Raw genomic sequence first — 127,205 nt, 5'->3', positions numbered from 1 at the left:
GAGAACAAATGAGCCGTGCCATGTCCCAAACTAAAAGGTTGGAGAAATGAAAAGATGTAGCAGACATACGACAACAGGCTGAAGGAGCGTTTGCAAAAGCTTCTCCTTATGATAGCATACCACTGTGGGGGTGCACAGGGGAGTGTGTACGCACCAATGTTTCCAATCGGAAAATCTGCAAGATGGGCTGCGTTATATATTTTATGAGTCTTGGGGTTTCTTTTTATACCATACCATTCTGAGACACGCAAATACCTGATATACATACAGCTGGTTAAGACACACACATGCACACTCAGTGGCTTCTAAATGTAAAAAGCTTGCTTTAAAAGAAGCGGATGGCCCTCCTCAGCAGGACTGACTCATCCAATAATGCACAGAGAGCTCACGCAAGTCTTTTGACACGCTATTTAATGCAAAATCATTCAGATTTAAACACTTCTTTGTCTTATGTAGACTTTCAATGTGCAATTATTTAACATTTAATGAATCTCTTGATTAAGCCATCAGTCGCTTCATTTATAACTTAGAAAATGCTGGGAAAATGTAAGGAGATCTTTCCCCAAAAATCAGGAAACAGTATAGTATATAAAATGTTTCCTCAAATAAAAATATTTCAAATGATTGTTTCTTTTTTTCCTCAAAGACCAGAGCTAATGACACTTCTATCTACTGACTGCAAAAATATGTTTACATCCTAAAAGTGAACGTACATTGAACCTATATTTCTTTTTAAATGGCAAAAATCCCAGAAATTTGCATTATTCAGTGTCGCCTTTGGGTCTTGACTGTTCAAATGCACACACACGTACACAAACAAACAAAAATACACAAAAATGCCTCTAGTACTTGTCATAACAGACCATCCCTGATGGAGTGATGTCTCATTAATGGAGGGCTTGCAGCAACAGCATGGCGTTACCTCTCCCACTTTTACAGCACCATGGTGACAGTTCTGATTTGATCAACAAGCCCAGTGGATGTGGAGCATCCCAGTGAGTCTCCGTAAGGTCTGGCTCTGTTTAACTCTGTAGCGAGGGCAACTTTATGTTGATGTAGCCGGAGAAATGTGTTCAAGCAATTAATTATTTGCCATTCTTCTGTATTCTCAGTGAAATGATAACATTAGAAACAACATTAAAGTTTAGATTCCCACAAAAGTTATGATTTGATTTCATGAGTGCTGAACCGATACAATATAATGTCGTTTTGAACCTTTAGTTGTTTTTTTCCACTATAAAGATCCATTTCATTGTTATTCAGTTGGTTTATTACAGATGTTCCAATTAAAGCATGTGCAGCATGATCTAGGCTCCACCTCTGTATTTACCCTGTTTTTAACCTGCTGATGCCCTAGGTTGGAGAGGAAATGTCTGGGTAGATGTAGTACGAGCACAGTTTTAAAAAAAATTGAACTATGTTTTAAAAAAGCTGAATAATGTTTATGAATGAACAGTTATCAGTAGTTATAAAAATGCAATGCTGTGACCGTTTATCATTTACTCCTGGAGAGCAAGCAGTGGCAAAACAAGTTGTTGGAAAGTATGTTTGGAAATATAAGACATCATTTGAAATATTCCTGCCGCAGCAGTCACGGGATTTACTTTAAATTGATTGTTCCTCTCTCACCAACATTTTCCTTCCGATAACATGACTCAGTTCATCAGTGTGGAAAAACATATTGCCCTCAAAAGCACAATGTGTCTGCACAAAGCTAACATAAAACAAAAACAATGTTAATTACACAGCGGGAGAAAGTAAGAGATTGGTTTTTGCATTATGCTTGCAACCAATAAGCAGAGTTCAACGGAATGAAACTTGAGTCTGTTTCTGCATAACTGCAGTCGAAAAACCCCTTCGCTTATGGTTGAATACTGAATCTAAGCTGCTTTCCACTGTTTAGTTCCATCTTTACAAGAGCACTTGTAGCATTTAATGTCTATTTTACTCATGTCAGAATAGCAATAACAGTTGTTGGAACAGAAAGGCGTCTTTTTTTCCTCATGAAATCTTACTTTGTGTTTCTCTATTAATGGATGAATGATTTAAAGTTCTAAATTAAGCAAATAGAGGAGGGGAACGCACACGTTATTCTCATACTAATTAGTTTCATGCCATTGCACAATCATGTAATTATCATTGTGATGATTACTAATTAGGTAAAAAGAGATACTCAATTGTTAGTTGTTGTTTGTTATCTGTTGCGCTGAGGGAAGAGATGGGGGGGGAAATACTTGGACTCTGATGTTTGTTTCCTCCTTTTGTGGAGCTTGTTGTCTGCACTGATGTGCAATTAGCTGACCCATTAAAGTGCCACAGTATTCACAATTACGCATCTGTAATTGATGTTTGTCTTCGGTTCCTCCCGACCAGCCCTTGTCGGAACATCATGCTCATTATGTTCACCATGAGGATTTTCATGCTGGGGGTTTGATCCAGAGTTTTCTGAGACAGGCATACTGTGATGGAGAGAGCTGAGATGGGAGAAAGGGAGACAGAGGAGGTGCCAGTGGGGACCAAAAGTGGAAGAAGAGGAGAGCTTGTGTGATTGACAGTTGTCTGGCCCGGTGCCTGCTGAGGTTGTTCCCCCCGCCGACTGCCATTATCAGCAGAAGGACTTCCCCATCGCCTTGGCAAAGACTGTGTCACCCCTCTCCCCTGGAGGATGCTATCCCATTTGGGAGGAGATGAATAGGGTTCCCCTCACCCCGTATGAGGCCTATGTGGACAGAATCTTTACAGAGGGAGCGCAGTGGAGTAAACAGACTTTATATCTACACCAGCATCTCCAACATCTTCACATTTAAAAAACAAAAAACAAAAACCTGGGTCTCTAGAAACGTAAGATTTAAAGTGATCCATCTGAGGCTCTTTTGTGTGATGTTGTCTGTTTTATAACCTTCTCTCATGGAAATTCAGATTTCTTCTCTGTATTTGTTTTTATGATACAGTTCCTCATCATGTGAACCCACAACAATGTTATAGCTCATAAACAGGAAATACCCTCATCACACTGTGGGTTTAAAGATTTTGACATGTCAATATCAATCAAGGATGGTGTGGGTGTGCAACGCCGTGCAGTCTCAGAACTGCTCTATATTCATTTGTGTACCGAGTTATGAATCACTGAGGTATGAATTTAACATCATTTTAAAAATGCAGAGCATTAGTCATTCACTTATGGTAATTAAAAAGTATCTGAGTGATTTTGACATGTAACTGATGGAACAGCTTGTCGTGACATTTGTCCCCACTTTAGCATTTGAAGCTGCGTGTCTGAGAGTATTTGAGGTGCGCAGTTAATTTCTAAAGGAATGCAGACAGCTCACAGACAACACAGAGACAGCTGCACTGTTGGCTGATTGGCATGTTCAATGTACTGTGTGTAATACAAGTAAATCCTTCACTTAGGCAGGTGTGTGTGTCGTCGAGAGAAAGAGAAAACACCGGGAGATGCTGAAAGAAAGAGAGCGTGTGCAGGTGTCATAGACAGGTTTATTAGATTTTGTTCTTTTGACAACATCCCTGCAGCTGTGGGCGTGGAGAGCCTCTTGACTTGCTCTTAAATTTACATGTGTTGTTCTCTCTGACTCTCAGCTCGGCCTTGAACAGGCCACCAGAAGAGAAAAATCGGAGGCGGGCCACATGAAATTACAGACGCCTATAGCTTGGAGTAAATGTGAGAAAGACGTCACATAAATGATTTCCCCCCAGTAAAGAGCCATCTGGGTAAATGGTTGTGCTTTTATCAGCAGCATTGTACCCTAATGCAGTTAGTGAGTGTGATAAATACACAGAGCAGTTTCCCCGGTGAGAAGCTACAGGCATCTATTGTATACCTTCTGTACACCAGAACACCTGAACCCACTTCGCCGACACTGTCATCCCAGCTGTCAGCAGAGCTTTCAGCCCAACGCATGCCTGGATCAAGCAGATAGTCTTCGTCCTTCACCATCAGACACACACACGCGCGCACACACACACACACACACACACACACACCACTTCCTCACTCAATTTAACCCCGGTGTGTTGTGTGTGATGGGGCCCATGGTTTGACTCTTTGCGGGTGTTAATGGCCAATGGAGCAGATATCGTAATGAGTGATCAATCTAGTTGCTTGCCGTCACAGCAACACATTAGCCATTCATACAAATTCAGTCCACTCGCCCAAGCAGAAGATCTGGATGCATATTTAATGTTTATCTTTCACAGATCTCGTTTATACAGACCTGTTCCTGAAGCAAAGTCTTAGATTAGGTGGCAAAGTCCATGTGAAGCCGGATCCTGCATGGCAGAATCAAATGAAATCTGTTCTCAAGGAAGTGACGTCCTTCTTGTTAATGAGGGAACTGAAAGCCTCTTTGAATAATGACAGAATTATTCTGAGTTGTTCAAGTATTTCAAAATTAACACGCACACAGAAAAAACATGCAAGCTAATGAGACCACCCAAAATATGTGGTGTGATTAAGAAAAGAGTTGATGCATATTATGTCAGGAGAGAAAATGCAGCAACCTTGGGAGATCCAGAGAGAGAGAGAGAGAGAGAGAGAGAGAGAGAGAGAGAGTTGCTGAGAGTGTCTGCTTTTAAGTACCTCAATCATGCACCTGTCACTCTGCTTCTTCACGTAGGCATCAGTGTTTACCAAAATGAGGACTGACAGAAGACATCAGTGCTGGTTTGTGTGCAAACAGCTTATGTGGACAGCCTCAAGGAGCCAACCTTATCTTCCATACTAATGCCGTTTTTCCAAGTTCAAGTGAGAACCAATCCAATATGCTATTCAAAACAGATGAACCTGGACAAAAATATTTTTTTTTTTTCTTAGGTGATTGCTGACACATTGTGCTCGAGGGACAAAAATCCAGTCTAATAGAGCCTCAACCAGATCTTAGTTGCAGGCTAATTGTTAGAATTATTTCAGGCCAGTGAAAAACAGTACAGAACGCATTAAGTATGTCAGCAAGTTAAAATAACTCTGAATGCATTTGCAATGAAACCCTCATTTCTAAAAGCTCAACAATTGCAGCATCATGCATCCCAAGTCACCCGAATGAAGTCTGAAAGCAGGTTTCAGGCAAGGCTGGTTCCAATTCAACTGTGATAAATGGGCAGATAAGACAATCAGTGCACACTGTGACATAGTGCACTGTTAGCTGTCAGGCTAGCACACTGTTGGGGACTTCAGACTTCAGGTGCACCCATGATCCCGCTGCCAGGAAGGGAGGAAAATACTCAAGGAGGCGTCTTGTAGCCCGTGTGTATAAATACTCAAACTAAGTGTATAAAAGGTGACTTTAAGTCAGGGCTCAATTTCTTCCTCTGACTTACTGTCAGCCGTGTGCATGCTGGTGAGGCCTGCAAACGCACGGACAGTGACCTTTTTGGAGAATTAAAACCTGAGTGTGTTAAGGATTTGAATCAACTGATGCAGGAAATCACAAGCCAAGAGGGGAAAAGGAGATGAGATCTTGTAACTGTGTGACTTGGTGAGTTGGCCAAATATCTAAATACCATTTTCCAGTAACTAATGAATGTAAACAGCATGCTCGGCTGACTGAGGCGTGCGGGGCTCTGTTTGAGGAGTTTCTGTTGCTTTGTGTACATGTGTGTAAATGTGTACATGTGTGGATGATTCAGAGTCTCCAAAAGGCGTCAGGTCACAGCAGGGGGAGCGCCCACAATGCACTTCTCTCATCTCCAGGATGCAGTAATGAGCCTTATTGTGTGTTGCTCACTTATACAAATCGAGAGGTTGCTTTGGCTTCCCCGTCTTGCTCATTTTCTGTATCGGGGCAAGTGCTGCTCTGCATGAAAAGCTCGCCGCAGCCCCAAACCGAAATATTTGGCCACATATAGTCTAATGTAATGGACGGGACCAAAGCATTTGAGTGATTTTATACTGAGGTTATGAAGATTACCACTGACAATACAAGATTTTTTTTTTTTTTTTAATAAATGACTACAATATATTAGGTTTTTAGAGCATTAAATGTGCCTATTTTAGGCCTGTAGTAACTTCTAGAACATTTTATGCAGAATTAAAAAAAAAAAAAAAAATACATGGAGGAGTTGAAGGCAGACGATCATCTTTCAGCAGAAGTCATTATTTTCTACTGTGAATGAGGGCTTCGGAGTTTTTTTGTGTGGAGTTGTGATAGCTGGAGCACAGAGAGGCCGAGGAGGAAGAAGAGACGTGGACATGACAATACTGCCACCTCGAGGCGCGAGGAGAAACGGCTGCTTCGACCTCCTCCGTCAGTCACCGTCCAGGGCTGAACACACCAACAGCTTCCATTTCACAGCGGTGATGCTGATTTCTCCATCACAGCAATACGAGTGTGTATGTGTGCGCATGCGTTCGTGCGTGCACGCGCACTGTGTGAACCAGCATGTGCTGCATGTCTGCTGCGGTTAAACCAAAAGCAAAGAAAAGGCAGTCCTGGTGACATTGTGGTTACATCAGGTGTGTGATCCACTTAATCTCGTCGCCACTGAATCCCATCTGTCCGGCAGAAGTAGCCCAGCACATATTAACCTTCTCAAAGAGTCAGAAATACAGGATGTGGCTATAAAGAAGAGAGAGAGAGGCCTCACCTGTGATCCAGAAATGCCCCGTTCAGGTGGGACCGGTTTTGACCTGTTGCCACAGGGACCCTAATGTAAGAGGTGAGGGGGGAGTGGCCATCTGGTGTGTGTTTGTCAGTATGTTTATGTACTTTTGTTTTACGTGCCAAGATATATTAGGAGGCTAATTCCCTGCTGTCACCATGAATTACATGAAAACATTATTTTAAAATGATTATGTTGTTGTCAAATCACATTCATCATGTAAAGTATATCACTTCAGAAACATTTAACATTACATACGAACACTTGTGAGGGAAAATAAAAGCTATAAAGTGAATGATATATTCGCAATTTCACATTAAAAGAAACTGAAAATCATTAAAGATCCTTCATTATCTATATTGGATTAAACCCCACTTGATCCTTTATTACATCACACAGTATTATTTCTTGAATATAAGATAATATGCAGATTTAGCTTAGTTAGTAAGGTTAGCCCCCCCAAAAGCAAATCATTGATTTTTTTTCCTCCAATTAAATATACAGTTTCAGTATTGGAACTGAGCCACTATATCACAATAAAAGATTTAAAAAAAAGAAAGAAAAACCCTGAAATCATCCGACAATGACAATGATGTGATCTTTCATTTTTTACAATCAAAGGTCAGTGGTATGTACGATTGTAACAATAACAGTCAAAACAAAATCACACACACTAATCGCAACAATAACATGTACTGACTGCGACAGGCAATGACCTTTGGTATTTTTTTTTTACAAAAAGAGCTGGTTGTCTGACGAAGCACTCTCATGCATGTTAACATATGCACATGCACACACAAACATATACACTTACCTCTGGAGAGTATTTGAAAAATCTAATTGGGATCTAAATTGGTTGGAGGCCTGGGGGCCTTGTTTGGCTGTGTGGCTTGTTGGTCTCTTGTTTCTTCCTCTCTAAGGTCATTTAGAATGTGCTTGTTTAGGGATGAGTGATTAGTGGAGATGTCCAGGGGCTTCCGACTCATCTGAAGCTTCCTGGAAAGGAAGCGCAGACCTGCTGCAGCGGCGTGGTTGAAGCGCAGAGGCTCCGGGGCTTCAGCATCCAATATTGTGCTAAAGTTGTGGATCGTTGTGACGGAGGCCGTTGTGTTTTGTGTGAAATTACATGCTATGTCCAGGTTTGGGGAATTTCTCAAGTGGAGGTATTCCAGCTGTGTGATGTTTTCTGACCCAGACCCTTTAATCTGAGGAGACAACATGTTACCACGTTTAAATGACAGCGGTGAACACGCGTATTTATGCGCGCGCACAGACAAGCATTCAATGTAACAAAGTCCTCTGTTGAACCTGACATCCAATTTAACAAACACCAGTTTAAAGTCCTGTTGACAAGAAGCAGGAAGCGAGAAGGGAAAGAGGATATGACATGAGGAGAAATCGGCTCCTTCTGTTCCTTGTCACTCCAGATTATTGAAGACTTACCCAACATGCACCTGGGGGAATCAGTGTCTGTCCACCCGAGTCTCTCCGTCTCATGTTGCTTTCAAAACACACACACACGCACACACATTCGCTCTCTTTTCTCCCTCCTTCCTTTCTTCCTGAGCAAATGTGTGCCTACTGTACTCTCTCATTTGCATTAGTTTTCATTTGTCTCCCTTTTTTTTTTTCATTTTTTATTTTTAACCGGTTGTTACTCAAAGTGCTTGGACTCATATGGGTCCAGTGTGGATGTGCATGTATGTCAGCCTGTATATGTTTATATATATATGAACATGTGTGAGCAGATGTTTGCTCCAGGCAGTCTCGCATGTCCGTCCCTGGTAGCTCAATAGAAATGTGGGACAAACTTGAAATCACAAAAGAACTTTGCATTAAGATGTATTCGGCGTACACACGGTGTAACGAATAGGCCTGCCGTCACTTCATCTCCTTCAAATCATGCTGTCCACATTTTTTGGGGCCGACTGTTCATTACCTGACAATTTATTATAATTTGCATTATTTCTTCGTGTTCAAGGAGGAGGAAAAATACATCTGTTAATAGCGCAAATCCCTTGACAATGTCCCTGCAGAATAGACTTCTGCTTTCCATCTGATATTAATAGGTCTTAGAAACACAGCTATAGTTATTACAGTTATTTATACATTTTACATCACAAAGCCAGCATACCCCAGTGAGCACCAAATATATTTTGTCAAACTCTTTAATGGTAATTTAATGAACCGTGACCTTTAGATGACAATTAATGCCAGATGTATTTCCACAATGTTCATTTATTACCGGCTAATTTTACCTCGCCTGCATTTTCTCCTGTGCAGATATTCATGCAAGTCTTGTTTAAATGAGCTCTTCATCATTAGTTAGCCTCACCAGGACAATGACTACCCTGTCCACTTCCCGGGATCATGTTTAAAGATGATTAATGAATATGTTTGTATAAAACAGCGGCTGATGTATTAGCTGCCCTTTCATCATGGCTGATTTTGATAAGGATGGTAGACTTGAACAGGTGTATTCATTACTGCCATACAAACCGCTTAAAGCAGAACTTTGAGTGTGTGTCAGAGCCCTATAAACCTTACTAAAGGTCACCCTGTTGGTTGTTTTATTGATCCAGAATTAATCAGACTCATGAAGTGCTTCTATTTCATAAGCCTTATCATAAGTCTGGAAGTTTTTTTTTTTTTTGTCAGATCAAGAGAGACAGCCATCACAAGATCTCAGAAATATCTCGTTTCCTCTTATTCCTGCTTCTCCCCCAGCCCTTCTCACTATGTTTCCAGTCTATCATACATCCCCCCCTTACTGGGATCAGTGGGGCCATCACGCGCGCACCTTTGATGTCTCCCAGAGTTAAGCTGGTTTTGAAGTCAGATTAGTGAATTGTAAACACCCTTTTAGACCTTCAGACTCTCTCGGCAGAACGAGGGATGGAGCAAGAGAGAGAGGGAGAGAAAGAGAAAGAGTTGTGGGATTAACCCATACACCGCGGCTCAAAGGTTAGCCGATCTAAAACCACGCTCCACATTGGCATGTGCAAAAAAACATAAATCGAGGCGCTCAACTCATTCATCGTCTGCTCTTCCCTGATGTCTCGCGCAGTTTTCCGTTTTGGGGGATGCTGCAAAGGCTGGATTGAAGCAGACAGTAGAGATGTGTGGGAGCAAGAGTGCCCTCTCCACTCACACGTATATGCACACACTTGGACTTGCATGCACACATGTGTACACACGTGTACGGAGAGAGGGCAGTGTTTTTCAGACGAGAAGCCCGTCTGTCTCTTTCACATTCCATTAGTTCCTGGAGCTACATCAGAGGGCAGAGAGAGCGCACAGACATTCCTGCAAGACGCAGATGTCAGGATCAAAAGTCAGACTGACTCCTGTACGCAGCAGGGGAGAAAGACAGAGAGGAAGAAAAGTGAGGGAGAGAGAGAGAGAGAGAGAGAGAGAGAGAGAGAGAGAGAGAGAGAGAGAGAGAGCAAAGGAGGAGAAAGAATTTATGCTGTGTATGGCGAGAAAGTGGAAGCAGCTTCTTCTGGAGTATCTTGTGAATTAAAACCCAGAGAGCATTATTCACTCGTTTGACAAAATTCTCCAGCGTTCTGCAGAGGCCTCATCTGCCACTGTATGTTTGAATCTACACCTGTAAAGCTGTATGTATTTACTGCTCTCAGGGCTATTGTTGCTATTGTTACTTACTGCTCTCTCGCTGCCAGGCTGATGGGAAACCATGCACCATGCTGCCTACATCTTGTGCCTTGTTTCAGTTATTAAAAGGCACGGGACCAGATGGTGTGTGTGTGTGTGTGTGTGTGTGTCTCCAGGTCTACACTTGGCTCCAGGCTCTTCCAGAACTGGCACAAACCCAACTGGGTCATCCATGCAAAGACTCTCTCTCTCTCTCTCTCTCTCTCTCTCTCTCTCTCTCTCTCTCTCTCTCTCTCTCTCTCTCTCTCCCTCTCTCTCTCTCAACAAGAGCGCATCTGTGTAGGCCTTTACATGGGGAATGTGTGTGCAGGCGTGTGCGTGCACGCATGTGTGTGTGTGTGTGTGTGTGTGTGTGTGTGTGTGTGTGTTTGTGTGTGCGTGTGTGTGTAAAGATACTGTACATGTTATGGAAAGGACGGGGATGCTGGGCAAAGTACGTCTGCTAATCAGCAAAACATAAATTCTCTTCTGCATATGTCCATCTGTCCTCATGGGTCTTTCTTTCTGTCGCTCTCTTCCCTCTGTTTATTTTTCCATCTCATTTGTTTTTTCTAATCTTCTCTTTTCTCTCATCTCCGGCCAGCAGAGCAGCCAGGTGAACATTCAGTGAAGTGATGAAGGGATTGTTTTTTGTTTTTTTTAATCCTTCCAATTTTCACAATTCAACTACAGGAAGAGGGAAAGACAGCAAAACACAACAACAAAAAGACAGAGAGGGACTGGAAAAGGAGTAGGAGGTCAAAATGGAGTCAAGGTGGGGAACAGTGAGATGCAGACATATGTGCGGGGACACTGAAGTAAATGGGAGAGGATGTGAGGATAAACACTTTCAGCATCGCTGAGAAAAAGATAGGAAGACAGAAGGAGTTAAGAAGAGCCATGGGCCTAGTGGAGCTGTCAGGACGGGAGAAGAGCTGTGAGACTACGGACTGTCAGGAAACATTGTGTCCTCCCAAGAACAACCAGAAGTTGTCTCAACTCACACCGCGGTGGTCATTTTACTGATAGACCTTAAAGTGGACATGCAAACCCACCCATTTACCTCACTGTTACATTAAGGAGATTAAAAGTGAGAAGTCAGAGCTACGTTTTCAGCTTGAAGCTTTGCTGCTTGGTGGGTGTCTTGTTATTATACTACATGCATTTTAGTAATGACATGAAAATTGAAACGTGACCTCTAAAACAACGACATGTTTCAGTGAAGAAGCCTGCCCTGTCTGTCATGTTTTCTCTCATATTTTTCAAAAACTAAAACACAAAACGATTTTGCTTTTTAAATGCAGAAAAACATTCATTCTGTGTATGAGAGATCGCCACTCCTTCTGCCCTCCCACCTGTCTTTTCTTTTTTTAATCTAATTTCTCTTTACCACCTGCCTCTCAGCCCTCAGAGACAAAGTGCACTGATTAGAATAGCTGTGGAGTACAACGGAGGGCCTGACGGATCAATACAGAGTCACTGTTCAATCCAGAGCAATTACAGACACCAGCTAATGAGACGAAAAGTACACACAGACAGCAGGAACAGAGAAACTAGTTAAAGCTGTGTTTGCTATTTTTTTGCGGTGATGTTTTCTGGATTTGTCTCTTCAGAACCACAAATGTTCAGAGTTCTAGTTTTTCCAGATCACTACAGCGTCAGGCCTTTTGTATTTACTGTAACAGGACCGTGACAATCTCCTTTTCCTTTCATCAGACTCCTTTCATACCAAGTGTCTGTCTTCCAACCAGCCCATTGTCTATCAGAGGGTTCTCTTTTTTTGGCTCCCTCTCTCTCTCTCTCACACATCGCTGTTTAATGATGGTAATTTTCCACCCAGGTCCGAGTGTGAGCTGATGTGGCGAGGCTCTTGGTTCCCCGCTGTTCCTGATGAGGCATGATGGGAAATTACCCAGAGCTCTCTGTTGTCAGATTGTAACTCACTGTTTGGTTGTAATAAGCAGGCAAGCCCCTGCATGTGTGTTCACACACACACGTACGCCGACACCTCTGATCGTGTGCATTAATTGCACTGTGTGAGATCGCCACAGTGACCACAGCTGTGTGGGCCACGCCTTGCTTTCCGGGTCACCTGGGTCATCGGCTCCTTCGTAACAGTTACAGTACCGTCGCTGTCGGAGACAACAGCCCGTAATGACAGTTCTCCTCGCTGCGATCGCTCTTCGGACGCCACTGAACCGCCATCCTCCATCCGTCCGTCCATCACTTCCGTTCTTTCATGTCTCTCTCTGTCCTGTCGTTCCTCCTCAACATTTCCAGGTCGTTGGCACTGTTGTGTGTGTGTGTGTGTGTGTGTGTGTGTGTGTGTGTGTGTGTGTGTGTGTGTGTGTGTGTGAGAGTGGCTGCCTGCGGTTTATTGACTGACGGGAGGGAGGTGCAGGGCTCACTGCGGCTCACTGGGGCACCACCGCTGGGTGAGTGGATGGTGGTGGTGGAGGGTGGAGGGAGGGGGGACTGCCCCTGTCACTGCGGTGTGTCACCTCTGCTGCAGCGCTGTCACCAACAAATGGAGCTTTAGTGGAACCCTATAAAGAGAGTCCTGCTGAGGCAGTGTTTGAATCAGCTTGCGACCGGTGGGGGACTGCAGGTTCTGTTTGATCAACATCAGCGGATGTTGGGAGGATGTCCACTGTCAGCTTAACTACAGATAACCGTCCACAGTCAACACAGAAAGAGGATAACTTGTGATATCTTAATTTGAAAATTATTTTTGGAATGACCCCTGCCATAACATTAAAAAAAACTGTCTTGTGATATATTTTATCTATATAAAACTCCATAAAAACTTGAAACTCTGATGAAGACATATTTTTTCATTATCTAGAATAAGTATTTTTGGATCTTGATGTCTCACTGTTGGATGCAAGATGTTTCCTCCTCCATGTTAAAGTGGATCTCTATATTTATCTACTAAAGCTTGATGGACTCAGATGCTGGATTGTAAAGTTGGCCTCCAAGCTGGTGTGCATTATGCTCTGTTCCCAATTATTGTTGGAAACAGAAAAGGCAGGGCCGCAGTGCTGTATAGTGGTACTCTCGCCTCGCACTGAGACAATGTCCAGCCTGAGTATGGGCTTGGGGCGTCACTGTGCGGAGTTCTTTTAATGTGTGTGTGTGTGTGTGGATTTTCTCCGGGTCCGTCAGGTTCCTTACATTAGGGACTGAAAATTGCTCATAATGTTAACATGAATATTATCTTGCTGTATTTTCAATAGGATGGACTGGCAACCTGTCCAGGGTGTGTCCTGTCGTTATTCAGCTGGGACTGACGAAATATAACGCAATGCTGCAAAACTAAAGTGAGACGCGGATGGATGTTAGAACAAAGAAGTCAAACCAGCCAACAAACTGAAAAACCTTCTTTGAGTATAAATATAATTTTCTAAAGATATTTTATTGTATTGATTTTTAACAGCCCTAAGACAAAAAAAGTTTTGGGTGGAGAAAGTGAATTAATTTTCGATAAGACAGCACTGAAGTGAAGATGAACGCAGCCGATTCTTAGACTGTTTTGCTGTTCATAAGTAGATTTCCTTGGGGTTTCATCACTATTGATTAAATGAATTCACAATTTATCCATCTGTAAACGCCTTGTCTATGACAATTAATAATGACAATTTCTATTACATTAAGTGGTTTAATAAAGCTGAATTTTGGTTTAGATAAGCCAGCTTCAAGGATACAGGTAGCACTTAGAACAAAAACAGATACATTTAAAAATATAATTTATTAAGGCTCTAAAAGTAAATAATTGAAAAACTGTAAGATGTCATTTACAGTCAGTTACAACTAGTCTGATAGTACGGTATGTATCTGCAGCTGAACGTAGTGTCGAACATTAATGAACTTCCAGTTGCAGTACAAAGGATTCTTCTCACAAAAAGGTTACTTCCTTAGGTTAGTTACTTTTAAATTAAATTTACCTGCATTGTCAATATTATGCATGTATGGAAGTAGTATGCATGCATGTTCTCTGCAGCAAGCAGTGAAGTACATTACAGGATTTGACTTGTTCTTGAGTTGTGTGAAAAATACTGGGTTGAATACTTATCAAAGTACAATTACTAATAAAAAAAAGTACTGCTGAAGTACAATTTGTTGTTTCCACTCTTCCTAAAAATGTTTTAAAAGAGCACTGATGGTGCTGGTATTATTGAAATGGTGATTTTCTTCATGATGATAGAATAGGTGAGTAAAGCAGAATAAGTATATATGTTAAACAGCTAAAACAATAGTGTGAAACATGTTCAACTGAAACATGATCCTTCAAGCATGCGTTTAAAATGAATTCAGATGAATGGAAAGCACATTAATCTCCATATCATTTCTATGGGTTTATGGGTGATTATATCATATTGGGGGCATAGTAATTACATTTGTCCCTGCAGCGTTCAGTGAAATGCCCTGCACCTCCCTGCATGGCCGTGGAGAGATCCTCCTTAAAGAAGCTCCGGCTAATGGACAACAGTCAGCACTGCTACAGTCACTGTGCCGCTGGCCGAATGTAGGCAAAATGGCAAGGCCAAACTAAACTGGTGTGACGGAAAACAGCCTCAGATAGGGCAAAATCACTCCAACACACGCACACACACACACACACACACACACACACACACACACACACACACACACACACACACACACACACACACACACACACACACACACACACCCAGGGGCCAGGAGCTGACAGTAAATAAAACCAGAGTCCCTCCTTAATTAGCTCTCTCCCTCAGGGTAAAAACATGGAGAAAGTGTGTCAGTCTCTCTCTGCGTTGGACACTAAGCTGCCACCCAGTCCCTCTGACCAGGGAAGATGCAATGGCACTGCACTCCACCAATCTGAGAGCAGATGTAAGTACATGGCTTTCATTCACTTGAGTATGAGGTAAGACTTTAAAGGCATTTGTTCTATCGTTATTTCAATGGGGTCTCCTCACTGGCACCCGACACAAAGACTCCTTATTAAACAGGCTCAGTCTGCACAACACAACACAATCTGATAGTTGGACGGTCACTCTAATTAAAAGCAAAACAAGAATGCTGAATTTAAATACAGGCCACGAACATGAGGAGATCTCTGAATTCACTGAGGTGAAAAGTTAGAGAGATGATTAAATTTAACAATTATAATGTATTTGCTTTTTTATATATAAATATATATCTCAGTAATATCCCTGTCTCAAATATTCATTATGATTTAAAAAAACAAATGATCTGAGCAGCTGGCCAGCAGAGAGTGACCCCCCCCCCCACCCAAAAAAAAAAAAAAAAATCCACATTTTAACTGAGGTTGAACCATGGAAATAATGACTTATATGTGTCTAATTTGTCTGCCTAACTGAAAACAGGCAAACATGTAAAGATGAAAAGAAGATGTATTTTTTTAATTATTTTTTTGAAAATATATAATTAGTGTCGACAGGGAAAGATATTGTCTTCAGTACAGCAGGCTGACTGAGGAGAAACTGTGAGAGTGGTGCACTACTGACCCCTGCTGGTCAAACGGAACCACCAAAACACAAGTGAACAATAAGATTTACAATTCCAAATTAAAGATACTGACTGAATTAAAAGCTTTCCTTATTTACAAAGCCTTTTCAACCTTTCATCAGGATTTTTATCATAGTTCATGAATTCAGCATTTCGTCTTGTTTGCTTCCGTTTGGAATGACAGATTATTGCCAGTTACAGAATTGGATATTGGTGCTATGCATTGTGTGCTATGTTCATTCTGTATCACCTCAGGGATCAGTAAAATTACGAAAATGCACATTAGTTCTTCTAAACACTTCCTGTAGGATATATTATGTTTGCTCATCTGCTCTGTTAGAGTATATTTTAAATCCAACTTTGAAATATGGAAAAAAAAAAAAACACTAAATCAACACTAAATCAACACTGTGCATATATATATATATATATATATATATATATATATATATATATATATATATATATATATATATATATATATATATATATATGTATATATATATATATATATATATATATATATATATATATATATATATATATATATATAAAACTAATGAAAGTGAGAGTTCAATTGAAAAAATGCATTTCTAATCTACACAGTCTCTCCTGAGTCTCCTAGACTCATAATAATGTTAAATCATTAAGAACATGGGGCTGCACGGTGGGGCAGTGGTTGGCGCTCTCACGGAGAGGAGGTCTGGGTTCAAATACTTGTGTGGTTCTCTCTGTGTGTGCCCGGGTTTCTTCCCAGGTACTCTGGTTTCCTCCCACAGTTCAGCAACATGCAGCTGAGGTGAAGTGGTGACCCTAAACTGCCCCTAAGTGTGATTGTGAATGTGTGTGTGTGTGTGTGTGTGTGTGTGTGTGTGTGTGTGTGTGTGTGTGTGTGTGTGTATCGACGCCTCTGTATAGTGCATCCCTGCAGAAGATTAAGCAGTGAAAGTGAATAGATGGATGAGAAAATGAAATCTAGCAAGAAAAAAAAAAAAATCTACATTCAGAGAATTTTTAAATGCAAAGCATTCAGATAATTTTAAAGCCGTTTTTTAGTTTGTTTATTTAAGTCTTTAAAAAAATGTGAAAGATATTTTTTGAACTACCCTAGTACTTCAGCTTATTGAAATCCAATTTATTTTACACCGGATAACATCCCTCCCCTCACCCAAGGGGGGCGAAACCCCCCTCAAAAAACATTGATCCAGTTTATCCAATTCAACAACAGCGTGGAACGTAGCTTGTTTTATGCAACGCCCACATTAAGCAGACCATAGATATTAAAGTACATTTTTTCGCTTTAAACCTTCTTAATAAATTTTGCCATTTATCTTAAAAACATGAGTATTATCAGTAATCTCAGGAGGGATGAAGAGTTGTATGACATGCAACAAAGGGCCCATTTAAAATACAAGGCTGAGATTGATGTGTTTTAACCACATAAAACCATTTCTATTCTATTGTTTGCGCTTTTGCGGACACACTCTCTAACAGCAAATGCATAGACTGAACAATCCCCCCCCTTGCCAACAGTTTTGTGTGTCACACCTGACTTGACTGCAGCAGGGATCTTTAAGAGCAGCGGATTTACACCTCAATGCCCACTCGATGTTACTAAGCCATGGGTCAGAGGGAGGCGGCGAGCGCTTGTGAGTAAGACCACTGGAGGAGAGCGGCTTCTGGGGGTTAAGTAAATTTTGCGGGGGAACAAAAAGCTCAATCAGACGGGATACAGATGGAACTTGTTATGACTCAAGTCACCACTCGGCCGGAGTAAAGAGGGGCTGAGGTGCTTCGGTACCTGCTTCACAAGTATGAGGCATAGGATGTGTGTGTATAAGTGTTTGAGTGTTTCTTCCTCACTGCCCACAAATGGCTGTGTTGTATTATTGTGAAGAAAAAGGCCAGCAACTGTATGAGATCCGACAAGCACAGGACTCACGTCATGAACAGCGCATGGCAGTGGCCCTGGAGCCATGGCTGGCTATGAGTGGACTATCAGTCTCCACTGTAAGGAAAGGCCCAATTAAGAACATTAATTATGCTTCCTTGGCTCTAACTCTATCACTCTCTTTTTTAGCCTGGAGAACATTGAAGTCAGAGGCTGTGGCTGCACGCTCCCTCTCATGCTATAATCCAATCTAGTTGAGGAAGTTTGTCATGTTTGGCAGAACTGGACTTTCCGGGATGAGCTGGGATATCCAGATGGACAGAGGAGCAGAGCGGAGCTCGTCCACAGGGTAAGGATGTGTAGTCACACAGAAAATGCAGTCTGATCTTTAAGACTAATTCAACAAGGTTCTCCTAATGCACTGTGAAAAACCTGTGAGGGAGGCAGATGCAACATGTTTCACATCAGCATGCCTCACAGCTCTTTGCTGACGCAGAAAATGCTAAACTGATACAAGCTTAACGTCAATTAGGCTTTCTAAATACAGTGAGAGCGGGCGCACTGCGAAACGTGTGGAGTATTTGTCGAAGTATACTAATGTTAATTATTAGGGAGTGAAATGAGTTTTCGCTCTTGAAGTCCCCCATCCTGCCTCAGACAAGCTGCCCAATGAAATCTAGACTTTTGAAATTGCAAGGCTTCTTTCTTCTGTAGGACTTAGTTCCCGAGACACTACATTAACTAATCAGCAACATAACCATGCTCTTTGTCGTAGGTCAGGCTGGGTTATTTTCCCTGCAGAAAACGGATTTCAGAGTACAGATTTTCAAGAAGAAAAATTCATTCATAGGGTTTGCATGTTATCGCTGAGCATACGTAAAGTTCTGATTGTACTGTGGCTTCATCTCAGTACAAGAAGATGCCACTGAGACCAACTGGGAACTCTAAATTGTCCCTAGGTGTGAATGTCACATTGTGTTTGCCTGAAGAAGAGCTGTGGGTTGATCCCGGCCTAGAAGGACTCCAGCACCTCTTAACGCTGAGTTGGATAAAGAGTTGTAGAGAGTGGCTGCATGTTTCAGGTAGTCCTGATATACGTGGAAAGCCTCAGTACTTTGCACTCCATTGTTTCTTCTTGTGATGGAGATTAAGGAAAAACCAGTGATAATTTTTGAACCACTCGGACTGCAAGTCTGAATCATCTTTCATTGATTCCACTGACACTGTATCAAATATAAGTTAACATTATAATAAAGAAATGAGGTTTACTGTTGCAACAACACATCATCAGTAAGGTGAAACTAATCTGTATCATGATGGTCTAAACCCAGCTCAAGTCCCCCATCAGTACTTGAATGATTCAACACTTGGTGAATTCTGCTTAACAACGATAGGAGGAGTTTATAGTAATCTAAGGTGGATCGAGTTTAAATTCTACATGTGGAATCAACAGACCGACAACACAGTTGTTCCACAATAGAAGCTTGTGCTTCATGCATAACTGAGCCTGAAGCTGAAAGTTAAAGCACCAGGCTACTATCACACAGTTATTGGCAAAACAATCAGTGGATTTCACAGTCACTGACAATACTTTGTTTATCACATTTTATCTATGTCAAAAAACTACTGTTAGCATTGCAATATCCATCCATCCATCCATCCATCCATCCATCCATCCATCCATCTTTTCTACTGCTTTATCCAACTTAGGGTGATGGAGGACTGGAGCTGATCCCAGCTGATGATGGGTGAAGGCAGAAAACATCCTGGACACGTCACCAGTTCTGCAGGCAATTTCAGAGCCACCGATTAATCTCAAATAATCTACATGTTATTTTTAACTGAAGGAAACCAGGTTATCCTGAGACAAACGTGAACCGTGAACCGCTACACCTTCTACTGTGTGGCTGTTTCACTGATCTCAACAGCAGCACTGAAGACTGCAAAAATAATGGAAAGGTCATGCAAAAGTTTTCAGGATATTTGTCTTGACCTTTTATCTCCATCCAAGAAATAACTTTCTGCACGTATGGCAGTTTCAAAAGTTTGTGCTTATATTTAGGGATGTGCGAGTACCGATACCAGGTATCGGTATCGGGCCGATCCTGGCCTTATTTCAAGGTATCGGGTACTCGTGAAGGCTACCGATGCCAGCCGCCGATACTCACGGCAAGAAAACCCCACGCGTAGTAAGCCCTCCTCACCAGCAGTTGGCGGTAGTGCAACCAGATGGGATGCAAGCTGCCGACAAACATGAAAGAGGAAGAAGCTCCTCTCTGGAGCGCTGACAGGCGCAGGGCTACACTGCAGCGGGCTGACTTCTCCATGAGTCTCATCCAGAGCAGAGACGACAGGATGAATCCAGAACGGCTGCTCGTCTCACCAAAACTCCGCCGGTGTGGAAATTCTTTTATATAAGTGAAAACGAGCCGAGCTTTGCAGAATGCTAACTCTGCAATGCTAAAATTGCTAAAGGAGGTGCGCGATGTTGTTCATTTACCACTAGTAATTTGTTTAAACACCTCAGGGCGAAGCTTGTGGACGAGAGTCTGACGCTGTTGTGCTGGAAAAAAGAAAACTCCGGCAGCAACTCGACGGCAAACTCTGCAGAAGACCGAGAAACTGAAGAGCAGAGATCCGAAAGCCGCACAAATAACACGAGCAACTCTTTAAACTCAGGGGTTTTTCTATCTTTTACTTTAGTTCATAAAAAAATCATTAAAATTAGTACATTTAAAAACCTTAGTTTATGTAAAGTGTAAAACTCAGAGAAATTGTTTTATCTTGCACTTAATTTCATTTAAATAAGTGCAAACTCAGAGTTGCTTGTTTTATTTTTCAGACTATTATTTTGGACTTAAACGTAGTGGCTGGGCTGCCTTTTTATTGGAAATAAAATTCATTTTCAAAAATAATCTCATTGCATTATTTTACATTTTATGTATATAAAGTATCGGTATGCAAGTATCGGTATCGGTGAGTACTGAAGATGAAGTACTCGTACTTGGTATCGGTCTGAAAAAAAGTGGTATCGCACATCCCTACTTATATTCGATATTCACTTCAAGTTAATATAATTCATCAGTGACTGTAAACATTTAGATAGCTTGCAAAAATGGGCAGTTTCTGTCAGTGGGCTGCATCTGTATCAGCATTTTTGTGTTTTGTAAGGTTCACTGTTTTCATAGAAACACGGAGGAAGGATGACACATTAGCCTTTCCTTCAGTATAATGATGGAATACACACTTACATTTCTCAGGCTTGTCCATCTCTTGATTACACACTCTGTAAAAGTCTTATGTCCCGGTGAAGTTTACTGTCCCAACTACACACCACCAAGTCCATCTCTGAAGTATTCCCTGATTACCAGACATTAGTTTTCATGGCCAAAAGAACATTTGCATGCTTATTGCTCCCACCGATTATCCTCACTATGTACGGTACATTAGGGAAGTGTACGATTGGCCAACCCCCTGCCTGCGCAATCAACGGAGAGCGTGAATGAATGATCAGCCATTAGCAGGTCGGGTGTGAACTGTGAAAATGGGCTCTCACACCAATGACTGCAGGAGGCCCTGATTTGCTTTAGCCTAGCCTAGCAACCTGCTAGCAGAGGGCCCCACACTTGTTACACTGCGCTAGCCTCCCAATGTAATGCAGTGGAATACAGACTAGTGTAGCGTGCTGAAGCCCAGTCTAGTGGAGTGCAGTGTGCAAGATCATAGTAAGACTCCTTGCTAGCATATGCTTGTGTTTAATGCAGCGACCTGCTTCTGCATGGTGAGTTTACTCATACCCTGCAGTGAAGGTAGTGTGTGTGTGTGTTTGTGTGTGTGTAATATCAGTAATCAGTGTACCTCACACAGGCAGAGTATAACTAGGCCTGGTGTGGTGAGAGTGGTGGAGAGCATCTCCCTTCAGCCCATGTTGACTGTTTCTGCCGGGTCTGTGTGTGTGTTTGTGTGTGTGTGTGTTTGTGGTCATGGATGCTTACATTGGAGGGTCACCCTTCAGATGCCACCAAGACAACCAGGGCCCTGAAGGTTCAGGTAAATAAGAGATTCTTCAGTGTGTGTGTGTGTGTGTGTGTGTGTGTGTGTGTGTGTGTGTGTGTGTTGCTTGTTTTTTACGATGTGCATTATTTTTCCCGATGGGTTTTGTTACTTTGTTCATATCTGTGTGTCTGTGTGTGTGTTTGTGTGTGTGTGTGTCACTGCATTAATGCATGTATGACCTTTGTTCTGCACACGTGAGGGAGAAGGAAGAATTAATTTCTCAGCGTTAGAGGGATGCCATAAGAAAGGGTGCAGCTTCGTCTCAGAGGATGTGTGTGTGTATGTGGGCACGTGCACGTGCACGGGTGTGTATGTGTGTGTGTGTGTGTGTGTGTGTGTGTGTGTCTGTGTGTGTGTGTGTGGATGGATGGAATGCTATTAGAGCTGTCAGCATGAAGGCAGCAGCCTGTCAAAGGTCAAAAGAGGATTTCAGATGGATGGAAATCATATGAAAAAGTATCGCGATGCAATCCTCAGCTGCAGTCTGTCAAAGAGAAGTGAAAACAACAAAAGGAAAGAACAAAAAGCTCAGTTAGTGCAGCACCATTGTTAGGGGGTTGTCTGTAACATAGGATTTACTTTTGCTTGACCTTTGCTTTCTTGGTGTTAAAACAACGTGTACAAAAGTTAGAAAAAAAGTTTCTCCCTGTGTTTTAAACTGAATTTATTTTGAGTTTTAATAACTCAGCTCACGGATGACTCCAACAAGCCAGAGTAAAAGATGGCACATTAGTCACAACAAAGAAATCTAGACGCCTGCGATCGTGTACAGTTTTCTCCTTTATCGGGGTTGACAGTGTTTAGGCGTGGGCATGAGACAGGCGAGAAAGCGTGATACAGAACCGTGTTCCATCCAGCCTCATGCCTATTTGGGTTTTCCACCTTCACACCCCCGTCTCATTTCACAGTGCGGGGTCCTGAACGCGTGACGCTCCATCGTAGTCCTTCGAATCACTGGACCAGAGTGGACCCGAGGCCGCCGACAGCTAACCAGCATTAGCTCGGCACGCTGACGCCTGCATGTGCATGGTTAATTCGGTTGTTATTGTCGCTTATGTGTGTCCCAGTGGAGCTGAGCGTGTTGGTTCGCAGGCCAGGTTTTAGTTCCACTCACTAGTCTAAATGCACACATGGAGGCAGTTGTGCGTCCCTCTGGGCAGCTCCCCCCTCTTCATGTGTGACGCCTCAAACTCTTTTCTGACACTGGCTACATCAGTTTGGTGGTTTTTTTAATAATTTTTTTGAAGTTATTATGGAGATTGAGAAGCCTTGGTTGGAAATTTTTTGAACATATTGGGGGTTTTTTTTCCACTTTTTGATGTATAGTAATTATTCAAATTGAGCAGTTTGAAATTGGTTATCGTTTTGGGGTTGTACACTTGGGTAGGAAGACATCCTGATGAAAGGTGAATGTACATAAAATCGTGCATGTCTAATGCTTCAGCCATTCTCTCTTTTTATGTGCTGCTGCTTCACTGATGGAGTCTCTGTTCCCTGCCACTGAGCAGCTCAACAATCATTCTTCCACTTTGTCATTTTCATATCACAGCACTTCATTGTCCTCTGTCCATCAGCAGAAACATTTGATTATTGCTCTAAATCGCTGGCGAATCACTAATTCCCACCCCGACCCCGACACCCCCGCTCAGCCCCAAATCCAGGCATATTTCTAAATAATTGCTTCTAAAGTTGTTCTTTCCATCAGCGTCTCACTTTCTGCATCTTGAAGTCTAAACAGGCTTATCGGTGGGATGTAGTCAGTGGCTGTGTGATCGGGATTCTACATAATGAGTAAGCTTAAACCAAATAATGGTTGAGCTTTACTATTAAACTCTCACATTTGGGATTTGTAGATTAGTGTCGCTTTTTGACCTTGTATCCTCGACCCGTTGATCTGGCATCATAGACGCCGCGGCCCTGATCTCCATGCAGCTCGGAGTCAAGATAATGAGCAAAAAGGATGGATGCAGCAAGAGGCTGTGAGAGACATAGACTGGATGCATGTGATGTTAAGTGTAAACTCTCCTAACTGGATTCACCTGATTTGTGCCAGTTTATGCCCCAGTGTGCTCAGCCACCTCAGACGTTCAGTGCTCAGGCTCATTATAAGGCCTAATTCAATTGACCTGGAGATGTAAACACATGCGTATGCAGATGTAAAAAGGCCAATTAAGAGTGCCGCCACGCTGAACTGCAGTGATATGTTTTAACATGAGGATAATCACCACCGAGCCTCTCCGGTGTTGGTGAGAAACCGAGAATGCGGTTATTGTCTGCACGGGAGAAATGAAGAGAGAGGAGGCGAGGGGGGTCAGCATAGGCCCAGCAAGTGTCCCATGCTTACTTGGGTGTAATGACCCATCAATGGTGACATCTTGTTTCATCAACTTCTGCTTCCCTTCACTTGTCTGTCTGGCCCGGTCTCTCCCTTTCTCCTGCCCTTCTCCCCTCCTGCCTTCTGAAATCCATCTCCCTCTCATGTTTTCCATTTCTGTCCTCCTGTAGCTGCCTGTCAGATGTAAATGATAAGCCTAAACCGTGCGCTCAGGGACATGCACTTTCAGAGCATATGCTTCTTCTTTTTTTTTTTTCACTGTCATGTGAGAGATGGCCTTAAACTTTAATATCAGGATCACAAAAACATGTTTTATAAAACTAAAAATCTTTTTTATTTCATTCAAATATATATATATATATATATATATATATATTTTTCATTGTAAGCTCAGAAAGAGCTAAATTTTCCCTCTGCCCGAAAAAGTCTTTATGGCATTTTGAGGGTCTTTATGCATTTTGAAGTTATCTGTGAAACCATATGGCAAATGTAGCTTGGCTGTATCACGACTTCAGCAGTCTTTAAGCACTTTGCACATGCACTATGCAAGGTGTGTACCTTCCTCTGGTAGAAATCTGAGGTTCTGTGTTTTGCTCAAGGACACTTGGGTAATCGAACCTTTCAAACGGAAGATGACCCACTGAGCCAAAGCGGCGCTTCACAAACTGAAATGACGTGTGTAACCTTGAAACTGTGACGGTAATTGGCAATTGCTGCTCTGATTGTTAGTCTGATATTTATGTAGCTTTGTGGGCTGATTTTGAGAATTGTGTGTCAAGGCAGAATTGTGTGCGTGTGTGTGTGTGTGTGTGTGTGTATTTGGAGCATCTTTTCAAAATCTTCGATTGACACAGAGAGAGTAAACAGGTGGAAGTAGTGTGAACCATAAAAGTATGTAGCAGCATGAACTGCATTGTATTGTCACTGTTGGAGAAGAGTCGCTGTGCGCGTGTGTGTGTGTGTGTGTGTGTGTGTGTGTCTGCGTGCGTGCGTGTGTGCCCGTGTGCGGCTCGTGCTAGCGGAGAAGCAGGGGGCCCAGCTGACGAGGCCTCTCACTGGGACTCTGGCAGGCCTCACTCGCCGCAGGCCGGGCTCTCAGCTCCACCTCTGACAGGCTTCATACTTATTGCTCAATGACATTCGATGTTTTCCTTCAGTTTGCTGTAAGATTGATTTCCCAGTTATGTTTGAAATATCTCCAGAGCCCTAGAGCAGGGTGACTGGCACAGTGGCACACAGAGAGGGGGAGAATCAGAGAGAGAGAGACAGAGAGGTGATGCAGCTGGGGAGGATAGGGGGAGATGGTGTTTTTGGGGGGAAAATAAAGGAAAAACAGTGAACATGAAAAAAAAATGTGAAGAAAGATTTCGCTGTTGTATTTATGGATGCAAAAATTACCTTTATGATTAACTCTTAATTTTGTTTTGATTCTTGAGTGCCACTTTTAATTCTGAAGTATTTTAAAAATATTTTTAAAAAGCTCATTAGATTTTTATGGATTCATGTAATTTCAGCAACTTTACCTGGAAACTGAAATTAATTTCTTGATTGTGTTCTCAGTATTTGCTGGCAGTTCTCTAAAAATAGAAAACATGTGAAACTGATACCTGATTGTTTGCAGTCCAGCATTGAAGAAAAAAAAATGGTGGAATTGGTGCTGAATCACGCAGAAATTAATCATGTTGTAAAATTATGGAATCTTGATTTGTTAGTCTGCCTTCAATATTACTTGCGGAAGTTTCCAAGAAATATGTCCTTTGGGAAAAAATGCATAATTTCAGCCACCATACCTGCATCTAAATCACACTTTCATCTGAACTCTGTCACATTATTATTGGCCTGTTGGCGTCGCCAAAGGTCACTTTATGTCCCGAAGTTTGGTGCAATGAAAGAGCTGCTATAAAAGTTTAGAGCCTACATTCTGGAGTGTAAGAAATGCAGAACTTAGGATCTGAAATTGATACCAGTTAAATCCCCAATTCCCAGTCTAAAACAGTGACAGTAATCTTGTTGCCTCCAGCTGTGCCAGTTTTATTACAGCTTTCAGGATCCTGAACAGTGAAAAGCCAGCTTGTCAGCCAACATGCGCAAAAGTTCAGGAGCCATGATTTATTTTCATACTATATTCATTCACGTTTGCTGTAGAGCCAGTATTGTGATTTCTGCCATGAACATAAACGTTGTACTCACTGAAACCATTGCTTTAGCTTTCTAGTCACAAATGGCAAGTCACTAAAGAGTGAGGGTTTATTTGTGCACAGAGCATGTATGTTTTTTTTAACTTTATCCAAAAACAGCTGTCACATTGGGTAATGTAAGATCAAAAACTTTACATTTTCAGAGTGGGAACCACCCAGTTTGGTCGTATTCACATGCATTTTTTCTAATTTGGAAGTGGGACTCTTTCCACCTTCCAGTTATTTAGAAAGTTATTCTCTTAAATGTTTTCATATTATGTTTGACAATACTATAGTTTCCCCAATATACTAGTCCTTTAATTGATACTTGAATGTGGCTTGATAGTTGAATGGTTTTAATTCAGCCTTTGCTTGCTTGTTATCTCTGTGTTGCCAGAAGTCGCAGATAGAGTTCAACACAGTGAACATGAAAGGACGTGTCTTCCTTTTGAGTTGTACAAAAAGAGACAGATTTGGAGGTTTTAAAAATGTGTCTTTGTGTGTGTGTGTGTGTGTGTGTGTTTGTAAGTACTTTACTTAAGTCCCAGTTTGTGAAGTTGATATGTGATCACACAGTGGCATTGTGGTTAGGGTTCTGGTATCTGGGTTGGGAGCATTTCTGTGCGGAGCTTCAGTGTTCTCCTTCTGACTTTTTCCAGGTTCTCCTGCAGGTTTGCTCTCTCCCTACCGTTCTCCTCTTGATTGGTGTTCTTGGCCTTTTCTTATAGTCACCTGAGACTGGGTGGATTCACTGCATTAACAGATACATTGTGTTAATATGTAACTTGTCACTTTTTAAAGATATTTTATGTCATGACAGTTTTCCTATGTTGTTTTGAAAAAACAGTTTTTAAAGTGTCACTAAAATGTGATTGTATCAAAACAGTAACAAATAAAATCTTTACATTCTGAAATTTAAAGGTGCATTAAGGAATTTTTTAACTTTAAAAATACTTATTTTCCACCATAAATATGTTACAAATATTCAGCGATGTGTACAATGTGCCCTGACATATTCATTGTAAGTACCACTAACAGCACTAAATTGTTTGGGGGAGAATTTGAGAGGATGTGACGTGATGTGCGCTCCGGCTGGCCTAATTTGCTAAGGTTTCGTTTTGTCCGCCATTACTCCGCCAGATGCTTAGCGAGCAACAACTGAGCAGTATTGAGGATGGATCTTCCAGAAAGTAAGAAAATACCGTCTTCTAGCACTGCCACAACTCCAGCACAGACCCCACCAGGCAAAAAAAACTTAAATTTTACTCGAGCGCTCCTGAAAGAGCGAGGAAGGAGATCCCCACTTCCGTGCACGTATGTGGATGCAAGCCACAGGCAGGTGCGTTTCACTAAGCTGCAGTTACACCCAAGGCCTGCAGGGGCCGTTGTTTCGCATAAAACGTGGAAACTCCTTAAAGGTGTAATACAGGATTTTCTCAAAAAGACGAAGCCAAACGTCTGTTACTCACTTTTTGAAAAACGCGCATGCGCCAGACCATCCGCAGTGCTCTCCTGCTTCTCCCAGGAAACGCCTATCAATGGCGGAAGCGTGCGAGCGCGACCCATCTTCTCCGGGCGTGCACGGCTCTGTTTACAGTTTCTGCGATCGGCCTCGCTCATAAAGCTTATTTTCCAAAACAGTTACAGTTTCATTATGTCAGACTCGCCATCGGTAAGTACTGGCTGAAACCGAAGCTCACCGGCTACATAAACACTCTGAATGCGCATGCGCAATACGTAGAATGTGCTTGGGAGGAAGCACACAACGGCTTGACGAAAGCAGATCGTCAGAATGGTTGACAAACAGACCCACCAGTTATTTTGATGATCCACCTGGAACTCAAAGCAAATAGAAAATCCTGTATTACACCTTTAATGCACCTTTAAGGAGAGTATTTCAACTAAATAAATGTTAAAACAAAATATTTTGCGACCTGTCCATTGTTCACAGTAATGCAAACTGAGTTTGGGATGAAATGTGAAACTCTTTCTTTCAAAGATATGAAGTAACAAACTCTGCAGAGTACCATGAACACAGCCAATTCCAACAGCCTAAAACTCTCCAAAATCTGACGTTTTTCTATATTTTTGATTAATTTCTTAACCACTTAGGGCTACTATGAATACATAAAGTTCCAAACAAATAGATCAAATGAATGCATGACCCAGAGTCCTGAGAGACCCTGTAGCGTGACTCCTGTCATGGCTTCAAGTTCGTCTCTTTCTCTCTGAGGTGTTTATCATGATTGGAGAGGCCCTCGTGATGGAATGTTCCCCTTTGTGAAATTGCATCCTCTGAACGTATTACACTATGTCACGTCTCATCACTGAGCATTTGATCACATTTACTGCTTTGTTTTCTCCTGAACAAGAGGAAGGGGGCGGGGGGCAGATCTACTGTTTTAAACTCTTTAATGCAATTTAACAATGCCACATATTCTTTTCACGTTTCATTGGGGTCCTTTACGTGTGAAATTGTGGAGGCTCGCCTAGCCTGAGCGACGCGGCGCAGCAGAGGCAGGGTCACGCCGAAGCGCCAGATGTGGGAGGGAGAGCGAAATTAATTGCTACACATTGTTCAGTGGGTGTGTGCGCACCTTCAGTGAATTAAGCGCTCTCAGGGTGTGACTGTTTGAATAACGGGAATTAGGTATGAGGCCTCTCACTCACAGCTGAAGCCAACTCCAGGCAATGCGTCCAATTAGCTTATCTGCCCCCAAATTCACATGCTTAACTTGTCGTTTGTTAGTGCGGAAAGAAGAAAAACAGTTCTGTGAACACTGCGTTGCGTCGTCGTTAATCTCCGGGTTGCAGTGCAGTTATCCTGCATGCTGCTCACCTCCCTGAACTTGTATTAACTCTGTTACTTTTGGAGACAGAGGACATTTACATTTAAGGTAGGCCTAATCTGAATGCTATAACAATCATTAGGTACCGGCCACTTTGTTCAGGTGACACATTGAGACAGGCACATTTAATAGTGTTGCCCTCAACGCAGTGCGTTGGGTTTAAAATGGCAAACCAATTAGACCGACTGTCAGTTTAGGCCCATTACTGGGAGATCCTAACGTCATCTGCCCGCACTTGTATTCCTATCAGATTAGACAATGGGGTTGAGAGCACAGATAATGCACATTAATGACAGTTGGATGGCCGACGTCAGGAGCATATGGTGCTCTCCTGTGGCCATTACACAGGTTCGCCCCATCCCGGATGACAAGACATTCAAATCACAGCATGGCTTCTAAAACATCTACATAATACAGCTTTTGAAAAATGCATTTCATTCCATTTAATTTAAATGTATCTGCATTGTAATGTCAGTGTATGATTTGCCTTAAGGCTGGAAATTGAAATGAAAACTACAATTGAAAAGTTAATTTTTTTTCCTAGAAGCAGTGAAAATATATCATTTAGGTTTAGTAAACTTGAATTGAGTTTTTGTTTTATACTTTATTATTTTTTATTATATATATATATATATATATATATATATATATATATATATATATATATATATATATATATATACATATATATATACATATATATATATATATTAGATTTTTTATTATTTATTAACTTTAAGTGATGAAGATCAAGAATGCAGCATTTCAGAACATTCAAATACTTTATAAATCCATAGGTTTTATAGAACTTTTTTAAAATATAATTTGATGAGGAGAGACATTGGATCTACAGGTATTTCACAAATGATGTTGGAGATGAAGCTTCTCAGGCAGGAGGAGAGGAAGACCGCAGGGAGACAGTTCATGGATGTGGTGAAGGAAGACGTGGGGATGGTTGGTGTAATGGTAAAGGTCAGGGGAAAGGTCAGATGGATGCAGATGAAAGACAAAAAAAAAAATATTAGCTTTCTGATGATATTCATCTTTTTATTTTTTTCAGATGCACCTATATAATCAGGTTTTTTTTCCCAGTTCCACTGTTACCATCGAAGCAGCTCACACTGACTGTAACCCAGTATCCACTATGTCTTGTATCAGAAGAAGTGCTGCAGTGGCATGCCCACCCTCACCCTGATGTTGACCTGGCACATCCTGCCATGGAGAGATTGTTGTACCCCTGCCCGGCCACACAGAGAGCACCTCTTCCCTCCACCTGCACCCCCTCCCGCCTGTCTATTTTCCCGGGCGTTGTGTGTGGGGGGGGTGGGTGGGAGGTGTGCGATTTGATGGAGAGGTGGTGGGTGAGAGAGGGACTGCGGAGGTAGCGGTGGTGGGGGGGCACTCTGCCTCCCCCTGGGGCTGCCTGCTAGAGCGAGGTGACCCAGCTTGTCGCTCGCTGACCTGTGAGAGGGACATTATGAAGTGTGAGTGGCTGTCACCCTAACAGCATGTGACAGCACGGCCCCCGGCACAGCTGTGCCAGCCTGCCCCAGCCAGAGACCCAAGGCCCGCAGAGAAAGGGGCGGGAGGGAGAGAGAGAGAGGCCGCTTCGGAGAAGGCATGGACCCGGGGTGGGGTGTTGAGCGAGTGTCTGCGGTGGAGCAGGAGGGGAAGAAGGAGGTGAGGGTATGGAAGTTCGTTTGCTCTTACCAGTGTAATGATTTGATTCCACTGATTCTTGTGCTTAAGGGGCAGCCCGGCCGCTCGGCAGCGTCAGAGCCAGCGCAGTGTGGCTCTGAGCTGAAGTGTATCAGGAGAAAGTGGCAGAAGAGGTGTAGGAGACCAGCTGTTAACCTTTGAGCAGTGTTGCATATATGTTCTCTATTTGGCATCTATATTTCATAACAAAAATTACTATTATTACATTTATTAGGTAGGGCACAAACCAGAAAATGTGACTTTGCTGAAGAACCTTTTTGCAGCCTATTGACTGTGGTTTTTAAAACCTTGAGAGGTTTTTGTTCTGTTTAGTCCTCTGCAAAGCTTTGAAAGATGTTCTCCTAAAGAGGTCAGAGACCTTTGGCATGTCTGTGCTGTTATTTGTCACCTTCTTAAGCTCATTAGTTTGTGAAGTGACGAAATGGACAAGGGGGCTGGTACCTAAACCCAGATAAGGATCATTAAGCTGCTCAGTGCCATTCTTCTGTTATCTTTAACTGCATGCTTTCCTGGCTATTTTATCTCTTCATCATCTATTTTATCACTTGATGATTCACCTTTGTCATAAAATCCCTGTGTAATGACTGAATGGGTTTAGCAGCAAGGAAATTACTCAAAAAAAAAAAAAAGAAAAAAAGTTGGAATTGCCTGCATGTAGATTCTGCCAAAGCAGTCATTTTAAAACGTTGCTGCAATTGTAAGAAGAATCAGTAGACAAATGCAAAAAGGAGCCGAGCAAAACAAAACAAGTCAGTTTAGTAACTAATGAATTCCTGCATAACTTGTGCAAAGGCTTCAACCGTGGTTCTGTACTTCCTGTATGTCCTCATCGATCGTTGCCTCCGTTGCGAGTCTCCGGCGCCACACTGGTGTCAGAAGTGGGATGGCTCCTGCCCGACTTCAGGTGGAAGAACACTCGAGGAGACTGCAGCTAGCTGTCGACATGGGCTTGGGCCGCCCCCTGGTAGCACTTCCAGGAGGAAAGGAGTCCGCCATCGTTGAGGTCGCTCCCGCTGGTGCCGACGGCTTCACCACACCGAGGGCCCGCCGCCATCTAGCGGCCTGGTGGATTCCCGCGGACGGCGAAATAGGCGTCGCTGCAGTCGGAGCCACCGACAAGAAATGCTACACTGCAGCTGTTGCACACCCTTGCAGACATATTCAAAATGTCCAGGCGTGCAGGGGGGTTTCGAAATGAGTTGTTTTAATCACATCTGTAACAGAATACAGAAACATCTGAGCATCGCCATGCTTACAACACACCAGCTTCCGCTACACTGAACAACGTGTGTTCTAGGGACCCCTGCTGGTGGCGCCGTAGCTGCCCCAAACAGTGCCTGCTCACTTACCTGCACAACCCGTTTCTTTGTGGTGCCACAAGGTGCATTAAAACCACAATTTTACAATTCACAACGAACCAAGTAAATATACAGAAACCGAAACAACAAAATATAAACAAAATATGGAGGTGTCAATCAAAATGGGGGGGGGGGGGGGGTGTCCACTGTTTCAAACAATCACTGTAGTGGCTCTCATACAGTAACCTCCAACCACCGGCGGTGCACAGTGGGATGTGGTGCGCCACCACCGAGAGAAGAGCATTTGGGTACGGTGGAGAGAGAGAGCTCGCCCCGTGCCTAGCTCAGGTGGAGCTAGCTGCAGAGAGGACCAGCTGGAGTAGGGGTGGGCGGCATAAACGGTATAAACCGTATGCAATATAAATTTGGCCCACGGTAGGGATTTTGGTCATACCGCCCAACCGCGATAGCACATTACGTCCTCTAGGTGGCAGTAGTGCTTTTTAGATGCCCGGTTCCCGAAGAAGACGTACACAACAACAGCGATGGCAGCAAGCGGTGAACAGACAGAGGAAGAGCTGCTGAAAAACATTGGTGCAACATCTATAACAGCGACCTGTAACTGGCGGCCCACCGGCTGAACAATGTCTGGCCCGCCAGATGATTTTGAGAACCTGAGGCAGCTGCTTCACGGAGGAAGTGACACCGTCCATTAACCTGTTAGCATCCAGCTCCTTCATTACCTGTGAAACACCTTGAAATCCTCTGCGTTAGTGAACAACCTGAGCCGTGCAGCTCCTGCTGCCTTCAGGGACACTTCGTAAAAGTAGTCTGCTGATAGACGCTACCGGTGCCTCAGTCAGACGCCAAATCAAGTTGCCGACCCCTGATCTATAATCTGGATATGGTTTGGATTCAAAGTAACTTGACTTCTGTTAGTTAATAGTTTAAAAACAACTTCCTGCTTCCATGCTTTCATCGTGTGCTATGGTAACCATTACAAGACTGTTATGCTGAAATTTATATATCAAATTATACCGTGATATATACCTTCTACCGTGTAAGTTTCAAATTATACCGTGACATAAATTTTAGGCCACATCAACATCAACGGCGAATAAGTCGCCCCAACAGACGGCGAAGGAGTCGCCACAGCAGACTCACGCCACCGGCATGAAGGAGGCCACGACGGCAGCTAACCTCCAGTTGCCGGCACCCAGGAGCGAGCCGCCGCCCGCCACTAACGAGCAAAAAGCGTCTGCTGAGCTGCCGAAGTACAGCGGAGGGAGAGGGTTCGCCCTGTGCCTGGCTCGAGTGGAGCTAGCGGTATGGCAGAGCGGCTTCAGCGTCGAGGAGGCCGCGCCTCGCCTTCGCCCTGGGAGGGAGAGCAGCCCGGGTGCCACTGGACGCAGCGGAGACCAACGCTGAGCGAGAGCAGAGCAGAGCTGACGAGGAGCAGACCAGGGGCAGCGTTCCGCCGTTTTGTGGGGTTTCGGGGACGTTAAACCCCTTAGGTGGGGGCTATGTAGCGGCCGTGGGGTTCTGCTGGGGGTCGCTGCCGCACGTGACTGTGCCCCGGGGAGCCGCAAGACATTATGGGTTGAACTGTTTGGGACTTTGGGATCATTTTGGGGGGTTTTATGTGTTCTTGGGGTTCCTTTTATTATTAGTTATGCTTTTTAGTCTTGTTCTGTGTGCTTTTGCCCCTTTATGTGTTATTTTATGTTTATTAAGTGTCGGACCGTGAGCCAGGGGGGTTGCTGGGCGACTGACCCAGCCTGCATGCCGGCATTGTTTTGTGTGTGTGACATGCTCCCAGAATGCTTTAGTTGTTATAACAATAAAAGCTTTGGTTGAGCAAAAGAGCAGCAGCCCTCATCGATCGTTGCCTCCATCGCGAGTTGCTGGCGCTGGTGCCACAGTATTATGTATTTGCAACACTAGGTTTTAGCCCCATGTTGTTGTTTTTTTTCACAATTATATCCAGAGTTTAGTTTAAGTTGTCATTTTTAAAGAGGTTTCTTTTTTATTATGTCAAAAGTTGAGTTCCTCTTCCATGGATAGTGGTTTCAGTGAGATGCAGTGAGATAACTTTTCATCTTTGGGATATTATTGTCATTTAGTTATGTTCTGGATCTCTAGTTGTTAGTTGCTAGATGTCAGTGGATGTGTGTCTCCAAGTCTCTATCCATAATCTTGCAGTGTTTCATCTTTCAACTCCTGCACTATTCTATCCGCTTTGTTACTTCTGCACTAAAAAGGCGCCAGTGATGAAATACTTGTGGACTTAAGGCAACTTGACAAAATTTACCTCAGTGCTGCCGCGATAGGCACTGTGGGTAACTGCCAAGGCAGCACGGGAGCGCGCAAAAAACACTTTTTTTTTTTTTTTAACTCACAAGACAACGCTGATAAAGTCCTTTTTTTTCTTCGTGGTGGCACTTTTTTGTGGGCTTTGAGTGAATGCAGGTCGCTTGATGGCTGCTGAAGAATCCATTTGTGCCCCAGCAGTGTTTGAGTCCGCGTCCACGGCGGCCATGTTCTTCTTGTTCATGAGCTGTCGGCAACGCGCATACAACGTCAATTTACGTCACATCCCTACGGTTGCGTGGGAAATTCGGATGCCGAACTGCAGCCAATTCTGTGGCACACAGCCTGTATAAGGCAACACACAGATACGCGGATTGGTTTATTAGGTTTTTAATGCTTCACGGCCCATTAGCATTGAATAAACTGGAAATGCATGTGTAGTTTTTCACAAATCTTGCCTTAAGTCCCTTTAACATCCACAAAGGTTTCTGTATCTCCCTGAATATTTGATGCATTTCTGCATGATGCTCATCCTTTATTATCATAATTTTTTTTAAATTAAATCTTTACAGACCTGTTTCGAAACTTGTGCTTTTCATTCTTTACCCCCCCCCCCCTCTCTCTCTCTCTCTCTCTCTCTCTCTCTCTCTCTCTCTCTCTCCCTCTCTCTGTCCCTCTGTCGCAGCTGACCTGCGTCCTCTCTCTGCAGGGCCTCTCCTGGTAGCGCCCAGCTGGCGCACGGTGCGTCGGCTGGGCAGAGGCAGGAGGCAGTGCCAGCTCTGCTGGTGCAGAAAGGGGCACACCAGGCAGCAGGCCCCGTGTCAGCAGCAGCAGCAGCCGCAGCAGCAGCAGCAGCATGCTATCCCCCCGGCTGCTGCGTCCACAACACACACACACACACGCGCACATATGCACACAGGCATTACCGAAACCCAAATGCATACACACCAGCATCAGTGGACCAAAGCCAAATAGGTTTGGTCCAACTGGGACCTAGTTAACAGGGACAAAGCATTTGTTTACACACTCGTGCAGACAAACACACATTACCATGTAGACGTGCTACATCTAAATAGACAGAAGCGCACATACTCCATGGTGCTTTTTGCTGTCTTCTGTAAGTGATTAGCTTGGCGATTGCGGATGCAGCTCGGGGCCGGTTACCCCCTGAAGGACTCTGAGCTGCATGGAGCATGTAATGGAACAAGTATTGAACGGCATGCGTGCTATTGGCTGGCGCTGGTCCTCAGGATCAACACTGGGAGCTCCTTGTAATTAAGAAGATGGAGACTGGGCCTCCTGCCTACGGTTACCCCTTCATGTCTCCAGCCCTGGGTATGTCTGTCCTCTCTGACAGCTGATTCAACTTGACCTTCTTCTAGCAGCAACTTTATTAACCCCAGTAAAACCCTGCTGCCCCGCGATCAGACCCGCGGTAATTAGGATCAGCAGGGACAGAAGGGAGCATGTCCCTCCTCCACTTGCATAATTTTCAAACTGGTGAACTCAGGTGGCTTGAATATAAATGTCAAGAAATGCGTGGTCCAGTGCAGCAAGATTGTGACATATACGTAATGTAGTTTCTCTGCCATCAGTAGCCCTGAGTTTTCCGCACTCCAACTTATGGGAGTTGTGTGTCACTGTGCAGGAGAAGAAACTTTCTGATTTGCATACTGTTTGATTATCAGAGCCTTGACTATTCAGCCAAACTTCCTTATTTGTGTTTGTGCCGCTGTATATGCAAGTGTGTGTGTGTGTGTGTGTGTATTTTGACCTCTTTCACACAGAGAGGCCCCCAATTGTGCTCCAGTCCCCAGCCGAGCTCAGTGAAGCAGCGCATATATGCTCACTGGCATTTCACACACCCAAACGCGTGCATGTAAACACACATGAATATCATTTATCCAGCTGGGGTCCCAATGCCACACACACACACACACACACACACATACACACACACTCATAAAGAGACATCAGCCCGGATATGGAAATAATAGTTGGGGTCTTATCCGCTAATGTACGCCCTTCCACAGCACCTCTGTGCACCAAAAAGCCCCTCAGCCACTTCTCCAATCTGATCAGTCCAACTCTGCTCGCTTCGCTCCGCAGGTCAGCCCACCCTGCGCCGTCCCCAGGATTCAAGGCACACTTCCGCCTTAAAAGTTGTACGCCGCTACCTTTTGATAATCAAGATAGAACCTAATTGAGCTCACCCATGCAGAAGATGCTCTCGCCTTTTTGCGTGCACACACTTTTTGTGGAAATGGGGGCCTATACTGTTTCAGCTCATCCAACTGTGAGATTCTCCTTTCCCCTTTTCCAGTCCTGCCATCATCTCACTAATGGTGTTTCTATTTCTTCTCCATAGGAGGTAAATGAAGCTTTTAAGCAGGGCGGAGGGAAGGGGGACCGCTGAAAAGATTAATTGACTTTCTGCAGAGCTTCACTTATCCTCCACGGGCACCTTTGACTCGTGAATGTATTTGTGTTTGGATTACATGATTATATCACCATTATTGCGGCAATTTGTGGCTTGTTCAAAACTGTGCCAGGAAGTATCAAACTGCGTCCGTCAGTCACAGTGACAGCCTGGTACCTTTTCTGTAATTACAGCAGCATCTTCTTAAATAGTTTGTGAACATACTTTAATAATTCCCTGAAACAAACTCAGTACTCTTCCACCTTTTAAACTTATATTTGAACGTGAACAAATATATGTCTGTTTCACATGATGTTATATTTATTTCCCCACATTTTTTTCTTTTTTCTTTTAATTATATAGATATGCTGCAAATTGTCCCTGCCTTAAATAAGAAATACACATGTTGCTGTTTGGTTTTTCTTCCCATAAAGTATGTAATTTAACTCTCCTTAAGTACAATTTGCACAATGCTACTTTTAAAATCATAAGCTGTTAAAGTATGTCCACAATTAAAAGCAACATTTACACTTTGTAAATTGTATCATCGCAAAAAATGTGTTTTTTAGTGAAAAACATCTGCTTCATGTCTGCATGTCTTTACAGAACAAATGTCTATTGTGTAATATTTATTTACTTCTGATATGAAAAGTATGCATTGTATTTTTGTCCGGATGACTTTGAAAAAAAGCCAGTTCTTGACAATGCAGTTAAATGAGATTATCACTCTCTATAATTATCACTATTTTAGCCACAGTTCCTTTATTTAGATTTGAGACAGTTCAAGCAGTAGAACATTAGTTTTAAAGCACTTTTTCCTTGTCTGATTTTATGACATCCCAAACAAACTGCACAGCATTTCAGAAACAATGTCTTTTACAGTGTTTTAAAGAGCGGCGTTTGTTTAAAACTGCATGACATAGTTATAGTTGTAGTTGTAGTTTTAGTTGTAGTTATTATTATAGTTATGGTTGTAATTGTAGTAACATGGAATAGACTGCAGCAGGTAACTCAGGCATCAGTTGGGGTGATCGAGTGGTCAGCTCTCAGTTAGAAGGCTGTAGACTCAATTCCCCATCTCCCCCCCTTCCACGCTGAAGTGTCCTTGAGCAGGACCTCTGAACTGCTCCCAGTAGATGGACTGAGTGCTTCGCAGGGCAGACGCCTCCACGGGAATGTGAATGTGTGTGTGTGTGTGCGTGTGAATGGGTGAATGTGATTAACAGTGCAAAGTGATTTGGGGACTGCTCAAGCAATGGAAAAGTATTATATAAGTAAATTCCATTCACTATTTACCAGAATACTGTTTCCAAATACAGTCTGAAAAGATGGATCATCTGTTCTGTGAGGATTTATGAGGAAGACTGAAATGTCCTGTACTGTTTTGAAACATCTGAACTCAGCTGATACACCTAAAAGCTGCATAGCACCGGTGTGTCTCTTTTGTAGTCTGTCATCTTCCTTTCACCTCCACTCCTCAGTCACACCCGGTGAAGATACTCAGACTACGTGTTGACAGTGGACTCATCAGCCGTGATGGATGCACAGAGGTGCTGATGGTGATCGTCAAACACACAAGTGCGGCTCGTACAGACAGAAGTTGGACTCTGTGTTTTCTGTTACGGTGCGAGAGAGGAGACAAATGTGTGAATGTACGGAGAGTTTGCTCCCCACCCCCTGTCTTCCGTATGCTATAAACTCCACCACCCACAGCTGCACACACTTCTCCTGTCACGGTGATAATCTCTTTGTCAGGAGCCGTCTGTTAGAGATTTGTCTGTCTGATTCGGTGAATGTCCGAGTGGCAGGTCGAGCTGTAGTGCCACAGGGTGTCCGTGTGTGTGTGCATGTGTGTGTGTGTGCGTGTGTGTGTGTGTGTGTGTGTGTGTGTGTGTGTGTGTGTGTGTGGTATCCAGTGCCATAGGTGGTGGGATCTCCATCCCTGTCAGAGTGTGTATGTCGTTTGTCTTGTGCATTATGACGGGAGCGAGGAGGAACACATATCATTACAGAACACAACAACACTTCAGTCAGTTAGTGTGTTCATACTGTGTTTATTCACGTCTTATTTTAGGATCAGCGCAGAATTACTGGAGATGATTCAGTGGTCAGGCATTATCTCTATTCAGCTAAAATGAAATGTTTTTTTTTTAATAATTTAATTTTCCAGCATTAGCATTAAATTAGACATATCCCTCCATTTGATTTCTGCACTTTTTTGTGTTGCTCCATCAGTAAATGTATTAGAAACATTTAATTTAACTTTAATCGTTATTCATCAAAGGAGATTCAGCATAGAAATGGACATTCTTGAGAACACAGACCTTTTGAGATGTCGTCAGTGAATTTTTAATATTTTATTGTTATTTGTTTCATATTCAAGATACTAATATTGTAATATAGTATTGTTATGCAAAATACTCAATGTTTCATTAAAAAAAAAAAAAGTTCTATGGTTGTAATATGATAATGAAAAGCCTGCCTTGATGTCATGACTTCAAATTGTGTGTAATGGTTAACACACACAGGTAATTCACTATCTTTAAAATGTCTTTCTGTAACCTTAAAACTCAGAGTCATATTTGGATTGAAAAGATGTAAGACATGTAGATAGATAAAGCCTGGACAGGACCTCTTCAGACTTCTGCTTCACACGTCTTGTAATAGAATGAACGCCGCTGTGTTTTTCCCTTTTGACGCCACATTTGATGATATACACTTCAAACAAGTTCTAAGTATATTCATTTTTAAACCTCTCTTCATTGCATACAGAGGTTGTTTTTTAGGTTTTTTTTGTGCGCAAGTGAGGCATATTGTAGGACACCTGCACTGTACCTGTATCAAATATAATTCAAAACAAAATGAAATGACACAACTTAATAGTTGTCAAAGACTTTCCATTTGATCCAAATATTTTTAAATGAGAAGGATAATAAGCAGGGTTTCAATGAAATAGTCTCGAATTATTCTACAAACTTGAGGTAGTATTCTCTTTTTTTTAATTCATACATTGATACATTCATACATATTATGGGTTTTAAAGCAGAACTCAAAAGTTGTGGATTTTTTTTTCACAGCTAAATAATCAAATCCTGTTTGAACATCAGAATGACATTTAGAACTCACCTAGAAACACTTCGATACTTGGGTATTTAAGGATGATCAGGTGCAAATTAGGCTTTCAAGTCATGATTTTATGAATTTATTTCAGTAAATAAAAAATGACAATAGACCAGTTTTACCCATTACAATCACTGTTTTTAAAAACATATAAATGCAATACCAACATCAACGCTCAATCATTTGCATTATGCACAGCTGAACTGGGAAAGTTCTCGGCTTCAGTAAATTTTTAAAGTTGTGCCTTCATGAAAGATAATCTAAATTCTGACAACGCTGTAATTGTTGGGTTGAGTTATTGTTTCTCTGAGCTCTTTTTCTTTAGTTTGCCTTTCATCTCTCCCCTCCCGACACCTTCTCCTTGCTCTATCTGTTGTTTGGTCTCCTCTTGTCACTCCACTGCAATCATCTTCACAGGGGGCCTTGTCATCTGTATCTACTCATATCCCACAATCCCTTTTGCTCTGAGCACTACTGCACTTAAATGTCAGGCCTGATGAGCCTGCCACACCCACCTGACACATCAGCTCAGCGCCTGCTAAAAGCTTTTATGGAGTCTGAGCCAGGTGGTTGATATAAATTAAGGAGTTTTTTTTTTTTTTGTCTCTTTCTGCTTCTTCTTCTTTTTTTTTTAAGATTACAGCTCCAAAAGGACAACTTTTGGGAAGAGAAAGAAAAGAGGGAGCGTGAGAGAATAGGTTGTGATGGGTTGCCATCTAGTGGCTCTGACGTGGAGCTACTGCAGAGGAGGACACACACACACACACACACACACACACACACACACACACACACACACACACACACACACACACACACACACGCACAGTCTTGTATTTCTATCCTTGTGGGGACCGTCCATTGACTCCCATTCATGTCTAGCCCCTAACCCTGACCCTTACCCTAACCCTAACCCACACCACAACAAAGCCTAACCCTAAAGAAATGTTTTTGCACTTTTACTTTTTTCAGTAACAACAACATGGTCAAGAAAACACTGTTTCTCCTACTTAGGACCGGAAAAAGGTCCCCACAAGGCACGTCGTTCCACGTTTTGCTATCCTTGTAGGGACATTTGGCCCCGACAAGGATAGAAATACAAGAACACACACACACACACACACACACACACACACACACACACACACACACACACACACACACACACACACACTTACTTCCTTTAAAAAGTCAAAGGTATGTCAGGGTGAAACCTTTTTCTGTATGGCAGATTGGTTGTATGTATACAAGGGAAAGAAGCTGCTGTCATTTTATGTTTTTAAGCTAAAAAAATACTTACATTTGGTCATTTTTAAAGACACATTTGAGTGTAGTTTTCAGCTTTCATACTTTCTTGTATTGTAAGAGGTTTGTGTTATTATATAGCTAGAAAATGTGTTTCAATCTGCAGGATGTATCATACAAAACAAAAAGGTTAAAGATCTGTTAAGTGTCGCCATTTTTACCTCCTATCTTTACTTCTATATTTTAAACTCTGCATTTTAAGGCCTTCAACTTTACATCTTCGGATAATTTCACTGCTCTTGTCTGGTTTGCTTTCTCAATACTGTCTTTAACCATTGGCAATAAAAAAGCAAGAATCTTCCTAAGCTAGTTAGACATCTTTAATGAGATTAGAGCTTGAAACGTCTGCTATATGTTTGTAGTGAGAACTGGATTCTAACATAAAAAGTAACATTTCCAAAGAGGCTGATTGTCATTCATAGATTTCAGTGTATTTTATGATACAATAGATGAATAAATCATTTAAACAAGACCTTGACCCACAGTTTCATAGCTGTGTCATGACATGATAAAGGGGGAAAAAAAACTATACACATCATCAGCACCGTTTTCAGTATCTTTATTTGTAAAACTTTGGCATTTTAGCCAATTATTTCAATGATTGGCCAGTTATCGACAGTATGTACACTCTGGGTAATGGATGCACAATACACAGTAATATGTGCAGTCTCAATATATTTGCTAACACAAAATATACAGTCTTCCTGATTGCTGAGCAATATATATATATATGTATATGTATATACACAATTTAATATATTTCTGTTGGTTTTTCAAAGCAGTATATACAGTCTAAATTAGTAAACAATATGTACAACTTTACCTCCAACTTGTGGTTGTACAACACAATATCTACAACCTTTTCTGCAAACATTGGTGCATTGGCCCTGTCTACACCTGGCAAACACCTGTACAGCGCGACACAGCACATGTGTATCAGCAAACATCTCATGTTCAGTTTTACTGTATCTCTGCTACGGTGCTCATTCCACAAACACACCATTTTGCTGTTTTTCTTCTGATCGTCAGATAGGTGTGTAAATTGTGAAGCTTCCAAATCTACATTCCTACCGTTAAACTGTACAACACCAAGTGCTCCTCACACCCTGTTCAGTCTTACCTCGTATTCAAGATTGCACGCCACGGCGGATACAATCAGGGCAGCAGCAAAAAGACAGTAGCTATACAGAAACTTCTGACACAGGTGGTTCTCAAAACATTTTGGCTTTCAGACACTATTGGCAAACAGAAGCCTACTGACAGCTACTCACAAGCCTGCACGGGACGATGAACTGCAATGCTGACTGGGAAATGCAACATATAGAGATTTGCTATGGTGTGTGTGAGACCTGTACGACGCTTATTGAGTCAAAACTTTCCAGCCAGTGACATTGAGAATTGACAAAATGCAAACTGGAAATCCCTTCACAGATCACTGTTCCTTCTGATCTGACATGTGCGACAGCAATACAATTCACAACAAACATTTTAAAGATTCAAAGGCTGCATTTATGGAAGACAACGATACATGTAACGTACGACAACTTATTAAGCATTATTTATGGACAATAAGACTCAGCGGCATTGTTAAGAAATAATTCCCTTTGGTTGAATATTTACATTTTTAACATGCATAACTGTAGAATTCATAAAATAGGAGGAAACACATGACAGTCTGAGTGGCGCTACCTCATTAAACTACTGTATACATTAAAGCCATGGCTGTGGCAAATGGTGCTAGTATTTGGCTGTCTTTGATTTTTTTTTTTTTTTTTTGGTAAATCTTTTTTACAAACGTACGGATTAAACATACAAATCTAGGTGAATTCATTTCGTGATGTGTGTTTGTGGCACAGAATACAGCTTCATTTTTGGTGTTCTGACCTTCATAGCTGTGTGTAAACAGCAGGAGGTATGACAGATATAAATCAAAGCGTGTGAATATTGCAGTGTTTTTCTACCTGTATGAATACAAAGCGGCAAATATGCATGTGTTGTCGCTCAAACTGAGCATGTAATCCCCACAGAAATAAAAATATCTATCAAGGCCTCTTAAAGTATGAATTGAACCCACTGGAGGGTTTATTTTTAAAGTGTAATACTTGATTTCGTCAATTTAGAGTCAAGTTAGTCGTAAAGGTGGACGTTTTAACTGGTATGTCTAATTTATTCTCAAATTAAATTTGAACTTTAACTGGAGTAAACTTGGGGCGATATTGATGCCGATCCAAATAACCTCTTCACGGTCAAGGATGCACGGCTTGTTTTGTGCTTTTCAGAGAAGCGGGAACCTCATCGCTAACAGTGTGGTGACTGAGACTACTCCTTTTCTTTAGCGTCTGAGGAAACCTCTGGACTCCCCTGTTTCTTCATCCCTCTCCGCTGAGCCAGGCTGGAGGACTGAACCGGCTCCAGGACTGGAGCAGGAGCACAGCGCCTCAGAGCAGAGTAAGTGGCGCACAGCGCCCCCTAGTGGAATAAAAGAGAATACATAAGCGTTCAGAGGGCCTGTAGGGCTGTCCTATTGCTAGTGGCACAGTGCCCTCTAACGGGATCTTCAAGTAGTACAATACATTATAGTCTATCACTTAAAATCTCTTTTTTTCGTTGAAAAAGATGCATCGTTTCAGGAACCGACATGAAAATACCAGGTTATACAAATACAGTAATTCTACATTTAAATTCCATACTTAACATTGTGACTTTAAATAAGCTAGCAGATCTCCATTACTCTAAATATCTGCTGAATACTGTAGGATATCAGGGACGTTGCAATATTAAGAAATGGATTTAATGCATACAATAAGATTAAATAATGTTAGCCCAGTATCTATCCTTCAGGCTTACTTAATTCAATAAACACCTATCAATGTGGAAGTACCAGTAAATATATGCATGGTGTTATAACATTTTTTTCAAACAATAGTCGTTGGTCATTGGAGTCGATTCATTTTATGTCAGTTTGTGTTCTAAAACTGTTTTAACTGTGATTAATGGAACAAAAGAGCAAGGGCGAATAAGTGACCTGAGAGAAATTATACAAACTATCTTCCGTTGGCTGTAAAACCAAATTCAATATGTCTGCCATCGGAAAACAATGCAAAGCAATTTTAAATCAAATGTATAGAAATGTAAACAATATTAATAGTTAAAGAAAAATGATCATATTGAAAAGTGGTCTGACCTTAACAGTGAGTGCATCCTGTCTGGTGAGACTTCTGTCAGAAAGCTGACCTCTGTCCACAATCCACTGGTGACGGAGAACCTGAAGAGCACCGCAAGGAACAGTTACACCTAAAATAGTGTTTCAACAATCAACTTAATACAAGTGTATGTCAATTTATTTCCTTCACACATTTTCTAAATTACTCACAGAGTAATGTACTTTTGAGACATCGTGCTAAATGAAGAATCCTAAAATAAAAAATACATAAAAAAACTTCAGAGTGAAGATATCAGTACCTGTGGGGCAGTCAGACGCTGGTGAGGGTCCACATGGAGCATCTTGATAACAAGGTCCTGTTAATCGTATGGAGACACACACAGGTGACATTAGCACCCTATCACACTCTTTTCGGGGTGCCAGCTACACAACCTGATGCACATCAGAAAACACATTGCTGTAACCTTAGCTGCCTCTGACACGAGGTCCCAGTTCCCTCCTGTGATGACGAATTTCCCGCTGCCAATCTGAGCCAGGATCTCCTCGGCGGTGTCCTGGGGACTGCTGGCGAACGGGCTGAAACTGACCACAGGAACAAACAATCGGATTAGATGCACTTTGTTGTCGGTCCCAGATTGTGACAGAAATCGTTTTTTGGAAGGCGCAATCAATAAAAACACTCTCAGTGGTGAAACCTGAAATAACAGACGCCTTTGAATATGTACTTATTCTGGATGGCATGAATGCCACATGGAGGGGATTTTCCCAGTTCAGGTGGGCTCAGGGCCGGTCAGTGTGGAGCCTGGGCTCTCTGTGTCTAACCCCGTTTCCCCCCCACTGTTTTAAAACTTGTTAGAGGTTCGCTGGTGACTCTAAATTGCCTGCAGGTGTGAATGTGAGTGTGTGTGACCGTTTGTCTGTGGCAGTGTTCTCTACATGGAAGAAGACTGTTGGTGATCTATTTGATGTACTGGCCAGGGGAAAGGGTTTGGCCAAAAACAACTCGTATCTGTAGATCAGATAAAAAGGGTTTGAGGTGGAGCAGTCATCTTGTTGTTCAGATTTATCATGTAGGAGAACTTTATGTTTTAGGATACCATATAGAAGATCTGGATTCTAATCTAATGTCAAAAAGTGCTTTAATTCAGCTTCATTCTCTTTATTACTAAATGCAACTTTTCTTGGAAGTACAATGATATTATTTTTAAAGTTTGAAACAGATGTTAAAACATAAAATGTTGTAGAAAAACCTTTTATTCACAGTTTGGAAGAATGAAAAAAAAGAAAACCAATGTTCAGCATCCACTGCCAAGTACATGAAAGGCAATTACCTATGAACTGCCACGAGAGAAGTACACTGCCTGCTAGTGTCTTTGGTTATTTCACCAGAGGGGTTTATTCAGACATCCACCCGGTGTTTAAAGACATCATTTTTACAGCAGCGGAGGGAGCGCTTTGCAGAAAGTGGCAACATTTAAACACCGGTTTGTCTGCGCTGCTTGTTTTAAGTGCTTTTAAACATTAAACTGACCCAGCGATCATGGTGTAGAGCAGGATCCCCAGGCTCCAGATGTCACAGGCTGCATCGTAGCCCTGCTTCCTCAGGACCTGCACACACACACACACACACACACACACACACACACACACAGAGTAAAAACACTCAGTTAAAAGTCTGTGACGGCTGTTTCATAATACGCGAAAGGCTCATTGTCGTGACTGTGGCGGCTGATCTACCTCAGGAGCCATGAATGTGGCCGTGTAGCAGGGAGTCATCAACAGGCCGTTTTCCGCCCTGAGCTGTTTGGCAAAACCAAAGTCACAAATCCTGATGCTCCCCGGGAGCCCGCCATCATCGGCGTAGCGGATGTTGCTTGGTTTCAGGTCTCGATGCACAACCTGAAGCAGAGGAAGAGGGGATAAACACACACAGACAGCAAACTGTGTGTTATTTCATCACTTCAGCTTTTTTCATGCATCTAAACATTATTTTGAAAGCATACACATAAAGTGAAATATTTCAGACTTTTAAAAAATAATTTAGCTACTAAATCATAAAGATCTTTATCTTAAGATATTTGAATATTTTTATGACTTCTGATTTTTTCCTTGATTCTTCCAAATCGAGGTTTGTGCAGGGAACTTTGCAGGTGAAGTTTCCTCCTTTCTGTCCGTCTTACCCCCTGTGAGTGTAAATACTCCACGGTTTTGGTGAGCGTGCAGATGATGTCTGATGCGTCTCTCTCAGTGAAACTTGGCTGTGTCAGAACTCTGTCCAGCAGCTCCTCGCCCCTCAGTAAGTCTTGGACGAGGAACACACTCTGGCCGTCATCAAACACCTGGAAACACACAGACGTGGGTCAGATCAGACGCACTGCTATGTAGAAGAAAGATGATGGCCGAGACTAAAATTGTCAAAGTTTTACTACTTTAAGACACAAAAAAGACAAAGCTTGACTGTTGCACATTTTATTTTAAAGCATTTATCTCTGTTTGTGTCATACTTACATCCTTTAAACTGACAATATTTGGATGTTGTCCGTATCTCAATAGAATCTCTATTTCCTCTGACGGATCCCTCCTTGCTCTCTCAATGATCTGAAGAAAAACACACATATATTTCAGCCACAGGACTGAAATCCCCAAGATGAAACTACGGGGAGCATCTGTTCTGTTTCTGCATTTCAGTGTATCACTCTTAAGGTTTATTTCATTCACCTTCACTGAGTACTCGACAGCAGTCACCCTGTGCAGACATCTTTTGCAGACAGACGCTCCCGACTGTCCGACTTCTTCTTTCAGCTCGTAGACATCACTGAAGGCCACGTCACCCCGGAGATGCTACAGAAACACACACACACACACACACATATATATATAAGTCAGAATTGGCTATATCTGTGGCGTAATTGCTTTGTTCATCACACAGTTGCAGCAGTAACACAGAAAGTGTCGGTGATTTATCTGGGTGACGTTGAACAAGGTTAGGAACATTAAATAACCAATCTCTTAATTATTCAGTTCATTTATCTGGCAGTTAACTCACGCAGCAGTGATTTATTTACATAGTTAACGAGCCGAGCAGTGTGTGAGTGTATCATTTAATTAGATGTGGAGCTCCGCGAGCTGTTTCCTTGAAAAGGGATTCTCTCTACCTGTGCTATGGGGTTGATGTTCACCTCCTGTCGAGAGGACGCTACCGTGGCGACAGTCGCCTCCTGGCTTTGATTTGTTGCCACGAAGCTGAAGCCACGAAACAACTGGTGTGTGTTTGCGCTGGGAGGGATGCCCGGGGAATCTGATTAAGCAAAGAGACATCAAGAGGAATATTTACACAGCGTTCAGTGGAAATTCTCAAATTGCAGAAAACTTTCAGTTTTGGCCATTAAATAAGAATAAATTCTCTGTCAGATTAAACCTTCAAGTGAGCCTCACACGCTTGACTCCAGACACACTTTTGATATTTTGTTTTATGGACACGAGTTCTAGAATGCTACTTTGAAAAAAATTACACTTTATCAATTATTAATTATAAGGATATCATCTTTAAACATGTCGAACACACACACACACACACACACACACACACACACACACACACACACACACACACACACACACACACACAGAGTTCTGTCTTCATATTTTACTCACCAGTTGGTGTTCTGGAGGTAAACTCGGGGTCAAAATGAAAAGTATCCTCAGGTCTTCCTACAGTAGGCTTGAACGGGGGTCTCACTTCTTTCCTGTACAGCTTCTACATGGAGAGACAATAAAAATGAAGATTGGAAGCACTTTAAGCAACAGATTTTAGCCACAGGCTGAGACATGGTCGTCATCTCAAGTGCAAATTTACAACACTTTTAGTGATCCTAGGACTCATATTTCATGAAAATGAAATCGTTATGAGAGCTGTTGTTTTCTACTTGTTATGGAGATGCCCTGTCTAGAAACAGAGCTAAATAAAATAGCGAGATGTAAATTATGTATGTGGCCGTGTAATGAAAAACAAGTAGAATATGTCATGTAACCTTTAAATGTCTTCTAGTGAAGATGTGGGTATTTTACTCAGCTCATGAGCGTTTAAAGAGAAACAATGATTCAAAACAAAATGCTGGTCTGTAGTAAAAATAAATGAATAAATAAAAATTGGTGGTAATTTTCATTATGACTCAATGTAAATAAAAAAAATCTAATTTACTGAAGTTAAAGCTGGGTGCTTAGAGTGAAGACAGAGAGACCAGATTGTTCTGTTTAAGATGAAAACTTGAACAGCCTTTTGTTATAATCTGAGCAATAACAGTAGAAAGAAGATACATCATAAGAATTAAGCAGTTCTTTTTATTTAGTGTTTTATTACTATGAAGAGGAATTGAGGTCAGCCCTCTACAGCAGTCCTAGTTTATCATATGGCTAAAGTGTATTATGCTCCCTTTTTGAAGCTGGGCCCACTGCGATAGTTTATTTACCTCAATGCAATGCTGTGTGGAGCCTGCAGATGTCAGTCCTGCAGCATGAGTCGTTGCCTTGTCTGTTCACCCTGCAGGGCTTTTTTTGGAATCCCCACAACATTCAGTAATTGACTGAGGCTAAATTCAAAACAGTGTTTTCATGGTGCAGCTGGTACCAGACGCCCTTTATTTTCTATTCAAACTGCATTTAGCATTGTTGCAGAAAGGTTTTATCAGCACTATGAGATATATTTTTAAAAACGTTCTAAATACATCAAAGCATTTTATAAAACTTGAGGGATAACATAGGAAGGCTGCACCTCGGTGCAGTGGTTAGTGCTCTTGCTTCACAGTGAAAAGGTCTGGACTCAATTGCCGGTTGGACGCAAAAGATGGGTGGATAGATAGCTGGATAACAGAGGCAAACTTTAAAAATTTAAGAACCATTCTGCACTACTGAGGACAGATATGTAATTCACACAGTCCACCAGAGAGAGTGAAAGCCCGTCTCCCCACGTTAAGCCAGTGATGCCATCTCTGATGGTGAATCTGTGATGTTTGGCAGGAAGCAGGCAGGTAGTTATGTAGCAGGGAGTTTAGTGAAAGCTGGTGTAAGGTCAGAGATTAGTGGGCATGTAAAGCAGATAATAGTGGGCGGAAATCAGCATCAACTGTTCATGCAATGCAGGCAGATTCCAGCTGCGCAGACATCTGTGAGAAAACTACTTATGTGTATTTTAAGTGATCTGCTAAATTTATAATTCAATATTTTCAAGCTCACACATGCATGCAGAGTAGTAGTGTATGTTTTTATTAATAATTTTCTATTTTTGCAACACAGATTAGGAGAGAAAAAAAAATAGCTGAAAATACACCGTATAGCTTATACAGTAGTTACATAAGTCCATCACTGATGTAACCTAGCTGAGTGGCTTTTAACTGCTCTCTAAAGTATGCGGTGAGCAGCTTTGGCAGCATGCGGCAAAAGCTTTCAGGTTTGCCTGAAACATAATGCGAGTCTCAGAGCATGATTCAGTGATTTTAGACGGGCTACTTTGTGCAAGAGTGCTTACAGTTGAAAGTACGATCCCATTTAAAGCGGCATGCGGGCCAGGAGTGGATGTCAAGGTTAGATGGTGATAATGCAGACGCATCTGCGCATGAGCAAACTTCCTGACGGAGCGGCTGTTACAGATAAGAGGATTAGTCGTAATAAACTTGGGCAAAACAGGCAGAAATGAAAGTTTGAGACTTTGCCACAAAGCGGTATCTCATGCTGAGGATGTTCAATGATTCATAATCGTGGGCAAAACTCTTGAGAAAGCAGAGAGGCCACAGGGTTCTGATGACAGCCAGAGAGATCCGGATGAGCTGATTTTATTCTGTGTTTCATGTCTTTAACGAGGGAAAGGTGGACTGTGTGATATTGTGATACTTAAGTTTAAGAATTTGAATTAATTAGAAGGAATTTTTCACTGGATTGTAAATCTTGAGGCGCATAAATATTAATGCCATTCTGATTGTGATCTTGTGATGCATGATGCAGATGTTTGTGTAACACGAGTGCTTACATCCCAGTCTATTGATGCAAAGAAGCGATGTCTTTTTATTTCTTCTACTCCATCCGGTCCTGCACCTGTTACAGAGATGAAGAAAATATCATTGTAAAAAACTACGCACATTAAAAATAATAAAAAATAATGGTAACACTTTACTTGAAGCCCCCCTTCATAACACATTATAAGTAGTTATAAACACTAATACATGATCACAATGCTTTATAACTCACTGTACAGCACTACACAGCATAGGATTAGGATTAGGGTTAGGGTTAGGGTTAGGGTTAGGTCCTGGCATTGTGATCATCTATGAATGTTTATAACTATAGCTACACGTGTTATAATGGCATTATAATGCTTTATGAATGTACTTATAATGTGTTATGCAGGGGGGCTTCAAGTAAAGTGTTACCAAAATAATAATAATGATAAAGTATAGTATAGAGCAGAATTGAAAAATAGATAAAGGTTGTAGTGGCTGTAAATGTGGTCTGTATTTAATAAACCTATCGTCATGAGGTGGATGGGAACATTTTCCAGTTTCACACACAAATTGGCGGCTGCTGCTGAAACTGGATTGTTTTTGTACTGTACCGAGTCTATTAGCAGGATTCCTCTTGAAGAGCGCTCTCAATAAACTCTGCACTTCAGGACTTAGAAACTGTGGCATTCCCAGTTTGGCCCTGCACAGACGCAACAAAAACACAGGTTCAGAATGTAACATCCACCAGAGAAGTAACAATGAAACTGTATAGGGAGAACTTCACTCTTGCATTACTAGAAATGAAAATTTCTTCATTACTGATTGTGAAACATGAAAAAAAAAAAAAACCTTGCAGTGTTCACAAAAAAGTATATAACGTGTGGTGATGGGCTGAGATTTTGAATAAGTCTTACTTCAGAATGAGCGCCATTGTTTCTTTCCGATCTTTGCCTTGAAATGGTAACGATCCCGTCAACATTTCAAACTGCAGAAACAGAAAAAAGAAATGTGAGGAGATGCCAGGTGACTAACAGCTAGCACATGTTGCCATGTTGCTGTGGAGGCGGTGAAAGTCTGCTCAGATCTTTGAATTTTCCTGTTTTTAGGCCAAAGTAGGAACAATAGGCGTGCATGAATTCCAGCTGCTCCCTTCTGTTGATACAATTTCATACGATTTGCCCTCCTTTGAGGGCTCAGAGACCCTTAAAATGTTTTAATTTTATACATCAAGAATATTCACAGTAAAAGATAATGCACAGCACTTCCACACTACTCACACTAAACCACAGATAATGAAACAGATTTAGAAAACTTTTGTAGATCTGAATTGTTTACTCCTACAAACACTCCTTCACTCTCGAGAGGTAAAGTCTGACTGTCACACTTTTGTGGGTGACAGCAGATCATAAAGCATCTACCAAAGACTCAGGGCCACGTTTATACTGTTTACAAGTAGTAAAGTAGTGACTATTGAAAGTTTGTAACGTACAACCACTGCCTAAAATGGGACAATAACACAGGCTTTGCACACTTTGTTATATTAAAAAAAAAAAAATCAATAAGAAAAAAAATCAACTTGACATTGGACTTTATGCTGAAAACATCTTAAGGGTTTGGTAGTAACTATGCCTCTGATGTGCCCATATTTTAAATCATTACTATTCATCTGCTTGTCTGAAAAGGTTTATTTTAATGTTTTAAAACAATTGCAATCATAATGTATTCTCCATAAAAACAGTTTTTGATGGGAAAATGTGACAGTTCTTCAAAATCAAGCCTACAAAAACACTGAAATGATCCACTTTTTATCTGTTTGTTTTATCGTGAGTTTATTTCCACCAGCAGCCAAGGGCAGACAGGGAGTGACATCCTTCTCTGGTGCTCTGGTGTAGCTACCAGCTGTCAGGGAATATTAACTGCCTTCCCAGTATTAGTAAAATAAGCCACCAGACTAACAAAACAAGCAGGATCCAGCAGATGCCCAATTACTGAAAGTGATGGGGTCTAATCTGCCAGAGATGTTAATTAAACAGCTTTACGGCCAGAAGAACAGCAAATGAAGAAGGCCGCACACACACTGGCATGTTATCTGAGGGCTGATTTCAAACTCACGAAATGCAACAGATTCATGAGCAAATAAAACTCGCAAGTCAGTAAACAGACAGATATACAGAGGATTGAGTATGTGTGCATGTAAAACGTGCAAAGAGACTTAAAAACCAAAATTCTCACCATGAGCACCCCGAACGACCACCAGTCCGCACTTTGTGTATGTCCTCTTCTGTTTACCACCTCTGGAGCCATGTACTCTATTGTTCCACAGAAGGAATATGCTCTTTTATCATTGTCAATGGCTTCCTTGCTCAAACCAAAGTCTGAACAGATAGAGGCGGAAATGGAAAATGTCAGAAGAAAGACGAGTACAGAGAGAAAAATAAAGGCTGTCTGCATGTGGAGGCACTGACCAGTAATTTTAATGTGGCCTTCTTCATCCAGAAGAATACTGAAGGGAAAGGCAACCAAACAGAAACATTAAAATCAACTCAAGGTTTTTTTTTTGATAATACATGTGAAAATAAGGGTAAGTACTTTTCAGGTTTGAGATCCCTGTAGATGATCCCCAAGCTGTGGAGGTGGTCCAAGGCCAGAGCCAACTCTGCAAGGTAAAACTTCACATCCTCCTCTGTAAACATTACCTGAAGCAAAATAAAGACAAGCCGATGCAATAAGTAATTAAAAAATGAAAAAAGAAGAACATTTAAAAGGTCCTCTGAGCAATTAAGTCCATGAACTGATCATATAACATTTTCCAATCGTCATTGTCCACTAAAAGTACCTATGTTGGTGGAAAACAGTCCATTGAAAAAGATTAGTTTAACAGACTGCTTGCTTTTAACATTCACCAAAATGTAAAGAGTTTGAAAAAGCTGCAGTGAAACAGACAAAAACAGATTTGTGCAGCAGCACGAACACAGACTGGTTACCGCCTTCAGGTCTGAGTGAAGAAACAATTAGGTAAACACGTGTCCTTTAAAATTGTCATCCTTTTCAGGCATTTACCGATACCACCTTATGCATTCATATACAATCTATAAATACGATGGAAGTGTATTTACTGGTGTCCTGTGACAGTCTAGGAACATTTTGGTTTTGATTGAGGGAGAGCCAGAAAGCCCATCAGCAGCAGACCTGAGAACCCACCTCCTTAGACAGACGAGTGAAAAGGTCTCCACCGCGGAGGAAGTCCAGGATCAGATAGAGTTTCCCTTCTGTCTGAAAGGCTGACACACACACACACACACACACACACACACACACACACACACACACACACACACACACACACACACACACACACAGTGACTCTGAGATGAGCAGACCACTATTCTATTTTTTTCCATTTGTATAAATTTTATCCTCGTATGAACTCAGCCGTCTTTCAGTGTCTGAAACACCTGTAATACATAAACAGGCAATTTTACATCCACCAATTAGCCTCATGTCTGTGTTTCTGGACTGTGGAAGGAAACCGGAGTACCTGAAGAGAAGCCGTGAACAGAGAGAATTTGCAAATTTCATCCCTCAAAAGTAATACCAAACTGCTTTTTTAAAGGTATAATTTAAGTGATTTATATTTACCATAATGGAGTTTAACTATAAAAGGGTGGTTGACCTCGGCCAGGATGTCTCGTTCCATCTTTGAACGCACTCGATCTCGAACTGAAAGGGAGGCAGACAACACTTTGTTTATTTAGTTGCTTTCAGCTGAAGCTAAGTGTGTGTAAATCTTTAACAACTTCTGCATTTATAGTCATAAGAATTTTACGTTGTGAGATGGAAATGCATTGCCTTCGCTGATGACTGTAAATTGAACCGAACCCACTGCTGCTGGGGTGAAAGCTCCAATAACAGTGTTATTGCGGCATCTGTCTCCTTGACAGGATGAGACAGTAACTCTTTGAATTCCAGGAGTGCAGGTTAAGAGGATTAAAGCTTGCACAAAGAAACGAAATCAGCACATGACATCGCAACCTGCTTTTACAGTACATCCTCGGCTGTAATAATCCCAGTCACAGCAAAATTGTTTATCAGAATCAAAAGTACAAACTAACCTCTTTTACACCAAATCCCCATGAATGTAGGACGCCGAGGAAACCTTCACGTTCACGTTATTTCTTTTCAGTTCCACTATCAAGCTCAAGAAATTACCATATACATTACATCATAAATAGAGATCTTCGTTTCTGTATGAAGCAAAGAAGGATATTTCCATATAGTATGTAAATGTGAAACTTTGCAGCATTTGACAGTTTATTATTTTTTCCGCTTGATTTTCACCATTTTCCATTTTTTTTTCCAGAAGAATCACATATACAGTGTATGAATTACCTTTGAGTGTGGCCTTCTTCAGGACCTTCATGGCATACAGCTGTCCTCGGTCCACTCCTCTTATCTTTCTCACCAGAAACACCTGCAAAATGTTATCAAAATGCACCACTGTCATCTCTTCCTTTATTAAAAACTTTCCAGCCATAGCGTTAGTTCATCACCTAAAAACTCAGATATCAACAGTTGATGTGGGGTTTTAAACACAGCATCCTCTATTATTTACAGTCGGTAGGATAACAAGCAGACCAAATGATGTTTACCACTCTGTTTCTTAGGAGAGCCACATATTTGTTGTTTCGGTGTCACAGACGACAGCTATGATTTAAACGCGCTCCGTCAGATGCAAAACAGGTGCCAATGTGATGAGTGAACATCCTATCCAGGCCAAACTGTGACTTGACCGCATGTGTCTGCCCACAGCCTTGTAAACATCATCCGCCCACCGAGCATCTGCCAGGCTTCCGTGTCTGGCCTGGGCAAACCTGTAATCTACGCAAATGCTGACAAATCAATGGCTCTTTCCTGTTTTAAACGAATAATAGTGATCTGTGAAGGATAAGGAAAGGCAGCTAATCTGCAGATTTAGTGGGAAATAAATGGGCTTTTAATCTGAGGATGATTGATCAGTTTGAGCCCTCAAATTACATTCACATTAGGGCCAAAAGTAAGCAGATACATCACACCCCCATGCTTTTCGTGTTGCCCTTTCACACTGGAAATGTAGCAGTTTCAACCAGCAGATATATTCATTTATTAATCAGTTTATTTGTTTATCACTTTTCTCTCAATATTCACAAAATACTTAACCAGTGTAACACTGGGATGATATGGAAATCTTAAACAATTACAATATGAGGACATCACAGTTTCAGCATCTTCAGATCCTTGTCGTTCTTAAAGCTGTAGCATATGCTCTTGTTGTATACTATAATGCACTTAATGCATGATTTTCTGAGTTTTGTGAGGAGGGACCCTTCCTGTCGGCACAGAGCTCTGACTCAAACCCGGTTCAACAGCTTTGGGATGAATTACAATGCTGAATGCGAGCCAGGCTGTTTTGTCCCACTTCACTGTCTGACCTTAATGCTCTTGTTTTGGAAGAGGAGCAAATTCCTGCAGGGTGGATTCAAAGTCTCCCGTAAAGACGTCTTACGTCACTGGAGGCAGTTGTAGCGGCCACCTTTGTTATCAACAACACGTATTTGTAGAAGTACATGTAGTTGTGCAACAAATTCACACATCTTCCAGATGCAACAGATACACACATGTAACTTAAGAGTCCATGTGAGTGTCAGACCTTGGGGGCAGTTTTTGTTTCGATCACTTTTAGGCTTATCTCTTTAGAGAAATCCACTGTATCTGCATATATTGAGGTATACCGGTATATGCCGATAGGTTTCGTACCTTTCCATAGGAGCCCTGTCCGAGCACCTTCAGCAGCTGGAATTGAGAAGGATCTGCTTTCTCACATCCCTCCTTAACATGGTGGCTGATGTCGATCTCCTTAAGAACGCTGTCATCCTGAAGAAAGAGATACAGAATGGTGACTTGCCGCTTAAAAAAACAGTAAATTGAGCTCAAGTGTAAATGAAAATATCCAGGTAGCTTTAGATGTAAGCACAAGCCTCAAAAATAAATATTTTCTGCTGATAATCATTTTTTAAAGCACACTGAAAGACAGATGACACACTGCGTTATTGGAATGCTCCAGGCTGAGGTCATTGAGGGTGATGCATTGTGGGAGCAGCCTCTTCCCATTCCATTGAGTGTGATCAGTGAAGCGAGTGATCAACTGCCAACCTGAGGCGTAGCTCAGATGGAACAGTATGACAGCATGTTGTAATTCTCTAAAACCGTCGGTGGCATTTTGGCGTTAGGCGCTTAACTCCCCACTTTCAATCAGGTATAAAATGCTCACAGGCCTAGAAAAAAAACCTAGAAAGATTGAAATTACGATGACAATATTTCAAGTCTCAGTCTTCAGTCCACGTAAAGCTAAAAATAGTAACATTGTGCAGAAAGAACATCTTCAGTGATGCTATCTTAAGCAATGGTAAAAACACATCTGTTCTCTTGTTAGTTTCTCCTCACCACAAACATAAAGCAGACTGGAGCACATGAATTTAGGCAATTTGTTTTTCTTTTATTGGTTGTTGCTCTGCTAATGTAAAATAGACAAGATGCCACAAATCAGCTGCAGATCTATACTGATTCATCCTCTCGGTGAATTCAAGAATGGAAACCAGCAACATTGAGCTTGCTTGTAGTTGTCCATGTAATGAATAATCGTATTTATTTGCTCTACATGAGATGCTGATCAGCGTAAGTAACGTTTGAGTATGATTGGCACAGTAGCATTATAATACTGTGATAATTTGGCAATCAATGGAAAGACTTTACTAAGCTGTGTTTGTGGAGAAGCAGTTTTATTATTATATATTTTATATCCTTTTTTTAACCAGGTTAAAAGCATCATTGAGATCCAAAATCTCTTTTCCAAGAGGAACCTGGCCTGGCGGCAGCAGGCAATGACGACTGCTAATTATTATTATTTATTAAACAATATATACGGATGAAAGAGTATTTCCTGCATAGCTATCTCAGTTAATATCAATTAACATTCTCTGAAATAGTTGAGGTAGAAACTACTTCTGTCCACTTATTAATCTAGTAAAGTTTCTGACATGATCTGCACTGTGGTAAAATATATTCTCACTGTGCCTGACAGTCAAGTCGACCCTTGGGACCTCTGTGTTTGAACTTTGCTTGTTTTCCCTGTTGCATGTCAGGGTCCCTGCCTTTTTTTTTTCTTTTCCATATTCAAAAACATGCAAATGAGTCTAATCGGTCACCCTAAATTGGCTGTAGACTTGAATACAAATGCGTGACTCTTTGTGTTTGCCCGATGACGGCCTGTCCGAGGTGCACTGTGCCTTCACACATTGTTAGCTGGGATCAGCTCCAGTTCTCTGAATTCTCTGAGGGAAGGTTCTGGCAAGCATGACTGGCATATTTTAATGGAAATTACAAGTACAAGTCTATTGGTTTCAAGATTTATAAAGTTTTTCTTTCTATTTGCCCAATGTAAATCATCCATCCATCCATCTTTACTGCTATAATGATCCTGATGTCTCAGGGGTCTGGAGCCAATCCTAGTTTACAATGAGCTAAAGGTAAAGATCCATCCAGAAAACCACACACAAGCATGAAGAAGGTTGATTCAGTGAAAGCAATTCATCAGTTTAGCATGAATTCAGAATACATTAGAGAATTGGGACAGGGACAACATGCAGAGGACACACAGAAGACCCCCGAGCCTGGACAATACAGCAGTCCTGAGATCAGTTCCCTTCACATAATTAGAGGGATTCAAACCGGGTTGTCCTCCCTTAACTAGGTTATACTAGGTTAAAACTTTTCACATCATAATTGGTGCCTATTCTATAAGTGGGTGCAACAAATGTTGTGTTTGAGCTTAAATAATTAACATGATTTTAAATCTGTCACTGCTTTGGACTTGTGTCAGCACTGTTTCAGTGTAGTTAAATGTTTGATTTCTGAAAATTAAAAAGAAAAAAATAGAAAAACCAGCATATGTGTCTGTGTTTTGGGTGCAACTGCTTAAAGATAATACCCACTGAAAGTCCAGCCCTTGGGTGGTGAAGCATACTTAGGATTTAACTTTAGATATTGAAACATGACATTCCTGTCCAATTCAATAATTCAATAATTCATCTGACAAAGTTTACCATTCATAATTCATAAATTGGACAATATAGCTCACTGTGTTTCACAATATAATGTGTTATGTGTAACTAAAGAGTCCTAATTTGACTCAGTAGATTCGTTACTGAATATTTGACCAGTAATCAGTCCTTTGCCTCAGAGAGAACTGTGGAAGAAACAGGTTAAGATAAATAAGTAAGGTGTTTTCTGATAGCAATTAAATCACTTTTACAATTACATTTATTGGTGAATGGCTCAAAGTGTATTTATTTAGAGTGATGTAAGTCAGTGAGAAAGGTTGACGGCTGCCATCCCTGTTTACCTCCCTTCACTGGAGGCAGTGACAACTCCACAAAGACAATTAGCCCGTCACACTGCATATAAGCAGATGGCAGCCAGGTAAACAAACTCACATAAACACCCAGAAGGTCAAACAATCACACAAACATTTATGGTGTTCTGAGAGAGTGTGATTTACTACAAAATAAAACCCGGAAGGAAGGCTGTAGGGTGTTTGTTTCTTCAGATCTTTGACATACAGGTAAATGCGTCGCAGACAGCACGCTGCCCCCCCTCCTTTTCTCCCCTGCTGGTTTGTTTGGGCTATAAATAGACCTCCATTGCTGTGGCTGTCCACTGAATCAGTGTCTGTATTCATTTATCTATCAACCTGCCTGCCTCGCAGCTTGTTTGCCTCTTAGCATTCCTGTCTGAATGTATTTTCGTATAACCTGCCTCCATCTTCCTCGTTCCTTCAAAGTGCAGCATGTCCTTGTCCTGCCCATTTTTTTGGGATTCCTGACAGGGTTAGCAACAGCTCTGCATGCAGCAGTGACTCCTGGACCACTCTACACCCTTCCCACACCCTTCCTCATCTGCATGTGCCGCCCATGTGAGCTGGCTGCAGTTTTTGTTTATTTCGTGATGCCTGGTTGGTTTCAGTCACATGAGGCGACTGTACCACATCCTCCCCTCACACATGCACCGTCAGGAATTCCTTCAAGTTGGCACCGCTGAGAAAGCTTGACAAACCTCCAGTTGGCAGAATCCGGCGTTGTTCTTGTTCCTTGCCGCCTTGTTCTTCAGGTAAATAGAAAACCATCTCCGCACTGTGAATTTTCGCGTGCTGGTATCCATGGCAACGAGAAGAGCCGTGCATCTATCCCATAATGATGAACATCTCCCTGCCAGGGGCATCCAAAGGTAGAGACGCAGGAAGAGTGGTTTTATTGGTTATCTACTTGTCCCGCAGTTTCTCCTTGGACTCTTCCTCAGTGCAGTTGCGTCTCTTTAGTTTCCCCATCGCTCGCGCGCGCCGCTGGTCTCTGCTGCATTTCGTGGTGGCCGTCGTCTCTCCCTCCCAACTGCGGCGGCCACCGGTCGGAGTTGTAAAGCGAGCCGCTAATCTGCGCAGCCAGACAGAGGGAGGGCGGCCGGGGCAGGTGCCGCTGGGCTCGGGATTGCCTCGTGTGTTTTGCAGCAAGGCGCGCAGCGTGAGGCTGCAGGGGAGAGGTGACGAATAAATCTGTTCCGCTGAATCAGGAGAGGCGCGCGTGAGCTCCCTCTCCACATCACAGCCTGCGTGCATGTGTGTGTGCCTTCATCCCCTGCTGCCCTGTCTCCCTCCCTCTCTCTCTCTCTTTCTGCAGAACAAGGGATTGTCACCAGTCACATTGCGTACCGGCAAGACCCCTCCCTCGTGCTTTCTACCCCCTGCTCCTGCCTCTCACCTCCCTCCATGTCTCCCGACAGCATACAGCAACAGCTGGTGAGGTCACATGGTGTAACCCAGCTACCTCTCCCTGTCTCCCTCTTCCCCCTGCTCCTTTTCTCATGACATACAGTCAAAAACACTCACAGGCTGAGCAGAAAACCGACAAGTAAAGTCTGAGCAACATCACAGCATAAAAAGACATTGTGGCTCAGATTCAGTGACACTGCATCAGAATTTGCTAAAAGTCTAGAGGATGCCAGTGAATGCTCTGAACAACGCTGACAACAAAAACAAGGACAGGTGGTGCTGGGGAGTGCAGTGTGATCTAGTTGATCACTGTGAGTGTGTGTAGGTATTTGGATCTGTCACATCAGCAGCTTTGCAGAGCTGCAGTGTTACATAACGAGAGAGAGAGAGAGAGAGAGAGAGAGAGAGAGAGAGAGAGAGAGAGAGAGAGAGAGAGAGAGAGAGAGAGAGAGAGAGAGAGAGAGAGGTAGGATAGATGGGTTCAGCTTTATACATGAAAACACAGGATACATGAGCATCACTGCTGTATTGTGGTTAAGTGTCATCATCTAAATGAAGTTGTATTTTTTTTATAAATAATTTGATCGGGTTCTCAGACCAATACTCTGGAGCCTCCCCCTACTGTTTTTTTTTTTTGTGTGTGTTTGACAGGATTTAGAGCACATTTGAATATAACTGGCACATAATTTCAGAACACTTGAAAATATTATCAGATGCGCTTAGTCAATCTGCTGCGTGGAGTTGTGGGAGGGGAATCAGGATTATGGACGGGTGTCTTTGTCCCAGTGGGATTAAGGCTCTGTAAGGAGATCACAACATTAATATTAATACACACTGAGTAGATATGGCCAGATAGGAAGACAGACGGGCTTAAATGTATTGCTATTAATACACTATATTAACTACAGCAAAAACAAAGAAACACTCTTTGATTTTACTCAATCAGTATTACATAATGACAATAGGGCTGATGGTCTAGCCATTTGTGATTTTATTGACATTAAAAATGACAGTATATACACAATTGCAACCAACAGTCACCTAAATCCTATAACTTTGATAAATCATTCGATCTCTATATCAATCTGGAGGTAAAAATAGCCACAAATAAACAACAAATACATCTCGTGATACAAAATTCAATTCAGAAAAGGACTGAAGACTTGTGTGAAAACGTGTTATGTCTGTGACTTTATCCTCACTTTCCACATTCCAAAAGGTTCCTGAAGCGATGTGGAAACAATTAAAATGCCTTTTCCTCATTGTATGATGATAGGCACTGATTATAAAGGACACACAGAAAGACATTACAAAGGCCAATAGTCCACTCTTCCAAACTTTGCCAGTCTGATCTAATCGATAAACCACTACATACAGTACATATCAACTCTTTGTGAGGTGTGGAGTCGATGAACTATTTTTTTCTGCTTCTATGATCATCAATTGTATTCACTCAGACTGCCAATGGTCACAATGCTACAGTTGATCAATATATGTCTAAGGGACTCTAACCCTAAACAGAATCACCACATAACAAAGCTTCTTTTTACTCTCAGTGGAGGAGTTAAATTATTTCTGAAACTTAGTTTCTGAAACTTTTCAGCATTAATGCATCAGATTACTTAATTGGTCCCTCTTAGGGAATTGATTTCTCAGTATTAACCTCATCACATTCATAGTTAAACCTTATTAAACATATTATAGTAGTGGGAGCTGCAGGCCTTTCTCAGGGTCTACAGCCCAGAAACAAACCTGCCAGTGGTGAAGGTTTCTCCTTTGCCCGGGCTTTTAGACTTTGAACACGATTCGAATACATCGGAACATTAGTTTTTCTATTATTGTGCAAACAGAAAAACAAACTAGAAAAAAAAAAAACACAAAACAAATAAAACATACTTGGCAATCAAAGTAATTGGCAAACACTCATTTCCTGTTGTGTGTGTGTGTGTATATATATATATTTTTTTAAGCAAATATCCTGCTGCAGTACTGACACCATTAAAAATGCTATTAAAATATATCTATAACTCTAAATCACTTACATCCTATTTTTATCCTGTTTGAACATTGTCATTTGATTTGCAGAAAACATTCAGTTTGAATTATGGAAAAAAAAGAGACATAAATTATTATCCTATTGCTTTTGGGTAAAGACATCCTCATAAAACCTTTTGATTGGCACTCAAGTACACTAATGTAAACTATGAATGTACGTGAACTGTCCAGCACATCAGCTGCCTGTCTGCTGCTGAAAGCACGTGTTGTGCACACATTTGGATTCATATACAGTTTGTGTAAATATCAAAAGAGGCAGAATCCCTCTCTTATGGGAGGGAACATGAGATTTATTCTCCTTGTAAAAACACTTTAGCTGTTTCAAGTACTTGGTACAATCATACCATCAGTGCTGTTCAAACATCGTTTTAGATTGCACAAGGTGATTGTATTACTGAAATTAAAATTATAATAATCATTTTGAAGTGTGACATAAACAAATTTGAGTATTAACACTAGAAAAAACTCATTTATGTATATTTATGTGAACAGCCTGTAGTGTGCTTTTACATTTGCATATGTACGGTGTGTATCCTATGAAAGAGGGGGATAGTAAACTGGCGTATCGTGGTCACACACGCTGAACCCAGATGGCTTGCCAGCACCCATGGGACTGTCCCAGCCTGGCTTGGTGAACTCGACCCAGGTCAGCTGTTTCTCACAGTCCACGAGGTTGAAATCAGGATCGAAACAGATTTCAATCTGTCCCAAAATCTGGACATCAGCATTCTGTCAAACACAAAAACAGACTATTTACCAAGCTGACATATTTATAGCCGACATTTCAACAAGTCAAAAGCAATTCTACAAATTAGTCTAAAAAGGAGAGTTTCAATAAAACAAGGAGCTCATACCTGTGATGGATGGACACACTGGATCTTAGGTTTAACACCATAGAAGCTTTCAATCACTCTTTCAATTTGTGAGAACTGCACAGACAGACAGAAGAAAATGTAAACACTGATAGGTGACCTTTACAGGTTTAACTCTTCATGAAAAAAACACAAATTTTACAGTGCGGTACATTAAAAACATGAACCTACAGTGTAGTACTTTTCAGAGGGGGTGATTTCAAATTTCACCAGGATGCTGAAATAAACAAAAATGATCACATTAAAATAGGTATATTCAACTTATAACGTGTGTGTGTGTGTGTGTGTGTGTGTGTGTGTGTGTGTGTGTGTGTGTGTGTGCGTGTGTACCTATTCAAATCCAACTTGTGATACAGCTCCAACGCTTTGCTGAAGTATTTATGCTGACTGTTGAGAGATTCAGCTTTGGCTGCACACGTGCCGTGTTTGTGCCACTCGTATTTCCTGTTGAAACAGACATGAGGCAGTTACTTTTTAATTTATAGACATATTTTCAAAGGAGTAACACATCTTACAAAAATGTATTTATCATGAAATATTTGTACTGATCTATAAAAATATATTCTGCATTAGAGCAGAAAGGTAAATAGCATTAAATGGGCAAGAGAGAGGTAATACAGTACATAATGTAAAAAAAAGTCACCAACAACGAGGCAACAGTAAAAAACAAAACAAAACAGTGTTAATCCTAAAACAAAATATAATAATTATAATGTCCTTAAGTTCTGTTGCATTTCATAAGTATAGGATCAGCAGAAGTTTACTATGATACATAATTTTCACATTTAAACCAAAACTGAAATCTAAAATGAAACACTGCAGCAGCAGTCCAGTGCCGCTCATGTTGATCATACCACAAGCAACAAAGCAAATAAAGTGACACACAGATTGGCAAGATCAACATACCAGAATCCAGAAGATGAGGGGTTGAGCAAGTCAGGCCAGCTCTTCATCATGTCTGGAAGCAGGTCCTGAAAGTACGACACACTTGTTTTGTTCATGTGGAGATGATTCACTGTAAGATAACACTAAAGAGGCATTGGAATTTACTTTATGTTCTGTCCTCAAATTAAATCAATGACAGACATGGAAAGAAACTGCAATTTAGGAATTTCCCATGTACAACCACATGACTTGAAAACAAGCAAACAGAAAAATTTGACATTAGTAAATGGGTGAATTAACTGAATAAAATAAATTGAAGAAATTAACATTGTCAACAGAGCCACTTCTTCTTCCAGTCGCTACTCTACAGATTAAATTTGCCTTTATCTTGCTGTCCTGACACCAGTTGAATATATCAAGATTCACGACACGACATAAATATACCATAGCTTGGACAGTTTTACACAAATCATAAAATACGGTCGCTGAATAATTTACCTCTATTTGAGATGAGTTGAAATGCCACGATGAATTGCAGTCAATCCCTTTATCTGGCCTAAAAAGACAGAAACATTTAGAATTCACTCACTCGCAGAGGCAAAAATAAAAGGAAACCTTTCACAAAACACACAGACTGCTCTTAAACAATTAATTCTTCCACTATTTGTCTTTTTCCCCCTTAAGCATTGCATATTTAATATGCTACATATCTGCATATTCAGATACATGATACTCTCTTTTCATAATGTAAAACATGTCTTTCTGAAACACATTTTATTGTAAAGCTGTTTGTATACGGATTATGGTGTAGTATTAAAACTTTACATGAGTACATTTTCTTCATTTGACATTTGCAATTGTAACACTAGAACATGCACACGCACGCACCACAGTCCATGTAATGTCCAGTAGCTAATATTGGGATGACAGTGCTCCATCTGAAAACAAAACAAAGACATCCTAATCAGAACCAAATAATCGAAAGTGTATTAAAAAGTATTCCGTTTGTCAATGTAGTTTCTGTAACTCACAGTGGTGTTGACTTACTTACTTACTGAAATGTGCTGTTCCTCTTCTCATTGTTCAGTGGAAGTGAATTTTTATGTGGTTTTGCATCAGCAGTGTATGTAAGCAACAATCAACTACTTATGATAAAAATCTAAAAGAATACATTGATTCATTACAATATACGCTGTCCTTAAGGTATCACTAACATCAACAAGTCAGGCTGCATTTCATTTTGATCCTGGACAAATAAACAATAAAACCTAAAATTTCATATCAACCAGAACATTACTTCCTTAAAACTCCAGCATTGCAACAGTCAAGCAGTTAGTCATGTGAGATAAACCATATGACACTGAGAATCTGAGCCTTCAGACATACTCAGAACAGCTTCGTCAGCTGAAAATGTGTGTTTCGAGGACAGAAACCTTCTGTACTCTTGTGGCCTAAAACAGAAAGTTAAGACAGACAGTCTGGTGACTCAGATTTACACCTCATGTGACATTCAAGGATTTCCTGTTCAGTTAGCAGTCAAGAATACTGGACATATTCTCAGCTATCCATGAGTCATAGGATGGGTAAACATTTAAATACTCAATGACAGTTTTTTTTTTTTTATGGTGGGGAATGTTCATAATTGAAACTGTTTACCTGGCCTTCTGAGTAAATGTGTCATGTAACAGATTTAAGTGTGGCAGTAGGTGAGAATGGTTATCTCATTTGCAATCACTGCGACTGACTCGCAATCTATCCAGGGTGTGCCCTCTCTTGTCTCCTGACCTCTGTGAGCTTCAGCAAATTCCAGTTTTTGCCTTCAAGAACATACCAGTGCAGTAAATAGAAAGGAATGGATGCAGAAATGGAGGTATGGGTTGAACTTCACAACACATTAAAGAAAGTTTGGAAACAGCAGCCATGAGTTTCATGGAGTCATCGAAACTGGATAACAGCTCTTTTCATGTGCATAACAGTAAAATTATGGCGTATGTTTGTGTGGACAAGGTAGACAGACACTCACAGAACAGAAGGTGCTTGGCCAGTGGTGGGTCAGGATCAATTTGCTCCACATATGGCTGAAAAACACACATTTGTTAACCAAGAACATTCGAGAAAATTAGGACTGGGTTGTCTGGTGAGAAGCTAACATTTATTCACTGTGAAAAGCCACAGCACTGGCAATAATGGAATTCACAGAAAAAATTGCAACAGAGATCGATAACAATAATTATTTTTTAAGTATTTTCATTGATTTACAAAAAGCTTTTGACGTCATCAATCATTCAAAATTACAAAAAAAAAATGAGGAAGTATGGCATCCGAGGAGTAGCTCAGCATTGACTCTCAAGTTATTTGGAAAACAGAAACCAATATGTACATATAAATGACACTAAATCTGAACTATGGCAAATTAAATGTGGTGTGCCCCAAGGTTCGATACTTGGGCCAAAGTTATTCATTTTGTACATGAATGATTTTGCTAAAGTGTCCAACCTTGAGAAAATTCTATTTGCAGATGATATCACATTATTTCATTCAAGTAAAAGCATACAAGAAGTCACAAAAGTAGTGAATGAAGAATTGAAAGTAATAAAACACTGGTTTGATTTAAACGGATTAATCCTAAATGCAAAAAAAAAAAACAAAACAAATTTTATGTTGTTTAATAATAAAAAGGAAAAAGTGAAAGTAAAACTCGAAATAGATGGAGTTGAAATTCATCGTGTAACAGAAACAAAATTCTTAGGAGTGATGATTGATGATGATCTAAAGTAGAAATCTTGCATTAATTACACCAAAGGGAAAATTGGGAAAGCCATTTCTGTGTTACATAGAGTCAAGTTTTTTCTGAACAGTTGTGCTTTGTTGACATTGTATAACACTATGATTTTACCTTATCTCATGTATTGTGTTGAAGTGTGGGGTACGACATGTAAAACTTATTTACAGACAATTGTCATACTACAAAAAAGGGCTATAAGGATAATAACAAATAGTCATTATCGAGAGCCGTCTAATCCATTATTTATTAAACTGAAAGTTTTGAAATTTCCTGATATTGTTGATTTAAGCATCCTAAAAATAATGTATAAGGCAAAGTGGAATTTATTGCCTGTAAACCTTCAGAATATATTCGAAATAAGAACCAGTATATACAATCTTAAAGGAATAGACGTGTTCAAAAAACCCAGATTCAGAACCAAAATCAAAGAAAGAAACATTGTGGTAAAAGGAGTGAACTTATGGAATGCTCTGAAACAGGAAATCAAAGAATGAAAAACAATTATTATTATTATAATTATTGCGGGTGAAGATTTTTTTTGATTTAACAATGAGTTTTTGAGTATTGTTAATTTGTATTAGTTCAAATACTGTATGTAAAGGGGCAGATATAATAAGATTGTTCTTCTTTCTGCTCCTTTTCTTTCGTTTGTTTGGTGTCTAGACTGATGACATTGATGTATTTTCATCTTCTTTGTTTTTTGTCTTTGTGTTGTTTTAAACGAAAGAAACAAATAAACTAAACTAAACTAAACTAAAAGGCAAAAAATGACAAAATTCATTTCCCCCATTGACTCTAGTTTCTGCATGTCTGTGTTTGCAGCTACTTACGGAGGGGAGATCACAAACGCAGAGGACATGGCTGCAGCCACACAAACGAGAAAAGGAGAGCCGAGCCTCATGGCTGACCTGAAACAAGGGAATACTGGTAAGGAATTGTTTCTATCCAGTGCTTTTATAGACTGAGTAAATAGAACAAGTTAAAACAGGCCGATAATGGGAAGGAGGAAACAGGTAGTGGATTGAGCAAAGGACAACAAAAACGTATTGTGACAGCACTGTGAAGCAACTCGTAAAATAGAAGTTCCTTACGAGCAGAGTAACATGAATACAGCAGAAACGCATAAACAAACAAGTTCACCAAATAGTAGTTTATAGAGCAGCAGGCGAATATACCCCACAACTTCAAAGTCAATGTAAAGCCACAGAAAAACACAAAAGAAACACTGCGAGGAATTCAACTGTTAAAATAAGAATCGAACAGCTTTTTTTAATCGAAAATCCAGTAATACTTACTGGATGTTAAAGATACGAACTTTGCCTCCACCGCGCTTTGTTTTCACAGAAGTTTGTCATGAATGTGCAACTTAAATTGTCCTCACCTTGTTTTAGATCCGTTACGACAAAGACGTATAGTGAACCAGCAGTGGCGAACACGATCAGGGAGCTGGTTTCTGGTTAAATAAGTTGATAAGTAATCACTCTCTCACACAGAGTACAGTACACCGGCGGCTCCAGTCTGTTGTTTACGTCCCACAGCCGCTTCACTACCTGCTTGTTCAGCCAATCAGAAGCCGAGCTCAGTTCATGCGTCATCAGCTGGGCTGAGTGGCAGCTTGATTTATCAACTGGGCCGCACCGGCTGTGCTTGTTGATATTTTATTATCACTATTTGATGTATATTTTCCTTATATACGTATATACACAATCGCTCCTTTCTAATCGGACCGCCCTAAATTAGGATATTCTTTCGATTAAAAAAGAGAGTAAAAGAATAGTAAGATAACATATTTGAGCATGATTGTCCTCTAAAACAAATGTAAACACATTGGATGAAAAGCTGTTTAGAAAATGACAAAGTACACCGCACATAACCTTTTTTTATATCATTAGAAACTTTTAAAAGCAGATTTAGAACTGAGAAGATTAAATAGGTAGGTAGGTTATTAATAACAAATTAAAATTTCACAACCTGACTCCAAAAACTACCCTTCTAATTCGTAGCTTACAATAGCAGGATGTTCCCAACCTACTGTACACAAAATAACTAATCTATATTAGTTATTAGTTATACACAGTATTTTTTTATTTCTATTTTTTTCTTTGTATCACTTATAAGGTGTCCCTATTAGAGGTATTTTAAACATTGGGGCTTTTTTGATACTGAGCTGAACAATGCACACCACGTTTTGCATTGTGGCTCTGCAGTAATTTCTACAGCTGCTGCAGTTTTCTTGGCCAGCTGCCACCCTCTGTGCTGAGGTCAACAGAAATTGTGTGACCTAAACACACGTTTACAGAAGCAAGAATGAGTGCACTCTTTAGTTATAGAGTGGGACAGCTGGCATAGTTTACTGTCAAAATCCTACAGATTCTACTGAGTGTAAATCCAAGATGAAAATCCTGGCTTTGTGTGTGCGAGACTGCTCACATTTAATGATGACAGTCAGTTCAATGTATTAACAGTCCTCTGTTCCTCAAACTAAAATTAAATATCCCAGAATACCAGAGTCATTCTCAGTGAGTGTGTGAAGTAAGTGTGCTATGGGGAGTAATTGATCTAGCTTCTGTCAGGGTGAATAAATGACAAAAAGTGTGGCCAAGAGAGAGGGAATATCACAGTGCACCACTAGAGACAGCAGAGATCGTTCAAATGGCTCAATGGTACTCATGGTATGTTCTCAGTGTTCAAAAATACTTTGTCATCATTTAGGAAAGTACAAAACCAACTGACCATGTGTACTGTGTGACCAACAGAGGGAAGTAAGAGCCCTGCACAGGTCGGGCCTTCCCCCCTCTCTCTCTCTCTCTCTCTCGCGCTCACATTTTTTTTTTTTTTTTTTTTTTTTTCGAAAGAAATTTCTTCCTTCCTGTGGAAATCCAGGTTCCTCCTTTCTGGTTGGGGCATTTGTGTGGAATTTTCATGTTCTTCCTGAGCATGTTTGAGTTTCCTCTGGGGATTCTGGTTTCTCCCCATTGTTGTCTCAGAAATGAATGTAAGCCTGTGAGGTGGTCTGTTTCTCTCTGTGTGCTCTGTGATTGGCAGGTGAGCTGTCCAGGACATTACCTCTGCCTACAGTCCACTGGGCACAGCTTCAGTGCCCCTCAACCCTGATTCATCCCACGCCAGTCTTTAATCCTGAATTTTCACACCAAAAACTCCACATAGTGCTGTGTTGGGAAATCTTGCTGCAATTTAAACTATTCAGAAATATTAAAAGTGAGTTAAATTAGAACGTAAGCCTTTGGTATTGTTATGTTTGATGGCTGGTGTAGGAGGTCAAAGGTTATGGGCCATGACTTAAAGTTTTGTTTATCTGTGTGGTTGGAAGAATTGACTGATTGACCTTTTGAATGCAATGAAAGACTGTACTTGATATGTTTTCATTATTTTCTTCTCTTCTCTTTTTCTTGGTTAACCTTTTTGCTTTACTTTTTTTCATTTTTGTCATTTAACTGTAACATAATCCTCCCTCAGCCCCCCGTCCAACCGATCCCTCTGCCTTTTCTTTTTCGTAGAGATCTCCATTTTGTCTGCTCATAAGATTTTCTCTCAGATGTGAAATGTGTTTTACAGCTCCTCCACTGTGTCAGGAATAGTCTTGCTGTAACTGTAGCTAGTTTTATAAATAGGCCCTGGCTAAAGTTCAGCATGCGACACAGCGTCTCAAGACAATTTTAAGCGCAGATTGAGAAAGAAATTAATTGAAGGCTTTCACTAATAGGCTGTTAGATTCAAATATAGAGGTAAAACACCTGGATGCTTAAGATTTATGTTTTCTTTTGGAACAGTTAGAGCAGATTCTCAGAGTTTGGAGGTGTATGTGCTGTAAGCTCTCAGATGCAGTCTAAATATGGTTACCTAATCAATAACATCGCCACTGCAAGTTAGAAGAAATAAAAAGGTGGGACATGAAAGGCGCAGTGTGAGAAAACAGATTCTGTCTCTCTGTTCTGTGGAGCTACAAATGCTACTGAGTAAATGTGTGGTATTGCCCTTCTACATGGTCAAATTTTTTGCATGGTCTTCATCGTTTCTGACCTTTAAAAAAAAAAAAAAAAAACAGCTGTTTCCACTGTGCTGTTCAAAGAACATGCCAAAGAGCAGCAGGTGGGCTGGTATGACTTCCACAGAAAACCCCTATGAATAAATCCATTTAATCAAATAGTTTACTGGTTCTAGTGACCACAAGTCTTGAAGGATACTGGTTATATATAGGCAGCTCTCTCTCCTTATAAGGTCTCAGGGAGAGGCAGGTGGGGTACTGCTAGGGACGGGTGGTGGTTTTGCTGGCCTGGTACTTGGTTTAGGCTGACTCCCTGTGGATTCAGGCTGACAACCGAAGTCGCAGCTAAGGAAAATCTCAAGGGGTAAGATAAGAATTTTAAATTGTGTTTTCTGCTCCTGTGTCCATTGTACCCTCTACGTCTTAATATGTTCACGTCTCAAACCCAAGGGTAGCAGGTGGGATAGGAGAGCAGACCAGTGCACGGCCAAGAGATGACTCAGAGTTCTAAACCACTGCTAATGATACTTAAAGTGATGGATGACAAAATGTATTAATTATGAAGAATACACTGTGATTCAGGGGGAATAAGTGAATGACCAACCGAGGGCTCTTTCTGACACTCCGCTTGTGACTCATTTAATAATCGCTCAGTTTGTCCGACGAGAGAGATAGGCAACAGGTTTATGTCTATCGCTGTAACAATAATTTGTCAAAATTGAGTCTGGTTGTGCTGTGACATCTGAGAAAGACTGGGCTATTGGAGGATGAACTGTGTGAACCTGAAATGTGTTGACTTCATGTGAACTTGACCTCATATGTTCACTGACAAATATGCCATCCTAAATGTAGCAATATGCAAATCACCCAGTATGTCAGCATCAAACCACAGTGAACCAGTGTCTCAATGGTGTTTGATATTTGAGCAGAAAATGTTTATGAAGGTGTATAACTTAAGAGGTTTGTACAGTTATGGCAAAGGTTTCCTGTTACACATTTGTGCTGTTACAGTAATGGTTGACTGACACAGTGACGGTGTTTGATGATTTATGGGATCAGAATATGAGTGTTACACAAAAACACTCACATACAGGACACTTGGATGTGCGGCATTTTTTATTCAAAAGCAGTGTTTCATTTTGCTTTTTATTCTTGTAGGGTTGGAAAATATACCTCAGTGCAGTTTAGCTCTCAGATTTCATGTAAACAAAACATTTTGTGGTGAAAAATATTTTTCTTTTCTTTTTTTTTTTAGATTCATTTAAACAGTGTTCGGCAATTTCTTTGAAGAAAAAAAAGACAACAACGTGAGAAGGCAAAGATTTAATATTAAATTAAAGTGTGAATTTTCAGCAGCTTTAATTATACCACCTCTGCAACACAGTATGAGGGACTTAGTAGGAATTTACCTGTTGTCATTGCCCTCAGAGGTCAGAGGCCAGACGCTAATGAGACATACTTTCATCCATGTGATTTACTGTCTGCTTTGTTGACAGTTTGGTGTTCGAAAGTAATTCAGCATGATTTTGGTGATGGTTGTGGAGACTCTAAAGCTGGATAAACCATTTTAAAGAGGTGGTAATCGGAATATCTTTGCCAGTACAACATGTCTAAGTAGTCCCGAGGTTGAAGTTGCAGCGGGGAAATCGCTTCGTGTTTCATCTGACCTTATTTCTGGTCTCTGAGGAGCAGGGGGTGATGTAAGGCAATTAAACACCGCTGTGGATGAATGATGTAAGACGAAGTTATGCTGCTGCTTTGGTTTCTGTACAGTGAGACGTGCTCATTTGAGATACCGACCAATGACAATAAGACTACAAACTGGTTATTAAATCATGACCATCTTTACCGGATTTTACAGAATAATTGAAGAAATTTCATTTTTATAAACAGCTGGATTTAAAAAACACTTTCACAAATGGTTATTTGATAACAGGCTTCAATGTGAGAGAGCTTGTATAAGTATTTCCGCTCTTCCTTTCTTTTTTTCCAGTAGAAATATCAGTTGCCATTGAGGTGTCTTAGTTCTAAAATCTCATTTCTCAAGGATTACACTTCACGGCTTTCTTTTTACATTAGAATATTTGTTTTTTTCCCCCACTATCATGCCTAGAGTTCCACTGAGGAACACTCTTTGCTGCAGCTGCACTGTCAGTCGGTGTTCATTTTCATTACTCGTCCAACAATAGTTTGTGTTCATGCCTTTTATTTATGTTCACGTGTGTCTGTGTCGCGCGTGTCTTTAAACCAACACAGTGTCACCTTGTCATTCTTGGAGTTGCCAGTGTGACTGTCTTTGAGTGAACGTGCACGAGTGTTGTCATCTCCTGTGCCTTCGTATTTCAGGAGGGCTCTTCTTTTTGAGTGGATATAGATATTAAGCTGATTTTAGTCGCCAGATTGTTGTCATTATATGTCCACAAAAAAATGTCTTTCTGTTTGTACTTGACTGCTTCTTATTTCAGGGATCTCTTCAACAGTCTTTGGGGTTTGCAGCCCTTGTGCTTGTCTGTGTTGTTTTGACCCATTGTCGTTGTCATTATCATGTCCGTCTGTGTGTTTGTGTGTTGCCGATCCAACAGGTCAGTACCTTCAGTGCCACCATGTCAGTGTGGGTCAAACGTGGAAGTTACGACCATGAATACCACCACAAAGAGAGCAAATATGTGGTGAAAGAGTACAGCAGGTACAGAAGATTCTGTCATGCTAACGCTAATTCTAACTACTATTATTGCTAATAGTAGTGTTGCTACTGCTGTGAGCTCTGCTATGACTAAACATGGAGACTTCGCCCTATAATCATACAGCGAAATCAGGTTAATCTGGTTAACAACTAGTCTATAATAACACAAAACTGAGCCAGTCATTTGTACTTTTAAAAGGGTTTTCCTCACACTCAGTAGGCTCTCTTACCTCCTGATGTAGTCTGTTGTCTTTGTGTCAGTTGCGTTACTGTTCTGTTTTTATCCGATATACATTTCCTTTCCTGACGTGGAGCTCTAAGTGTGATGATATCCTTTAATTTAACTTAACACAACAATGTAACTATAACCCATACATCCTGGAATAGTCATGGGAAAGACATTTGTCAACAATTAGTTGTCTTTCTGTGCGTGTGTGTGTTCGTTTCTTACCACTTAAAAAAATCTTGCTCTTCTACACCTTTGCTAACATGCAGCTAACTGATCCAAACGAAGCGACTTTGTTTGCAACCTCAAACAAAGCTCAGTGAAGAGCTTTGGATTCCTTTCACTAATGCAGTTGTCTTCCTCCTACTCATATAGAGCCTAATTTCAATAACTTTAATTCAAACACAGGTAAGTTTGAAGTGTGCCTTGAATGATAAATGTCTAAAAATGTCTAATTTGCTTCACTGCTTTCATTCTCCTTTCTTCAGACTTTTTTTTTTTTGGTCAAATTAGAATAATTGAAGTAAACACAATTTTTATTTCTGCTTCAATTTTTTTTTTTATGTGTAGCTGTGTTTTTATGCAGGTTTGCCCATTCTCTTTTGCAGAGCAGCACACTGACATTTTCATGTTGTTTATTTCACCAGTTTGACCAAAATATACAACTTGCCATTTACATTTAGCAGAAACACACTACTTTTAGAAAAATATCCTTGTCTTCCTCTTGTTAAAGCACAATGGTGTACCTGGTCCAGGTTCGTTAGACATGGCGGAATCAAGTGTTTTGGAGCCGACAGTCTTTGTCTGCACTGTCTTCTGCTGGCAGCGCCACAGTGACTTACAGCTTAAAGGCTTTGTGGACACCAGTGAAACACAGACTTAGAGCTTCTTACAAGTAGCTGTTTCCTTTGCGACAATCTCAATTTCAAACAAGCAAGCCAGCGAGGTTTCAGCTTTCAGCTCTCATGTGCTACTCGGCCATAGTCTTCTAAAAATACAAGCTGGCGACTCACACAAAGCATAGTAAATAAAACAAGTGTGCTGTCATTATTTGCCGTTCTCTGATGTCTTGTTTTTTATTTATTTGTTGTGTCACCCGTGACATTTATGATAAAACTGGTTTAAATCAACCTGGAAAAAAAAAAAAAAGCTAACTACAAGATTTCAGACATTTCAAAGGATGCTGATAACCACACAACGACATCCTCAGTGACACAAACCTCCTATAGCTCCGACTCTCAACTGAGTGAGAAAACTCTCTGGATTTTACCTCTCAGGGCTTCTCATATCAGCTCTGAGCAGACACGTTACATTTTCTTTAGGTTGCTGTCTTGGATCCGCTCACCGAAGAGTCATAAAGGACTGTGTGCTGATAGGCTGCTGTGTAAAGTCTTGCACAGTCAGGGAGACCTTTTCTTTTTGCATATACGTGGATCATACTCGCACTCTTTTTTTTTTTCTCTCCCCCCATTAAGCTTCCAAATCGTACATGCAGGAGCTGCAAACTTCCTGAAGTGTGCTTAAATCTTCGTGGTTGCTCCACTGAGATACAGTCACTTATGTTTCAAAAACCACCAGCTGGTTTTGGTAGATAACTTCTGATTTTTTCTGCGTTAACGTTGATTTGAAATTGCATCCCACAGCCCTGCAGAGAATGGCGAGTATGCTCATGCTGCTTGTTGGAAAGCTCAACATTTGCACATGGAACAAATGTATACATCATTCAAGCGCTTCAGTTTAAATACACTTTTATCATTTTGTGCGATGGAAATGGTGTAAAACCTATCCAAAGCTGCTGATGCTTAGAATCAATATCTTGTGTGAATAATTATCTGGCAAGAATGCATTTTGAGAGAATATGACACATATGACACAAATCAGTTTGTAAACGGTTACCCATCATTGAAACTAACTTATTGTTTGTTTGTAGCTCTGAGGCGATGGAGGACAGATATGAGCATAAAACACGAGTTCACATCCAGGAAGTGGTAAGAATCTTCTTTTTATTTTTAATCCAGACTTGTTTTTTAACATTAAATGAAAAAAAAAAATCCATAGAATATATATATTACAATGTAGGACACATTGATTAATTGTCCTTTATAAATCATAATGAATTATGACATGCAGTAAATAGTTACCACTGTCATAGTTCGCTTATTTGATTAGTGTGCTAGAAGCAATTCTTAGTTTTTAAATCATTTATTTATCACTAAAATTGCCGTGTTTTGTTTCTATGTATTCATTAACACATTGGTATTCAACTGTAATATTGTATCAAAGGGCATCTTCCCTCTTTCAGATAAGCGCGAAGAAACTGAACAAATATGTGCGTGAGGAGCCCATGATCAGGGGACCACACTTCCTGGTCAGACTCAGATCTCACACAGTGTTTGAACACACTCCCATCCAGCTCTTCTGTACGGTTGAGGGTTTTCCCATGCCTACAGTAAAATGGTAAGCAGGGACAACAGTTTTTCTTTGTAACATCATGACTATTGAGATTCAACCATCTGTAGATCAAGGTTTTTTTTTGTTTTTTTTCTAGACAAAATACAGTGACAGTAAATCTTCATAGTGATGAAAATAATGTTGTTCTCAAAACATTTGATCTGGTTCCATTTCCTGTTTTTTTGTTTTTTTTTTTAGGTACAAAGATGGTGTGATCCTGGACCGGTCCTCTGGAAAGTACTTAGTTAAGTCTAAAGGTGGAAGCCACTCTCTAGAAATCCCAAGGTAGAGTGAATTCAAAGAAGTAACGTTTCCAATATTTTTTTAACAGTTACAAACATTTAATGATTACGCTTTTAAGTTGGCTGCTCAACCAAATAAGAGTTTAATAGTCATAATACTTTGGGTGTGTTATTTGCAGGATCTATTGTTTTGATAGGATTTGCTCACAGTGGGGATTAAGGGAACAGCCGAAATGCACCACTGCTTCTCACAGTAGGATTAAACATACACCAAGAAATTCACTCATGTGTGAACCTGTCATTCTGCACACAAACTGTAGGAGAACATGAGAAATGTTCACATGTGCTCTTTGACATAGACTGAACTGTTGTCAGACATAATGTGAAATCCAACCGTAGACTGCATGCTCATCTTAATGTTTTTTTGAATAAGACACTTCAGGACGCAATAAAAATAGATAGAGAGAGTGATTCAGAATGTTCAGAACCAACATACTGACTGGGCAGTAGCATTCCCAAAGATTCATGGTGATCCACTGGAAACTCTCCTCTGTGACAAATCAGGATCTACGTACAAATTGACATTAGCGTCAGCGGAGTGTGTTGATAGGCGGCGTGGTTACAGTCGGGCCACTGGAGCATGTCCTGCTCTCCCTCGAGTCTCTGGAAGCTCAGCTGTTCAAGTGCTGACCTCCGTGCTACCTGACACTCCCGGATTCTTTCAGTCATCACTCCTTCCTTGGATCCAGTCGCCTTCAGCTCCTTCCCTCACAGTTACACACAGTCCAGCCAGCAGATATTTCTTCTTGAAGACGACACTTCCTGGCCTCAACACTATCCTCAGTTGTTGAAAATGGACCAGCTTATTTAATTATGACAGACACATATTACTGTGTGTTTTTTGTTTTCAAGTTTCAGGACAGCTCCCATGAAAGGCTTTGGAAGATATTCAAGTTTTAAAAATAGACTGCGACGACTTAAAGGATGAATCTGTTTTGAATTACAAATTACTAGTAGCTTGTCACAATTTTAAGCCAAGCTTTTGACAGAAACCCTGTCTTCCGTGGATTTATGCATCATGAAACTCATGAGGAGTCTCCTCCCTGCCCCATCCTCAAGCCCAGCAGTCACACATAAACACTGATCTTTTAAAAGAGTTCTGACTTCAAATCTGACTGTTCTTATCTCTCACAGTGAAAGATAGGAACAGCAAGAAGCTATATATGTATATATAAATTCAGTGGAGCAGAAATGAGTCCTCAGGCTGAGATTGTGTAGCAGCCAGTTCTAGTGAGACAGAAGCCTGGTTTTTAGAGCAATAAAAGCTTTCTTGTGCCTCATAAGTATTTCTGTAGTCACTTCTCAGATTTAAAATGGCGGATTTAATATGTTGGCACCATCTGAGCACAAACCTGCTCCTATATGATTCTGGGTGGGGGGTGGGGGGGCTCACAAAAAACATGCATTTTTTAGCAGCAAATTTGCATAAGCGTCAAGGTTTTTGTGAAAGCCTCTCATAGAAACCAAGATTATCCTCCTATATTGTAGCTCCATCCCCAAACCTAATGTGCCAAGTCCAATGGGATTCTGCTTGTATTACCTCTTTTATCTGGATTCCGTCTAGTAAGATCAAACTGGACACACAGTCTCTCTTTACAAGAGATTCTAAATCAATAGCATCCCCAAATGGCTGCAGCAGGAATTCTTGGTTTGATAGATTAGTGGATGGGTTTTTTTCCTCAGTCTCTGCTGCTCCTTCCTTGCTGCTGATTATCCCAGGCAGCGTAATGCATTCATGTGGGGAATAATTGCTCTTTTGGTGCACTGGCTTCATGCACCTTGTAAAAGTAAATCTACTCTGGCGTTCCTTCAGTGCTTTACAAATGGTCCTGGATCCTCACGGACTCGCAGTACATCTGTTATTGAGGTGTCTCTGATGTTTTCACAGAAAACTGCCAACATTACTTCAGACTGACAAACAGAATCAGGGGCCTGTAGCAGTGTATTAAGACCCCCCAACTCAGAAATCTTGAGAGAAACGAACTCAGCAATTCTACAAAGATTCCTCCAAAATCGCACTAAGGTGTAAATGTCTCTACTACTTATTTTGCAGATGCACCACTGACGACACAGCGCTGTACACTGCTGTGGCCGGAAACAGCCATGGACAAGTCTCCACTCAGGCTTCTGTTGTTGTCAAGAGTAAGTCAGTATTGGAACTCTTGCCTTGGAAGAAAGTATTCAAACTCGTCACCTAGGATTAATGGATGTCAACAGATTTCCAGAATGACTCAAGATCTCAATTCTTAGCTGACAGTGTGAGCTAACCAACATCTGAATGATCAAACCATGGATTGATTTTTAGAAAACATCCATGCTCAATGAAATTCATATACTCTTTGACGCTACTTAATAAGTTATTTTAATGACACTACTAACAACACTAGACATCATTTAATCAGCAACACGATTGTGTGAGCAATTTGTCATTTGGATCTAGAACTGCACATCTGCATGCTGCCATCTGTCCACTTGTTCAGCTGTTGAATCTTTATGTCTGTGAAAGGCTGCTGCTATCAATACTTAATGTTTGAATTGTTTAATTTTAATTGTGCAGGGTACAAGCAGGAGGAGGAGTCTTGCCCATACGGGTGGTTGCCTTTCACTGGTAGGCAAATAACAAGCGACAATCATTAAATCAAAGTAAAACCTCATGAAACACTGTTTGACACAACAACTTGTAACCTCCTCTCACTGTTTTCTTTTCTTTTATGTTTTCCCAGCTGCCATGCTTCCTGAGATCCTGTACACTAAGATCAACATCACGTTTGTGGAGGCGTTTGGCCCGGTGTTTGCCAGTGAGGGAGGCTCTGCCACTCTGTCTGCTTCCATGACCCTGAGCCCCAACCTGGCCAACCTGCAGCCCGAGGCACAGTGGTATAGAGATGGTAATTGTTATTAAGTAGCTTTTTATGATGAAGAAATGACCCGCTAATTGCTAGTAATATTCACTAACTGCCACGGTGACTGCCAGACCCAATCTCATCGACATGCAGCCAGAGGCAGAGCAGTGGAAAATGGGAAAATGTTATGGACCCTATTTTTATTGCTTATTAATTATATCTAAAGTGGTTAACTAGACACCAGTGATATATGCCCACTTCATGGGCAGTTACTTTTGCTGGGTGTGTAGGAAAAAAAGCAAAAGGTAAAATTATATTTTTATGTGTATAATCAGTATTTTCATTAAAACCTTTTCTATAATTAATAAAGAATTGCTCTTTTATCCAGTTACAATATAAATTTAGAACGATTTTTGAAAAAAGGGAAGGCATTTTGTGACATTGAAGCCCTTAACCTCATTTCTAGAAACTCGCCTGTTTGACTCTAAATGGGTGAAGATTGAAACCGGCAGGGGCGTCACCACTTTGACTATTCCAAACCTCTACAAAGACGACGAAGGCCTCTACACGCTTCGCATGGTCACCAAAGGAGGCATCGCAGAACACAGCGCATTCGTGTCTGTTGCAGGTGAGGAAAGATCAGACAGTTCAAGAGAAACGTGTGTCTATATGTGACCAATGATACAAATTTGACTATGGAGTTTTTATTTTATTCTTCTTAAATCCCCCTTTTTTTCAAACAATCTGTTCATCGGTCAAATCAACATCAGTGTCCTCCCACTCATCCCTGTCTAGATGGTCCTCCCCCAGTCCCTGCTGCACCCGGTGCTCCCATGGACATCAAAATCCACGACGCCAATAGAGACTATGTCATTGTGTCCTGGAAGCCTCCTAATACCACCACAGAGGGTCCGATCCTGGGATATTTTGTGGACAAGTAGGAACTCTTGCGTTAAACACAGAGATAACATATGAACTGACCAATATACTGTGGGAGGAACTGATTACTGTCACCGACCAAGTCGAGTGTGCATGATCATCTCTGTACAAATTGGTGATTTTTATTTTATTATTAATTTGCTCACTGGTTTCTATATTGTCCACTTCTTGCTTATTCTACTTAGGATCTTTATTGGGCATTTTGCAAATAATCAAAGATTTTCTTTATTAATTTCACCTTTTTCTCTTTCAAAGCTCACCTCCTTGTGTCCTTCTTTGCTTTTTCTTTTCTGTTCTTTTTTCAAATTGTTTCCAGATGTGAGGTTGGAACTGAGAACTGGACCCAATGCAACGATCACCCCATAAAGATCTGTAAATACCCCGTGTCTGGGCTGTTTGAGGGGCACTCCTACTACTTCAGGGTCAGAGCTGTCAATTCCCATGGCATCAGCAAACCATCCCGCATGTCTGATCCCATCGCTGCCCTGGACCCCACTGAGTTTGAACGGCTCCATGGTGAGTTTAACCGGATTAATGCAAAAAAATAAAACAAAAACAAAAAATACATTCCTCCCTTAAAAAACAAAATATTACTCTACAGGTAAGTGTGTCCTGTGGTCACAACTGTACTTACTGCTGCCGTGGTACTCTAGGATGGCCTTGAAGCTATAATTTTGTTATTTTATTTGAAATGAAGTTTGAAGACTTTTAAGTTTTTCCAACTAATCCAAGCTACTGCAGAAATCGTGTCCTCGACAATCTGCCAGCCACCCACAGGTGGAAAAAAAAAAACTTTTAACAACTCTTAACAAGAAAATTAGATAACTTATTTGCTTTTAAAACTGAGTAGGTTCAAAATAAATGACACACATAATATTCAAATTTTGAAGTGAAATTAAATTAAAGTGTTTCTCCATACGAAATGTTACATTTGTCTGTCCGACCATTAATTTCACGCAGACTCTTCACTGTTTTTTTCCCCTGTAGCCAAAAAGCTTGGTGGAAAACTGGATGTTGTGTCTTACTATGACGAAGTTGAAGGTGGGATTCTATTTCATACACATTTTCATTTGTTTTACACCGTTGGATGTAATAGATGTGTTTATTGATTGTGTCTGTTTTTTTCTTTGTGTAGAGGAAGGAAAACCTCCAGGCGTTCCATCCGGAATCAGTGTCAATGAAATAGACCGGACATACGTAGTTCTGAGCTGGAAAGCTCCACCTTATTCCAGCAAGGCTCCAATGTGGTACTACATAGAAAAGGTCAGAGGATGAATTCTTTCAAATGAATTTTTCATCCTCTTTATGTAAATGTCTTATCAAAGCCTGATTTTTTGTTTTTTTTGTCTCTGTCCATGTCCACAGAGCTTGGCAGAAAGCGGCGCATGGCAGCGTGTTAATACTCAGGTCCCTATTCGATCTCCCCGCTATGCCGTATTCGACCTGGCAGAGGGAAAAGACTATAGGTTCAGAGTTTTATCTGCCAACATCTATGGAACCAGTGAGCCATCTCAGCCGAGCGAGCTCATTCAGACTCTGCAGCTCAAAGGTGTGTTCCAGCAGTCTTCTTCCTGCTGTTACTCTATTAATCAATCTGCTGTCGGTAACAGTGTGATGAATCCAGACTTAAGCTGTTACTGTGTGTTTGATGTCTTCTCTCCAGGTGTACCATCTGCTCCTGGTCAGGTGATTGCAACAAGAGAAACAGACACTTCTGTGCTCATCCAGTGGGCTCCTCCAAAGGAGCCAAACAATCTGATTGGTTACTACATTGATCAGTGTGTGAAAGGATCGAAGGATTGGACCTCAGCCAATCACAAGCCTCGCAAGAACACCAAGTACGTGTAAAATGAATCCCATCACACCTAAACACGTGTCTGATTTTGTTTTCCCTTTTCTGGCTCATGAAATGAATCCTCCAGACTCTTAATGCAGTTGTGTTTCTTCAGGTTTGTGGTTAGTGGTTTGACCACAGGGGAAACCTATGTTTTCCGTGTCCAGGCTATCAATGAGCTGGGTCTCAGCGATGAATCCCAGGAGTCTGCGCCCCTGACTGTCAAGGCTGCTCTGAGTCAGTATTCCAATATGTGTGTTTACTAAAATCTAACCATTAGCTGCACTTCTCCCACCCTTCTCAACACCGTCTTTTGATAAAACTGATCCTCAGTGACTATAATTCAATGGTGTCTTTTTCAGCCGTCCCTTCTTCTCCATATGATGTTGCCCTGCTGAGCTGCGACGGCCACTCGATGGTGTTGAACTGGAAGAAGCCTCTTCACTCTGGAGGTTCAGTGATCAAGGAGTATTATGTGGATAAAAGACGCAGTGGCACAGAAATGTGGAGAGAGATCAATATCCCACCAGTCTCAGAAAGACTTTACAAGGTAAACATTTTTTCTTAAACTTTTGTCACAAGATGGAGGAGCAGCTATAACTTGTATAATTTCAGAGTCAAGACATGTATTGAGTTTGTTTTTCAATTCTTCAGTGGAATTTCCATGCAAAAAAAAAAGTATATGAGTTATAATGTTAATGCTGTATTGACAGGTGGAGGGCTTGACAGAGGGAGCGGTCTATCAGTTCCAAGTGTATGCAGCCAACCTGGCTGGCCTCGGACTAGCTTCTGAACCATCTGCCGACTATAAGTGTGAAGTCTGGAACATGCCAGAGCCGGGTTAGTAAAGAGCATCCTCTGACTGAATTGGTCCAGTTTGCTGCCAGACGTAAAGACAGATGGAGCTTTTAATAATATCATGCAAATGAATCACTGTCAATGAGTTTATTCTTCTTCTCTTTTTATTCTATGTGTTGTGCAGGTCCTGCCTATGACATGACTTTCTGTGAAGTCAGAGACAGTTCACTGTTGATTGAATGGCAGAAGCCCGTCTATACTGGCTCTGGACCAATCACAGGCTATCATGTTGAGTACGCCAAGAAGGGCACTGCCGACTGGACTACAGCCAATGAGACCGCTGTCAGTCATCGCTTCCTAAAGGTGAGTTTACCTGGAATTAAGTTTATTATGTTCAGAACTAGTACAGGTTTGTGTTTTTGTCTCTGTAAAGATTGTTGAACCTCTGCAGGTGACTGCATTTTGGCCCCTCTTCCATGCTTTGCAGTCCCACCCTGCTGTGCTTTTATCAGCCCTGCAAGTGGCGCAGTGATGCAACTCCATTACATTATGCTACAGTGACATCTAGTGGTTTTTGAAAAAATGACTAGGCTTAATTACATGACAAAAAATTAAATAAGATGAATAGTATTTTTAGTTGACAGTGAGTGGTTTGATAATGTGTGGTTGATAAAAGACGACATACTAATTAATCTTTAATAAAAACATGTTAATGTTTTATACTTTAAAACATGATTTCTGCTGGTAGAGCACATTTCATTTTGCAGTGATTCGGTGCAGTTACTGCTGGGTTGTACAATTTATTACCGCTGTCAGCTTCTCATCTATTTCCAGAAATGTGGCTATTTACCTGCAGCGGCTTCTGATGTCAGTGAAGAATGTCCTGCTACAGTGTTAATGTCATTATTAATTAACCTGCCAAATTTTTCCTGATTGAAGATTATCAAATCTGCATATGAGCGTGAAGAGCTCCCCTCCCCCTCCTCCTCCTCCTCCTCCTCCTCCTCCTCCTCCTCCTGACAAGTATTACAGGTTTTTACTTGGTCTGGATGAAAATATGCAAACACATACCTTGTCTGGTGTTTTTCTAGGTGACAGGTCTGGAGGAGGGCAGTAGCTATGTCTTCAGAGTGCGTGCGGTTAATGCTGCAGGAGTGGGAATGGCCTCAATGGCCTCTGACTCCGTGACCGCAAAGGCTGTGGAAGGTAATATCTCATCAAACACGCTCGGAGAATCAAAAGAAATCAGTGTGTTTCCTTTCTGCATTGTACAACAGCTTGATGTTGTTACTGGTGTGATGCAGTTTTCAGGGTGCTGAAGGCGAGCTGAAAGAGAGTGGACAAATAAAATGAACGCAATTTATCTAATAACAAAGCTGCTCACTCAAACTGAGCTTCTTTCTGGGAACAGAAATGGCTGGAGTTTAAAACGGTTTGTTTTTGTTGCAGGCTCCCAGGAGGTTTCCTGTGTGGTGGACGAGAAATCAGGTGACATTGTTTTGTCTTTCGAGTCCTGCCAAATGAGTGAGGGCTCCCAGTTCATCTGGAAGAAAGATTACAAAGAAATCACAGATTTCTCCAAAGGACTGGAGATTAAGACCGAGGGCAGCCAGTAAGATCACTGACACAAACACAACCCCACACTTGGCATGCAAATCACTTTACCCTTTTATCTGTCCTTTGTTTAACTGTTCTCTCTCTCTTGTGTGGCATTGCAGCTCCAAACTGATCTTTAAGAACCCGGATAAAGAGGACTTTGGAACGTTCTCTGTTTCCGTCACCAATACGACTGGAGTGTCGTCCAGCTACACAATCACTACTGAGGGTAGGATCCCGTCGAAAATTTTACGTGGGTGCTGAATATCTGACACAAAATGTATAATAATAATAATAATAATAATAATAATAATAATAATAATAATAATAATAAGTCAAATTTGAGATTGCAGGAGTTCACAACCTTTCGTGGGGGCAATCTCAAGAGGGAGGGGGCTCAAGGGAAAAATCTTTATGCCTTGATCATGAGATTTTGAAGAGCTATAGAGCAACATACAGACAACTACATCAAAGCTTCAAACCTGAGCCAAAGTCGAAAGTAAACTGGGCATCAAAGAACTAAGGTGCTTTATAAGATGCAATAAAGATGAAAGAATTTAAACCATGCTTACAACCGGTTTCACTGGCTAGAAGACAATGAAAATGTTCAATATCTGATAGATACTAGCAGAGTGCATTGCTCACTTTATTTCTCCAAGCTGGGGGCAGTGAGTATGTATTATCTTCACGTCTTCTTGGCAAAAGGTTTCCCCGTTTGAAAGTTTCACAATATTTTTCCCTCTATTGCACCACTCACTGTGCTGCCAGGCTGTAATATGTTATTCAGCGTGCCTTCCACTGATTGCTTCCCATTTGGCCTGCAGTTACTTCACTTGTAACGCACAATAATTTCTGAATTTTCCCACTATACAAGGATTCATTTATACCACTTATGTCATAGGTAGGCATTTGGTGAGGCTCCGGTAGTGTGATACACAAATTCACGACGCAGTGTGTAGGAGAAGTTTCCGTGTGCAATGAGGTGCAGTGTGGTGCTTTGAACAACACTGAGCAATGATGCAACATCTTCCAAACTGCTTCAGTTTTAGTGATCAGTTACCTTCCTCCTCCTAATAAACACAATGCAACTATTGACTTTTTTAAATTTAAGTGTAGATGCAGGTTTTATTAGCGTACGACAGTAGCTATCCCTTGATTAAGATTATGTTTTCTCTTTGATTCAGAACTGACAAAGATGCTGGCGCTCAGCTACGATATCAGGCACCCAGGTAGGTAACGCTGGCTGGCTCTGTCAGGCTCTCATAATCTCTCTCTTTGTCCCATTTAATCTCACCTCTTTTATGGTTTTTCTCGGCCGCGGCTTAATCTCACTCACCGACTGTCTCCATTCCTCTGTCTCTGCTTTTCATGCTTTCGTTTTGCTTTCGTCTGACTGCTTTGAACCTCTCAGATTTCTTTATTCTTTTAGGGGCATATTTTTCTTTTTATTTGATTCAAAAAGTCTTACCTGCCTTTGCATCACCTGCCTAACCACCATTCACCTCTTCTGTTCTTTTGCCTCCCATCTTACGCCTCATCCTCTCCTCTTCTCTCCTCTCCTTCTTGCCTCCTCGACTTCCCTCTCCAGTAAATGAACAAGCCCATTAAAGTCTTCTGACTCTTAACCGTCCTTTCTCCTCTCCTCTAGTCATCCCTCTGAAATCTGAGCTGGCCTATAAGATTATGGAGCGAGGCAGAGTGAGGTTCTGGCTGCAGGCTGAAGAGATTTCTCCCAAAGTCACCTACAAATTCTTTTTAAACAACAAGGAACTCTCTGGAGCTGATGTAAGATACTGTCTCGTTTCAGGAACAGAAAATAGTCAGGATCGATTAAACAAAAAAAAAACTTAACCTTCCAACTTCAAGATCAGCATCACATGTCTGCATGACCACCTGCCAATTTGTGTCAACGTGAAACGCATAATCACAGAGGAAAAAGCATCTGTTACCACAAAGACTGCGATCAAGTCTGTCACGTCAACTGCAGGCCTTTCGTTAAATGCAGCTCTGTTGTTTTGCAGCCCAACAAGATGGGTCATGATGTTGCTACAGGTGTGATTGAGTTCATCATGGATCGTTTCACCGAGGAGAGCGAGGGGACGTTCACCTGCCAGATCACCGACGGAGGAGGCAAAGCTCAAAGCTCACTGGTTCTGATCAGCGACGGTAAGAAGCCAGGTCTCACTGCTTCACCACCATCAACACCCACTGTTTCCAAACGGGTAGAAAACAGACCTTTTTGCTTAATTTGATATTCACAGCAATATATGATATGTGCAAACACAACTTTAGAGTTTCAAACTCCCATTTCTCCTCCTATTAATTAGTGGCGATCTTTGCAACCCCTCTGAGGCAAGGCTTCCGTTAGGCACATACATACATTTGGCAATAGATTTGCTGCACATCCACCAGAAGGGACACTGTGGAAATGTAATAAGCCGATAATTGTAAGGTGGGTTTGAACTTTATGTATGAAGGATACTTTGAAATCCACATAATTTCATAAGTTATGATTCCACTCTCACGCAGACGACCATTAGCTGGGAAATCCACAGAAAGATTCTATAGCAGCTACTGGTGAGACTTTGATCTTTTAATTATTCTCTGTTTATGTGTATCTGTATGTGTACATAGCTTTCAAGGCAGCGCTGGCTGAGGCTGACTACCAGAGGAGAGAGTACATCAGAGTCAAGGAGGGTGAGAAATACAAAACATCACACACTTTTAATCTTGTATTGAGCTGCGTTCTACCCATCGCTACGTTGGCTGGCAGATGACTAATCTGTAAATATGCAGGAACGCACAGAAGACGGAAGTGAACCGTGTTTGATTTTGGAGCTGGAACATGAAAAGTCAAATGGAGCCATTTCAAAGCGCTAGCTGTAATAGATTTCACATTTCTAGAACAGATACCACATATACACACATGAGCTTCTATTGAACAGATATTTGTAAATGCTTGTTTCCATTTTTATTGGCGTCTCACTTACAACTCTCCCCATCGCAGGTCCCCATTTCAGTGAGTTCCTGTCACTCCAGATTGGAGATGATTGCTCCGTCACTTTGGTCTGTAAGGTAAGCAAAGCCAAACTCCATGATTGAATATTTTTGCTCCAAACAAATGGGAGGCTGGCTTGGGTAGCTGACTAGCCATTCTGTGCAGGTTTGAATGTTCTCCTTATGTGTATCCTCCCACAGTCAGTAAACTATGTGTTTGAGGTCAATTGGGGACCTTAAAGTTGTCCATAAGTGTGAATGAAAGGATGAATGGATGGATGCAGTTAAAAATACACCCTATTCGGTATGTGAATGCCAATTCGCAGGAGGCAGTAGTTTCAGCCGCTCTGTAGAAAGATGCTTTATTGGTATTTTGTGTCAATGATTGTTTAGAGCATAATTTATTATTGAGAATGAAAATAGCCTGAAGTTTTGGGGATTTTTAAGAAACTTTTCTGATCCGGTGGATGAGAGTGAATGTCTTATGTAGATAAGCAGAGATTCAGTTATGTGCAAACATTTGGCCACCCCTGGGCAATTTTCATATTCCGTTGACTTTTGAAGTGAGAAGAAGAAAATACTAACCCTGCAGCCAACACGTTGAAAAAGAGCCTTTTAAAAATGCTAATGTATTTCTACATTTATGTTCATAAACTGAAAAAAAAAAAGGAACAGAAATCAAAGAGCATTTTTGTGGTGTTTGCTGACACAGTCTGAGAACTCCCATGAATGAGTGAGTTGATTGTTTTTTGATTTGCTAGGTCTCGTAATACGTGAAGAATTGTAAATAAGAATTGTCAGCCGATGACATGTCCAGAGGAAACAAAGTGCCTGACTCCTCAAATCTCAGGAAAATATTCCACAACCATAAGCTTCTCAAAGCAACTGTCATAAAATAAAATGCAATGAAACGAAATGAAGCCAACTGATGCCTACGTTGCAGACGGAGGCTATAAAAAGCTTCCGAAGCACTTTCGGCTTGCACTTTCCACTGGCTGAAATGTCATTAAGGAGTAGCAGTCAAGGAGAACTGTGGAAGTCAATACTAGATCTGGATGACCAAGAAAACTTTCTGGTCTACTGGGCAGAAAGGAGAAGCGAAACAACCCCCATAGGACTGCAGAGGAGCTGCAGGGAGGAGGCAGACACAGGACTTTTCCACCATTTCACACTGCATGGATGAATCATCTGGAGGATGCAAAACAACTTCTGGATAAGCCAGAGTCATCTTGGAATCAAGTGTGGACAGATGACGCTATAAGGAAAATCTCTGTCCACAATTGCCAAAAATGTATTTGGAAGAATAAAAGGAGCAGAACTGGATGAAAAGTTGTTCCGCCAACTGGGAAGCATGTGGTTGGACATGTATTGCTTTTCGGTTGTACAGCAGCCAGTGGCACAAGAAACATCACAGAGACCAAGGATATATTCCGCTAAACAGCAAACCAGCAAATCCTTGCATGCAAGTACAAGGCAGAAAGTCAGGAAATAAAACTATAGGAATCTTCAACTAATGTAAGCCTCAGCTTTTATATCGGCTTCTGAGCTGAAATGGATTAACAACATGCTTCGTCATTCAGTCAGTTCATTCTGTTTGTGGAAAAAGACAGCAAACATTGTTGTATGTTGTTGAAAGATAATAATTTAAAATATAACATTGGTGGAAAGACCAGACATCACTGAAAGTAAAACCACATGTTTCAGTGTTGTGTTTTTTCATTGCAGGTTGCTAACCTGAAGAAGGAATCAGAGTTCCACTGGTACAAGGAGGACACAGAGATCATCCCCGACGTGAAGCCCGACCTCGGATCTGGAGTCTGCAAACTGTCAATTAAACAGGTAACTCCCCCAGATTTCCCCAGTCTGTATAAAGTCAATAAAAACAGAATTTGGAATTCTAATTTACATAAACAACAACAGAGATGTTACAAATTAAACACTGTCTGCATATTTAGAGTTGTACATACCGTAACTGAATTATTGTAGTGTAACACCCAATTAGGTGGAGGTATGGATGGACATACCTGCCCACTTACTGCCCTTAGTGATGTATGGGGAAACAAAAATTGTTTGTGTGATGTATTTGTATTTACCAGTCTATGTTTGTTGTTTCCGCTCATTTTTTCCTCAGTTTTCACTGAAGACAGCAGGAATTTACAAGGCTACAATCAGCGATGACAGAGGGAAAGATATGAGCCAAATTGATATTTCTGGAAAAGGTAAACATCTGTTCTTATTTCCCAATTTATCTTCCTGCTCAATTAGTGAAGTTATTTACCTTACAGATGACTGGCGTCTGTCTAACTTATGGCATGATGAACAAGTAAAAGTGTAAAGTTTCCCTAAACCTCCCAAACCAGCTCCGTTCTCATGCACACACAGACGGTAAACAGTATCATCCAGTTTCATGCACTCTTTGCACATGGTGTACTAATACATTACTAACCCTACAAATCCAACCTTGTTTCTCTGTCTACTGAATAAAAATGTCTATCTGTATGTGACCATTTTGCTCCGTTTCCAGTTGTATTGATTCTTAAGAAATTACATTTTAATTTTCCTGGAAAAGCTTATAAAGAGCAAACTCAGTTTGATACCCTGTAGTCCTTAAAGTCTCTGCTACTCTGAGTTATGATTTCCAATGATAACATTATTTTTCCCCCCATATCTTTCTAGCTTGTCTTTTATTCTCTCTTCATGAACTGATATTAAAACTGTATGTATGCATCACTTCTGGAGAGGGACACTGATTAAAGGTTGATGGTTTTGTATGTATAATCATCGCAGCAGCATTATAAAGTCACAAGGTGTTGAAGTCTTCAATGTAAGGCTCAATGGGGGAGTTTTAAACACCGTGGTCACGATATACAATATGGTATGGATGTAAATATTTTAAAGCAGCCACCAGAGGGCAGCATAGTCCCTTTCCAGTGTCGCTGCCTTTCTCCCTGACCCCGTGCTACTCTGCTTCTCCCCTAGTCTTTGAGGATGCCATCGACAAGCTCAGCCAGCTGGCTGGTAGGTATCTTCCAACTTCCTTCCAAGCATATGCACGCACGCACGCACGCACACACACACACACACACAGGCAGAGAAGTAAATACACAAAAACCAATTAAATTATGAACAGACATCCACATTAAAAACATCAACAACATCATCCTCTACCCACTGCAGGGAACCAGTTCAAATTATCTAAACTTAACATGGTGCAATCACACTGCGGCGATAAGAGATTTATGAGATCTATCACCAGGCCAATACACTTCTGATTCAAAATCCGACTGCGACACACACACACTTATCAGCATGTGGCAGAAGTTGTCGTGCTGGAAGCATTTGGCCATCATGCCATCATGTGGTGAAATCACTTTAAAATTCCTCTGCGCTGTCACAGTGACGGCGTGGAGGAGCATCTTACTCCTATTTTAAGAGACAGTCACTTGACAGCTCTGCAGCAACTGTTACAGCGGTGGCTGCAGAGGAGAAGAGGGTTCATTACTGTGATAATGGGAAACCATGGTGACGTGACCAGGTGGATGACACACTTGTCCACTGGTAATGTGCAGTAAAGCAAAGTCCCGCATAGACATAGTGTAGCATGAAATGCCCTTTCAGGCACAACGGCTTGAAAAAGAAAAGTTAATAAAACCTCCGGCGGCTGAAGTGTTTTTCTGAATGCAGCATGTAAACAACTTGCACTCCAAAGTCTGCACTCTGCTTCATTAGTGCAATTTTTCTCTCTCCAGGCTGCACAAAGGTAACATAAAAAGGGGACATCTTAAAATGCATCCTGTAAATGACTGAAAATGGAAGTTTGATTGTATTTGATCCATTTTGTGCTGCATGCTGTAGCTCTCCCAGCGGTGCAAGGCCAGATTATATCCAACAGCAGGTGCCCGACATGTATTTGATTTTCATTTCAAATGTGCTCTCCACAACCTCTATCACCTCCATCAACTCCTCTAGGAGCCAGTGCAGGAGAGCTGGTGATTAACTGCACAGCAACAGGCATTCAGCTACAGTGTCACATGAAGTATTACACCTCAGAGATGAACGTCACCTGGTATCACGGGTAAGAATTTAGATTTACAACACTAATAACACCACAACACCACAACAAACAGCAGCGGCAGTGCAAGTTTGAAGGAGGGGAGGGAAATAAAAAGAAAAGTGTCTCTAGCATCTGCAGTCATAGCGAGAGATTTTGGCAGGAATTACAGTTTTCTTTTAAGCCCTCCCATAAACATGCTGACCACAAACACACTTTTTTTTTTCTTTTCTCCCAAGTTAAATTGCCACAAGTGGCAAAAACAATAAGCCACATAATAAAAGTTGTGATGGCTGTTGTCAAGTGTTTTCATTATCCTGCTTATTGCAGTAAAATTGCTCTGTTTTGTGACAGAAATCACACCCCTATCATTTTCTCTGAAGGAGCGTGGTTTTTCAGCTGCTAAAAGCACTCTGTCTTACCCAGGAGATTATAAAATGCGGAGAGCGCTGTAGTAGAGTAGGAACAAGTGGACACAACAGAAAAAGGGGACAGAAAAGAATGAGGAAAAAAATAAAGGGGAAAAAAAATTAAGAGAGACTTGAGTTTGGTAAAACGTCCACAGTGATAGATGGGCACACCGTCAGAGAGGCATGTAAACATGATTTTCCATTACCTCTGAACCAGGCTTCATCTGGTAAAATCACAGCACTACTCACACACACGTACACTAAACTCTGCTCTTTGTTCTCCTCAGTGAGGCTAAATTGTCCCACAGTGAAAAGACTGTGATTGGAGGAACTCCTGCCATGGCAACAATGGAGGTATTATCTTCCAGCTCGCAATGTTGTGTCTGTGTGGATCACACATTTGGTGAGAATGAAGCCCCCTTTTCCTTGAATGTGCCACTTAGATAATTCCCAAATAGCTTCTGCAGAGGTAATAATTACAGCTGCTGTCCACCATTTGCTTAAGTTTTAGTCTGTGTTAAAATGTCCTCACTTTATGTAAAGACACTCTGCACTTCATGTTGGAATTCGCCATATAAACTATTCTTGACATTATTGCCCTTCCTTGGTGGTGCATGAGACTCGGTTTTGTTCTTGAGCGTTGTGACCCGGGTTCAGATCCTCGGTGTGGGACCCGAGCTTCCGAATTTTAACTCCCCATCAAATAAACAGTCAAACTCCGCCTGAGCACGAGGCTTTGTTGACTGCTCAGCGTATTGTTTGATTCATTCTCAGGTGGTTGAGCCCGTGGAGAAGGATAAAGGCTCATACTCCATTGTGATCACTGACTCTGAAAACTCCAATAAACGCACTCTGGACCTCAGCGGTGATGGTCAGTACTTGCCCTCTCTTATTTTCCATCTCTCAGCATCAATTACTCTTTTTATTGATAATTCAGTAAAAAGGAGGAACAATGCAGTCACTTGTTCTTTTATGGGTCTCTTGGGTACAATTTGTTGTCTGCAACTTTGAAAGGAAACTCCATTCAGAAGCTGTTCTTTGGCTATCAAATGATCATCCCCTCAGGACTTTAACCTGGCTGTAAAAAGTTGGCTGGATACTCCTCAACAAAGAACTGCAGGCTTGGTTAGCTTGAAGGACAGTTTTCATGTGAAAAATAAACATGAAAATCTGGCCTGAAACTTTTCAAAGAGGCCTATTGGAAATTCTGATTGAATACATTGCTGATGTGGGGCATATTACCTCAACTCGAACAGCTGTCACAAAGGCATTTATTTATATTTCGCTTTATTACGTTGAATATCGAGCTCTGTTGTAGCTGTCGATGAAGGAACAAGCAACGAGTGTTTCTGTGAAAAATTGATTTTTATAGTCATTATGCCTCTTAGATAAAGTAAGGAGGCATTTGTTGTGTTAATGGTGACAGGCACTTTGTGTTTTTGTCTTTTACAGTTTATGAGAAGGCATATGCTGAGTTCCAGAAACTCAAGTAAGACCAAACTCAAGTGTGCTTGTTTACTTGCATTTGTATTTCAGTCAGACTAACTTTGCTACTGATGAGCTGCTGTTTCATTCACATCTTTTCCAAAATTGTAAACTTAATGATTTAAGATAGATTTTGCTAAGAATCCCAGCTCATTTGTCTGCAACGTGCATGCAGATCCATAACCTTTTATTTTTCGCCCATAAAGCCACTCAGGTAAACTTGCTTATCTTTGATCTGCCTGGTATCCTGCTGCACTATTTCAGCAACACAGCCAGTCCTGCATCAGTTGAATTCTGTGCAACATGCCTGTGAATACCCGGCATCGCCCTGTGGGCTCTTTTTTTAAGATCCCAGGGGTCACAGCGCTTGTGTGAATTCAGGATGTTTCATGGCGGCTCTCTGTTTTGTGTGATAGCAGACTGGCTGGATAATGCTGGGATCTTGGCTCTGTAGAACCCAGACAATGTTTTTTCCTCGTGCTCAGATACGTATTTATGACTCTGAATGCATGTCTGAGGCTATTGTCATGCAGCAGAAACAGCTGGAGACCAATCCTGTGCCTCCTGCAGATGTTGTAAGAAGCCGGTGTCTTAAACTGCACACAGTATAGTTTATATGCCTCATATTATTCTGTTTCTGCACCCTGAGCTGCTTACATTTATACATTCTGTTGAAAGCAGGTATTAGATAGCTTTTCGGTGCTTCTGTCAACTTTGCACCTGATGTATTTAGACAGACCAGACACCTGTGAGAAAATGCAGCTGTACGGTGTTTTAGCCCTTGGATGGCCAGTGCAGCGTGAGCTGAGCTCACCTCCATCTCCTAGCTGAATATTTCAGGAACTAGAGTGAGTCCAAAAACCCAAAGCCTTGTTGTCTGGAAAAAGTCCAGCATATTAAAATTTGAGGGAAAATCAAGGTTATAAATAGAAGCAGTCAGGTAGCAGGGATTCTTTGGGGTCCTTTGGCTAATTGGGCCAAAGCAAAGCCAATGTACTGAATTTTACAAACCCATTTAGAGAAAAATGATTGAAACTCCAAACACTAAACACTGCATGCGGAGTGGAAACCATCCAAATCCCTCTCGTAATTAACATTCAAAGAGAGACATTTAAGCACAAGATTTTAGAAACACATTGAAACTAGTGGCACCCCGTTGCCCTTTTGATTGAGCGTCAACATGCCAGGAGTCGAGCAGAGTTCCCCCAGCCATCTGTCCTGTATCTGACCTCTGCTTGTGCCACGCTGCTCTGACGGCCCTCTGACAACAATATCATTTTTTTTCTAAACAAATATTTGAAAAACATCTGAAGTAAGAGGAAAAAACTTTATAGTGTGTGTCTGCTCCAAGTACAGAGTATTTTGTAGCAACCATCTGGCTGCTGTCGGGGAACCACAAGTTGAAGTAAGATGTATTTGTATGAAGCTACTATGGTGAGCCAGGTGATGGAAGAAATCCAGAACCGGCCTGGCAGGATTGGAGCGTCTCTCGCTCGAACGTTTGACATGGGTAGAATTTTTAATTGCTGAGTCTATGTTGGGGAATTTAAATATTCATAGTGAGAGGTAGTTTTTACTGACATGAGTACAACTAAATGTTGTAATGATAACAACCTTACTTTTGTTTCAGGGCTGAAGCCTACGCTGAGAAAAGTGAGTTTATCTTATTTCATTCACAGCTTTAATGTATCAAGTAATTAATGAGTGCGTAAATTAACACTGGCTTGTTTCAGATCGTGGAAAGGTGATCGGAGGTCTGCCCGACGTGGTCACAATCATGGAAAAGAAAGTCGGTGTCAAAATGTGTACATATCATCTTTATCTAAGTATTTATTGGAAAATACCCTAACATTTCTTTCCTTTCTTTTCAGACTTTGAGTTTGACATGTACAGTGTGCGGAGACCCCAAGCCTCAGGTGTCATGGCTGAAGAGCGGATCGGAAGTGGAACCCGATGATCAGGTAACTACTGTTATTGTTGGTGTGACAGGAGTCAGAATGCATTTCACAACATGCAATTAACTTGTCACCGGAGCACGTAATTAAAGTATATACGATAGTCGTGTTCGGCGCACAGGTTTGCATTCAGGGCCTTGTTCTTCGACTTGATTCCTACCTGACGGAAAACACCGCCGTGTCTCGCTCTGAGCTGTTTAACCTCCAACAGGAACGCAGCTCCTGCAGCTCCTCTCATCATTAATTATCTCATTGATCCAAGAAATTTGCAAAGGATGTTTCTATTAACTTGCATATTGGTATGATGGAATTTCCACGCTGACAGCTCAGCCAAATTATGTTGTGTTACTTTGAAGCTTGGAATTCATTTTTGAATCATCACAAAGAGCAGCGAATGCAGAGTTAAAATACAAATTACAACCATGACAGAAGCTTCCTAATTTCATAATGAGCAAACGTGACAAGATCCCTGTAAATTATAGCTGAAAATATAAATCAGTGCTTCAAGTGTAGTTACTCATGTGGTGCACAACCTTTGGGCGGATGTTTAGAAAAAGAAAAAAAGAAGAATAAGTTCCAGAATAGTTTGTGCACATTAAGAACTATCTGACCTCCCCTTGCTTATTTTAACAACTGCTACGGCCAAAACTAACATGAACAATAAATATTAACATAATTTGGGTGGAGGTCTGACCTGGATCATCGACACATAGTGTGGAACAAATCTACCATTCATAACTCATTGACCTACTTGCAAACCAGCGTAATTCTGCAGTCTGTCCCCTGTCAGCCGAGCCTCTTTCAACAGCGTCAGGATCCTGCAGCTCTCACAGCTTTGAAGATTTAAGTTTTAGAAACCCCGGTCCAGAAGGAATTTCTGTTCAAGTTTGCCCTCTTCTTTATTCATTCCCTCACCTGCTAATAATCTGTCTAAAACAAGAACGGAGATCTCTGGTGATGTGTTTGCTAAACCTCTGGAGTGAACCTCCTCTTCCCCGTTACCACAGAGGCCACTGAGGATATGAAGCTAACAGAAAAACAAACAGCCAAATGTATGCAGGTCCATTTGAATTTTAGTGTAGAAGCAGATATTGAGCTGCACGGACTTGAATGAAGTTGAAATGAACCTGTTGATTACAACAAAAAAAATGTCAGTGTTTTTCTCTGTTTTGTCAGCGAGTATGAGATTTTGGGCTCTTTGTCCTATTGTCATCACAAAAATAGCAATAATTACCAGACAATGTTTTTTTTTTTTTTTTTTTTTTTTTAATACAGCAGCTTCCTTTCATCAGTCCAACAAAAAGGAAACAAGCAACCCACGGATTAACCTACATTGAGCTAATAAATGAATGCAATTATCCAACACCGCATAACATGTTAATTAGAAAACAGGATCTTTTTTTTTTCTTTTCTTTTTTTTTTTTTTTTTAGGAATTTTAAACCAGTAGAGCTTTTAATTTCTCACAATTAAAGGCAAGTGTTTCTCTTAATAGCAATGTAATTGGCCTGTTACAAGTGCCACTCCTCAAAAAATGTATAAATGCCCAGACCTCACAAATGAGTGGGCAGGAATGAGAGGCCGAGATTCAAATAATGTACTCCCGTCTGCACCACTCACAGGTTACAAGTCGGAGAGTAAGCACGCCACTCAGTCTCAGGTGTGAGGTGAAAGTAGTCAGAAGTGCACTCCAAAGGCTTTAAACATCGATAGTTTTGTTTCAGTGGCCTTGAGAATTTCAGATGAGGTGTGTTTTCGCCGCTGTTCATTTCCATCGTGTTTTGGGCGAGGTAAATGGGCCTCGGTCGGATCACACAGACAATGGGCTGGATGCAGACGGTGGCATTCAGCTTTTTCAAATTGGAAAGACGAAATCAAAGCTCATGCTGCTATTCTGAGTTTGATGAAAATCAATTTTTAAATCAAACTTTAAATGACAGGCTCTTTAAATGATAAATCATAGCTGAGCTCCCCGTGCTGCCTTTCTTGCTATTTTAACCTCTGATTTCATTATTTTAGTACGTGGTCTCCGTGGACCAGGGCAAGTTTGCCAGTCTGACGATCAAAGGTGTTTCCTTGGAGGATTCTGGCCGATATACCATGATTGTCCAGAATAAATACGGAGGGGAGTCTGTGGATATAGTGGTAAGTGTGACTGCTGTGCAGTGATTGGACACATTTTCCTCTGTGGAACAGAAAGCTTGCTCTTTTATCTGTGTCTTCTTTAAACCAACACAGTTGGACAAAGCTGCCACAGGGATGATATTAAACACTTCTAATGTTTAAATTTGCATTAACTTGTAAGAACTATGGAACTCCAAAAATGAACGTCTCTCTGAAATCATTTGTTCTATTAGAACCGGTGACCATCCACATTTTATTCTCTCTGTCGTTTTTAATTTCCAGGTCAGCGTGTACCGCCATGGCGAGAAAATCCCCGAGGCGAAACCAACTCCGACCCCTAAAACAATCATCCCTCCTAAACTCCCCATCGAGATCCCCCAGCCGAAGACCCAGCCCGCTCCCAGCCCCGCCCCCTCCGCCCCCAGCCCCGCGCCTCCCCGGGCGGCGCCGGGAAGAGGGGTGAAGAGTCCCACTCCCACCAGGAGGAAGTAGAAAGCATGACGGTTCTAAATGAGGCACGCGCTGCTGCACACGCAGACCACACTTAAATTAGAAGCTTTCGTTTGGTGCTGTCCGTCTGGTGTGAAACTCAGTGCATTTGGCACTAAATTGGAGATTCTTATAATTGTGGTCGAGTGCGATGACGTTTGCTGTAAGAAACCAAAAAACATGTAAAATTTTAATTAAAAAAAAAAAAAAAAGGCAAGTTTTGCTCCTATCTGAATATGACAAAATTGGAATTTTGCTCAATATAATTAACTTGAATAAAGATAAGATCTGAAGAAAAACATGAAAAATTATTGAATTGTGTTTTAAATGTGTCCTGCCAGTTTTAAGTCCTATACACAGACTATTACATGTAACATAATGAAGCGTACAACACATGTAACCACCGTAGACACCTCTGCTCAGAAGATCTTCCAATGTCTCTGTCACAAGAACACTGAACGTTCTATAAAAGGGACACCAGCTCGTCAATATCTGCTTAAAAACGCCATCTTCCTTTCAACCTTGTCTGTTTTTTCGATGATGTGCAACATGCCATGTTTTATGACATCCTTGGCAGAATTTCTTAATTGTCTCACATACTATCACATGCACACCACCGCCACCACCGCTCTTTGAAGTTGCGGCCAAGCCAAGTTCCGTTGCGGCCCAGTGGAGAGCGGTGGGCCCGCGCTCCCTGTACGCCTCCTGCATATGATCAGTGGCTTGGCTCGGCCTCGCCGTCATGAGATTTACACATTAACATGTTGTGGAAAATCTCTCTCCTGTAATGTTGACACAGAAAACAATGCCGGCTCCGTATCACAGCTCCCAGTTGCCGCTGCCATCCAACAAGATCAACGTTCATGCTGTGTTGTTTTTTTTCTTTTTTTTTTAAGAGAAGCAGGTCAGGCTGTACAAAGCAGCCATTATACCACCACCTCTTCAACACTGTCAGCTGATGGCTGCAAATATATAACATCGTCCTCGTCCTCCTTAACATCACCATGGTGAGATAGTGAACATGCTGAAGATCAGCTGGCAGTGAATCACCAGCCGGTGAAGCTGTGAAGCAGGACTGTCACTCCAATGCTGCTGCTTCTGAAAATTCTCATCACCAAATTCTACTTAATATCCACTCCAACTGTGAGCATAAGGTTTCTGATTTAGGAACACAAATGCACGAAATCTATGTATTCCACCTTACAGCCTGATGTAAGTTATGTACAGTTCTCCTGGTCAACAGTTGAAATACTTCAAGGCGTCAGGTTTAAAGACTCAGACCGAAGTGCAGGAGCAGTGACGGCAGAGCTGATAAAAAGATGGCTTGATGAGATTTGTGGTTCATTAAAGCTGATGAGAGGGGAAGAGCAGACAGAGGAGAAAAAGGAGGGGTGGAGGGTAAAGTCATTGTTTCTGTGTTTGCTGTTGCTAATAAAAGAAAGAGATTACACCTTTCTGAGGCTGTTTATTCACTCTGTCAGAGGGAAGGAGAACCAGAGATGGGCTGTTGGAGCGCCGGAGTAATGGAGAGACTGAAAGAAAGTGAGAGCGCGAGGTTCCTGGTGTTTTGTGTTACTTTTGTTACTGATGTGTCTGCTCTGGCAGTATGAGACAAGGCTTGTCATGGGTTGTTAACAACTTGAAAATGAGTCAAGTGACTGACTGAAAAGGAGAGACGCACCACAGTGAAGGCGGTGCTGTTCTCCTGCACTTCACCATTGTTACTGCTGCTCTGCTTTTTTGGACATGAAGACAGGTTTCACCTGTGTGTGCATAGGTGTGAAAGGAAGGGGAGAAACAGAGTGAGAGGAAGCTGGTGTGAGAGATGAATGTGGATAATTCAGTGTTGCGTGGCAATGAAGTGCTTCTGAAGTGCGACAGAGAAAGACAGGAAGAGAATGAGGCTGGTGTGTGTTGGAGCGAGAGAGTGGGGAGGGAAGAGACTGAGAGATCTGAATCAGTCTGATGTTTTGCTGATCATCTGCTGTGAGATCATTTTCCTGACTTTTTAATTAATTTTCACATTTTTAATCAACATAATTAGTGAAAATCCAAATGTTACCATCGCAACCAACTTTTGATTTCAGCAAAGCCGGGAAACCCGACAGGAGCACGAGGAGGACTGTCTGTGCCCTCATGGACACACACATAGATGCATACATACAGATATACAACCACGCGCACACACACACACACACACACACACACACACACACACACACACACACACACACACACACACACATATAGCTGTCTGCTATCTAAATGGAAGAGCTAGCCAGCACTGATAGCATGAAATTGTGTTTCCAAATATAACACCGTGTCATTGGTGTGTGTGTGTGTGTGTGTGTGTGTGCGCGTGTGTGTGTGTGTATGTGTGTGTAACTGGACTATAGAACGTCTTTCATAAATAGTCCACATGAGGGCACTATGGGTACATGTACACACACAGAGTTTTTCACTTGAACACACACACACACACACACACACACACACACACACACACGCACGCACGCACACACACAGGCACACAGATAGACAGGCCTGTCCTAATTAAAGCAGCGCTGTTCAAACAATGAGATAAACTCGGAGCAGAGACATTTTGTGGGTGTGTAATGACACACAGAGCCACATTTTAAAATACCACTGTTGTGCACACATACGCGTGCACATACACATTTTTTAATTTCCAATTTGCATTGTGAGGGGAAATGGTTATTATTGTGATGATGATATTGATTACTGGTGATTTTTTGCTAAAAACAGCGAGGAGGAGAGAGACATGTGAGAGAAGAGCTGTGAGGAGCAAGGCAAAGGCAAGAGCAGAGGAGTTTCAGGACGAAACACAGGACAGACAGAGAGGAGAGGCAGGAGATACCTGCATGAAGCAAATTTGTCTTACTTTTTTTTTATTTTTGCAATGATAATGATTTCCTCATTTTTACTATATGTTGGAACATGCTCTACAAAAGGCTAAAGAAGGACAAGAAGAGGAAAGAGGAGAATGAAAGCTGCAAAAAAAAAAGTGCAAGACAGACCTGAGAGAGGGAAAGGTGTGAGGAGGAGGGAGGATGCAGGTAACAGCAGGGCAGGGAGATTGTTCTGGAGGGAAAATGAAGGTCTTTGGGGCTGATGTGGTGTCTCACTGTATAGGATACATAGTGGTTTTACATTTTTATTTCTATGTGTGTGTGTGTGTGTGTGTGTGTGTGTGTGTGTGTGTGTGTGTGTGTGTGTGTGTGGTAAGGGGTGCTAATAACTTTGTTCCATCATCACCATAACGACCACAGCTCTATCAGTCCGCTTTCTATACCACTTCATCTTCGTGGTCATGCTTTGCTGTACGTTATTTCAGAGTGGGTGAAGGAACTGTATGGTCTAAATACGTCTCTAGGCCATTACAGGGCTAACAAAAAGAGAAATGCACTCAAACAGGCCGTTATTGCAATTCACCTGAATTTCATGGTTTGGAACATTTGGAAGAAAATTGGTGCATCTGGAGAAAAAACTCATGTCAATATCCTCTCTGTGAGGCCAGAGTGCTATTCCACTACACCACCATGCAGCCCTGACACCAACAGAATACCGCCATAAATTGTCTTGTTCGTGGTCCATAAACCCATCCAGACCTCCTATCTCAAATGAGCTGGCACATGATTTAAAAAAAACAAAAACAAAAAACAATCCGTTATACGCATAAAACTTGAGATAATCAAGACAGCTGATATGGCACCCACATAAAATGAGACATTTCACTAAACCAGACATAATCATGGTCGACCATCCGCCTTTTCCTGCCTCTTTCTGGGAGTTCACGTTCAGATCTGTGGCAGAACAAGAGTAAAATCATCCCCACTGCTCCTGAGACTGAAGAATTAGTTTTAAACAACACAAATGAAGAAATGCAGATGATATAACCTTTACTAACCTTTTACAAGCAGTACAAAGACCAGCAGCGGAGGTCGAGGTGGTGACAGAAAAATGAGGCCAGGAGGAAATACAAGATGATGTTTTGAAGAGAGGGGAAATCGATATAAAGCAACTCAACTTCTTTTTTTATGATGCGCTATCGCTGCTTTGCTATGACTACACACACAAAAAAAAAATCTCTTGAGATGCAAGCAGATAAGGTTCATTCATACTGTGCATGTCAACACGATTAAATTAATAGTCCTTTCTTGAGGCATTTCTTCTTTTTTTTTTTTCTTCAGAAACTTGGGTTCTATTTCTGTCACACACCTAAAACAAACTCTAAACTTAAAATGCTGGATTTGCATCAAGTGGGAAATGATTCATCATAACAAGGAGGCGACTTTAATGTGCACATCTGGTACATTTCCAGTGATATTAGGGGATCCTTTGGAAGGTGAATGTGTTTTTCTCTCTGCGGGATTGCTCAGCTACACAGAAGCTTTCCTGGAGCTTGTAGTGACTCAGTGTCTGGCTGTTGGAGCCTTCAGCAGGGTGGATGCCTGACAACGTGGGGACTTAAACCCCGGTCCAAGGACAGTGCACATACTTACCATTCCATGCTGTAGAAATAATGCCACTCCGATGCTGCTTTGGGTCCTTACACACATTAAATCCAGAGGCAGAGTTTGTGTCAACACGGTCCAATAAATCATGTTGCAGTGTGGAAGAACCGCAAGGATGTGCTCTGCTCTCAGAGGAGCCATACAGGAAGAGATAGTACAGGAAGCTCATCGCATCATAGCAAACAACCACATGCAAGCTCTTACTTCTATGTCGGTGTTACTGCGGATGTTTTGGAGTGGAAGCCTTGTTTTTATAGCGGTTCCAGTGGTGAAAGCATTCATGTCTGCGCTCACCCATCCAAGTTTCATATAATATAGATAAAAAAGAGAGACCTCTGAGGCACGATTGAGATCGTGAAAGCCGTCCTTTTTGAATATTTTCCTAGTGGAGAGCACCAGACCAGTACCTGCAGCTCAGTGTGATTGAAGTCTCTAAATTGCTCACATTTATGAATCTGACTCATGATCTCCCTGAGCCTGTGTCACCCTGCCCTCAATGGAATTGGTGTGCAAAGAGTGGGCCGAGAAAATGATTTGCAATTTGTGAAACTTTGCTTAAAAATGTTTTCAGGGGAGTTTGAATGCAGTTCCTGTAAGAGGAAAGCAATAAGGATTATGTGTAATTTAACTTCAGTTACTTATTCCTGGAAATTTCACTCCTCCCCCCAACTCTAAAGAGATGCAGGAGCCATCTGACACCACCGTTTTTCTCTCACAACTAGGTGAACAGCAAGAATGAACTCGGCATTACCATACTTTTCTAAGCCAGTTTTTTTTTTTTTTTTTCCCTGTGACTTCCATCACTCTATTCTCTATTCATTTTTACTCGGGTTTCTTCTTCTGTGTCGTCCCTCTTCCAGTCTCTCCTCCCTCACTCCTTCTCCAATCACTGTGAAATTGCAAGGCGGCTGGTTGGGGACTTTTCTGACAGAGAAATTTGGCTCAGATCAGAATCACTAGTGAGCATTCCTGCATTCCTTTCCCAATTTAAATGATTTTGCAGCTTCACAGGCACACCCACCCAGACAAGCAGACAGACTCACACACTGACACTTTGCAAGTCCCCCCACCTTCTCTTTCCCTTTTTCTTTCTATTTTTTTTTTTTCTGTTCCCATTTAACTCTCTCTTCCAGTGTCACATTCATGCAAACATACACAGTCAAGACACCATTCACACCTAGAAGTGGTGTTACTGGCAGGGCGCAGACAAGCAAAGTTGCTGTAGCTACATTTTTTTTAGTGAGAAAAGAAATTAAAAGGAATTGGAGGGGAAAAAAACAACTGGAGAGACAGAGACGGAACAGCAGATAGATGAGGTGACAGTTTAGCAAAGTCTATCATTAAGACACAAATAATCTATTTATACAGCGGCGTGATGGAGCTGCAGAATGTACTGCTGTGCACAGTGTAACAATAATGCACCTTATTTCCTCTCCAAACTGCAGGCAGATGAATTTTGGGCACCTTGGAAACAGTGCAGTGCCTGATGCGTGTCAACATGTCGAAATCACGCAGGCAGGGGAACCCGTCGACTGGCAATTTTCATTTTTTTCCTGATGCGAGGGGGCCAGCTGTCTCACTGAGATTATTATGTGAATGCAGACACAACAGGTTCGCCTCACCTGTCTTCCCATACGTCAGATGTTCCTCCCTACTTTTTTGCGTTAAACTGCAGAGCACATCGAACAGGTGTCTGCACCTCCTCGGGCTTGGGGGCAAATCCAGAGGAAGGACCTACAGTTCATCAAATGCAGCCGCTTCAGATTCAACTCTCTGTGCCGCCTCGAAAAACGTCAAACCACCAGGTGCAAAGAACACAGCCGAGAGCCATCAGCTGTCACTGCAGCTCTTCATTTGTCTGAAAAAGACATTGAATATCACACATTAGTTTTGAAAATGAATTACCTTCAGATATCACCAAATGTTTGGACAGCCAGCACTGTCTTTTTCTCTTTCTTCTTTCATACATGCTATGTATTTTCACAAGTAATTAAATGACACAAACTTTCTGTAAGTCCTCTATTCTCACACCAGTGTTCTAACTTCCCATAAACAACACACATCAGGATTATGTAGACATATAAGAAAACAAAAATTGCATAAAGGATTGCTCATTTGCATTTGCAATTCAATTTCATGCAGTTGTGTTTATATAGTGATGATGCAACATAGGCAGCTCATGGAGCTTTTTACTGAGAAAAACCAAACAGTGCCCCAACAGCAAGACTTTCTCACAAGAGGGTCTCATCATGGGGTTCTGGGTGCACTGTCAGAGATCCTGCAGGAAAGTACGCAGAGAGACAACCGAACGAGACAAACACAGTCGACAGAGACTGGATATTAATGACATGGATGTAATGTATGTGTTTGGCAGCAGTCTTAACCTTCTGTAGTTTAGAAAATGGTCCAAGCTGGCCTGAAGCAGACCTACAGCTGCAAACTTCATCAAATAAGAAACTGATTTCACTGCCGTGACTCCATGGAAGAGGACCCTGATAGTTCAGATCTGTGTCTGCCAAGTAAAAAACTCCAGTATGCAACACTGTGAGAACAATAGTCTTCTGCTGGGATAATATGGGGCTTGAAGATACCATAATTGTTAAACACTTCGGGGCTTCTGTTACTCATTAGGTAGGGCTGGTAATCTTTCAATTGCAAGGGTGCTTGTTCAGTCCCAAATCGCCCCCTTTCTATACGTCAAAGTCTCTTTTAGCAAAATACTGAACCCCAATATTCTCTCAATAGATGACTCCATGACAGGCCTCACCTCTGGGGCGGGAATGTGAAGTGGGATGGGGTCTGGTGAAGCACTGGACAAAAGGTAAAATCCATTTACATGTAAAAGAGAAATTTAAAATTTCATTCTAGATATTGCAGGAAGCCAATACAGACGGAAAGAAGAAGAAGAAAAGGCATCATGGCAGAAGGAGGCTTCACTAATGTAAAGTAAGCTATTTGACTTCACAAAGGACCTATGATACCGTGTGAAAATGTATTTTAACATGCATGCACGGACGACAGCGGTAATGACTTTACAATCAGAGGAGAGGACTTCTATTGTCAAGGCCACGAGGATCAGATTCACTCTCTAATGAGCACAACTCAAACCTGTGGCCAGCGCTGACTGCATGCATTAAATGCACGTTTCCCTGGCCGAGTCCCATTTCTGCTGCATGCACACAGGCTCTCAGTATGTTGAAATTCATGTGAAGTCAAAGGTTGAAACACACCTCGGGTTCTAATAAAGCCATTGTTTTCAGACTGCCTCTTAGTGAGTGTCATTCTGGCTGCCACTCAATTTTATACTCTTTAATCTTTTTCCTCTCTGAATCCATCCAATGAAAACAAGAAATGACATAAAAGTTACAACATTTCAGATAAAAAACCTTCAGGTTGTCTTTTCTCTCTCTGATCTTTTTCCCCTCAGACAATATGAAATGAAATTATTTACCTTGATCCTTTCCACCTGTTACAGCACTTCTTTTTTCACGTGTGTAAAATATCTTGTAATCTATTTTGCTTTACTCACATCTCACCTGTGTAAAACCTGGTCAGAAGGCAGCAGTGTGAATGATTCAATCTCATCTCTGGTCAGCTGATGGTTTTAAATCTACTAAAACTTTCATAATCTCTGTGGGGACTGCCAGTAAAAATGTTATCACATTCCGAACTGTTTAACTTAGCAGTTAGAAATACTGATTTCAGGATTAATTTCAGTACTTGTATTACTTTCATGAGCTGTATGATTTCTCCTTGATCTCTTTGACACTTTTTGACATTAACAGTAAGTGTGCAATTACATTTTTTTTTCCAGGTATGAGAACGAGCGATAAGAATTACACATGACGTTTGTATCAACTTCTACAGAGAAACTGGTTGAAGATATTTACAGAATATTAAATCAAATAGGAAATTCTTCTGAACTTCTGACTTCTAATCATTTTCTATCCAAGAAAATGATTTGTGTTCATGATTCAGTGTCACAATGAAAGCTGACCTGCATCACAGCAGCACCCCACATAATAAAGCGCAATGAGTGGGAGGGGTTGGCGATGTGGCTCTAAAATAACAACACAGTGTTTTCTCTGAAGCCTCGGCAAAACTGTGATGTTTTAATGTTGCCATGCAGTGTCAGATGGTAGAACAGTTCACCTAATCTACACCTGTCCTTACACTTCATTTCTGAATACTTCATATTGATCTAATTGAACAAAATTACTGGATTATGTTTTTTTCATATTCGTATATGTTACATGTATAAAAATAAAGAATATTTGCTCAAGACATGTAAAAAGGCACTAGTGTTTACAAAGTAAATGGCACAAAAGAAAAAAACACACAATGAAACGTGAATGAAATTAAACACTGGCTATTTAACAGTCGATAGAAAGCTTGTCTCGATGCATTGGTACAATCAGTGCTTGAAGTGTGTGACAAATGTTGAGGTTGCTCAGTTAACTGAACAATAATGAAAGTCTGCAGTTTCAAAAGTTTAAACTACTTTGTTTTCATTTACAATCACTATATTATAACAACATCTTAACTTTTTGAATTTAAATTTATATTTTCGGTGTTTGTATTGTTAGCCCTATTCTGACATTAAGCCTGTATCTCAATATGAACTTGAATTAAATAGCAGATGTATTTCACTTTTTTATGGTTTTCAATCATTTCATCTTGATTGAAACACTTTCTTTTATAAGACACATTTGTTATAAGGGCCTTACAAATTGGGCCTGAATAGATTTGTGCTGTTAGGCTTTCAGGTATTTCTTCCAGAGACTAAACACAGTCTAGAGATGTTTTCATCTGAAGTTATTTCACTATTAAAATATGTGACAACTAGAATGATCAAACCTGCAGGCTGATGCTGAGCAGTCTGATATTTACAACTCAATTCATACACGCTATGTTCATATGAAGACAGGTTAGAGGAAGCATCCATTTCAGTGTCTGCACTGGATAATGTCAAAATCTCTGACAAATTGAAAGAAACTAAATTTCCTTCCCATTTTAGCAATATTTATTTTCAGAGCAATTTCAAACTGTGGACAGCTACATTCTGATATAAACAACAATCTGAAAGTAAAATGTCATATTTAGATGAGAAATATAGGTCATATGTAAATTAATAATTGTTTTCGGAGCGATCTCCTAGCGTAGAAGTAGGTCTTTGTTTAAATTATTCTGCTTTGTTTAGTTGTCCGTCAGGTACTGCCCTCTTTGTGACTTAGTTTTTGGCTCTGTGGTTCCTTTTTTGGTGATTTTTTTTTTTTTTTTGGCTCCTCCATTAGCCACACGCAGGTTAGTTTTCCATGTTTCGTTGGCAGTAGCAGCTCGGCTCTTCTTCAGTCCTGTACGTTGTGTTTAGACTTGTACATTTCCTCATACTCTGAGCTACGGTGAAATTGCGGCTTTAGTCAAACCGCCAATTCCACCTGGATTCTGTGACTTCCTCTACTCACCTCTCCCTTCGCGGAGCTAGGTTTTGAAACTCGATGTATCTTTCTCTCACTGTTTCTGATTTAGTTGTTTTTCTTTCTGGTCCTTTCACTCATTTTCTCCCTGTCACTACCCTGCAGGCTTTTTTCACTGGGAAGGCAGTGAAGTCCCGCCCTACCCTGCCTGTGATTGGCTGAAGCTTTGTGCCTCACTTCCACTACCTCAGTCCTCACGTGTCTGAACCCGACTAACTCCAGCTATGAAGGCTGTTTCCTCCCGGACTGAATGAAATCAATAATGTTCAGTTTCTCGGTCTAGATAGCACAGAGCCTCTGTTTGGACTTGTTACATTGTCTAGTGCGTGTGTGAAAATTAAGCGGGTTTATTAATTACAGTAGAAAGCCAAAGCTACAAAAACAGCTGTGATAAACTATAACATGGGTGATATCCAGTCTGAGTATAGTAGTTTAAATCACACTATTACTGGTACTTAATCACATATTGTTGAAATTTACATAAGGATATGAGAAATAGATTTTCAGGCTGTATTAAACAGAAAAAAGAAACGTAAAACCAAACTGACATTGACAGAGTTGGGGTTTTATACTGAAGTGTTTATAAGAGAAAGGAGCCTCCAGAGGCCTTTACCACGAAGGCCGATATTCTCTTTTCAAGGTAACTTCATTGTTAACCCTGGATTTTCTCTACTACAGAGCAAGCTAACTTCTTACTGAGGTAAATCACCACAATAACTTACAGGGAACCGCTCCCTGGAGCAGATTACGTTATGGATACCAGATGAGATCTCTTGGAAAATGTCCATTCAGAGAAGATCCTGGTTGGTGCTCGGCTAGTGAGAGGAGCTCCACTATAATGGCATATGAAATAAAGAGATTAATAACAATGGTCGTGCATGGCAGATGATGCAGAAACATAAAGTTATGGCACCTAGAACTGCTGGTTCTGCTGAGGTGAGGGCTTATTATTCCAACACAAAACCTGCTCACATGGGTCTGAGCCTCAACAGAACTCAATGGAAAATATAAACCACAGAGAGGGCAATGAGGAAGCTCTGCCTGAAACGTCTGTGCTGTAATAAAGTGAAACTGAGTGATCAGGGTGCTGTCCATTTATATTGTCTGATGAACTGATATTTTACGAGGGCATATCCAAAAGAAACCGGAATTAGATCATAAAATACTAATAATAATGAGTTTCGACTTCTGGCCGTCAGATGTGCTACAGGTAAGCCTCGTGCATATCTGTGAGAAATCTGAGCTCCCAGAGTTACACTGACGTCTGTCAGGCGCTATTTATAGTAACAGAGTGCAGCGGCGGTCTGCAATTTTTTCCATAATGGCGACATTGACTGGGAAGCCAGAGCAGTGCGCAAACATTAAATTCTGCTTTTTGCTGGGAAAAAAACAGCAGCAGAAACACTCAACTTGTTGCAGCAAGCCTACAAGGATGATGCTCTGGGGAAGACTCAGGTCCATGAGTGGTTCGGGCGGTTTAAGAAGGGCCAGATGTCGGCGCATCAGGTCCGCTCAGCCGTGAAAACAATGCTGAGCTGCTTCTTGGCTGTCCAGGGTATCGTCCACAGCGAGTTTGTCCCTCCAGATCCCGCGTAGTGGCGAAGTGGAGCCCGGTTGATCCACCACCACAGAGCGCCAGCGGACACGGCGCTGCGCGTCACGCAGTTTCTGGCGAAGAATGAGATGAATCTCCTCTCCCATCCGCCTGATTCGCCAGATGTAGCCTCGAGTGACTTTTTCTTGTTCTCCAAGTTGAAGAAAGAGCTGAAGGGACAGCGGTTTGCAGATGTGGAGGAGGTGACAGAAAAATCGCAGCCAGCAAAAAATGGCACAATTACGCACGGGTGTCACGACACATTCATGAAGTGGGAGACACGGCTGGAGCGCTGCATTAATGCGGATGGAGATTATTTTGAAGGCGACGGTGATGTTTTATTTTGAAATGTCAGAAATAAAAAGTTACAGTCAAATTCCGGGAACTTTTGGGTACACCCTCGTATTATTTCACAAAGGTTATGCATTAATGGTGTCTTCAGCTTCCTGCCAGCATTCCTTCCTGGCTTTTGATGCAGCAATGGTGTTGCTGTTGGCCTGGATGATGTGTTAAAATTTTTCATATTTTCAGAAAATAATTGTTCCTCTTTTGAGTCAGTTTCTCTGTAGGGATTCTTTATGTTTGTGATTGATTCAGATGCTGCAACACCTTTTATGTGAAAGCGCACTGATCAAGACTGGAAAATCCTGGGATGAATTACTGGGTTGACAACCTGCTTCATTGTACTGCTTTATCAATATCGCGTATGTCTGGGTAATGCAGAGATATCCTGGGTATTTTAAGGCCGCTTTGTGGGCCTCAGTTCTTCCTCTGAAAATGTAAACAAATACAGATACATGAACATTTTCAAAACCCTTTTACTGATACCTACTCAATAGGAGGTGGATGGCTTGTTACTGACGCAAACCCAACTCACAAGGATGTAAACCACTGTGATATTGATGCTGTGTGTCAGAGGAATCAATCACTCCTCTTTTAGAAATACTTATTCTCATTTTCAGTCATTTGGCTCGCTGTTCGACTTTTTATTCCAACATCTCTTCAGGTTTTAGTTTATTTGCAATCAGACAACTGTGACCCTGATCCTAAGAACCTGCATAGATCCTGCCTAATTGCAAACTCAGGCAAACAGTTTGTGCTTTCAGTTTACATTGTGTTGTGCCAGTGATGAACTAAGAATAACATAGTGAATGAAAACTGGCACTAACAAAGGTATTCAAATGAGGGTTGTGCATGCATGCCATTCACTCCAGAGTTGCAGGAAACTGTATTATAGTTTTGTTTCCATGTTCATTTGCTTGAGTTTGCCAAAGAGCGATTGAGCAGAGTGCTGAGCCTCCACGAGCACAAAATTAAATGTGATACCACAGAGTTGGAGAAAGTTGTCAAACCTATTAGTTTAACAGCAAATTAATCTAAATTGGTGAAAAAAAATCTAAAATGCTGTAGGAAAACACGAGAAATAGAAGATGTTCAGAAATGATAGCTAAGAATGGAAACTCTGGAAAATCTCTAATAATAATAATAATATCTACAAATAAAAGCTGTGGGGGGCCAGCTGAGTAAAAGCTTTTCACCGCAGATGATTGACATCTTCTGCTCAAATACGAGGGTGTACCCAAAAAAAACCGGAATTTGATTATAACTTTTTATTTATGACATTTCAAAATAAAACACCACCGTCGCCTTCAAAATAATCCCCATCTGCATTAATGCAGCGCTCCAGCCGTGTCTCCCACTTCACGAATGCCTCGTCAGACCCGCGCGTAAAAGTGCCATTTGTTGCCGGCTGCGATTTTTCTGTCACCTCCTCCACATCTGCAAACCGCTGTCCCTTCAGCTCTTTCTTCAACTTGGGGAACAAGAAAAAGTCACTCGAGGCTTCATCTGGCGAATCAGGCGGTTGGGAGAGGAGATTCATCTCATTCTTCGCCAGAAACTGCGTGACGCGCAGCGCCGTGTCCGCTGGCGCACTGTCGTGGTGGATCAACCGGGCTCCACTCCGCCACTCCGCGGGCCGCTTCCTCCTCACATCCTCACGGAGCCGTCTGAGGACTTCCATGTAGTAGTCCTGATTTTCAGTCTGACCTGGAGGGACAGACTCGCTGTGGACGAGACCCTGGACAGCGAAGAAGCAGCTCAGCATTGTTTTCACGGCTGAGCGCACCTGACGCGCGGACATCTGGCCCTTTTTAAACCACCCGAACCACTCATGGACCTGATTCTTCCCCAGAGCATCATCCTTGTAGGCTTGCTGCAACAAGGTGAGTGTTTCTGCTGCTGTTTTTTCCCAGCAAAAAGCAGAATTTAATGTTTACGCGCTGCTCTGGCTTCCCAGTCAATGTCGCCATTTTGGAAAAAATCGCAGACTGCCTCTGCACTCTGTTGCTATAAATAGCTCCCGACAGGCTTCAGTGTAACTCTCGGAGCTCAAATTTCTCACAGATGTGCATGAGGCTTACCTGCAGCACATGTGACGGCCAGAAGTCGGAACTCATTATTATTATTGTTTTCTGACCAAATTCCGGTTTTTTTTGGGTACCCCCTCGTATATAAAGACATCTGAGAAGCACTTTGAAACTTCTATGTCACTTTGTACATCAAGTTATCTGTAAACTTCCTCCAGCATTTTGCACAATGTTGTATCTTCACCTGACATTTCTTATGCATGAAGGTGAACATGGCACATGGAGGGTATCTGTCATTTATCAGTCATGGTATCAGTCAGATGTATCACAATCTAAATAAAAGTACATTAGATAGATTAGCGTCCGTGTGTTTGTGCACAATACCTAATTTGCCCCCACTTTTATACACAAAAACCTTAAATAGATCAGACACTATGGCAGCTAAAGCAACACATTCACATGCGTTTTTTGGCTCATGCTTCAACATACTGTGCAACACCAGACGTGGCAAAATACAGATTTATTTTTTTCCTGGTTTCTGTTTTTTACTTGAATATCAATTTTACTGATGATATTTCACAATTACTCAACAGTTCAAATGGACACACATATTTGTACTTTTGCCCTTTTCTACTTCATTCATCAAGCTGTCTTGATACTTTGAGAAGTTTCAGTGAAAAAAAAAATCAAGGAAGTTGAGGAAAAAGGGGTATGAACACCAAAGGTGAAGAATTTTGAAAATTATGATGATCAAGTGATCATGACTGTGTGCTTCTGTTTATTATTATTATTATTATTATTATTATTATTATTATTATTATTATTATTATTAATAACAATAACTCAAAACTTAAATTCTTAAATAGAATTCATGATGTTCTATACAACGTCCTGACAGGTTAACTGTTTGGTTGTATGTTCCAAATCTATAAGATGAATCATGATCTGAGTGATTGTAGAAGAGGAGACAGTGGAATCCACACAGTAGTTATGATGATAACAGTAGTTGTCTGTGTGTATATATAGCTATTTGTGTATGTGCATGTGACCCCCCCCCCCCCCCCCCCCGCCCACCAGCAAATAGTCAAAATTCCCTAAAAAAGGCACTGTGTATCAATAAAAATAAATCAAAAATGTTTTAACATTTTCACTCTTAAGTAAAGAACATTAAAGCAGTACTTTTCCTTTCATCAGTCTTTTTCTATTCTCTTTTCATTTTTCTTTTTAATTCAGGTACATGTATATTACCATAAATCAAAAACTTGAGTACCTTTGCCAACTGAGTTTCTGTGTGGAGTGTGCATGTTCAGGTCGCCAGGGTGTACCCTGTCCTAGCCCACAGTAGCTGGGATCAGCTCCATCCACCCATGACCCTGAGAAGGACAGGCGGTATATGAGACGGTGGATAAGTTCATGTAACCCAAAGAGAAACTACAGAAGTGTCTGACTGTTCTCCTGCTCCAAATGGGGCAGCTTGATAGCAGAAAGTCAGAGAAACAACAGCAGGGCCATCTTCACATTCTGGTTTGACCCCATGCATTAGCAAAACAAAAAAAGAAAGAAATGCTGAAAATTGATCCAACAAGCTGACTTATTGGACAAACATGTTTATGTTAGTTCTGAGCCAATGCTAGGACATCTACTATTCATTCCACTCTTGGCACAATGACAGTTTAATGAATTAAATTTTAATCAGGAATGTTAACCTTCTGGAAACATGGCAAACTGATCGCACTTGGAGTTACAGACTCTGATTCATGATGGAGTCTGACATGTCACTTTGTGGCTCAAGTTTTTCTCACCTAATAACTACTGAGGAAGATTTCATCATCAGCCTGACACAGTTGGGGAAACACAGGTGTAGACGGGGAGGTCGGGGAGCGAGAGGCAGTGCAGCATGGACAGCTGAGACTGAAGACAGGTCAGAGCAGGGCTGCACCACTTACAAACAGCGACAGTGAAAATATATCTGACTTGACAGCTTGCAATGGGTTTTTTTTTTTCTTCCTGATGTTAAAAAACATGTTTCAACACTTTGGTGGTTCACACTAATGAACCACATGAAGTTCCCACATCGCAAAATAAAGGAATTTTACAGAGTTTGGACTTTTAAAATGATTGAAATATGTTACATGGCACATATATTTCTTCTTTTCTCTTTCTACAGCCTCTGTAAGGAAGTTTTGTCCTATGATCTTGACATGATGTTGAATTTAGATCTACAATGTATAAATTAAGCCATCTGCTATTTTTTTCATTTGCATTTATGACGTATTTGCTTTTTTTGGAACTGTTGATATAGTGACTGAAATGCTGATAACTGTAGATTCACATTAAAGTCTATGAAGATGTCACTGCCTAAAAACAATGGTCAGTATATAATGGTGAAGTCAATGCCGAACCCAATTTGGCTCGGTAGACATTTAAAACATCAAACCTACATATTTAACTCTAACGACTGGGCGACATGTCATTGAAACATAAATCTGCTATACACTGCTAAATTGTGACAAATACAAACAAATAGAGGGATGTGCTGAGAACACGTTTCATTTTTAGGATTTAGAGCCAGGGTTCATTTAAACGGTACATCTTGATGTAAACATTGGGCTGATTTGTCTTCAGTGTCTTTACAATGTATTTCCCACTGAAGATAGATGACAGTAGATATTTTGGTGGTTTGCATGAATGCAGTCGAATTTTTCACTTCCAGTATAAGTTGAAATGCACTGTTTATTATTCAGAAGGGTGTTTGAATGGAGTAAACCCACAGAGATCCTCATTTCTGCCAGTGTCAGGGTTGTCTTCCAAATGAGTCGAATTCCGTCAGCTGTTCGATGCTCATGTTCATATTGACAACACTGGAAAAACTGGGAGCACATCATCAGCACCGCTTGCGTTTAAACACTTTATTAATTAAACTAACAAACTTTCAGCAACACGAGCTGGGAGCTACTTCTCGCAACTCACAGGTGTTTGCTCCTCTGAGGAAAGGATGCATTTAATACGTTCACCGTCAGACTTCCATCACTTTCCAGCAGCTGTTTCCATCAATAATAAAACTTCACCTCTGATTCATGTTCACTTCGCTCCTGCTTTATTTGCGATGCACTGAGAGGGTGGGGGGGTCATGACACAACCGCAGCCTCATCGGCTTTATTGCTTTATATTTTTAGCGATTCCATTAATGCGAGCTGGAATACCATCTGTCTCTGTTGTTGGAGCCAGAACAAACTAAATACAACATCAAGGGCCTGATCTACAACAGGTTTCATAGTGCATGCAAAAACGTGCTGATCTACTAACGGGCCCCATCGAGGATTGTGGCTGATGAATGGACGAAGTAAAAATGCAATGTCAATAAATTTGGCTTCATGAATGTGAAATATTCACCTCGTCTACAAGATCAAACAAAATTCTGGGAGGAGCTGTGATTTTTGAACTGATAAGACTGAGACCATTTCTGAAGGCAGTTTCCATTTCTATCGAGGGTAGATTCACATCGACCGGCTCTAAACCAAACCTATAGCTTGAATTATTGACTTAAACTGAAGGTATTCCATACAGTCGCTTTGTTTGATTCCCTGAGAATGATTAGTTTTATTTTAAAAAGGTGTAGCAAAACACAAAACATATTTTCCAAACTATTATATATATATGTATATGTATATATATATATATATATATATATATATATATATATATATATATATATATATATATGCCAGAATATATATATATATATATATATATATATATATATATATATATATATATATATATGTATATATATATATATATATATATATATATATATATATATATATATATATATATATGTATATATATATACATCCAATGAATATTAACCATCTGTACCATAGTAAAATACGATACACTTTAAGAAGAATTTTAATAATTTATTAGAAAGGGTCAGTAAGTTAAAATGGCTGTATGAAGTTTTAAGGTTCTCAAAAATAAGAAAAGTCCTGAAGCGTCACACTGCTGTCCTCAGCAGGACTTGTCAGGTCCAGACTTGTTTGTGGCTTTGCAGTCAGCAACACTGAGAGACAGGCGGAGCTCAGTTCAGTAAAATAAAGTGTCAGATTCATACTTCCCAAGTCAATAGTTCCTAAAGAAGACAGTCTGAACTCACAACAGACTGAATTTCATTTCTTCTGTGAAGTGGGCAAGAAGCTACAACCTTCTCTTTTTTTTTCTAAACTAGGAAGGTCGTTGTCATACAAGTTTTGGTGTGCCGTATTGGTTTCATACACTGAAACAGCAGCATACTTCATGCCATGCTCCATTATTCAACGTATTTCAATATTCCAATCTTTTTCATTTTCATTTTTACATAAAATGAGGTCCTGCTCAGATTCCAATGTGTAGTTGTTACAAAATGCAGGGGAAGCGTTCAATTTTGAGGGTACATGTAAATAAAAGTAAACGTCTATCACACTTAATGGAAATTTATTGAGACTCAGTGGAGAAATGCAAGAGCAAGAAGGGAGAGACAAAAAGATAGTGACTTCTCTCTACTCTCTTAGCTTGGAGAAGGAAAAAGAAGAGAGCTCAAATAACATTTGTTTACCAATTTATTTGGCTTCCAAGGAGTGAGAGGGTAAAGAAGTATGTCTGATTGGACAAAGTGCAAGCCATATTGTGGCATGGGTTTATGGCATACTTGTGTTACAGTAAAAAACATGAAAGGTTAACTAGAGGAGGAACAGAGGAAATGTCATATTTTTGTAACATTTGCTTAGTCAAGGCTGAAGGGTTGGTGTTCGGACATCATCAGAGATGCACGGCCCATCCGCTCCTTCCACTGCTATTCCCTCAGCAGTCTTGCTCACAGTTTTGTTTGTGAACGTGAAGTTGAGTTGTTTTTCATATTAAAAAGAGATATTAAAATGTACTGTATGTAACATACAGAGAAATACTGTTCAAAATGTATTCTTTTTTTTAGCTACCCTCACAAAAGAGTTTTCAAGGTTGAAAGGTGCAATAATTAACGTTACGTCACACAACAAGAGCATCATGCAGGTTGCCAGTTGTTGTAAACACTTTCTTTTGAATTTTGCCAATTTTTGAGAAAAATTTAATGAATAACATCTAATTTCATAAACTGCGTTTCATCTTTTTAAGATGATATCTTCACAAAGCCTACATCTTTGTCTGTCATACTCTGAAAAAAGCAAAAAAAAAAAAAAAAAAGACGAGTTAGACATAGTAAAAATGCATCTGTTAGCAAATAAAATTCACAACTTCCAATGACAAAAATGTAACTGAAAATTGAGATTAAAAAGACATTTAGTTGGTTGTTCTCTGAAGATGCAGTGAAGCTGTGTGTGTGCCTCTTGTGTGGAAGCAAGATGCTCTTGCTCCTGGCAGCAGGTCCGTACACTTCCACTGTCATGACCAATCACTGTCAAGAAAATCGCAGCTCCTCCAAACACACTTTCCTTACTCTCTCTAGTAATATGAGGGTTCGCGATGCACTCACCCGTGCCTGTTATTCTCTTTTCTTTCACATACAGGTAGAGTGAAAAACATCGACAAGCTACACAGGAATTGTATGTAGCAAGTCCTTGACTATATTCGGGCATTTTGACCCCGGGAAAAGCCACATGCTCAGTGGTCGTGAACAATTCGGCCATATTGGTGGCTGTGCAAGGAATATGCTTTTGCTTTGTGTGTGTACTTGGAATAGGTCAGCTCTGCACTGATCTTTTCAGTTGCGACTCGAAATGTTGCAATGCGCACTCAGAAATTACACAAATGTATTATCTCTCCACACTCAGACACGCACACACCGGAGATGGTGAACAGCAGAGATACTTGAGAGCAAAGAGAGCCCTCAAATTTAAGCGTAAAATCCATATCGTCGAAAGGACTGCAGCGGCTGCATTCTGGCAGACACAGTTTAGTGCAGAAAGAAGGTCTGGGCAATAATTTATTTAAATGACCTGTTGTCAGCAAAATCATATAAAGATGTACAATTCTGATCACAGTTATTCCAATCACATCCAATTTAAAGCATATTATTACGGGACTGTTTGATATAGGATACTGGTCAGTTTGATATCTTTATATCAGCAGAACTAAATAAAGCTGGACATACTTTTCTTCAGAATCAATTATGACACTACAATTTGTATGAATATTGGCAGCATGGTGGTTTAACACTCACCACTAATCACCATGAGAAAAAGAAAGATGTGTAGTTTGCATGCTCGAGGGTTTTCTCAGGGTATTCCAGCTCACCCTCATAATTAAAATACATGCTTGTTGATTATTGCTGTTAAAGTGTCTGCAGGAGTAAGAGGATTTTAGATGGATCCCATCCCCCTCACAACCCCAACTTTGATACAGCGGGTAAAGAAGATCGACAGCTGTGTGAATCTTCCAACCAGAAAATAAAAATGAAGCTGATACTGTATTAAGTGGTAAAGACTTTTAAAACACAACAGACATTTTCCTGAGATGAAGCATGCATCAAAGGTGAAGTTATGGTGACCTTAACTTTTACCTGCGACAATCTACCTACTATTTATGGAAAAGAAAAGGTCATTTTCTTGAAGTTATCTTAAGATTTCAGGAGAAAAGAGATGCATATAAGGTCACAGAGGCCTCAGCTTTCTCCTTTTTCTTGGTGTCAGAACCTCATCACTCCTTATTTTACTGAGAATGAACATTTGTACCACTTTTGAAGAAGTTTAGTAAAGTTATCTTTTTGCAGCTATTGAAATGTCACTCATGCAGAGAGAGAGCCAACTGAATATTTTATTTATTTTTGACTGCCCCCCTGTTGTAGGCACAAGATAAAAGTATACAGACTTTTCCCAGAAGAGGTGAGTTGGACTTGCATTACAACACTGGGACAAAAAAAAATGAGCCTGGGCATTTTGAGCTGTGACGGGCCAACCAGATACTGACGGAAAGATGATGAATGAAAACAAACTTTCTTGGGACACTGCTTGTACACCGTCGCAAGTGTTACTGAGTTAACTAGTTCAGTTTAAATGAATATATTCGTTCTTTGAATTTCAAATAAATATAAATGATTTTTTTTTTCTCACATCCTTCAATTATTAACAGTATTGAAAGATGTTGTGAAATTTAAGGAAGCTGTTTTGGGAAGCTGTGTGTGTGTGTATGTGGATGCTTTTTTCTTATAGGATCTTCCAATGAAAGACATGTGGTGGAGCACTTACATAATGATATAGCAGCAGCTAAAGTAAGCACAGTGTGTGTGTGTGTGTGTGTGTGTGTGTGTGTGTGTGTGTGTGTGTGTGTGTGTGTGTGTGTGTGTGTGTGTGTGAAGGCCAGGTGATTATGACAGCTGCTTTCATAACTGGAGCACCCAGAGCTAAACAGGCTTCATCCGCTGCTCGGTCTGTTCGTGCACCCCCTCTCCATTCTTCTCTCACCTTTTTAATCTCTTGCTCCCTCTGTCTCTTTCTCTTCCTCCTCCTGCCTGTCAGCATTTTCTCCTCGCTGTATTGGCAAACTGAATTGATAATGTTTGTTGAGCTTAAAGTGGGATTTTGGGTAGCTGCTCACGCAGCCATGCAACCAGCCTGTGTATCTGCTCGACTACACCACAGGCTCTGACTGAGCACATACAAAATAGCTGTTTTGATTGTTACAGAATCCGTCAGCTACAATAACTACCATACAAATTTGATACCATTTCTGAAAATAGTTTTCAATGTCGGAAACATGATGGAATATTAATCCATTAAGAGCCTGAGCACAGATCTAAATCTCTCCTGTTTAGAGAAAAGCTCGTGTTGCTGCAGGAAGTCACGGGGGTTACATTTGTTGTAAGACGAGGCTCAGCTATCATTGTGAGACGAAGGTCAACTCTCTTACTAGTCGGCGCAGGCAACTCAATGCACAAGCACTTGAGAAAACATGTGCAAACCGAATGAGCACATTCAGAAAACATCTTCAGCAGTACAACACAGACACAGCTTTCAAAGAAAGAACAGCTGCAGCACCGCTGTGGTTTGTACAAATCATCACAGAGAAAATGCCTGGGGAAATTAAAAGGTTGTGAACTTGGTGGAAAAAAATCCAAAAAAATATTTACATTAGATACATTTGGATGGGTAGGAGATTTTTGAGTAAGATACATACTGTGAGTTTTACTACAGTCCATGTGCCTGCAGAGAAACAAACAGCAGAATCGTATCTTCATCGTCCAACTGATGGCCGTTCCTCAACGCTGTAGATCAGTCAAAGTATTTTATTATACTTTTACATGAGCCAATAATTCTCAGCAGCTTGCAACCCTAAAACAGATATGGATGCCCTCAGCTTGGAAAATCATTTTTACTGGCCACTATTTTCATCTTGACTCCAGGACTCCTCTGGCAGAGCTGAATTCAACTCACTGAACTATATCAGATGATAATCCCTCCCTGGCTACCCACCTGCTGCTGTCAGGCTCAAGAGTCTCAACTGTAAGTGGCAAAAACTTATTGACTGCTGTCAAACGGTGCAGAAAGGAGTAAAATAAGAATCACTTGAAAATATGCCCCCACATCTCATCACTGCAGGGCAGACACAGGATGGATTAATGTAGTGCCGGCCGTAGTAAATCCATTTATTCATTTTCTACAGCTAACTGGATCTCACTGAGGTCACAAGCAGCGCCCGGGTGAACTTTTTGCACGCAAACACCATAAATGGCTGCTGATCCATGACACAGTGAGAACAGACTGCTAATGAAAGGGGCTGCTTCACGTACCCATCTGAGCTGCTTGTACCAGGAGGAGGAGGAGGAGGAGGAGGATGAGGAGGTTCATGTACCACAGGGTGTATGACTGGATGGTGTCGTGTAGTTTGCCTTTTCCACTTGTCCTGGAGCTGATGCCGCAGCCGGCATCAGCTCCAGGATTTGCACAGTTATAAGTATAATGCAGGCGACTGGTTTGATCAAACGCCGCCTGGTCACATGATCTGGTCACATGACCAGACAGCCGCTCGCGCTGCGCGCTCGTAGCTAAGCTACTCGGTTCAAACAGAACGTCAAACATGAAGCTCCAGGTACATTATCCACCTCTAACCTGTCAGTCACCATAATCACACAGTTTGTCCTCCAGTCCCCCGCCTGCTACGTGAGGAGAAGCGGCGCACGGAAAAAACTGTGCAAATCGTCGCGCCACAGCCGGCACCGTGATTAAAAAAAAGAGGCTTTTGGCCGAGTTGGTAAGCAGGTTACAGTCAAGTCGGCACCGACCAACTCGGCCACTTGAGAGCCCCCCCGTGAGGCCGACTTGGCTTTATGCCATCTTGACTGTATCCTGAGGGTGGTGCCGAGTTGGCCAGGGCCGACTTGGATTGGTGCCGACCTGACTGTACCCCACATTTCAGATGTGCGCCCTGTAGTGGAGACGCTACATAGATTTGGGTCTAGCTTGCCTAGATGTAATTGCGACCCATCCTGTACTGGCACAGCCTGCACAGTGCAAACGAGGCTTTAATGTCCAAATACTGCACATGTACATGAGCCCATACCAAGGGGAGCACTTAGGCTGAAACTGTACATATTTTTTTCCAAAAGGATTCTTTTAATTGTTGAACCCATATTATAATTTGTCTCTGATTTCATTCAGTGTTTCATTAAAGCTAGGGTTGGCGATTTGAATGAGATACATTTTTTTAAATACTGGTTAAAATAATCTTTATGACCCGATAGGAAGCAATTCATGGCGTGTTCTTAAAGTAGTTTGGAAAAAATCCGCTATCTACAGCAGGAGTAAAACGGGAAAAACAGCAACCAATCGTCTTGACGGGACACCTTTTTTTAAACCAATCAAATCCCTTCGCCGTTCGACCTGCCCCCTGCGCGTACATGTCAGTGGCGTGCACTGACCCTGGTTCAGTGCGCGCGTAGAAGGAGGGAGCGTCGTTGCAGAACGGCGGAGAAGAATGTTTGGGGGTTTACTTACCGGTGAGTGCGCCATAACTTGGCGTAGTGCAAATAAAGAAAAACGAAGAAACGAAGCGCTGAGGACAGGTTACGCCAGGAACGCACTGGACGCGGAAGCGCTGCGCGCACCGCGCGCACCACACGCGCAGAACGTCTCCGCGTCTCCGCTCCCAACGGGAGCTCCTCCAATGGGGTGGGAGCTGGGCGGAGCCTTGGGGAGATGCTACATTCATGCTACATGCTAGTTTTCCAAGATCGCCAACCCTAGCTTTAATGTTAAAATCAGTTTTTCTACTGAGTCAGAAATGTGTCAAAGTATTATGAACCTCAAGTTCTTGATTTTATTTTATGGTCGATATTTGCTTTTTTATGGCACGTTTGCACTTCTGCTTCTATTTTGCTGACACCAAAAGTAAAAGCAAATAGACCGGACTTGCGGTTTAGTGCAATATCTGGTGTTGTGTTTTTGGTATTTTTGCTCATCAAGTTCTTTGAATATGAACGGTTAATGAAATAAAAACTATGGAATAAATAACACAGCAATTGTTAATGCTGAAGCCCAGATGAGACTGAGGTCGTACGAGGGGGGATCAAAAATGGTGCAGGGTCCCTCAGAGGCTTGGACCAGCACTGCACTTTGACAAGTTCAAGACTGGAAGTGCTGAAGAGGTCTAACTGTCTGACAATGAAGTCTGAAGTCAAGATAATATAGCTGCTATGCATTTTCGCAACATCCACCCCACAGCCTGGACTGCATGAGGCTTCTTAAAAGGATTGCTTGATTCATCCATAATTTCAGGAAGTAATTTAATAAAAATCTGTAATGACCCTAAATTGGTGCACTTTTCTATAAAGACTGCTGCTAGATATGTAACGTCAGCATGTAATGGGAAAGCTGAGAGAGAGAAAAAAAATGAAATCCTCTCATAGGAGGATAAATAATCAAATAATAATAATTTTGATGGCAATCACTCGAAGGAGGATAAACAATGAAATAATAATTTTGATGGCAATCACATCATCAGATAACAATCTATATGGAGGTTGGAGCACATTTGCTAACCATCAAAGTTCCATTTCTTTTTAAATGACTATATTTTCTTTTCTGTTTATTGATTCCATACACGACGACTTATGGAAGTCAAACAATAAGATAAAATGTAATTAGTTCTAAGTAGTAAAGCCAACAACTGTTAAAGCTCTGGCACCATCATGTATTCATTTGGTTTACACACTGAAAACAAAACACACAAAACAAAATACACAAAACAAAATAATCAAAAATATAGTGGACAATAACGGAGATACGTTTTTTTTCTGTGCTCCAAAGACCCATTTGATCAAAACCCAAAAGTCAAAATTGACAGAGTTGCTTGATATTTTAAAGTACCTGTGATGCACTGAAATGATGCAGTTGGATTGGCAAAAGGAAAACACACACACACACACACACACACACACACACACACACACACACACACACACACACACACACACACAAACAGAGAGAGAGAGAGAGAGAGAGAGAGAGAGAGAGAGAGAGAGAGAGAGAGTTTTTGAAATAGAAGGGTCCAATCTAAAGTTACTTATTACAGCAGCCAGCAGTTAATGCCCCTCTCACCCAGGTTTCACTTTTCTGCTTTTGTTTCTTTTACAGACCTTTTCATCCTTTCTCCTCTACTTTTCGACACGTCTTTCACCAGTCAGCCATCAACACTTTCTATTCACTCTGGCAACGTGGCTCTGTTGATAAGAACGTCAATCTATGTGTCAGTCCTCATACCACTGAAGTAACTCCACAGCTAAATTTGTGCACAATCTCTGGAGGATGAAAATTAATGAATGCCGAGTTCACTGTTTCTATGTGGAAGGGGCTTGACAGAAACTGAATGTAAAAACTCAAACCTCCTTCAAGATGAGGTGTTGATTTATTTGTGAATATATTGCAAAAATATATAGGCTACTAATGCTGTGAGTGTGTGTGTGTGTGTGTGTGTGTGTGTGTGTGTGTGTGTGTGTGTGTGTGTGTGTGTGTGTGTGTGTGTGTGTGTGTGTGTGTGTGTTTGATGTTAACTGTCAATACCATGACTCATCTCAGGTGATGTGTAATTTTGTTTGATTGAGTGAGATTTTGGTAACACTTTACTTGAAGCACCTGGTATAACACATTATAAGTAGTTATAAAAACTCAAAAATGATCACAATGCTTCATAACCCACTATGCAGCATAGGGTTTGGGTTAGGGTTAGGTCCTGATGTTGTACAGCATTGTGATCATTTATGAGTGTTTATAACTATAGTTATACAGTGCTATAATGTACTCATAATGTGTTATACAGGGGTGCTTCAAGTAAAGTGTTACTGATATTTTAATTTTGAAGATGTAAAAAAGAAATGAAGGAAAAAAAAAATTGAAACATTTAAATCAAAAGGATAAATGTGGAAAAAAAACCTGAATCTGTCTGCGATACATTCCAGGCTTAATGTACATGATTGAAAAGGGATAGGAAGAAATTTAAACTTATTTAAATCTTCCCCTTTGCATTTTAATGGAGCTTTACAACCAGTTCAGCACATAAACGACCTAATTAGGATGTGAGTCTGTGTGTGTGTGTGTGTGTGTGGAAATTTCCCAAGTCTTAATGCACATTTTCTGTGGAAGGGTTTTCCGCTGCTGCCTGAGTATTCTGTGTTTAAAAGCTGACACTGACAGTCATGGTTCTCGGGCTTCTTCCAAAAGCACCAGATATTTCTTTGTTGTCTTTCTAAAAACACAGTATGTTGCACAAATTAATTTATGATCCAACGAGAAGTAAAAGTTTTGGGCCAAATTGCATTACATGTTCAATACTATTACAAAAAAAAGAAAGAAAGAAAGAAAGAAAGTGCAATCGTTTGTCTTATCTCAGGATGATAAAAGTAGAGGTTGCATATCCAAGATGTGACCATTTGTTGATTTTATAACAGACCACACACTGTCTAACTTTATGTTTGAGCTCCAGTTAGTGCAGTTATGCTATACTGTACCAGAACTACTGGACTGACCAAGTTTACCTAGATTCAGACATAACCTGTATAACGATCAGAGAATGAAGGATGGATGGGCAGGGGGACTTTTTCTAAAGAACATGTTTGAATGCATCAATACCTTTCTTCACCATAACTGTAATGAAAAAACATAAAAACTGAACATGATGATTAACAGAGTTTTCTGTTTCCCAGTTTTGTTTTTTCAACAAAAAGCTCAGGATGATCAAATGATCAACGTCTGAGCTGCTCCTTCATTAAATGTCCTCAAATTGTTGTTGTGAAGAAGTGGATTCTTTAAGTTGCTTTTATTTTCAAGTTCCCTGCTTCGACATACTTTGGTAGGAGTCAGTGTGTCACATGCTTTTAGCCCCAGAGGGGCGTCTCGAGGAGCCAGTCTCAGGGGGGCTCCAGGGAAAAAAAAGGCCACAACCTGCTGCAGCAGTTTATGCTTTACTTGTTTCATCCCTTCTATTGTTTTCTTAACCTTTCTTAAAGTACACTGGTTTCATGCCTATTATGAAGCAGAGTGTGTGGTTTAAATATGCTCCCATATCTTGCTGTCATGTTGAATGTTCCCCGTAATCAGGCTACAAATCTACCAACCTTGTTAAAAAAAAAAAAAAAAGGTGGGGGGGTGAGGGGCAGAGAACAGCGAAGTCTCCAGCAGGAATAAAGCAAAGCAATGAGCTCGAGGGGAGCAGGAGAATGGAAGATGAGAGGAGACTCGGGAGGCATTTGCCCGACAGGAATCCTGACTCTTCCGTTCCTTGTTGTAGATAGACACATACGTATTCACAAAAGAGAGAGGAAGCGCAAAGGAGGGAAAATGATTCACTGGCGCTGCCAGCTGTGGATGATGCCAAAATGATAATCATGCCCGAACCCCAGCAATGATGCCAAAATCCATTGCCATTTTCTATTTTAGGCTACTGGCCAATACAATAAGTACATAATAGCATTTCAGTGTTTCCCCAAGATATGTTTTTTGGCAGAGTGAAAAGTCCCCTGAAACAGCATTTAGATTTGATACTAAAACTCTCCATTGAAACCAATAATAATGAAATTCTGTGACAGAAAGCCTCGTGGTGATAAAGTTCTCCTGGTAAATCAACAACTGTCTGCCAAAGATTAAACCCAGAGCAGCGCTAATCTTTGATGTTATCGAGGGATAGATGCTGGAGCTCCTACCCCGATAATGAGTTAAAGGCCGAGTCGATCCTGTTTACATTTTTTTGTACAGTCACTTAAAGCCTCCAAAGACTGTGTGATATTAGCATCATAATGGCTCAGACTAATGGACCGGAGAGAATATCAGCCCCATAGGTGATGTCCTTTTTTTTAAAATCAACTCTTTTTGTGTTACATGTTGAGGCTTGACTGAACTGTGGAAAAACACTTCAATAAAGCATGATCACCAAAACATATAGGATTCATATATGTTTTTGATTTTTTTTGCTTTCATACTATTTCAAATGTATCAGGAAAAAAATGTGATGGTCAGCAGTTTTTTAAATTCATAAATACACCACATTTAGCGCCTTCTCGTCTATTATGTTCTATGCAGTCTTAACATAGGTTTGCATTTAAAAATCCTGGGGAAAACCATGATGTGTATGGTCTAACAGCATGAAATACTTAAAGGGGACATATTAGGCTATTTTTCATTCACGTCATATAGGTCTCAGAAGCTCAAAAACATAGTATTTAAGTTTGTTTGACCCAAATTCGTCCTTTGTTCGGAGTTTCAGCGATCTAAAAAGTCGCTCTGACGAGCCCTCTTCAGAACAGGCTGTTTCTGAGCCTGCTTTCCGGTATGCACTTGAACGCATCTGTCCACGCCCACTCTCTTACACACACACACACACACACACACATACACACACACACACACACACACACACACACACACACACACACACACACACACACACACACACACACACACACACATACACACACACACACACACACACACACACACACACACACACACACACACACACGGTGGGGGCACAGTCAGGGGGAGGAGTTAAATCCTTTGATTTCAGGATAAGCGGACCAAACTCAAACTCGACTGTTTCAGCTTCAGTTTCAGTTTCATTTTCACAAATTGTCGTGTAGCGAGACAGGGAGGAAACAGACAGTTTCCAAATTTGAACGACATGATGAGGCTACGGCAACACTATAAGAAACTCTTCA

The 127,205-nt window shown here is 41.1% G+C and overlaps 3 protein-coding genes and 1 long non-coding RNA gene across 5 annotated transcripts; 2 read left to right on the top strand and 2 right to left on the bottom strand.

Annotated features, from left to right (window-relative positions):
- Positions 1 to 16,578: 16,578 nt before the first annotated feature.
- Positions 16,579 to 35,621, top strand: LOC115394270 (uncharacterized). Its single transcript, XR_003932052.1, has 3 exons — positions 16,579 to 16,647; positions 21,484 to 21,504; positions 35,611 to 35,621. It is a non-coding gene; the product is annotated as an uncharacterized LOC115394270 (long non-coding RNA).
- A 6,185-nt stretch (positions 35,622 to 41,806) lies between these two features.
- Positions 41,807 to 60,088, bottom strand: rps6ka2 (ribosomal protein S6 kinase, polypeptide 2). Its single transcript, XM_030090671.1, has 22 exons — positions 59,566 to 60,088; positions 56,212 to 56,328; positions 54,808 to 54,889; positions 54,058 to 54,138; positions 53,620 to 53,699; positions 53,008 to 53,114; positions 52,884 to 52,921; positions 52,651 to 52,793; positions 51,333 to 51,403; positions 51,030 to 51,118; positions 50,448 to 50,512; positions 48,080 to 48,182; positions 47,581 to 47,723; positions 47,144 to 47,266; positions 46,934 to 47,023; positions 46,606 to 46,764; positions 46,163 to 46,324; positions 45,957 to 46,033; positions 44,890 to 45,007; positions 44,725 to 44,781; positions 44,447 to 44,527; positions 41,807 to 43,731 (listed from the first exon to the last, which is right to left on the bottom strand). The coding sequence occupies exons 1-22, from the start codon at positions 59,728 to 59,730 to the stop codon at positions 43,582 to 43,584; spliced, it is 2,301 nt and encodes a 766-aa protein (XP_029946531.1). The 5' UTR covers positions 59,731 to 60,088; the 3' UTR covers positions 41,807 to 43,581.
- Positions 60,089 to 61,242: 1,154 nt separating this feature from the next.
- Positions 61,243 to 68,397, bottom strand: rnaset2 (ribonuclease T2). Its single transcript, XM_030091928.1, has 10 exons — positions 68,253 to 68,397; positions 67,702 to 67,779; positions 66,110 to 66,164; positions 64,975 to 65,024; positions 64,585 to 64,642; positions 64,108 to 64,172; positions 63,532 to 63,645; positions 63,373 to 63,418; positions 63,184 to 63,258; positions 61,243 to 63,058 (listed from the first exon to the last, which is right to left on the bottom strand). The coding sequence occupies exons 2-10, from the start codon at positions 67,770 to 67,772 to the stop codon at positions 62,864 to 62,866; spliced, it is 729 nt and encodes a 242-aa protein (XP_029947788.1). The 5' UTR covers positions 67,773 to 67,779; positions 68,253 to 68,397; the 3' UTR covers positions 61,243 to 62,863.
- On the top strand, positions 67,783 to 98,061 carry myom2b (myomesin 2b). Of its 2 annotated transcripts, none has more exons than XM_030091917.1 (39): positions 67,783 to 67,798; positions 73,460 to 73,563; positions 75,717 to 75,774; positions 76,089 to 76,243; positions 76,436 to 76,522; positions 78,593 to 78,681; positions 79,097 to 79,147; positions 79,263 to 79,427; positions 79,849 to 80,010; positions 80,178 to 80,319; positions 80,638 to 80,837; positions 81,309 to 81,362; positions 81,457 to 81,584; positions 81,687 to 81,870; positions 81,985 to 82,159; positions 82,271 to 82,392; positions 82,518 to 82,705; positions 82,869 to 82,995; positions 83,138 to 83,316; positions 84,045 to 84,159; positions 84,403 to 84,565; positions 84,672 to 84,778; positions 85,734 to 85,778; positions 86,198 to 86,334; positions 86,571 to 86,715; positions 87,184 to 87,246; positions 87,557 to 87,624; positions 89,272 to 89,385; positions 89,678 to 89,765; positions 90,526 to 90,564; positions 91,516 to 91,621; positions 92,295 to 92,361; positions 92,782 to 92,878; positions 93,460 to 93,496; positions 95,123 to 95,145; positions 95,226 to 95,281; positions 95,364 to 95,453; positions 97,465 to 97,590; positions 97,852 to 98,061. In XM_030091917.1, exons 2-39 carry the CDS (start codon positions 73,481 to 73,483, stop codon positions 98,059 to 98,061), a joined length of 4,245 nt encoding a protein of 1,414 aa, XP_029947777.1. In that variant the 5' UTR covers positions 67,783 to 67,798; positions 73,460 to 73,480. The 2 variants fall into 2 exon arrangements, with proteins under 2 accessions (XP_029947777.1, XP_029947768.1); XM_030091908.1 differs by lacking the exon at positions 67,783 to 67,798 and adding an exon at positions 71,113 to 71,241.
- The last annotated feature ends 29,144 nt before the right edge of the window (positions 98,062 to 127,205 follow it).

The sequence above is a fragment of the Salarias fasciatus genome, chromosome 1, assembly GCF_902148845.1.
Source record: "Salarias fasciatus chromosome 1, fSalaFa1.1, whole genome shotgun sequence".
NCBI classification, from domain to species: domain Eukaryota; kingdom Metazoa; phylum Chordata; class Actinopteri; order Blenniiformes; family Blenniidae; genus Salarias; species Salarias fasciatus.
Note: the sequence above shows the minus strand (reverse complement) of the source record. Positions and strands in the feature narration are given on the sequence as shown.

What these genes read in the sequence shown, in the direction of transcription:
- rnaset2 (XM_030091928.1), bottom strand. Translation starts at nt 67,772, where the DNA reads ATGAGGCTCGGCTCTCCTTTTCTCGTTTGTGTGGCTGCAGCCATGTCC. An exon ending in TCAACTCATCTCAAATAGAG is followed by an intron (nt 64,173 to 64,584) that starts GTAAATTATTCA and finishes TCGTACTTTCAG; the next exon opens with GACCTGCTTCCAGACATGAT. An exon ending in CACAAGTTGGATTTGAATAG is followed by an intron (nt 63,419 to 63,531) that starts GTACACACGCAC and finishes TGTTTATTTCAG; the next exon opens with CATCCTGGTGAAATTTGAAA.
- myom2b (XM_030091917.1), top strand. Translation starts at nt 73,481, where the DNA reads ATGTCAGTGTGGGTCAAACGTGGAAGTTACGACCATGAATACCACCAC. An exon ending in TCAGACTCTGCAGCTCAAAG is followed by an intron (nt 81,871 to 81,984) that starts GTGTGTTCCAGC and finishes TCTTCTCTCCAG; the next exon opens with GTGTACCATCTGCTCCTGGT. An exon ending in TCACAATCATGGAAAAGAAA is followed by an intron (nt 95,282 to 95,363) that starts GTCGGTGTCAAA and finishes CTTTCTTTTCAG; the next exon opens with ACTTTGAGTTTGACATGTAC.
- rps6ka2 (XM_030090671.1), bottom strand. Translation starts at nt 59,730, where the DNA reads ATGCCCCTGGCAGGGAGATGTTCATCATTATGGGATAGATGCACGGCT. An exon ending in GAATCCTGCTAATAGACTCG is followed by an intron (nt 50,513 to 51,029) that starts GTACAGTACAAA and finishes TCTCTGTAACAG; the next exon opens with GTGCAGGACCGGATGGAGTA. An exon ending in TCGTGTCAGAGGCAGCTAAG is followed by an intron (nt 44,782 to 44,889) that starts GTTACAGCAATG and finishes TACGATTAACAG; the next exon opens with GACCTTGTTATCAAGATGCT.